Source organism: Saimiri boliviensis, chromosome 14, assembly GCF_048565385.1.
Source record: "Saimiri boliviensis isolate mSaiBol1 chromosome 14, mSaiBol1.pri, whole genome shotgun sequence".
NCBI classification, from domain to species: Eukaryota; Metazoa; Chordata; class Mammalia; order Primates; family Cebidae; genus Saimiri; species Saimiri boliviensis.
This window is the reverse complement of record NC_133462.1, coordinates 42,218,963-42,358,190: the sequence shown is the minus strand read 5'-3', so window position 1 is coordinate 42,358,190 and position 139,228 is coordinate 42,218,963. Positions and strand designations below refer to the sequence as shown.

The 139,228-nt window shown below is 51.9% G+C and overlaps 4 protein-coding genes across 22 annotated transcripts; 3 read left to right on the top strand and 1 right to left on the bottom strand.

Annotated features, from left to right (window-relative positions):
• The first annotated feature begins 23,258 nt into the window (after window positions 1-23,258).
• On the top strand, window positions 23,259-71,398 carry CREB3L3 (cAMP responsive element binding protein 3 like 3). Of its 2 annotated transcripts, none has more exons than XM_010349468.3 (10): window positions 23,259-23,419; window positions 24,528-24,656; window positions 26,631-26,928; window positions 30,120-30,238; window positions 32,355-32,492; window positions 65,727-65,833; window positions 68,051-68,119; window positions 68,657-68,741; window positions 68,949-69,045; window positions 69,219-71,398. In XM_010349468.3, exons 1-10 carry the CDS (start codon window positions 23,375-23,377, stop codon window positions 69,530-69,532), a joined length of 1,401 nt encoding a protein of 466 aa, XP_010347770.1. In that variant the 5' UTR covers window positions 23,259-23,374; the 3' UTR covers window positions 69,533-71,398. The 2 variants fall into 2 exon arrangements, with proteins under 2 accessions (XP_010347770.1, XP_003938859.1); XM_003938810.4 differs by having other exon boundaries at window positions 26,628-26,928.
• A 53-nt stretch (window positions 71,399-71,451) lies between these two features.
• Window positions 71,452-79,927, bottom strand: SIRT6 (sirtuin 6). 4 transcript variants are annotated; one of them, XM_074384788.1, is made up of 8 exons: window positions 79,778-79,927; window positions 78,126-78,247; window positions 76,941-77,129; window positions 74,716-74,775; window positions 73,163-73,258; window positions 73,002-73,082; window positions 72,351-72,474; window positions 71,452-72,270 (listed from the first exon to the last, which is right to left on the bottom strand). In XM_074384788.1, exons 1-8 carry the CDS (start codon window positions 79,877-79,879, stop codon window positions 71,941-71,943), a joined length of 1,104 nt encoding a protein of 367 aa, XP_074240889.1. In that variant the 5' UTR covers window positions 79,880-79,927; the 3' UTR covers window positions 71,452-71,940. The 4 variants fall into 4 exon arrangements, with proteins under 4 accessions (XP_074240889.1, XP_074240890.1, XP_074240891.1 ...); XM_074384789.1 differs by having other exon boundaries at window positions 79,814-79,927; XM_074384790.1 differs by having other exon boundaries at window positions 72,130-72,270; window positions 72,351-72,434.
• An 82-nt stretch (window positions 79,928-80,009) lies between these two features.
• Window positions 80,010-122,900, top strand: ANKRD24 (ankyrin repeat domain 24). Of its 15 annotated transcripts, XM_010349474.2 has the most exons (23): window positions 81,234-81,280; window positions 81,650-81,759; window positions 84,238-84,309; window positions 97,653-97,739; window positions 97,846-97,976; window positions 98,054-98,142; window positions 99,970-100,034; window positions 100,532-100,589; window positions 104,821-104,891; window positions 105,080-105,186; window positions 105,366-105,553; window positions 107,082-107,110; window positions 107,987-108,067; window positions 108,194-108,301; window positions 110,311-110,349; window positions 110,436-110,534; window positions 113,042-113,114; window positions 113,351-113,469; window positions 113,617-115,206; window positions 118,791-118,958; window positions 121,179-121,304; window positions 122,207-122,272; window positions 122,510-122,900. In XM_010349474.2, the coding sequence occupies exons 3-23, from the start codon at window positions 84,274-84,276 to the stop codon at window positions 122,585-122,587; spliced, it is 3,408 nt and encodes a 1,135-aa protein (XP_010347776.1). In that variant the 5' UTR covers window positions 81,234-81,280; window positions 81,650-81,759; window positions 84,238-84,273; the 3' UTR covers window positions 122,588-122,900. The 15 variants fall into 15 exon arrangements, with proteins under 15 accessions (XP_010347779.1, XP_074240885.1, XP_074240884.1 ...); XM_010349477.3 differs by lacking the exons at window positions 81,234-81,280; window positions 81,650-81,759 and adding an exon at window positions 80,010-80,850; XM_010349476.2 differs by lacking the exon at window positions 81,650-81,759 and having other exon boundaries at window positions 80,887-81,340.
• A 2,730-nt stretch (window positions 122,901-125,630) lies between these two features.
• Window positions 125,631-138,321, top strand: EBI3 (Epstein-Barr virus induced 3). The gene is made up of 5 exons (XM_003938814.3): window positions 125,631-126,578; window positions 128,770-128,902; window positions 130,700-130,878; window positions 134,040-134,197; window positions 137,116-138,321. The coding sequence occupies exons 1-5, from the start codon at window positions 126,512-126,514 to the stop codon at window positions 137,269-137,271; spliced, it is 693 nt and encodes a 230-aa protein (XP_003938863.1). The 5' UTR covers window positions 125,631-126,511; the 3' UTR covers window positions 137,272-138,321.
• The last annotated feature ends 907 nt before the right edge of the window (window positions 138,322-139,228 follow it).

Here is a 139,228-nt window from a genome sequence, read left to right as displayed (position 1 = left end):
ACGAGCCTGATTTGGGGGCGTTATGGCAGGGTGGCAGGGCGCAACCTGCAGGGTTTGGGGCAAACACACCTGGCTCAGAGCCTGACCCCTTGAATCACAGGATGTTCTCACCCTATGCCAGTGAGTCCCTGATGGAACCTCTCTTGCTCTTAGCCTGTGGCTGAGCTCCCGGGTAGAACTCCAGAAACCAGTCTGAGCTTTCTTCCAGAGCTGCAACTGATTAACTTAACATCCTGGGGTGCAGGGTTCAAGGAGAAAAACAGGATAATCTGAGAGAAGCTTAGCAGTGCTGTGCGGAAGGCAGCTCCTTCTGGTGGGCAAGGGCCAGTCATTCAAGTTTTGGGAATTTTGAGAACTGCTGGTAAATATTAATAGCGATTATTAAAAATTAGATCAGGAGTGGTGGCTCATGACTGTCATCCCAGCACTTTGGGAGGCCAAGGTGGGTGGATCATGAGGTCAGGAGTTCCAGATCAGCCTGGCCAACATGGTGAAATGCCATCCTTACTGAAAATCCAATATTTAGCTGGGTGTGGTGGCAGGTGCCTGTAATCCCAACTACTTGGGAGGCTGAGGCAGGAGAATCACTTGAACCTGGGAGGTGAAGGTTGCGGTGAGCCAAGATTGTGCCACAGCACTCCAGCCTGGAACAGAACAAGACTCTGTATTTACAAAAAAAAAAAAAAAAAAATGGCAAGGAGTTGTGGCTCACTCCTGTAATCCTAGAACTTGGGAGGCCAAGGTAGGAGGATCACCTGAGGTCAGGAGTTTAAGACAAGCCTGGTCAACATGGTGAAACCCCATCTCTACTAAAAGTAGAAAAATTAGCTGGGAGTGGTGTCAGGCGCCTGTAGTCCCAGCTACTTGGGAGGCTGAGGTGGGAGAATTGCTTGAACCCAGGAGGCAGAGGTTGCAGTGAGCAGAGATCACGACATTGCACTCTGGCCTAGGCAACAAGAGTGAAACTCTGTCTTAAAAAAATAAAAAGGTCCAGGTGCGGTGACTCACACTTGTAATCCCAGCACTTTGGGAGGCTGAGGTGGGTGGATTACCTGAGGTCAGGAGTTCAAGACCAGCCTGACCAATATGGTGAAACCCCATCTTTAAAAAAATACAAAAATTAGCTGAGCATGGTGGCGCATGCCTGTAATCCCAGCTACTTGGGAGGCTGAGGCAGGAGAATCGCTTGATTCTGGGAGGCGGAGGTTGTGGTGAGGTTCTTCCTTGAAGTGTCTAATTAGATGGGCTTATGCCCTTAAAAAAAAAAAAAGGAATCAGGACATATTTTCCAGTATTCAGAAATGATTATCTAACTCATCACAGAAGTCATCCACCTTTTTGATGACAAGTGAAGTTTTTTTGTTGTCGTTGTTTTGATAGTCTTGCTCTGTCACCCAGGTTGGAGTGCAGTGGTTCAATCTCGGCTCACTGCAACCTCTGCCTCCCAGGTTCAAGCAATTTCCCTGCCTCAGCCTCCCAAGTAGTTGGAATTACAGGCACCTGCCACCACATCTGGCTAATTTTTGGAGTTTTTTTTTTTTTTTTTTTTTTAAGTAGAGGCGAGGTTTCACCATGTTGGCCAGGCTGATCTCAAACTCCTGACCTCAGGTGATCTGCCTGCCTCGGCTCCCAAAGTGCTGAGATTACAGGCATGAGCCACTGCGCCCAGCTGGTTTCTACAGTTTCTTTATGACTTTGTGCCATGTCCTGGCCGATGGATGCTCATGATGACATTTCTTTTATAGTGCTGCAATCAAGGATTTGTGCAGGTGAATGAGAACTGTGAGGGAACATGAAAAGCAAAATAGATTTCATTGCAGGAGAGGAGAATACATAAAATTTATTTTTTTTCGCTTTCTGGTGATTTATTAATAATAATAATAATAATAATTATTATTTTTTTTTTTTGAGGCGGGGTTTCGCTCTTGTTACCCAGGCTGGAGTGCAATGGCGCGATCTCGGCTCACCGCAACCTCCGCCTCCTGGGTTCAGGCAATTCTCCTGCCTCAGCCTCCTGAGCAGCCGGGATTACAGGCACGCACCACCATGCCCAGCTCATTTTTTGTATTTTTAGTAGAGATGGGGTTTCACCATGCTGACCAGGATGGTCTCGATCTCTCGACCTCGTGATCCACCCACCTCGGCCTCCCAAAGTGCTGGGATTACAGGCTTGAGCCACCGCGCCCGGCAATAATTATTATTAATTACTATTTTGAAATGGAGTCTTGCTCTGTTGCCCAGGCTGGAGTGCAGTAGCATGATCTCAGCTCACTGCAGCCTCTACGTCCTGGGTTCAAGCGATTCTCCTGCCTCATCTCCCATGTAGCTGGGATCACAAGTGCCTGCCACCACACCAGGCTAATTTTTGTAGTTTTAGTAGAAACGGGTTTTTGCTATGTTGGCCAGGCTAGTCTCAAACTCCTAACCTCAGGTGATCCACCCACCTCTGCCTCCCAAATTGCTAGGATTACAGGCGTGAGCCACCATGCCCAGCCTCACCAAGTTCTGACTGAAGTGAAATGCTGGGAAGAAGCATACAATTAAACTGAGGTTTTGACATGTTGAAATCGCTCTGATCAAAGTTCCAAAGTCAAGGCTGTAGAAAGTGCAATGACTTTTTTTTTTTTTTTTTACAGGTGCAATTAAAAATGTCCCAGGCTTAGCAAGATCAAATGGGTGTGTGCAGAGCTCTCTCTGACATGAATTTATGGAACTGTTTATTTGTAAATGTCATCTCTGCACTTTATATGAGGTATTTGAGGTCCTGTTTGGAGAATTTGGTAAATAGGGAGTCTCTCAGAAACATGGAGTTTTGAGAAACTCATTTCAATCTTCTGGTCTTCTGGGCCTTACTTTCCTTTTTTTTTTTTTTTTTTTTTTTGGAGATGGAGTCTCCCTCTGTTGCCAGGCTGGAGTGCAGTGGTGCAATCTTGGCTCACTGCAACCTCCACCTCCTGGGATCAAGCGATTCTCCTGCCTTGGCCTCTCAAAGTGCTAGGATTACAGGCATGAGCCACCATGCCCGGCTGTTTTGTTTCTTTGAGACAAAGTCTTACTCTGTTGCCCAGTCTGGAATGCAATGGTGTGATCTCAGCTCACTGCAACCTCCACCTCCTGAGCTCAAGTGATTCTCCTACCTCAGCCTCCTGAGTAGCTGGGACTACAGGTGTGCACCACCATGCCCGGCTAATTTTTGTATTTTTAGTAAAGACAGGGTTTTGCCATGTTGCCCAGGCTGGTCTCGAACTCATGTGCTCAAGCGATCTGCTCACCTCAGCCTCCTAAAGTGCTGGGATGGGAGGCATGAGCCACTGTGCCTAGCCAAGGTTACAGGTTTAAGAAGGCTGTTGGGGTGGGTCTCACTGAGGTTACATTTGGGCAGAGGTGGGAGGGTGCCCCACAGATATCGGGGAAAGGTTTTGAGGCAGAGGGCACAGCCCATACAAAGGCCCTGAGGCAGAAATACGCTTGGTGTTGGAGGAGCAGTAAGGAGGCCTGTGTAGCTATAGCAGAACGAGCAAGGGGGAGAGAAGGAGGAGGGGAAGATGGGGAGTGGGTAGGGGTAGGGGACCAAGCAGGCCATGCAGGGCTTTGTGGACCACAAGGAGGACTTGGGAGGTGGGAGCCATAGAGGGTTGCGGGCGGAGGAGGGACCGGCCCTGACTCCTGCTCACGGGCGCCCTCTGGTGGCTGCTGCCTGGAAGACCAAGTTTGCTGGGTAAGAGTTGGGAACCCAAGGGTGGAGGGGACTGGGCTGGTCCAGGCCGGCTAAGGTGAGGCTGCATCAGGTAGAGGCAGGATGCATTTTGAATGTGGAGCAGACAAGACTTTCCTGGTGCAGAGTTTCGCACATAGGAGAGAAAAAGTGAGGGACAATGGGACATTTGGACCTCACCCCTCTGGAAGGATGGTACTTCGGCTTCGTGAAATGGGAAGGGCTGACTGGATGTGGTGGCTCATGCCTGTAATCCCAGCACTTTGGGAGATGGAGGCGGGCGGGTCACTTGAGTTCAGAAGTCGAGACCAGCCTGGGCAACATGGCGAGACACCGTCTCTACTAAAAATGCAAAAATGAGTCGGGCATGGTGGAGCACACCTGTGATCCCACTTACTCGGGAGGCTGAGGCAGGAGAATCGCTCAAACCCGGGAGCTGGACACTGCGGTGAGCCAAGATCGCACCACTGCACTCCAGACTTCATGACAGAGGGAGGCTTTGTCTCAAGGAAAAAAAAAAAAAAAAATGGTAGCAAGATGTGCAGGTTTCAGAGAAAATGAGGAGCTCAGGTTCTGCTGTGTTGCGTCTGACGTGCTTGTAACACCCCCATGTGGAGAGGCCACCAGGGTAGCTAGACATACATCTTCAAACCTTTAGCGATTAACTCTGAGAACAAGTTCAGCCACCTAGAAATGAGAACCATTAGAACTCTGACCTCTACAGTACCCACTGAGCTATTTCATTTAGAATTTTATTTTATTATATTTTTTTATTTTTAAAATTTTATTTATTTATTTATTTGAGACAGAGTCTTGCACTGTTGCCCAGGCAGGAGTGCAGTGGTGCAATCTCGGCTCAGTGAAACCTCTGCCTTTAGTGTTCAAGCAATTCTCCCGCCTCAGCCTCCTCAGTAGCTGGGATTACAGGTGCACACCTCACAAAGTGCTGAGATTACAGGCGTGAGCCACCACAACCGGCCCTATTTTATGTTATTTTTGTAGAGACAGGGTCTCACTCTGTTGCCCATGTTGGAGTGCAGAGGCACAATCCTGGCTCTCTGCAACCTCTGCCCCCCAGGTTCATGCGATTCTCCTGTTTTAGCCTTCTGAGTAGCTGCAATTACAGGCATGCACCCCCACGTTCTGCTATTTTTTTTTGTATTTTTAGTAGATAAATTTTGCCATGGTGGCCAGCCTGGTCTCGAGCTCCTGACCTCAAGCGATCCACCCACCTTGGGCTCCCAAAGTACTGGGATTATGGGCATGAGTCACCGTGCCCAGCTCAATTTTTAAAAATTAAAATTAAAAAAGAAATACTTGGATTTGGCATGCTGTACAAATGAAAGACATTTAGATACATAATGCAAATTAAGAAGTTATAACCAGGTCTGGTGGTGCATGCCTGTAGTCCCAACTGCTTGGAAAGCTGAGGTGGGAGGATCACTTAAGCCCAGGAGTTTGAGGCTACAGCAGTTTCACCCCTGCGCTCCAGTTTGGCGAACAGAGCAAGACCCCATCTCTTTAAAAACTTTTTAAAAATAAAATTGACCATCACTCAGGCCTGGTGGGTCATACCTGTAATCCCAGCATTTTGTGAGCCTGAGGCAGGTGGATCATGAGGTGAGGAGTTTGAGACCAGCCTGACTAACATGGTGAAACCCCATCTCTACTAAAAATACAAAATTAGCGGGGTGTGATGGTGCACGCCTGTAACACAGTGAAACCCCATCTTTACTAAAATAAATACAAAAAATTATCGCCCCTGTAATCCCAGCTACTTGGGAGACTGAAGTAGGAGAATTGCTTGAACGTGGGAGGCGGAGGTTGCAGTGAGCCGAGATCGTGCCATTTTACTCCGGCCTGGGTGACAGAGTGAGATTCCGTCTCCAAAAAAACAAACAAAAATTAGCCAGGTGTGGAGGTGCTCTCCTGTAATCATAGCTACTCAGGAGGCTGAGGCAGGAGAATTGCTTGAACCTGGGAGGCGGAGGTTGCAGTGAGGCGAGATCACGCCACTGCACTCCAGCCCGGAAGACAAAGCAAGACTCTGTCTCAAATAAAAAATACAATAAATAAATAAATAATAAATAATTTAAAAAGTTGCCTAATCTAGGACCTCCCACCAGCAACAGGAGCTGCCTGCAATTTAACAACATTGTTTATTTTTCTCCGCATCTGTTTCAGGTACCAGATACCTTGTTTCTTTTTAATTTACTATTACAATGTTTCCTTTTACAAAAGTTGTTCAAGAGCCAACGTTTAGTACCATCTTCAGCATTATTGCATACTTCACTTTTTTCTTTTCTTTCTTGTTTTTTTTTTTGAGGCGGAGTCTCACTCTGTCACCAGGCTGGAGTGCGGTCCATCTTGGCTGGCTGCAACCTCCGCCAGCGGGGTTCAAGCTGTTCTCTGCCTCAGCCTCCCGAGTAGCTGGGATTACAGGCGCATTAATTTTTTGTATTTCTCTTAGTAAAGACGGGATTTCACTGTGTTAGCCGGGATGGTCTCGATCTCCTGACCTCGTGATCTGCCCACCTTGGCCTCCCAAAGTGCTGGGATTACAGGTGTGAGTCACCGCCCCTGGCCTACCTGGGATTAAACATTAACCTCCATGTTTGAGCTGGCAGGGGCTTTATATAACCTTCATATCTATCCCCACATTTCATAGACCAGGAAACAGTCTGGGAGAGGAGAAGCAACTCTCTGACATCACGAGTTTGCTGCCGAGCTAGGGGGAGGAGTCAAGTCTCTTTCTCTTGAGACCGGGTCTTGCTGTCACCTAGGCTCGACTGCAGTGATACCATTATATCTCACTGCAGCCTCAACCTTCTGGGCTCAAGTGATCCTCCTGCCTTGGCCTCCTGAGTAGCTGGGACTACAGGCGTGCACCAGCACACCCAGCCAATTTTTGTATTATTAGTAGAGACGGGGTTTCACCATGTTGGTCAGGCTGCTCTCAATCTCTTGACCTCGTGATCTGCCCACCTGAGTCTCTCCAAGTGCTGGGATTACAGGCGAGAGCCACCTCGCCCAGCCAATTTTTGTATTTTTTGTAGAGATGGGGTCTTGCTGTGTTGCCCAGGCTGGTCTCGAATTCCTGGGCTCAGGTGATTCGCCCTCCTCAGCCCCTCAAAGTCCTGGGATTGCTGGCATCAGCCACCTTGCCTGTGCTCCACCTCAAATTTTTTAATTAGCTAGGCCGGGTGGCATGTACCTGTGGTCCCAGCTACTCAGGAGACTGAGGAGGGAGGATCGCTTGAGCCTGGGAGATTGAGGCTGCAATGAGGCCTGGCTGATAGAGGGAGACTCTGGCTGAAAAATAATCACACAAATAAATGGTCTCGAATGGTGGCTCACACCTGTAATCCCAGCACTTTGGGATGCCGAGGTGGGCAGATCACCTGAGGTCAAGAGTTCAAGACCAGCCTGGCCAACATAAAATTCAAAAACTTTTGTACTTTTTGTTGTCTCTAATAAAAACACAGAAATTAGCAGGATGTGGTGGCAGGTGCCTGTAGTCCCAGCTACTCCAGAGGCTGAGGCAGGTGAATTGCTTGAGCCCAGGAGGCAGAGGTTGTAGTGAGCAGAGACCCTGCCACTGCACTGCAGCCTGGGTGACAGAGCGAGACTCCGTATCAAACAAACAAACAAACAAACAAAAATTAGGTGGGCGTGGTGGTGGATGCCGGAAGTCTCAGCTACTGGGGAGGCTGAGGCAGGAGGATTGCTTGAACTCAGGAGGCAGAGGTTGCAGTGAGCCGAGATCGTGTCACTGCACTCCAGCCTGGGTGACAGAGTAAGCCCCTGTCTCAAACAAACAAACAGAAAATAGTGAGGTTGGGTGTGGAGAAATGTGGACCCAGAAGCAGATATGCACAGGAAGGTAGACAATGAGAGGTGAGACTCGGGGAGCAGGAAGCATCTATAGGCCAAGTGAAAAGGCCTCACAAGGAAAGAACCCTTGTCTGGGCACGGTGGCTCATGCCTGTAATCCCAGCACTTTGGGAGGCCGAGGCCAGTGGATCACCTGAGGGCACAAGTTCAAGACTAGCCTGACGAACATGGTGAAACCCTGTCTCTACCAAAAAAAAAAAAAAAAAAAAATTAGTCCAGCATGGTGGCAGGTGCCTGTAATCCCAGCTACTCAGGAGGCTGAGGCAGGAGAATCGCTTGAACCTGGAAGCAGAAGGTTTAAGGGAGCAAGGTGGCGCCAGCACACTGCAGCCTCGCAACAAGAGCGAAATTCCGTCTCAAAAACGGAAGAAATGGATCCTGCCCACAGCTTGATCTTGCAAACTAGATAGAAATGCATGGCCAGGGAGAATTCAGTTCCTGGGACCTGGAGATGCTGTCCTCCTCAACCCCCGTAGGTCAACCCCTGTCAGGTGGAGCAGAGGAGACACCCCTGCCCCCCAAGTTCCCTCCTCCACCAACAGGAAGGATGCGCGCTGATGGCCTCCACAGCCAGTGGGGGCTCCTGTGCCTCCTTTTCCAGGTGAGAGGATCCATCCGCTGTGACCTTTGCACCCACCAGCCATAAAGCAATTAACAGAAGGAGGTGGTGAGACTGTGGGTGGGGGCAGGACTGAGGGGCGTGGGGCAGGAGATGAGAGGGGCGGGCTCGGGCTCTGAGCACTGCCCTAGAAACAGCCTGTTTCCCTGAAACTGGGGATGGCCCTTCCTTCCTTCCTTCCTTCCTTCCTTTCCCTTCTTTCTTTTTTTCTTTCTTTTTTTTTTGAGACGGAGTTTCGCTCTTGTTACCCAGGCTGGAGTGCAATGGCGCGATCTCGGCTCACCGCAACCTCCGCCTCCTGGGTTCAGGCAATTCTCCTGCCTCAGCCTCCTGAGTAGCTGGGATCACAGGCACGCGCCACCATGCCCAGCTAATTTTTTTGTATTTTTAGTAGAGACGGGGTTTCACCATGTTGACCAGGATGGTCTCCATCTCTTGACCTCGTGATCCACCCGCCTCGGCCTCCCAAAGTGCTGGGATTACAGGCTTGAGCCACTGTGCCCGGCCTCTTTTTATTTTAAGATGGGGTTTCACTGTGATGGCCAGGCTGGTCTTGAACTCCTGACCTCAGGTGATCCACCCACCTCGGCCTCCCAAAGTGCTGGGATGACAGGCGTGAGCCACCGCGCCCGGCCTCTTTTTTCTTTCTTTCTTCCTTCCTTTCCTTCTTTTCTTTTTCCTTCCTTCCTTCCTTTCTTCCTTTTTCTTTCTTGTTTTGAGACAGAGTCTCGCTCTGTTGCCCAGGCTGGAGTGCAATGGCAGTCACAAGCAGTAACAGTCAGCAATGAATGAATGGATGAATGAACGACACAGTGTCCTCTGTTCTCCTGTCTTCACCCGCCCCTCCAAGAGCAGATGCTGGAATTCCCAGCATCCACCAGGACATCAAAGGAGACCGGGATGCCTGGAGGGTCAGGTCCTGATCAGTGGCATTGCTCATGAGGCGGATCAGAGTCCCCTGTGCCCTCCTGGCTGGCCCCTGGCACACCCACATCACAAGGGTTTTACTCCCTGCCTGGCTGTAGCACAAGGGAGGGAAGGGGAGGACGGGATGGAGGAGGAGGAGGGGGAGGAGAGGGAAGAAGTGGGGGAGGGCAAGAGGGAGGAGAAGGAAGGGAGAGAGCGGAGAAGGGGGGAGGGGAGGAGTGGGAGGAGGAGGAGGGGAAGGAAGAGGGAGAGGAGGAGGGAAAGAAGGGGAGGAGGGGAGGATGATGAAGGGGAGTGGAAAGAGAAGGAAGGAAGCAGGGAGGAGGGGGAGGAAGAGGAGGAGGGACGGAGGAGGGAGGGTGGGGAGGAGGGGGAGGATGTGGTGGGGGTTGAGGGGGAAGAGAGAAGGTGGGGAAGGAGGTAGGGGAGGGTGGCAGAGAGGAGGAGGGAGAAAGGAGGCAGAGGAGGAGGGAGAGAACAGGAGGGAGGGGAGTAGGGGAGGGGACAACGGGAGGATGAGGGGGAGGAGGGGGAGAGGGAGGAGAAGAGAGAAGGGAACAGGGAGGAGGGGCAGGAGGAGAGGGAAGAGGTTCAGGGAAACGGCCAAGGAGGAGGAGCAAGGCAAGAGGAACAGAGTGGAGAAGGAGGAAGGGAGGAGGGAGGGGAGGAGGGGGAGCTGCTGGCCCCTGGACCTCCTCACTTTCTCCACCAGAAACTGGCCCACGAGGGAGGTGCTCCAGGACCTCAGGGCAAGCCGATCTGGACAGGGGACCTGGGTGTTGTCAGCTCTTGTGCCTGACTCATGCAGTGGCCAAGGAGTCCCATCCCCTTATCAGCTCCTCTGTCCTCCTGTGCAGAATGGGGACTCTGTGTACCACCAGAGCTGTGCAGAGGCCAAAGGGCTAGGGCAGCCAGGAAGGGACAGCCGGGCGTGCGGTGGGTGTCATGGGACTGCAGTGCGACAGATTTCTTAGACACACACACCCATCAAAATAGTGACAGACCTAAAGGCAGGCAGACTCTGAGGCGAGTGTGTGAAAAGATCCTCCTCCTCCTCCTCCTCCTCCTCCTCCTCCTCCTTCTCCTTCCTCTTCTTCTTCTTCTTCTTTTTTTTTTTTTTTGAGACAGAGTCTTGCTCGTTGCCAGGCTGGAGCACAGTGGCACAGTCTTGGCTCACTGCAACCTCCACCTCCTGGGTTCAAGCGATGCTTCTGCCTCAGCCTCCCGAGTAAGTGGGACTACAGGTGCGTGCCAAACGCCTGGCTATATTTCGTTTTGTTTTGTTTTGAGATGGAGTCTCTGTTGCCCAGGCTGGAGTGCAATGGCGCGATCTCGGCTCACCGCAACCTCCGCCTCCTGGGTTCAAGCAATTCTCCTGCCTCAGCCTCCTGAGTAACTGGGATTACAGGCACATGCCACCACGCCCAGCTAATTTTTGTATTTTTAGTAGAGACGGGGTTTCAACATCTTGTCCAGGCTGGTCTTGAACTCATGACCTCGTGATCCACCCGCCTCGGCCTCCCATGCTGAGATTACAGGCATGAGCACCGTGCCCGGCCCTTCTTCTTTTTCTTCTTCTTCTTCCTATTATTATTTGAGACCAAGTCTCCCTTTGTTGCCCAGGCTGGAGTGTAGTGGCACAATCTGGGCTCACTGCAACCTCCGCCTCCCGGGTTCAAGCAATTCTCCTGCCTCAGCCTCCCGAATAGCTGGGATTACAGGCACCCTTCACCATGCCCAGCTAATACCCAGCTAATTTTTGTATTTTTAGTAGATACGGGTTTTCACCATGTTTGCCAGGCAATTCTCAAACTCCTGGCCTCATGATCCGCCTGCCTCAGCCTCCCAAAGTGCTGAGATTATAAACCAGTGCCACTGTGCCCGGCTTTTTTTTTTTTTTTTTTTTTTTTTTGAGACAGAGTCTCCCTCTTGTCACCCAGGGGTTAGAGTGCAATGGCGCCATCTCAGCTCACTGCAACCTCTGCCTCATGGGTTCAGGTGATTCTCCTGCCTCAGCCTCCCAAATAGCTGGGACTACAGGCATGCACCACCATGCCCTGCTAATTTTGTAGTTTTAGTAGAGATGGAATTTCGCCATGTTGGTCAGGTTGGTCTTGAACTCCTGACCTCAGGTGATCCTCCCACCTTGACCTCCCAAAGTGCTGGGATTACAGGCGTGAACACGGCACCCAGCCTGAAGTCCCTTTTTAGCACTTTCTGTGGGAACGCTCCTAACAGTGCTGTGTGGTTGGTCCTTTATCCTGGCTTTCCACATGAGGAAACTAAGTCAGGAAGAAGCAGTCATTTGCCCACAGTCACAGAAGGGCAGGTGGCAGAGCCCAGATTCTGTCCAATAGAAACATGCAGACTTTTTTTTTTTTTTTTTTTTTTTTTTGAGATGGAGTTTTGCTTTATCACCTAGGCTGGAGTGCAGTGATGCAATCTCGGCTCACCACAACCTCTGACTCCCTAGTTCAAGTAGTTCTGCCTCAGCCTGCTGAGTAACTGGGATTACAGGCATGCGCCACCACGCCCGGCTAATTTTTGTATTTTTAGTAGAGACAGGGCTGCACCATGCTAGACAGGCTGGTCTTGAACTCCTGACCTCAGGTGATTCACCTGTCTCAGCCTCCCTAAGTGCTGGTATTACAAGTGTGGGCCACTGCACCCAGCTTATTTTTGTATTTTTAGTAGAGAGAAGTTTTTATCATGTTGCCCAGGCTGGTCTCAAACTTCTCACCTCAGGTGGACTGCCTCATCCTCCCAAAGTGCTGGATACAAGCGGGAGCCACTGTGCCTGGCCCACATAGACTTTTATTTATTCATTTATTTATTATTTGTCTCCACCTGCCGAGGTATCCTCTTAAATTTTCCAGCAGCTTGAAACCCCATCTCTACTAAAAATACAAAAATTAGCCAGATGTGGTGGTGGGCACCTGTAATCCCAGCTATTAAGGAGGCTGAGGCAGGAGAACTGCTTGAACCTGGGAGGGAGAGGTTGCAGTGAGCTGAGATCACATCATTGCACTCCAGCTTGTGTGACAGAGTGAGACTTCATCTCAAAAAAACAAAAATCTATCTCAATATATACATACATGCATACTTGGGGTCAGGCGAGGTGGGTCAGGCCTTTAATCTTAGCATTTTGGGAGGCAGAGGCAGGAGGATTGCTTGAGGCCAGGAGTTCAAGACCAACCTGGGCAAGATGGCAAGATCGCATCTCTAAAAAATATACAAAATATAGCTGGGTATCATGGTGCACGCCTGTGGTCCCAGCTATTTGGGAGGCTGAGATGGGAGGATCGCTTGAGCTTTGGAGTTTGAGGCTGCAGTGAGCCAAAATCACACCACTACACTCCAGCCTGATAGAGTGAGACCCTGTCTCAAAAACAATTTATGTATATAAAGCAAACATTATAAATTACATATATGTGGTATATATTATTTATATATTTATTTTATATATGTTTTTATTAACTTTATATAGTATTCATATATATAGTATGTATTTTTTTTTTTTAAGACAGGGTTTCACCATGTTGGTCAGGCTGTTCTTGAACTCCCGACCTCAGGTGATCCGCTTGCCTTGGCCTCCAAAGTGCTTGGATTACAGGCGTGAGCCACCACACCCAGCTATAGTATGTATCTTATAAATATATGCTATATGTTATATACTATAGTATATATAATAAATAATATATAACAACCTATATTTTATTAACTGTATAGTACATATAGTATTTATATATTATAGTATATATATTAAAATAGGTACTATATATAATATAGTATATATACTAGTAATATATAATAATATATGAATATATAAAAATATGCAATTATTTATGTCTAAATATATAACATTTTACACATATATTTTTGTGTTTTATACATATATGTATTATTAATTGAAAAGATAAGATTCATAAATTCAAACTACAGTTGATCCTTCAACAACGTGGTGATTAGAAGCATGGACCCCAGTCAAAGATGAAAACCTACAGATAATTTTTCAAAAAATAATTTTAGGCCGGGTGCAATGGCTTATACCTGTAATCCCAGCACTCTGGGAGTCCGAGGCAGGAGAATCACCTCAGGTCAGGAGTTCGAGACCGGCCTAGCCAACATAGTGAAACCCCATCTCTATTACAAATTAAAAAAAAAAAAAGGCCGGGCGTGGTGGCTCAAGCCTGTAATCCCAGCACTTTGGGAGGCCGAGGTGGGTGGATCACGAGGTCAAGAGATCGAGACCATCCTGGTCAACATGGTGAAACCCCATCTCTGCTAAAGAAGAAAAAAAAAAATTAGCTGGGCGTGGTGGAACGTGCCTGTAATCCCAGCTACTCAGGAGGCTGAGGCAGGAGAATTGCCTGAACCCAGGAGGCAGAGGTTGAGGTGAACCGAGATCGCGCCATTGCACTCCAGCCTGGGTAACAAGAGCGAAACTCCGTCTCAAAAAAAAAAAAAAAAAAATTAGCCAGGTATGGTGGCACATGCCTGTAATCCCAGCTACTCAGGAGGCTGAGGCAGGAGAATTGCTTGAATCCTGAGTGCAGAGGTTGTGGCGAGCCGAGATTGCCATTGTACTCCAGCCTGGGTGACAAGAGCTAAACTCCTTCTCCAAAAAAAAAAAAAAAAAAAAAAAATAGTGGCTGGGGCAGTGGGGATACCTGTAGTCCCAGCACTTTGGGAGGCTGAGGCAGGAGGATGACTTGAGCCCAGGAGGTGGAGGCTGCATCAGCCATGATTGTACCACTGCACTCCAGACTGAGCAACAGAGCAAGACCCTGTCTCAAAAAAAAAAATCCAAGAAAAAAATTTTTTTGAGACAGAATTTTGCTCTTGTTGCCCAAGCTACAGTGCAGTGGCTCAATCTTGGCTCACTGCAACCTCCGCCTCCCGGGTTCAAGTGATTCTCTTGCTTAAGCCTCCTGAATAGCTGGGATTACAGTCATGTGCCACCATACCTGGCTAATTTTTGTATTTTTAGTAGAGACAGGGTTTCTCCATGTTGGTCAGGCTGGTCTGGAACTCCCGACCTGAGATGATCTGCCCGCCTCAGCCTCCCAAAGTGCTGGGATTGCAGGCATGAGCCACCACGCCTGGCCCATTTATTTATTATTATGATTTTTAATGAGCTGAGTGTGGTGGTGCATGCCTATTGTCCCAGGCACTCGGAAGGCTGGGCAGAAGGATCCTTTGCACCCAAGAGTTTGAGGTTACAGTGAGCAGTTCATGTCACTATACTCCTGGGTGACAAAGTGAGACCCTGCCTCAAATAAATAATATTTAATGCAAACATTTTAAAATACTGTTTTTTGAGATGAAGTCTCACTCTGTCATCGAGGCTGGAGTGCAGTGGTGCAATCTTGGCTCACAGCAACCTCCACCTCCTGGGTTCAAGTGTTTCTCCTGCCTCAGCCTCCTGAGTAGCTGGGATTACAGGTGTGTGCCACCATGCCTGGCTAAATTTTGTATTTTTCACACAGACAGGGTTTCCCCATGTTGGCCGGGCTGGTCTCAAATTCCTGCTAGTTCAGCCTGTTGGGACTGGCCTGGGCCAGCCTGGGAAACATAGCAAGACTTCCTCTCTATAAAAAAAAAATAAATAGGAACTTTGGGAAGTTGAGGCAGGCGGATCACAAGGTCAGGAGTTCAAGACCAGCCTAGCCAACATGGGGAAACCCTATCTCTGCTAAAGACACACACACACACACACACACACACACACACACACACACACACACAATTAGCCAGGCATGGTGGCACACACCTGCAATCCCAGCTACTTGGGAGGCTGAGGCAGGAGAATCACTTGAACCCGAGAGGTGGAGGTTGTGATGAGCTGAGATCGTGCCATTGCATCCCAGCCTGGGTAACAGGGCAAGACTCCATCTCAAAAAATATATAATGAAAATAAGAAATGTGTTTATTTATTTATCTGGTGATCCGCCTGCCTCAGCCTCCCAAATTGCTGGGATTGCAGGTATGAGCCACTCTGTCCAGCCTAAAAGTAATTCTTTATTTTATTTAATTTTAGTTTCTGATACAGAGTCTTGCTCTATCTCCCAGGCTGGAGTGCAGTGGTGTGATCTCGGCTCACTGAAACCTCCGCCTCCCAGGTTCAAGCGATTCTCCTGCCTCAGCCTCTCGAGTAGCTGGGGCTACAGGCAAGTGCCATCATACCCAGCAATTTTTCTGAATTTTTAGTAGAGATGGGGTTTCACCATGTTAGCCAGGATGGTCTTGATCTCTTGACCTCATAATCCACCCACCTCAGCCTCCCAAAATTGCTGGGATTACAGGCGTGAGCCACCACTCTGCCCAGCGAAAAAATAATTCTTAAAATGTAAAACATCCTCTGATGAACAAAGCATTAGAAATGTAAATAATGATAGGCTATTGCTTGTTTGATGACATTGTGTGTGTGTGTTTTTTTTTTTTTTTTTGAGATGGAGTTTCGCTCTTGTTACCCAGACTGGAGTGCAATGGCACGATCTCGGCTCACCGCAACCTCTGCCTCCTGGGTTCAAGCAGTTCTCCTGCCTCAGCCTCCTGAGTAGCTGGGATTACAGGCATGTGCCACCATGCCCAGCTAATTTTTTTTGTATCTTTAGTAGAGACGGGGTTTCACCATGTTGACCAGGATGGTCTCGATCTCTTGACCTCGTGATCCACCCGCCTCAGCCTCCCAAAGTGCTGGGATTACAGGCTTGAGCCACCGCGCCCGGCGACATTGTGTTTTTTGTGCTGTGGGAAACGACTGTCCTTCCCGAGCCAGCACGTGGTTTTATCTTCTGCTGGGTGGGTTTATGAGAATTGACAACAGTGAGCAAACACATTGAGCAATCAGGGCTTTATACACGGACGTGTTCGATTGTTGAGCTTTTATTGACTTTACCACTTGGTTCAAAATATGGGAGGGGCTGGGTACGGTGGCTCATACCTGTAATCCCAGCACTTTGGGAGGCTGAGGCAGGTGGGTCACCTGAGGTCAGGAGTTCAAGATCAGGCTGGCCAACACGGCAAAACCCCAAATACAAAAATTTGCTCGGCGTGGCGGCGGGCGCCTGTAATCCCAGCTACTTGGGAGGCTGAGGCAGGAGAATCACTTGAACCCATGAGGCAGAGGTTGCGGTGAGCCGAGATGGCACCATTGCACTCCAGCCTGGGCAACAAGAGCGAAACTCCATCTCAAGAAAAAAGAGGGCTGGGCATGGTGGCTCATGCTTATAATCCCAGCACTTTGGGAGGCTGAGGTGGGAGGATCATTTGAGCCCAGGAGTTCACGACCAGCCTGCGCAACATGAGGAAACCTCATCTCCACAAAAAAATTACAAAAATTATCTAAACATGGTGGCCTGCTCCTGTAGCCTCAGCTACTTGGGACATTGAGGTGGGAGGATCGCTTTAACCTGGAAGGCAAAGGTAGCAGTGAGCAGAGATGGCACCATTGCACTCTAGCCTGGGCGACAGAGTGAGACTTTGTCTCAAAACAAATAGCTGGGTACAGTGGCTCACGCCTGTAATCCCAGCACTTTGGGAGGCCGAGGTAGGCGGATCACCTGAGGTTGGGAGTTTGAAACCAGCCTGATCAACATGGTGAAATCTCATCTCTGCTAAAAATACAAAGTTAGCTGAGCATGGTGGTGAGCACCTGTAATCCTAGCTAATCAGGAGGCTGAGGCAGGAGAATCGCTTGAACCCGGGAGGCGGAGTTTGTGGTGAGCCAAGATTGTGCCATTGCACTCTAGCCTGGCAGCAGGAGCAAAACTCCATCTCAAAGCAAACAAACAAACAAAAAACACAATGATGTGTTAGGAATAAAGTGACAGTCTACAGAGGGAACGTGTACCTAAACACGTGCTGGACTCTACTGTGGACATTTTAGATTCCAAGTTACGGTCGCTTTGACATATATAATCACGTTCAGTGGATAAAAGGATGGGCGGTCCATGGCGCTGAAAAGTCCTTCTGTATCCCAAGTCCTTCTTTTTTTTCTTTTGAGATCGAGTTTTGCTCTGTGGCCCAGGCTGGAGTGCAGTGGCATGACCTTGGCTCACTGCAACCTCTGCCTCCTCGGTTCAAATGATTCTCCAGCCTCAGCCTCCCAAGTACCTGGGACGACAGGCACCCGCCACCACACCCAGCTAATTTTTGTATTTTTAGTAGTGACAGGGTTTCTCCATGTTGTCCAGGCTGGTTTCGAATCTCTGACCTCTGGGACGCCTCGGCCTCCCAGAGTGCTGGGATTATGGGCGTGAGCCACCACAATCCTCCCTGTTCACAGGTACCTGTAATCTCTTCATGGAGGTGTACAAAAGGCTTCTAAAGCTCACAATAATAATAGTAATTATTATATTTTAATTATTATTGTAATACTTTTTTTTGAGACAGAGTCTTGCTCTGTTGCCCAGGCTGGAGTGCAGTGGCGCGAACTTGGCTCACTGCAACCTCCACCTCCCAGGTTCAAGCGATTCTCCTGCCTCAGCCTGCTGAGTAGCTGGGACTATAGGTGCCCGCCAGCATTTTGTATTTTAGTAGAGACGGGTTTCACCATGTTAACCAGAATGGTCTTGATCTCCTGACCTCGAGATCCACCCGCCTCGGCCTCCCAATGTGCTGGGATTACAGGCGTGAGCCACTGCACCCCACCAATAATTATTATTTTTGAGACAGAGTCTCACTCTGTGGCCCAGGCTGGAGTGCAGTGGTGCAGTCACAGCTCATGGTAGCCTCGAACTCCCAGGCTCAAGCAGTTCTCTTGCCTCAGCCTCCCAAGTAGCTGGGACTACAAGTGTGCACCCCCATGCTTAGCTAATTTTTTTCTTTTCTTTTCTTTTCTTTTTTTTCTTTTTTTTGAGACAGGGTCTCGCTCTGTCACCCAGGCTGGGGTGCAGTGGGGTGACCTCAGCTCACTGCAACCTCCACCTCCTGGGTTTCAGTGATCCTCCTGCCTCAGTCTCCCAAGTAGCTGGGATTACACGTGCCCGCTACCACATCTGGCCAATGTTTGCATTTTTAGAGGATTTCACCATGTTGGCCAGGCTGCCTGGCTAATTTTTATTTTATTTTATTTTATTTTATTTTATTTATTTATTTATTTATTTTTTTATTTTTCGAGACGGAGTTTCACTCTTGTTACCCAGGCTGGAGTGCAATGGCGCGATCTCGGCTCACCACAACCTCCGCCTCCTGGGTTCAAGCAATTCTCCTGCCTCAGCCTCCTGAGTAGCTGGGATTACAGGCACGTGCCACCATGCCCAGCTAATTTTTTGTATTTTTAGTAGAGATGGGGTTTCACCATTTTGACCAGGATGGTCTCGATCTCTCGACCTCGTGATCCACCCGCCTCGGCCTCCCAAAGTGCTGGGATTACAGGCTTGAGCCACCGCGCCCGGCCCTGTTTTAATTTTTTTTTTTGAGATGGAGTCTTGCTCTGTAGCCCAGGCTGGAGTGCAGTGGCGTGATCTTGGCTCACTGCAACCTCCGCCTCCCAGGTCCCCATTCAAGCAATTCTCCTGCCTCAGCCTCCCAAGTAGCTGGGATTACAGGCACAAGCCACCATGCCCAGCTAATTTTTGTATTTTTTAGTAGAGACGGGGTTTCACCATATTGGCCAGTCTGGTCTTGAACTCCTGACCTGGTGATCCTCCCGCCTCAGCCTCCCAAAGTACTGAAATTACAGGCCTGAGCAACTGCGCCCAGCCGCCCGGCTAAGTTTTTAACTTTTCTGTCCTTACTCGATTTCCCAGGCTGATCTGGAACTCCAGGGCTCGAGCAATCTTCCTGCCTCAGCCTCCCAAAGGGCTGGGATTACAGGTGTGAGCCACCGTGCCCAGCTACAGCAGGTTTGATAAGAGAAGGGGACGTGATCTCTCTCGAGGGCACCAGGGCTCCCAAGAGTCATAAATGGGGTGAGGAGAGGCAGAGAGGAGTCCAGAAGTCAAACTTCACTTGCTGGATCCACCCGCTGGGTCTGCCCTGGAAAAAAGACTCCATGGCAAATGCTGAATAAATATTATGACTGGGATCACTAGAGCCAAGTAAAGGCAAACAGCACCCCTAAAATCCAACACAGAGCAGTTTAAAAGGAAATCAGAATCATTCAGAAGTCAAGGTCAATATATAAGATATTCTAGCAGTCCCCAGACAGGGACACAGGGACACAGGTATTGTTATCAGGGTCTCTCCCTGGGTCCCATGGACCTTGGGGTCCTGGATTGTTCTCTGGGGTAGGACCGTCCTGAGCATTACAGGTTGCCAGGCAGTGCCCCTGGCCTCCACCCACCTCACACCAGGGCCATCCCCCTTTGTGGTGTTCCAGATGTTCCCAGATGTCACCCAGAATTCTGGGGGGTTGTACAAAAGCCCCGTAGGTGAGCTCCCCTGTTAAGGGATGCCATGGACCCCCCCCCCCCAGGAGACTGCATCCCATGATCCTCTGCCCTGCTGAGGTCCCAGGAGGCTGCACATATTGAAATCTACACCCTAAGTGGGGAAGGGAGGGAGGAGGTGAGTCCCAAGAGCTGGGGTCTGCCTGGTTTATACCGTCTGCCCTGCCGGGAGTTTATTCTGGTGTCTGGTGTAAACAGAGCAGACTCTACTTTTGTTTTTTTGAGATGGAGTCTTAACGCTGTTGCCAGGCTGGAGTGCAGTGGCGCCATCTCGGCTCACTGCAACCTCTGCCTCTCGGGTTCAAGCAATTCTCCTGCCTCAGCCTCCCGAGTAGCTCGGACTACAAGCTCATGCTGCCACGCCCAGCTAATTTTTTGTATTTTAGTAGAGACAGGGTTTCATCATGCTGGCCAAGATGATCTTGATCTCCTGACCTCGTGATCTGCCCGCCTCAGCCTCCTAAAGTGCTGGGATTACAGGCGTGAGCCACCGCGCCTGGTCGATTTTTTTTTTTAAGTAATTAATGCAGTGTTTCTGGACCCTGTGGTCACTGCTGTCCACAGGGTGGGACTGCTGTCTGGGGTGGGGCCGTCCTGGGCACTGCATGGTGCTAACAGCACCTCTGGCCTCCACCCACTCCGTGCCAGGAATACCTCATACTCGTGACACCCACAGAGGTCCCAGACATCGCCCGGTGAGTGTCCCGAGCTTCCAGCAGGGTGGTCGCGGCTGTGGTGAGCTATGATCACACCACCGCACTCCAGCCTGCCCTGGGGGAGGCTAATTGCAGTAACAGAGTCAGTGTTGGATAAAAGAAAAATATAAATCAGGAAGTGAATTTTTTTTAGAGCAAGGAGGGCACCTGAATTACCCCTGTCAGCCAGCCCATGGCATAGTGTCCAGCGAACAGAAAGCTTGATTCACTCCCCTTTTGCGAAACTTCCAACAGCGACCTGCTGTTTAGCAGAAACCAGACTCCTTGCCACAACGCATAGGGCTACACAGACCTGGCCCGTCACCTCCCTGCCTTCCCCTCCTCCCTCTCTCACTCTCCCTCTCTCTGCTCCAGCCACAGGGGCCTGGTCTCTGTTCCTCCAACGCACTAGGGATGGACCTACCCCAGGGCCTTTTCACCGGCTGTTCCTCTGCCTGGGACTCCTTCCCCCAGACCTCCCCAGGGCCAGCTCCATCTCATCGTTCAGGACTGCACTTAACATGTCATCATTTATATATATATATTTATCTCAGCTGTGCAGAGTTTTTTGTTTTTTCCTATTTTTTCTTTCTTTTCTTTCTTTCTTTTTTTTTTTTTGAGGCAGAGTCCCACTGTCAACCACGTTGAAGTGCAGTGGCCTGATCTTGGCTCACTGCAACCTCTGCTTCCCGGGTTCAAGTAATTGTTCTGCCTCAGGTGGCTGGGATTACAGGCTCATGTCACCAAGCCCGGCTAATTTTTTTTTTTTTTTTTTTGAGACAGAGTTTTGCTCTGTTGCTCAGGTTGGTGTCCAGTGGCACTGTCTTGGCTCACTGCAACCTCCACCTCCTGGGATCAAGCAATTCTCCTGCCTCAGCTGCCCACGCAGCTGAGACTACAGGCACGTGCCACCATGCCTGGCTAATTTTTTTGTATTTTTGGTAGAGACGGGGTTTCACCATGTTGGCCAAGATCATCGTCTTGATCTCCTGAGCTTGTGATCCACTTGCCTCAGTCTCCCAAAGTGCTGGGATGACAGGCGTGAGCTACCGCACCTGGCCTTTTTCTTTTTTTTTTTAAATGGCGTTTTGCTCTGTCACCCAGGCTGGAGTGCAGTGGCATTATCTTGGCTCACTGCATCCTCTGCCTCCCGGGTTCAAGCGGTTCTTCTGCCTCAGTCTCCTGAGTAGCAGGGACTACAGACATCCACCACCACGCCAGGCTAATTTTTGTATTTTCAGTAGAGATGGGGTTTCACCATGTTGGCCGGGCTGGTCTTGAACTCCTGACCTCAGGTGATACCCCACCTAGACCTCCCAAAGTGCTGGCAATACAGATGTGAGCCACCACACCCAGCCTAACATGGCATCCTCTAAAGGGGGACTTTGTCTGGGCACAGTGGCTCACACCTATAAACCCAGCACTTTGGGGGCCTGAGGCAGGTGCATCATTTGAGCCCAGGAGTTTGAGACCAGTCTGGGCAACATAGGGAGACCCTATTGTACAAAAAAACAAAATTAGCCAGGTGTGGTGGTGCGTGCCTGTAGTCCCAGCTACTTGGGAGGCTGAGGTAGGAGGATCACTTGAACCCAGGAGTTGGAGGCTGCAGTGAGCCATGATTGTGCCACTGTACTCCAGCCTGAGCAACAGAGCAAGATCCTGTCCCCACCACGGAAAGAAAAAAAAAAAAAAAAAAAAAAAAATGCAGGACTCCTCTCTGTTGGTGGCGGGAGGAGGAGAGGTCAGAGACAGCCTCTCAGCCATCCAGGCTGATTCACAAATATCGAACAGTCACGAAAATGTCAACACAGTGACCTAGAGTCAGAGGGGAAGAGGGAGGGTACGAGAGGGGAGTTCCAGGTAGAAGGACCAGCAGGTGCAAAGGCCCTAAGCAGGGATCATTTTGGCTCCATAAATATTTGCCAACTCAATGAAAGATAGAAGATTCTAGAAATAATTGATTGCCCAGAATTGGCCATGGGGATCCGGAGGCAGCATCCAAGCTGGTCACGGAGCGGGCTGGAGGACAGAGGTTGGCAGGAGGAATGAGGTATGGGACGTGCCGGTAGGGAGACCGGCTTCAGTGAAGTCCTGGGCTGGTCTTGGTTAGTTTCTGTGCAGGGAGTAGACGGGACCCATGTAAGGGCCCTGGGCTACCCTAGAACCCATCTGGGAATTCTGAAGAGGAAGGGTCCCGTAACTGGCTGGGTGCGGTGTCTCACTTTGTAATCCCATCACTTTGGGAAGCCGAGGTGGGTGGATCACAAGGTCAGAAGTTCGAGACCACCCTGGCCAACCTGGTGAAACCCCATCTATACTAAACATAAAAAAAAATTAGCTAGATGTGATAGCGGGCACCTGTAATCCCAGCTACTAGGGAAGTTGAGGCAGGAGAATCCCTTGAACCCAGGAGCAAGAAGTTGCAGTGAGCTGAGATCCTGCCATTGCACTCCAGCCTGGGTCACAAGAGTGAAACACTGTAAAGAAAAGGTCCCATAACTGGCCGGGGGCGGTGGCTCACGTATGTAACCCCAGCACTTTGGAAAACCGAGGCGGGTGGATCACAAGCTCAGGAGTTCGAGACCAGCCTGGCCAACATGGTGAAAACCCATCTCTACTAAAAATACAAAGATTAGCTGGGCGTGGTGGTGGGTGCCTGTAATCCCAGCTACTGGGGAGGCTGAGGCAGGAGAATCCCTTGAATCCGGGAGGCGGAGGTTGCAGTGAGCCAAGATCTCGCCATTGCACTCCAGCTTGGGGAACAAGAGCAAAACTCTGTTAAAAAAAAAATGTTCCCCGTAAGTAGGGGAGAGGTCATGGTAGAGCTGAGGTACCCCAGACTTCGACCTTTGCCCACTCAGGGTTGGAAAACCACCAAATACCCAGATAACGGTCTTCCCTCCCCTGCCCCTGCCGGCCCCGGTGTCATTGGCCCTCAGCCCTGTCTCTCTGCTCTATCCACCAATCAGCACCCGGGGGAGGGCTGGGAGCTGCCTGGGACTGTTTGAGCATCTTTTGGGAGTGGTGACCGAGCCGCAGAAGGCTGCAGCCTTGCCCGGCCCCAGACAGCGCTGGCAGCAGGTGGATCTCCAGCTCGGAGCAGAGACTCCCCCGCAGGCATCTGCAGATGGAACTGGATGGACCCATGAATGAGAATTTAGCTGCAGGAAAGGTGAGTCCCGCCGGGTCCCCAGGGGAGCGGGAGTCTAGGCTGGGAAAAAGCCTCCTGAAGCTGCCAGACCTGGAAAGAAACCCGTCTCCACCCCCATTGAACGGATGGGAAGACAGATCCAGAGGACGGGTGCAGCCAGCAAAACTCTGCGCCTCTGCCCTGGGGCTGCCCTTGTCTTTCTTCCGGGGGCCCCCATTCCTCCCAGGAGTGGGCACCTGGGCAGGCGTGAAGGCCTCAGTGGCAAGTGGCATCCCTGGCCAGGACCTCTCTCCAGCACTTTAAATTTTCTTTTTATTATGATTAATTTGTGAGATGGAGTTTTCCTCTGCCACCCAGGCTGGAGTGCAGTGGCGCAATCTCGGCTCACCGCAATTTCCACCTCCCGGGTTCAAGCGATCCTCCCACCTCAGCCTCCCAAGTAGCTGGGATTACAGGCACGCACCACCATGCCCGGCTAATTTTTGTGTTTTTCGTAGAGACAGGGCTTCACCATGTTGGCCAGGCTGGTATCAAACTCCTGGCCTCAGGTGATCTGCCTGCCTTGGCCTCCCAAAGTGCTGGGATTGCAGATGTGAACCACTGCACCTGGGATATCTTTTCGTTTTTGGAAACAACTTGCTCTGTGGCCCAGGCTGGAGTGCAGTGGTGCAGTCAGAGCTCACTGCGGCCTCAACCTCCTGGGCTCAAGGGATCCTCCTACCTCAGCCTCCCCAGTAGCTTCGATGACAATTGTGTGACACTACAGCAGGCTAATTTTTAAAAATTATTTTCAGTAGAGATTGGATCTCTCTATGTTGTGAGGGCTGGTCTTGAACTCCTGGGCGCAAGTGATCCTCTTGCCCCAGCCTCCCAAAGTGTTGAGATTACAGGCGTGAGCCACCACACCCAGCCTCTCCAGCACTTTAAGGGAAATTGGCTCTCAGTGGAATTCTATCAGCCTCAAAGTCCAGATTTGCAAGGGGAGGCCCAGCGAGGGGCAGTGGATGACCCAACTTGGAGGCCGAGCGGCGACTGAAGTTGAGCTGGAAGGAGCTAGGGTTGTGTGCACAGGGGAGGTGGGGAGGAGACGGGCTGTGTGTGACCCTCGCACCTGTTCCTTGCACCCCAGATGGCTTCTTCTGCCTGCCCCATGGACCCCATCGATAGCTTTGAGCTCCTGGATCTCCTGTTTGACCGGCAGGATGGCGTCCTGAGACATGTGGAGCTGGGCGAGGGCTGGGGCTGCGTCAAAGACCAGGTAGGGAGCCCAGTGCAGATACCCCGGGCCACGGAGCTCCAGGCGGGCCACCTGAGGCCCCACGCAAGTCCTAGAACCGCCAGAGCCCAGCCAGAGCTCTGCTTGGCTCTACAAAGCACTGATGGCTCACGGTGCTTGATTTTAGCAAAACACATTATTTTTCTTGTGGGTGAGGAAATGGAGGTCTAGAGCAGTGTGGAAACTTATCCAAAGTCACACAGCAATTTGGAGTTAGGTTCAAACTCAAACTCGGGGCTTGCACCTCCCTGGCGGGGTTCAGTTCTCTCCTGCTCTCCCTCCCCTCCTTCCTCTCCTTCCTTTGTCTTTCTCCTTCCTTCCTTCCTCCCTCTCTCCCTCCCTCCTCTCTCTCTCTCTCTCTCTCTCTCTCTCTCTCTGTCTCTCAATCTCTCTTTCCTTCTCTATCTTTTTCTCCTTTTATTTTGAGATGGAGTTTCACTCTTGTTGCCCAGGCTGGAGTCCAGTGGCACTACCTCAGCTCAGCACAACCTCTGCCTCCCAGGTTCAAGCAATTCCGGTGCCTCAGCCTCCAGAGTAGCTGGAATTATGGGCATGTGTCACCGCGCCTGGCTAATTTTGTATTTTCAGTAGAGACAGGGTTTCTCCATGTTGGCCAGGATGGTCTCAAACTCCTGACCTCAGGTGATCTGCCTGCCCGGGCCTCCCAAAGTGCTGGAATTACAGATGTGAGCCGCTGCGCCCGGCCTCTCTTCTTTCTTCCCTTTCTCTTCCTTCCTTCCTTCCTTCCTTCCTTTCTTTCTCTTTCCTTCTCTTTCTTTCTTTCTTTCTTTTCTTTCTGTCTTTCTCTTTTTCTTTCTTTCTTTTTCTTTCTTTCTTCCTCCTTCCCCTTCCGTTCACATCCCATCTCATCACTTCCTTTCCCTTCTTCCCTTCCCTTCTTCCCTGCCTTTTTCTTTTTCTCTCGCTTGTCTTCCTTCATTCTTTTCTTTATTTCTGAGACGTTCTTACTGTGTTATCCAGGCTGGAGGGCAGCAGTGTGATCATGGCTCACTACAATCTTGACCTCCTGGGCTCAAGCAATCCTCCTCCTTGGCCTCTGAAAGTGCTGGGATTAAAGGCGTGAGCCACTGGGTCTGCCCTGGAGGCGTCTTCTCTTTCTTTCCTTCCTTCACTCTCTTTCCCTCCCTCCCTCCTTCTTCCCTCCCTTCCCCTTTCCTTCCCTTTCCTCCTCTGTCACCCAGAACGGAGAACAGCAGCGTGATCCCGGCTCACTGCCACATCCACCCCTCCGCCTGGGTTCGAGCGATTCTCCTGCCTCAGCCTCCCAAGTAGCGGGGATTGCAGGCACTCGCCACCACACCCAGCTAATTTTTGGATTTTTAGTAGAGATGGGGTTTCAGTATGTTGGCCAGGCTTGTCTCGAACTCCTGACCTCAAGTGATCCACCCGCCTTGGCTTCCCAAAGTGTTGGAATTACGGGCATGAGCCACCGCACCAGGTGCTGGCTGGGTTTTGTATGCTATGTTACTGTGTTTGAGCCTCAACAGCATGGGAGGAAGAAGCATTACTCCATCTTAAAGAGAGAACACCTGGCCGGGTGCGGCGGCTCATGCCTGTAATCCCAGCACTTTGGGAGGCTGAGGCAGGCAGATCACAAGGTCGGGAGATCGAGACCATCCTGGCCAACATATTGAAACTCCGTCTTTACTAAAAACACAAAGATTAGCTGGGCACAGTGGCAGGTGCCTGTAATCCCAGCTACTTGGGAGGCTGAGGCAGGAGAATCGCTTGAACCCAGGAGGCGGAGGTTGCGGTGAGCCAAGATCACGCCACTGCACTCCAGCCTGGCGACAGAGGGAGACTGTCTCCAAAAAAGAAAAGAAAAGACATGACACCTAAGGCCCAAAGAGAGTGTCTGGTTTGCCTGGGGCCACACAGCAATCTAGAAAGAATGTACGCCCCCTAATTCCTACCCCTCCCTGTCCACCCCAGCAGGTCCTGCCAAACCCCGACCCTGATGACTTCCTCAGCTCCATCCTGGGCTCTGGAGACTCACTGCCCAGCTCCCCACTCTGGTCCCCTGAAGGCAGCGATAGTGGCATCTCTGAAGACCTCCCATCTGACCCCCCAGACACCCCTCCACGCATCGGACCAGCCGCCTCCCCAGCCGGCGGCCATCCTGCCCAGCCTGGCAAGGGGCCCTGCCTCTCATATCATCCTGGCACCTCCTGCCCCACCACACCCCCGGGGCCAGTGGTCCAAGTGCCTGAAGCCTCTGTGACCATAGACCTGGGTGAGTTCTGCTGTATCTCTGCCTACCACCCTCACCTCGTTCCAGAGCCTTCCTCTAAGTGAGAAAATGGAGGCTCAGAGAGGGTTGACATCTTGCCCGAAGTCACACAGCAATTTGGAGTTGGGCCCAAACTCAAACTCAGGACACGTGTCTCACTTGGTTTTCATGCTCTCAGGGTGAGGCTATTGGGAGCCCATTTTCCAGATCGTGAAACTGAGTCCCATCAGGTCGAGCCATGAGCTAAAACCACAGAGCTGAGATGTAACCTTGGCAGGCAGCTCAGGCACCAGGCATGGTGCTCACAAGCACAGCCTGAAGGCAGAGTCTCACCTTCTGTGTGTCTATACCCTGTGCCTGGTTCCTCGTGGATGTTTTTTTCTTTTTTCTTTCTGTTCTGTCTGTTTGTTTGTTTTGAGATGGGGGTCTCGCTCTGTTGCCCAGGCTGGAGTGCAGTGGTGGAACCTCGACTCACTGCAATCTCCACCTCCCGGGTTCGAACGATCCTCCTTCCTCAGCCTCCCAAGTAGCTGGGACTGCAGGTGTGTGGACCCACCCAGCTAATATTTTATATTTTTTAGTAGAGACGGGGTTTCACCACATTGGCCAGGCTGGTCTCCAACTTCTGACCTCAGGTGATCCACCCACCTCAGCCTCCCAAAGTGCTGGGATTACAGGCGTGAGCCACTGCACCCGGCTTTTTCTCTTTTTCTTTTTTGATACGAAGTCTCCCTCTGTCACCCAGGCTGGAGTGCAGTGGTGCGATCTCGGCTCACTGCAACCTCCACCTCAGGGTCAAGGATTCTCCTGCCTCAGTGTAGCTGCGATTACAGGCACCCGCCACCACACCTGTCGATTTTTTTTGTATTTTTAGTAGAGATGGGGTTTCACCATGTTGGCCAGGCTGGTCTCAAATTCATGACCTCAGGCGATCTGCCCACCGAAGCTTCTCAGAGTGCTGGGGTTAGAGGTGTGAGCCATGGCACTTGGCGTGTAGATGCTAAATAAAAGTACATGAGGTTACTGGGTCCCAGGATCCAGGTGCTCCTCCTAGATATGGGGACAGCAGATCTGTAAAGATTTACTCCGTACATGAAGCAGTCCTAGCAGGCCAGGCAGTGCTCTGGCTGGAGATACCTGAGCTCTGGGTGTCCTTTGTCCCTTAAGCCTTGCTGTGAGCTCCTCTTGATCCCATTGGAGAGTTGAAAAAACTGAGGCTCTGACTGGGCATGGAGACTCACACTTGTAATCCCAGCACTTTGGGAGACTGAGGCGGGCAGATCACCTGAGGTTAAGAGTTCGAGACCAGCCTGGCCAACATGGTGAAACCCTGTCTTTATTAAAACTACAAGAATTAGCCGGACTCACTGGAGGGGGCCTGTAGGCCCAGCTACTTGGGAGGGTGAGGCAGGAGAATCGCTTGAACATAGGAAGCAGAGGTTGCAGTGAGCCGAGATCATGCCACTGCACTCCAGCCTGGGTGACAGAGCCAGACTCTGTCTCAAAAAAAAAAAAAAAAAAAAGAAAAAGTAAAAGAAAGAAAGAAAAGAAAAAAATATAGCACTGAAATCTCCTTTGACATGATCAATAAAAATAAAACAAAAGAGACCAGGCGTGGTGGCTCACGCCTGTAATCCAAGCACTTTGGAGGCCAAGGCGGGCAGATCACCTGAGGTCGGGAGTTCAAGAACAGCCTGACCAGCATGGTGAAACCCTGTCTTAAAAAAAGAAAAAGAAACAGAAAAAAACAACAAACAATCCTGAGGCTCAGAGACGTGAAGTCACTTCCTCAAGATCGCTCAGCCCTGCCCAGCTCGGATTGGTACCAAGGGTTAGTTGACCTGAAGTTTGTGTGCGTGGACAGCTTGCCTACTGCATGCCGGGTACCAGGAGGGGCAGCCAGAGGTGAATCAGACCCTGTCCCTGCCCCTCTGGTGAGATAAGGTCTGGCTGGCTGTAGTCTAGCCTGCAGTTCTGTGTGATAACAGCCACTCCCTTTTGAATCAGCTGGTGTCCCCTGACCATGTCCTGTGTCTGCCTTCCTCAGCTTTGTAGGACAGACAGAACCAAGCCCTGCTGAATTTGCGTTCTTTTTTTTTTTTGAGGCAGTCTTGCTCTGTCGCCAGGCTGGAATGTAGTGGCACAGTCTTGGCTCACTGCAACCTCCGCATCTGGGGCTCAAGAGATTCTCCTGCCTCAGCCTCCCGAGTAGGTACTACAGGTGCGTGCCACCACACCCAGCTAATTTTTGTCATTTTAGTGGAGATATGGTTTCACCATGTTGGCCCGGATGGTCTCAATCTTCTGACCTCATGATCTGCCCACCTCGGCCTCCCAAAATGCTGGGATTACAGTGTCAGCCACCAAGCATTGCTTTTAAAAAAAATTTTTGAGATGAAGTCTTGCTCTGTCACCCAGGCTGGACCCTCACTGTATCCTCTAGCTCCCGGGTTCAGGTGATTCTTTTGCCTCAACTTCCCGAGTAGCTGGGATTAGATGCCCGCCACCACGCCTGGCTAATTTTTGTATTTTTAATAGAGACGGGGTTTCCCCATGTTGGCCAGACTGGTCTTGAACTCCTGACCTCAGATGATCCACCTGCCTTGGCCTCCCAAAGTGCTGAGATTACAGGCATGAGCCACCTTGCCTGGCTGGGTTCCCATCTTATAGCAGAGGGGAGACTGAGTCACTAGTGAGGGCTGCCCCCTTCAGCCTAGGCCTTGGGAACTCCAAGCTTTGGCAAAAATTCTACGAACATTGGGATTCATCACGGGAGACTCAGGCCAGATGCAGTGGCTCACGGCTGTAATCCCCGACCTTTGGGAGACTTAGGCAGGTGGATCATGAGGTCAAGAGATGGAGACCATCCCGGCCAACATGGTGAAACTCCGTCTTTACTAAATAAAATACAAAAATTATCTGGGCATGGTGGCGCGCCCCTCTAATCCCAGCTACTTGGGAGGCTGAGGCAGGAGAATCGCTTGAACCTGGGAGGCAGAGGTTGCAGTGAGCCGAGATCACTCCACTGCACTCCAGCCTGGCACCTGGTGACAAAGTGAGAATCTCTCTCTTAAAAAAAAAAAAAAAAAAAAAAATCATGGGAGACTTGGTGGAGAATGGGGTTGGAGGCTGGGAGCTCAGGATTCCCCCCATCTGACACTCTCCCTGTCTCCATCCCCACCTGCCCTGGTCAGAAATGTGGAGCCCTGGAGGAAGGATCTATGCTGAGAAGCAGGCTGAACCGGTGGGCCTGTCACCACGATGCAATCTCACGGTGAAAGATCTGCTGCTTTCGGGCAGCAGCGGGGACCTGGTGAGCATCCCCACACCCTCCCACGGTGTGTTGCAGCTGGGAGGGCTGCTCGGGTTTGGGGGAGCCAAAACATCCCCCATTTCAGAGACTGGAAAAACAAGTCACAGAAAGGTGTGGAATTTCCCCACAGTTAGAGACCGTTCCAGTCCTGGGTTCACTGTCGCCTGGGCTCGGTGTCTCCCTCTGTAATATGCGGTAGTAACAACGGCCACTTTTTTAAAAAAAATGGCTGGGTTCGGAGGCTCATGCCTGTCATCCCAGCAGTTTCGGAGGCCACAGCGGGCAGATCGCTTGAGCTCAGGAGTTTGAGACCAGCCTGGGCGACACGGTGAAACCCTATCTATGCAAAAAATATAAAAATTAGCTTGGTGTGGTGACATATGCCTGTGGTTCTGGCTACTTGGAAGGCTGAGGTGGGAGGATCACTTGAACCCAGGAGGTTGAGGCTGCAGTGAGCTGAGATTGCACCACTGCACTCCAGCCTGGACAACAGAGCAAGAAGCCTGCCTCAACCACAAAAACGGGAACAGCGCTAAAACTGGCGAGGTACCTGCTACACACCAGGCATGCTTCTAAATGCTTTGTTTATCACCTTAAACGGAATTTTCCTTTTTTTTTTTTTTTTTTTTGAGACAGGATCTTACTCTGTGGACCAGGCTGGAGGGCAGTGTTACAATCCTAGTTCAGTGCAGCCTTGAACTCCTGGCCTCAAGTGATACTCCTGCCTCAGACTCCCAAGTAGCCGGGACTATAGGTGTGCACCACCAGACCCAGCTAATTTTTCTTGAGACAGACTTTCTCTCTTGCCACCCAGGCTGGAGTGCAGTGGGACCATCTCAGCTCACTGCAACCTCTGCCTCCCGGGTTCAAGCGATTTTCGTGCCTCAGCCCCTGAATACCTGGGACTACAGGTGTCCACCACCATGCCTGACTAATTTTTGTATTTTCAGTAGAGACGGGGTTTCGCCATGTTGGTCAGGCTGGCCTCAAACTCCTGACATCAAGTGATCCACCTGCCTTGGCCTCCCAAAGTGCTGGGATTACAGGCGTGAGCCACCGCGCCCAGCCTTATTTTATTTTATTTAAAGTCAAGGTTTCTGTCTGTCACCACCACTGCCTCAGACTCCTGGGCTCAAGTGATCCTCCTGCCTCAACCTCCCATTTTTTTTGTATAGCTGACATACAGAACAAATATACAAAAAACCGATACATTTAAAAATGCCAGTTAACAGAAGTTCAAGACCAGCCTGGGCAAAATAACAAGACCTTGTCTGTTATTAGCTGTTGTATGTGGTGCACACCTGTAGTCCCAGCTACTGGGAAGGCAGAGGCAGGAGTGTGATCACTTGAGCCCAGGAGGTTGAGGCTGCAGTGAGCTGTAATCACATGACTGGACTCCAGCCTGGGTGACACAGTGAGACCCTGCATCTAAAAAGAAAAAAGGCGGGCGTGGTGGCTCATGCCTGTAATCCTAGCACTTTGGGAGTGGGCAGATTGCTTGAGCCCAGGAGTTTCAGACCAGCCTGAGCAACATAGTGAAACTCCATTTCTACAAAAAAGATACAAAAATTAGCCAAGCATGGTGGCGTGCCCTGTAGCCCCAGCTACTTGGGAGGCTATATATATATATATATATATATATATATATATATGTATATATATATATATATACATATATATATATGTATATATGTCTGTGTGTGTGTGTGTGTGTGTGTGTGTGTGTGTGTGTATGGAGAGAGAGAGAGAGCGAGAGAGAGAGAGAGACAGAGTCCTGCTCTGTCTCCCAGGCTGGAAGGCAATGGTATGATCTGGGCTCACTGCAACCTCCACTTCCCAGCTTCAAACAATTCTCCTGCTGCAGCCACCCGAATAGCTGGGATTATGGGTGCCCACCACCACGCCTGGCTAATTTTTGTATTTTTAGTAGAGATGAGGTTTCATTATGTTTCCCAGGCCGGTCACAAACTCCTGAGTTCAAGTGATCCACGTGCCTCAGCCTCCCAAAGTGCTGTGATAACACGCCCGGCCTGGGATGATTGTGTTCTTGACCTAATGATTCTTTCATTTCCCAAAGGCCCTGAACCTGCCGTCATTCCTGTGTTTTTTTCCCTAGCAACAGCATCAACTGGGAGCCCCCCACCTGCTGCGACCTGTGGCCGGGCACTGTCAGGAGCTGGTGCTGACCGAGGATGAGAAGAAGCTGCTGGTGAAAGAAGGCATCACCCTGCCCATCCAGCTGCCGCTCACGAAGGTGAGTCTCAGGGGACTTCCAGCCCCAGGTCCGTCCCCCCTTCATGCCCTTACCTGCCTGTGTGTCCCACCTTCATTTATTTATTTGTTTAGAGACAGAGTCTTTTTGTTTTCTTTTTTTTTTTTTTTTTTTTGAGACGGAGTTTCGCTCTTGTTACCCAGGCTGGAGTGCAATGGCGCTATCTCGGCTCACCGCAACCTCCGCCTCCTGGGTTCAGGCAATTCTCCTGCCTCAGCCTCCTGAGTAGCTGGGATTACAGGCACGCACCACCATGCCCAGCTAATTTTTTGTATTTTTAGTAGAGACGGGGTTTCACCATGTTGACCAGAATGGTCTCGATCTCTTGACCTCGTGATCCACCCGCCTCGGCCTCCCAAAGTGCTGGGATTACAGGCTTGATTGTTTTCTTTTTTTTAGACAAAGTCTCACTCTGTTGCCCAGGCTGGAATGCAGTGGCGCAATCTTGGCTCACTGCCATCTCTGCCTCCTGGCTTCAAGCGATTCTCCTGCCTCAGCCTCCTGAGTAGCTGGGGTTACAGGTGCCCACTACCACGCCCAGCTGATTTCTGTTTTATTTTTAGTAGAGATGGGGTTTCATCATCTTGGCCAGGCTGGTCTTTAACTCCTGACCTCATGATCCACCTGCCTCGGTCTCCCAAAGTGCTGGGATTCCCTCGTGATCCACCTGCCTTAGCCTCCCAAACTGCTAGGATTACAGTCTTAGTCTGTCACCCAGGCTGGGGTGCAGTGGCCTGACCTCAACTCACTGCAACCTCTGCCACCTGGGTTCAAGCTGTTGGAAATAGATGTTGGAAACAGATGCTTGGTGCCACAAAGAAAAATTAGCACTGAGACAAAGGGTCTTTCAGCAATGCAATTTTTACTTCCTGGACTGCAGGAAGGATACACTCACTAGCCATCTTGCCATGAGAATACCCTTCTTCTGCCTCAGCTTCCCGCGAACCTGGGACTACAGTCACCCGCCACCACGCCCAGCAAATTTTTGTATTTATAATAGAGACAGGGATTTCACCATATTGGTCAGGCCGGTCTCGAACTCCTGACCTCAGGTGATCCACCTGTCCGCCTCCAAAATTCCTAGGATTACAGCTGTGAGCCTCTGCGCTGAACCTGACATTCCCATTTGAAGGTATTTATTGGATGGGCAGGTGGCTCACACCTGTAATCCCAGGACTTTGGGAGGCTGAGGCAGGCAGATCACCTGAGGTCAGGAGTTTGAGACCAGCCCGGACAAGATAGTAAAACCCCGTCTCTACGAAAAGAAACAAGCAGAAAAGACATTAGTCTTCAAACACCTGCTGTCTTCAGGGAAAGGTGCTGTTCCCAGAGATGACCACAAGGCGGCGGCAGTGGTACCCGTTCCCACATTCCGGGGGGTGGTTGCTTATTTCACACTGTTAGTAACTGGGAAAAGACCCTCAGAACCCGGGCGCCTCCAGGAGACTCTGCAAGTGTTCGGGGGAAAAGGTAGCTTCAAGTCATTAGAAATCTGCCTCTGCGTCCTTGGCTCAGGGATGTCTCATGTGGAAAGCGGATGGGGTGAAGATTTAGGCTCAAGGTTAGGTAAAGTTGTGGGATCAGGACAGTAGGGACAGTCCCACTTTACCCAAAGTGAAGAGTTTATTTTAATATTTATTTATTTATTTTTATTTCTGAGGGAGAGTCTCACTCTGTCGCCAGGCTGGAGGGCAGTGGCATGATCTTGGTTCACTGCAACCTCCACCTTCCCGGTTCAAGTGATCCTCCTGCCTCAGCTTCCCAAGTTAGTCGGATTACAGGCACCTACCACCATGCCTGGCTAATTTTTGTATTTTTAGTAGAGCTGGGGTCTCACCACCTTGACCAGGCTGGTCTGGAACTCCTGACGTCAGGTGATCCGCCCGCCTTGGTCTCCCGAAATGCTGGGATTACAGTTGTGAGCCATTGCGCTCAGCCTGACATTCCCATTTGAAGACACTTATTGGTTGGGCACAGTGGCTCACACCTGCAATCCCAGCGTTTTGGGAGGCTGAGGCAGGCAGACCGCCCGAGGTCGGGAGTTGGAGACCAGCCTGGCCAATATGGTAAAACTCGGTCTCTACAAAAACAAACGCACACACAAGACAGTCTTGAAACACCTGCTGTCTTCAGGGAAAGATACTGTTTCCAGAGATGACCACAAGGCGGCGGCAGTGGTACCCGTTCCCACAGTCCGGGGGCTGGTTGCTTATTTTACACTATTGGGAGCTGGGAAAAGACCCTCAGAACCCGGGCGCCTCCCAGAGACTCTGCAAGCCTTTGGGAAAGGGTAGCTTCAAGTCATTAGGAATCTGCCTCTGCGTCCTTAGCTCAGGGATGTCTCATATGGAAAGCGAGTGGGGTGAAGTTGTTGGCTGAAGGTTAGGTAAAGTCGTGGTGTTAGGACAGTAGTGACAGTCCCACTGTCCCCAAACTGAAGAGTTTATTTAAATATTTATATATTTATTTTTGAGGCAAAGTCTCACTCTGTCACCAGGCTGGAGGGCAGTGGCGTCATCTTGGTTCACTGCAACCTCCGCCTCCCAGGTTCAAGTGATCCTCCGGCCTCAGCTTTCTGAGTAGCTGGGATTACAGGCACCTACCACCATACCTGGCTAATTTTTGTATTTTTAGTAGAGCTGGGGTCTCACCACGTTGAACAGGCTGGTCTCGAACTCCTGATCTCCCCGGCTCGGTCTCCCAAAGTGCAGGAATTACAGACATAAGCCACCTTGCGTGGCCTATTTTTTATTTTTTAAGACAGAGTCTCTAGGCCGGGCGCGGTGGCTCAAGCCTGTAATCCCAGCACTTTGGGAGGCCGAGGCGGGTGGATCACGAGGTCAAGAGATCGAGACCATCCTGGTCAACATGGTGAAACCCCGTCTCTACTAAAAATACTAAAAATTAGCTGGGCATGGTGGAGCGTGCCTGTAATCCCAGCTACTCAGGAGGCTGAGGCAGGAGAATTGCCTGAACGCAGGAGGCGGAGGTTGCAGTGAGCCGAGATCGCGCCATTGCACTCCAGCCTGGGTAACAAGAGCGAAACTCCGTCTCAAAAAAAAAAAAAAAAAAAAAAAGACAGAGTCTCCCTGTGTCACCCAGGCTGGAATGCACTCGCTCAATCCTGGCTCACTGCAGCCTCCACCTCAGGTTCAAGCGATTCTTCTGCCTCAGCCTCCCAAGTAACTGAGATTCCGGGCTTACACCACCACACCTAGCTGATTTTTTGTAGTTTTGGTAGGGACAGGGTTTCATCTTGTTGTCCAGGCCGGTCTTGAACTCCTGACCTCAGGTAATCCGCCTCCCTCGGCCTCCGAAAGTGCTGGGATTACAGCTGTGAGCCACTGCGCCCAGCCTGACATTCCCATTTGAAGACATACATTGATTGGGCGAGGTGGCTCACAGCTTTAATCCCAGCACTTTTGGAGGCTGAGGCAGGCAGATCACCTGAGGTCGGGAGTCCGAGACCAGCCTGGCCAATATGGTAAAACCCAGTCTGTACAAAAACAAACACAAAAAATAACATTAGTCTTGAAACACCTGCTGTCTTCTGGGAAAGGTGCTGTTCCCAGATATGACCACAAGGCGGCGGCAGTGGTACCCGTTCCCACAGTCCCGGGGGCTGGTTGCTTATTTTACACTATCGGGAGCTGGGGAAAGACCCTCAGAACCCAGGTGCCTCCCAGAAACTCTGCAAGCGTTTGGGGAAAGAGTAGCTTCAAGTCATGAGGAATCTGCCTTTGTATCCTTGGGTCGGGGATGTCTCATATGGAAAGCAGACTGGGTGAAGTTGTTTGCTGAAGGCTAAGTAAAGTTGCGTGATAAGGACGGTAGGGACAGTCCCCAAAGTGAGGCGTTTATTTTAATGTTTATTTATTTATTTATGAGACACAGTCTCACTCTGTCGCCAGGCTGTACTGCAGTGGCTCAATCTTGGCTCACTACAGCCTCCCAGGTTCAATCAATTCTCCTGCCTCAGCCTCCCACGTAACTGAGATTACTGGCTCAAAGCACCACAGCTGACTGATTTTTTGTGGTTTTGGTAGAGACAGGGTTTCGCCGTGGGTCTCGTACTCTTAACCTCAGGTGATCCGCCTCCCTCCGCCTCCCTAAGTGCTGGGATTACAGGTGTGAGCCACTACACCCAGCCTGACATTTTCATTTGAATCATTTATTGGGTGGGCGAAGTGGCTCACACCTGTAATCCCAGCACTTTGGGAGGCTGGGGCAGGCTGATCGCCTGAGGTCAGGAGTTTGAGACCAGCCCGTCTCTACAAAATGCAACAAAAAAGACATTGGTCTTGAAACACCTGCTGTCTTCAGGGAAAGGCGCTGTTTGCAGAGATGACCACAAGGCGGCGGCAGTGGTACCCGTTCCCACAGTCCCGTGGGCGGTTGCTTATTTTACACTATTTGGAACTGGGTTAAGACCCTCAGAACCCAGGCGCCTCCCAGATACTCTGCTAGCATTTGGGGAAAGAGTAGCTTTCAGTGATTAGGAATCTGCCTCTGTGTCCTTGGCTCAGGGATGTCTCATATGGAAAGCGGATGGGGTGATGTTGTTGGCTGAAGGTTAGATAATGTTGTGGCGTCAGGACAGTAGGGATAGTTCCACTGTCCCCAAAGTGAACAGTTTATTTTAATATTTATTTATTTATGAGAGTCTCACTCCGTCGCCAGGCTGGAATGCTGTGGCTTGATCTTTGTTTACTGCAACCTCTGCCTTCCCGGTTCAAGTGATCCTCCTGCCTCAGCTTCCCAAGTATCTGGGATTACAGGCACCTACCACCACCATAGCTAATTTTTGTATTTTTAGTAGAGCTGGGGTTTCACCAGGTTGGCTAGGCTGGTCTAGAACCCCTGACGTCAGGTGTTCTGCCCGCCTCGGCCTCTCAAAGTGCTGGGATTGTATGTGTGAGCCATTGCACCCAGGCTGACACTCCCATTTGAAGTTATTTATTGGTTGGGCGAATTGGCTCACATCTGTAATCCCAGCACATTGGGAGGCTGAGGCAGGCACATCATCTGAGGTTGGGAGTTTGAGACCAGCCTCGCCAATATGGTAAAACCCTGTCTCTACAAAAAAAAAAAAAAAAAAAAAAAAAAACAAGCGAAAAAGACATTAGTTTGTCTTCTGGGAAAGGTGCTGTTCCCAGAGATGACCACAAGACGGCGGCAGTGGTACCCGTTACCACAGTCCGGGGGCTGGTTGCTTATTTTACACTATTTGGAGTTGGGAAAAGACCCTCAGAACCTGGGCGCCTCCCAGAGACTCTGCAAGTGTTTGGGGAAAGGGTAGCTCAACTCTTTAGGAGTCTGTCTTAGGATTCTTGGCTCAGGGATGTCTCATATGGAAAGTGGATGGGGTCAAGTTGTTCGCTGAAGGTTAGGTAAAGTTGTGTTGTTAGTACAGTAGGGACAGTCCCGCTGTCCCCAACGTAAAGAGTTTACTTTAATATTTATGTATTTATTTTTGAGACAGAGTCTCATTCAGTCGCCAGGCTGGAGGGCAGTGGCGTCATCTTGGTTCACTGCAACCTCCGCCTTCCAGTTTCAAGGGATCCTCCTGCCTCAGCTTCCCGACTAGCTGGGATTACAGGCACCTACCACCATACCTGGCTAATTTTTGTATTTTTAGTAGAGCTGGGGTTTCACCAAGTTGGCCAGGCTGGTCTGGAACTCCTGACGTCAGGTGATCCACCCACCTCGGCCTCCCAAAGTGCAGGAATTAGAGGCATGAGCCAACTCACGTGGCCTATTTTTAAAATTATTATTTCCAACAGTCTCCCTGTGTCACACAGGCTGGAGTGCAGTGGCTCATCTTGGCTTACTGCAGCCTCCACTTCCCAGGTTCAAGCGATTCTCCTGCCTCAGCCTCCCAAGTAACAGATTAGGCTCGCACACCACCACACCTGGCTGGTTTTTTTTTATTGTTGTTGTTGTTGGTTTTTTTTTTTTTTTTTTTTGTAGTTTTGGTAGAGAGAGGGTTTGACTGTGTTTGCCAGGCCGGTCTTGAAATCCTGACCTCAGGTAATCCGCCTCCCTAGGTTCCCCAAAGACCTGGGATTACAGGTGTGAGCCACTGTGCCCAGCCTGACATTCGCATTTGAAGATATTTATTGGTTGGGCGAGGTGGCTCGAACCTGTAATCCCAGCATTTTGGGAGGCTGAGGCAGGCAGACAGCCTGAGGTCGGGAGTCTGAGACCAGCCTGGTCAATATGGTAAAACTCCGTCTCTACAAAAAGAAACAAGCAGAAAAGACATTAGTTCCTCTTGAAACACCTGCTGACTTCAGGGAAAGGTGCTGTTCCCAGGGATGACCACAAGGCGGCGGCAGTGGTACCCGTTCCCACAGTCCGGGGGGTGGTTGCTTATTTTACACTGTTGGGAGATGGGGAAAGACCCTCAGAACCCGGGCGCCTCCCAGAGACTCTGCAAGCGTTTGGGGAAAGGGTAGCTCAACTCTTTAGGAGTCTGTCTTAGGGTCCTTGGCTCAGGGATGTCTCATATGGAAAGCATATAGGGTGAAGTTGTTGCCTAAAAGTTAGGTAAAGTTGTGTTGTTAGGACAGTAGGGACAGTCCTGCTGTCCCCAAACTGAAGAGTTTATTTGAATATTTATTTATTTATTTTTGAGGCAAAATCTCACTCTGTCACCAGGCTGGAGGGCAGTGGCGTCATCTTGGTTCACTGCAACCTCCGCCTTCCAGGTTCAAGTGATCCTCCAGCCTCAGCTTTCTGAATAGCTGGGATTACAGGCACCTACCACCATGCCTGGCTAATTTTTGTATTTTTAGTAGAGCTGGGGTTTCACCACGTTGACCAGGCTGGTCTGGAACTCCTGATCTCCCCGGCTCGGTCTCCCAAAGTGCAGGAATTACAGACATAAGCCACCTTGCGTGGCCTATTTTTTATTTTTTAAGACAGAGTCTCCCTGTGTCACCCAGGCTGGAATGCACTCGCTCAATCCTGGCTCACTGCAGCCTCCACCTCAGGTTCAAGCGATTCTTCTGCCTCAGCCTCCCAGGTAACTGAGATTCCGGGCTTACACCACCACACCTAGCTGATTTTTTGTAGTTTTGGTAGGGACAGGGTTTCATCTTGTTGTCCAGGCCGGTCTTGAACTCCTGACCTCAGGTAATCCACCTCCCTCGGCCTCCGAAAGTGCTGGGATTACAGGTGTGAGCCACTGCGCCCAGTCTGACATTCCCATTTGAAGACATACATTGATTGGGCGAGGTGGCTCACAGCTTTAATCCCAGCACTTTTGGAGGCTGAGGCAGGCAGATCACCTGAGGTCGGGAGTCCGAGACCAGCCTGGCCAATATGGTAAAACCCAGTCTGTACAAAAACAAACACAAAAAATAACATTAGTCTTGAAACACCTGCTGTCTTCTGGGAAAGGTGCTGTTCCCAGATATGACCACAAGGCGGCGACAGTGGTACCTGTTCCCACAGACCGGGGTTGGTTGCTTATTTTACACTATTGGTAACTGGGGAAAGACCCTAAGAACCCACGCGCCTCCCAGAGACTCTGCAAGCATTTGGGGAAAGAGTAGCTTCAAGTCATTAGGAATCTGCCTTTGTGTCCTTGGGTCGGGGATGTCTCATATGGAAAGCAGATGGGGTGAAGTTGTTTGCTGAAGGCTAGGTAATGTTTCGTGATCAGGACGGTAGGGACAGTCCCACTGTCCCCAAAGTGAAGAGTTTATTTTAATGTTTATTTATTTATTTATGAGACACAGTCTCACTCTGTCGCCAGGCTGTACTGCAGTGGCTCAATCTTGGCTCACTACAGCCTCCCAGGTTCAATCAATTCTCCTGCCTCAGCCTCCCACGTAACTGAGATTACTGGCTCAACCCACCACAGCTGACTGATTTTTTGTGGTTTTGGTAGAGACAGGGTTTCGCCGTGGGTCTCGTACTCTTAACCTCAGGTGATCCGCCTCCCTTCGCCTCCCAAAGTGCTGGGATTACAGGTGTGAGCCACTACACCCAGCCTGACATTTTCATTTGAATCATTTATTGGGTGGGCGAAGTGGCTCACACCTGTAATCCCAGCACTTTGGGAGGCTGGGGCAGGCTGATCGCCTGACGTCGGGAGTTTGAGACCAGCCCGTCTCTACAAAATGCAACAAAAAAGACATTGGTCTTGAAACACCTGCTGTCTTCAGGGAAAGGCGCTGTTCCCAGAGATGACCACAAGGCGGCGGCAGTGGTACCTGTTCCCACAGACCCGTGGGCGGTTGCTTATTTTACGCTATTTGGAACTGGGCTAAGACCCTCAGAACCCAGGCGCCTCCCAGATACTCTGCAGCGTTTGGGGAAAGGGTAGCTTCAAGTTTCTAGGAATCTGCCTCTGTGTCCTTGGCTCAGGGATGTCTCATGTGGAAAGTGGATAGGGTGACGCTGTTGGCTCAAGGTTAGGTAAAGTTGTGGGGTCAGGACTGTAGGAACAGTCCCACTGTCCCCAAAGTGAATAGTTTATTTGAATATTTATTTATTTATGAAACAGAGTCTGACTCTGTCGCCAGGCTGGAGGGCAGTGGTGTTCACTGCAACCTCGGCCTTCCAGGTTCAAGGGATCCTCCTGCCTGAGCTTTCCGAGTAGCTGGGATTACAGGCACCTGCCATCATACCTGGCTAATTTTTGTATTTTTAGTAGAGCTTGGGTTTCAACACGTTGGCCAGGCTGGTCTAGAACTCCTGACCGCAGGTGATCAGCCCGCCTCAGCCTCCCAAAGTACAGGAATTACAGGCATGAGCCACCTATCATGGCCTATTTTTTTAAATTATTTTTTGAAATAGAGGCTCCCTGTGTCACCCAGAGTACAGTGGCTCAATGTTGGCTCACTGCAGCCTCCACCTCCCAGGTTCAAGCGATTCTGCTGCCTCAGCCTCCCAAGTAACTGAGATTATGGGCACACACTACCACACGTGGATGATTTTTTGTAGTTTTTGTAGAAACAAGGTTTCACCGTGTTGGCCAGGCGGATCTTGAACTCCTGACCTCAGGTGGTCAGCCTCCCTCGGCCTCCCAAAGCGCTGGGATTACAGGTGTGAGCCACTGTGCCCAGCCTGACATTCGCATTTGAAGACATTTATTTGTTGGGCGAGGTGGCTTACACCTAGAATCCCAGCACGTTTCGAGGCTGAGGCAGGCAGATCACCTGAGATCGGGAGTTTGAGGCCAGCCTTGCCAATAAGGTAAAACCCCGTCTCTACAAAAACAAACGCACACAAAAGACATTAGATAGTTTTGAAACACCTGCTGTCTTCAGGGAAAGGTGCTGTTCCCAGAGATGACCACAAGGCGGCGGCAGTGGTACCCGTTCCCACATTCCGGGGGGTGGTTGCTTATTTCACACTGTTAGTAACTGGGAAAAGACCCTCAGAACCCGGGCGCCTCCAGGAGACTCTGCAAGTGTTCGGGGGAAAAGGTAGCTTCAAGTCATTAGAAATCTGCCTCTGCGTCCTTGGCTCAGGGATGTCTCATGTGGAAAGCGGATGGGGTGAAGATTTAGGCTCAAGGTTAGGTAAAGTTGTGGGATCAGGACAGTAGGGACAGTCCCACTTTACCCAAAGTGAAGAGTTTATTTTAATATTTATTTATTTATTTTTATTTCTGAGGGAGAGTCTCACTCTGTCGCCAGGCTGGAGGGCAGTGGCATGATCTTGGTTCACTGCAACTACCGCTTTCCCGGTTCAGGTGATCCTCCTGCCTCAGCTTCCCAAGTTAGTCGGATTACAGGCACCTACCACCATGCCTGGCTAATTTTTGTATTTTTAGTAGAGCTGGGGTCTCACCACCTTGACCAGGCTGGTCTGGAACTCCTGACGTCAGGTGATCCGCCCGCCTTGGTCTCCCGAAATGCTGGGATTACAGTTGTGAGCCATTGCGCTCAGCCTGACATTCCCATTTGAAGACACTTATTGGTTGGGCACAGTGGCTCACACCTGCAATCCCAGCGTTTTGGGAGGCTGAGGCAGGCAGACCGCCCGAGGTCGGGAGTTGGAGACCAGCCTGGCCAATATGGTAAAACTCGGTCTCTACAAAAACAAACGCACACACAAGACAGTCTTGAAACACCTGCTGTCTTCAGGGAAAGATACTGTTTCCAGAGATGACCACAAGGCGGCGGCAGTGGTACCCGTTCCCACAGTCCGGGGGCTGGTTGCTTATTTTACACTATTGGGAGCTGGGAAAAGACCCTCAGAACCCGGGCGCCTCCCAGAGACTCTGCAAGCCTTTGGGAAAGGGTAGCTTCAAGTCATTAGGAATCTGCCTCTGCGTCCTTGGCTCAGGGATGTCTCATATGGAAAGCGAGTGGGGTGAAGTTGTTGGCTGAAGGTTAGGTAAAGCCGTGGTGTTAGGACAGTAGTGACAGTCCCACTGTCCCCAAACTGAAGAGTTTATTTAAATATTTATATATTTATTTATTTATTTATTTATTTTTTGGGGACGGAGTTTCGCTCTTGTTACCCAGGCTGGAGTGCAATGGCGCGATCTCGGCTCATCGCAACCTCCGCCTCCTGGGCTCAGGCAATTCTCCTACCTCAGCCTCCTGAGTAGCTGGGATTACAGGCACGCGCCACCACGCCCAGCTAGTTTTTTGTATTTTTAGTAGAGACGGGGTTTCACCATGTTGACCAGGATGGTCTCGATCTCTCGACCTCGTGATCCACCCGCCTCGGCCTCCCAAAGTGCTGGGATTACAGGCTTGAGCCACCGCGCCCGGCCTATATATTTATTTTTGAGGCAAAGTCTCACTCTGTCACCAGGCTGGAGGGCAGTGGCGTCATCTTGGTTCACTGCAACCTCCGCCTCCCAGGTTCAAGTGATCCTCCGGCCTCAGCTTTCTGAGTAGCTGGGATTACAGGCACCTACCACCATACCTGGCTAATTTTTGTATTTTTAGTAGAGCTGGGGTCTCACCACGTTGAACAGGCTGGTCTCGAACTCCTGATCTCCCCGGCTCGGTCTCCCAAAGTGCAGGAATTACAGACATAAGCCACCTTGCGTGGCCTATTTTTTATTTTTTAAGACAGAGTCTCTAGGCCGGGCGCGGTGGCTCAAGCCTGTAATCCCAGCACTTTGGGAGGCCGAGGCGGGTGGATCACGAGGTCAAGAGATCGAGACCATCCTGGTCAACATGGTGAAACCCCGTCTCTACTAAAAATACTAAAAATTAGCTGGGCATGGTGGAGCGTGCCTGTAATCCCAGCTACTCAGGAGGCTGAGGCAGGAGAATTGCCTGAACCCAGGAGGCGGAGGTTGCGGTGAGCCGAGATCGCGCCATTGCACTCCAGCCTGGGTAACAAGAGCGAAACTCCGTCTCAAAAAAAAAAAAAAAAAAAAAAAGACAGAGTCTCCCTGTGTCACCCAGGCTGGAATGCACTCGCTCAATCCTGGCTCACTGCAGCCTCCACCTCAGGTTCAAGCGATTCTTCTGCCTCAGCCTCCCAAGTAACTGAGATTCCGGGCTTACACCACCACACCTAGCTGATTTTTTGTAGTTTTGGTAGGGACAGGGTTTCATCTTGTTGTCCAGGCCGGTCTTGAACTCCTGACCTCAGGTAATCCACCTCCCTCGGCCTCCGAAAGTGCTGGGATTACAGGTGTGAGCCACTGCGCCCAGTCTGACATTCCCATTTGAAGACATACATTGATTGGGCGAGGTGGCTCACAGCTTTAATCCCAGCACTTTTGGAGGCTGAGGCAGGCAGATCACCTGAGGTCGGGAGTCCGAGACCAGCCTGGCCAATATGGTAAAACCCAGTCTGTACAAAAACAAACACAAAAAATAACATTAGTCTTGAAACACCTGCTGTCTTCTGGGAAAGGTGCTGTTCCCAGATATGACCACAAGGCGGCGACAGTGGTACCTGTTCCCACAGACCGGGGTTGGTTGCTTATTTTACACTATTGGTAACTGGGGAAAGACCCTAAGAACCCACGCGCCTCCCAGAGACTCTGCAAGCATTTGGGGAAAGAGTAGCTTCAAGTCATTAGGAATCTGCCTTTGTGTCCTTGGGTCGGGGATGTCTCATATGGAAAGCAGATGGGGTGAAGTTGTTTGCTGAAGGCTAGGTAATGTTTCGTGATCAGGACGGTAGGGACAGTCCCACTGTCCCCAAAGTGAAGAGTTTATTTTAATGTTTATTTATTTATTTATGAGACACAGTCTCACTCTGTCGCCAGGCTGTACTGCAGTGGCTCAATCTTGGCTCACTACAGCCTCCCAGGTTCAATCAATTCTCCTGCCTCAGCCTCCCACGTAACTGAGATTACTGGCTCAACCCACCACAGCTGACTGATTTTTTGTGGTTTTGGTAGAGACAGGGTTTCGCCGTGGGTCTCGTACTCTTAACCTCAGGTGATCCGCCTCCCTTCGCCTCCCAAAGTGCTGGGATTACAGGTGTGAGCCACTACACCCAGCCTGACATTTTCATTTGAATCATTTATTGGGTGGGCGAAGTGGCTCACACCTGTAATCCCAGCACTTTGGGAGGCTGGGGCAGGCTGATCGCCTGACGTCGGGAGTTTGAGACCAGCCCGTCTCTACAAAATGCAACAAAAAAGACATTGGTCTTGAAACACCTGCTGTCTTCAGGGAAAGGCGCTGTTCCCAGAGATGACCACAAGGCGGCGGCAGTGGTACCTGTTCCCACAGACCCGTGGGCGGTTGCTTATTTTACGCTATTTGGAACTGGGCTAAGACCCTCAGAACCCAGGCGCCTCCCAGATACTCTGCAGCGTTTGGGGAAAGGGTAGCTTCAAGTTTCTAGGAATCTGCCTCTGTGTCCTTGGCTCAGGGATGTCTCATGTGGAAAGTGGATAGGGTGACGCTGTTGGCTCAAGGTTAGGTAAAGTTGTGGGGTCAGGACTGTAGGAACAGTCCCACTGTCCCCAAAGTGAATAGTTTATTTGAATATTTATTTATTTATGAAACAGAGTCTGACTCTGTCGCCAGGCTGGAGGGCAGTGGTGTTCACTGCAACCTCGGCCTTCCAGGTTCAAGGGATCCTCCTGCCTGAGCTTTCCGAGTAGCTGGGATTACAGGCACCTGCCATCATACCTGGCTAATTTTTGTATTTTTAGTAGAGCTTGGGTTTCAACACGTTGGCCAGGCTGGTCTAGAACTCCTGACCGCAGGTGATCAGCCCGCCTCAGCCTCCCAAAGTACAGGAATTACAGGCATGAGCCACCTATCATGGCCTATTTTTTTAAATTATTTTTTGAAATAGAGGCTCCCTGTGTCACCCAGAGTACAGTGGCTCAATGTTGGCTCACTGCAGCCTCCACCTCCCAGGTTCAAGCGATTCTGCTGCCTCAGCCTCCCAAGTAACTGAGATTATGGGCACACACTACCACACGTGGATGATTTTTTGTAGTTTTTGTAGAAACAAGGTTTCACCGTGTTGGCCAGGCGGATCTTGAACTCCTGACCTCAGGTGGTCAGCCTCCCTCGGCCTCCCAAAGCGCTGGGATTACAGGTGTGAGCCACTGTGCCCAGCCTGACATTCGCATTTGAAGACATTTATTTGTTGGGCGAGGTGGCTTACACCTAGAATCCCAGCACGTTTCGAGGCTGAGGCAGGCAGATCACCTGAGATCGGGAGTTTGAGGCCAGCCTTGCCAATAAGGTAAAACCCCGTCTCTACAAAAACAAACGCACACAAAAGACATTAGATAGTTTTGAAACACCTGCTGTCTTCAGGGAAAGGTGCTGTTCCCAGAGATGACCACAAGGCGGCGGCAGTGGTACCCGTTCCCACATTCCGGGGGGTGGTTGCTTATTTCACACTGTTAGTAACTGGGAAAAGACCCTCAGAACCCGGGCGCCTCCAGGAGACTCTGCAAGTGTTCGGGGGAAAAGGTAGCTTCAAGTCATTAGAAATCTGCCTCTGCGTCCTTGGCTCAGGGATGTCTCATGTGGAAAGCGGATGGGGTGAAGATTTAGGCTCAAGGTTAGGTAAAGTTGTGGGATCAGGACAGTAGGGACAGTCCCACTTTACCCAAAGTGAAGAGTTTATTTTAATATTTATTTATTTATTTTTATTTCTGAGGGAGAGTCTCACTCTGTCGCCAGGCTGGAGGGCAGTGGCATGATCTTGGTTCACTGCAACTACCGCTTTCCCGGTTCAGGTGATCCTCCTGCCTCAGCTTCCCAAGTTAGTCGGATTACAGGCACCTACCACCATGCCTGGCTAATTTTTGTATTTTTAGTAGAGCTGGGGTCTCACCACCTTGACCAGGCTGGTCTGGAACTCCTGACGTCAGGTGATCCGCCCGCCTTGGTCTCCCGAAATGCTGGGATTACAGTTGTGAGCCATTGCGCTCAGCCTGACATTCCCATTTGAAGACACTTATTGGTTGGGCACAGTGGCTCACACCTGCAATCCCAGCGTTTTGGGAGGCTGAGGCAGGCAGACCGCCCGAGGTCGGGAGTTGGAGACCAGCCTGGCCAATATGGTAAAACTCGGTCTCTACAAAAACAAACGCACACACAAGACAGTCTTGAAACACCTGCTGTCTTCAGGGAAAGATACTGTTTCCAGAGATGACCACAAGGCGGCGGCAGTGGTACCCGTTCCCACAGTCCGGGGGCTGGTTGCTTATTTTACACTATTGGGAGCTGGGAAAAGACCCTCAGAACCCGGGCGCCTCCCAGAGACTCTGCAAGCCTTTGGGAAAGGGTAGCTTCAAGTCATTAGGAATCTGCCTCTGCGTCCTTGGCTCAGGGATGTCTCATATGGAAAGCGAGTGGGGTGAAGTTGTTGGCTGAAGGTTAGGTAAAGCCGTGGTGTTAGGACAGTAGTGACAGTCCCACTGTCCCCAAACTGAAGAGTTTATTTAAATATTTATATATTTATTTATTTATTTATTTTTTTTTTTTGGGACGGAGTTTCGCTCTTGTTACCCAGGCTGGAGTGCAATGGCGCGATCTCGGCTCATCGCAACCTCCGCCTCCTGGGCTCAGGCAATTCTCCTACCTCAGCCTCCTGAGTAGCTGGGATTACAGGCACGCGCCACCACGCCCAGCTAGTTTTTTGTATTTTTAGTAGAGACGGGGTTTCACCATGTTGACCAGGATGGTCTCGATCTCTCGACCTCGTGATCCACCCGCCTCGGCCTCCCAAAGTGCTGGGATTACAGGCTTGAGCCACCGCGCCCGGCCTATATATTTATTTTTGAGGCAAAGTCTCACTCTGTCACCAGGCTGGAGGGCAGTGGCGTCATCTTGGTTCACTGCAACCTCCGCCTCCCAGGTTCAAGTGATCCTCCGGCCTCAGCTTTCTGAGTAGCTGGGATTACAGGCACCTACCACCATACCTGGCTAATTTTTGTATTTTTAGTAGAGCTGGGGTCTCACCACGTTGAACAGGCTGGTCTCGAACTCCTGATCTCCCCGGCTCGGTCTCCCAAAGTGCAGGAATTACAGACATAAGCCACCTTGCGTGGCCTATTTTTTATTTTTTAAGACAGAGTCTCTAGGCCGGGCGCGGTGGCTCAAGCCTGTAATCCCAGCACTTTGGGAGGCCGAGGCGGGTGGATCACGAGGTCAAGAGATCGAGACCATCCTGGTCAACATGGTGAAACCCCGTCTCTACTAAAAATACTAAAAATTAGCTGGGCATGGTGGAGCGTGCCTGTAATCCCAGCTACTCAGGAGGCTGAGGCAGGAGAATTGCCTGAACCCAGGAGGCGGAGGTTGCGGTGAGCCGAGATCGCGCCATTGCACTCCAGCCTGGGTAACAAGAGCGAAACTCCGTCTCAAAAAAAAAAAAAAAAAAAAAAAAGACAGAGTCTCCCTGTGTCACCCAGGCTGGAATGCACTCGCTCAATCCTGGCTCACTGCAGCCTCCACCTCAGGTTCAAGCGATTCTTCTGCCTCAGCCTCCCAAGTAACTGAGATTCCGGGCTTACACCACCACACCTAGCTGATTTTTTGTAGTTTTGGTAGGGACAGGGTTTCATCTTGTTGTCCAGGCCGGTCTTGAACTCCTGACCTCAGGTAATCCACCTCCCTCGGCCTCCGAAAGTGCTGGGATTACAGGTGTGAGCCACTGCGCCCAGTCTGACATTCCCATTTGAAGACATACATTGATTGGGCGAGGTGGCTCACAGCTTTAATCCCAGCACTTTTGGAGGCTGAGGCAGGCAGATCACCTGAGGTCGGGAGTCCGAGACCAGCCTGGCCAATATGGTAAAACCCAGTCTGTACAAAAACAAACACAAAAAATAACATTAGTCTTGAAACACCTGCTGTCTTCTGGGAAAGGTGCTGTTCCCAGATATGACCACAAGGCGGCGACAGTGGTACCTGTTCCCACAGACCGGGGTTGGTTGCTTATTTTACACTATTGGTAACTGGGGAAAGACCCTAAGAACCCACGCGCCTCCCAGAGACTCTGCAAGCATTTGGGGAAAGAGTAGCTTCAAGTCATTAGGAATCTGCCTTTGTGTCCTTGGGTCGGGGATGTCTCATATGGAAAGCAGATGGGGTGAAGTTGTTTGCTGAAGGCTAGGTAATGTTTCGTGATCAGGACGGTAGGGACAGTCCCACTGTCCCCAAAGTGAAGAGTTTATTTTAATGTTTATTTATTTATTTATGAGACACAGTCTCACTCTGTCGCCAGGCTGTACTGCAGTGGCTCAATCTTGGCTCACTACAGCCTCCCAGGTTCAATCAATTCTCCTGCCTCAGCCTCCCACGTAACTGAGATTACTGGCTCAACCCACCACAGCTGACTGATTTTTTGTGGTTTTGGTAGAGACAGGGTTTCGCCGTGGGTCTCGTACTCTTAACCTCAGGTGATCCGCCTCCCTTCGCCTCCCAAAGTGCTGGGATTACAGGTGTGAGCCACTACACCCAGCCTGACATTTTCATTTGAATCATTTATTGGGTGGGCGAAGTGGCTCACACCTGTAATCCCAGCACTTTGGGAGGCTGGGGCAGGCTGATCGCCTGACGTCGGGAGTTTGAGACCAGCCCGTCTCTACAAAATGCAACAAAAAAGACATTGGTCTTGAAACACCTGCTGTCTTCAGGGAAAGGCGCTGTTCCCAGAGATGACCACAAGGCGGCGGCAGTGGTACCTGTTCCCACAGACCCGTGGGCGGTTGCTTATTTTACGCTATTTGGAACTGGGCTAAGACCCTCAGAACCCAGGCGCCTCCCAGATACTCTGCAGCGTTTGGGGAAAGGGTAGCTTCAAGTTTCTAGGAATCTGCCTCTGTGTCCTTGGCTCAGGGATGTCTCATGTGGAAAGTGGATAGGGTGACGCTGTTGGCTCAAGGTTAGGTAAAGTTGTGGGGTCAGGACTGTAGGAACAGTCCCACTGTCCCCAAAGTGAATAGTTTATTTGAATATTTATTTATTTATGAAACAGAGTCTGACTCTGTCGCCAGGCTGGAGGGCAGTGGTGTTCACTGCAACCTCGGCCTTCCAGGTTCAAGGGATCCTCCTGCCTGAGCTTTCCGAGTAGCTGGGATTACAGGCACCTGCCATCATACCTGGCTAATTTTTGTATTTTTAGTAGAGCTTGGGTTTCAACACGTTGGCCAGGCTGGTCTAGAACTCCTGACCGCAGGTGATCAGCCCGCCTCAGCCTCCCAAAGTACAGGAATTACAGGCATGAGCCACCTATCATGGCCTATTTTTTTAAATTATTTTTTGAAATAGAGGCTCCCTGTGTCACCCAGAGTACAGTGGCTCAATGTTGGCTCACTGCAGCCTCCACCTCCCAGGTTCAAGCGATTCTGCTGCCTCAGCCTCCCAAGTAACTGAGATTATGGGCACACACTACCACACGTGGATGATTTTTTGTAGTTTTTGTAGAAACAAGGTTTCACCGTGTTGGCCAGGCGGATCTTGAACTCCTGACCTCAGGTGGTCAGCCTCCCTCGGCCTCCCAAAGCGCTGGGATTACAGGTGTGAGCCACTGTGCCCAGCCTGACATTCGCATTTGAAGACATTTATTTGTTGGGCGAGGTGGCTTACACCTAGAATCCCAGCACGTTTCGAGGCTGAGGCAGGCAGATCACCTGAGATCGGGAGTTTGAGGCCAGCCTTGCCAATAAGGTAAAACCCCGTCTCTACAAAAACAAACGCACACAAAAGACATTAGATAGTTTTGAAACACCTGCTGTCTTCAGGGAAAGGTGCTGTTCCCAGAGATGACCACAAGGCGGCGGCAGTGGTACCCGTTCCCACATTCCGGGGGGTGGTTGCTTATTTCACACTGTTAGTAACTGGGAAAAGACCCTCAGAACCCGGGCGCCTCCAGGAGACTCTGCAAGTGTTCGGGGGAAAAGGTAGCTTCAAGTCATTAGAAATCTGCCTCTGCGTCCTTGGCTCAGGGATGTCTCATGTGGAAAGCGGATGGGGTGAAGATTTAGGCTCAAGGTTAGGTAAAGTTGTGGGATCAGGACAGTAGGGACAGTCCCACTTTACCCAAAGTGAAGAGTTTATTTTAATATTTATTTATTTATTTTTATTTCTGAGGGAGAGTCTCACTCTGTCGCCAGGCTGGAGGGCAGTGGCATGATCTTGGTTCACTGCAACTACCGCTTTCCCGGTTCAGGTGATCCTCCTGCCTCAGCTTCCCAAGTTAGTCGGATTACAGGCACCTACCACCATGCCTGGCTAATTTTTGTATTTTTAGTAGAGCTGGGGTCTCACCACCTTGACCAGGCTGGTCTGGAACTCCTGACGTCAGGTGATCCGCCCGCCTTGGTCTCCCGAAATGCTGGGATTACAGTTGTGAGCCATTGCGCTCAGCCTGACATTCCCATTTGAAGACACTTATTGGTTGGGCACAGTGGCTCACACCTGCAATCCCAGCGTTTTGGGAGGCTGAGGCAGGCAGACCGCCCGAGGTCGGGAGTTGGAGACCAGCCTGGCCAATATGGTAAAACTCGGTCTCTACAAAAACAAACGCACACACAAGACAGTCTTGAAACACCTGCTGTCTTCAGGGAAAGATACTGTTTCCAGAGATGACCACAAGGCGGCGGCAGTGGTACCCGTTCCCACAGTCCGGGGGCTGGTTGCTTATTTTACACTATTGGGAGCTGGGAAAAGACCCTCAGAACCCGGGCGCCTCCCAGAGACTCTGCAAGCCTTTGGGAAAGGGTAGCTTCAAGTCATTAGGAATCTGCCTCTGCGTCCTTGGCTCAGGGATGTCTCATATGGAAAGCGAGTGGGGTGAAGTTGTTGGCTGAAGGTTAGGTAAAGCCGTGGTGTTAGGACAGTAGTGACAGTCCCACTGTCCCCAAACTGAAGAGTTTATTTAAATATTTATATATTTATTTATTTATTTATTTTTTTTTTTTGGGACGGAGTTTCGCTCTTGTTACCCAGGCTGGAGTGCAATGGCGCGATCTCGGCTCATCGCAACCTCCGCCTCCTGGGCTCAGGCAATTCTCCTACCTCAGCCTCCTGAGTAGCTGGGATTACAGGCACGCGCCACCACGCCCAGCTAGTTTTTTGTATTTTTAGTAGAGACGGGGTTTCACCATGTTGACCAGGATGGTCTCGATCTCTCGACCTCGTGATCCACCCGCCTCGGCCTCCCAAAGTGCTGGGATTACAGGCTTGAGCCACCGCGCCCGGCCTATATATTTATTTTTGAGGCAAAGTCTCACTCTGTCACCAGGCTGGAGGGCAGTGGCGTCATCTTGGTTCACTGCAACCTCCGCCTCCCAGGTTCAAGTGATCCTCCGGCCTCAGCTTTCTGAGTAGCTGGGATTACAGGCACCTACCACCATACCTGGCTAATTTTTGTATTTTTAGTAGAGCTGGGGTCTCACCACGTTGAACAGGCTGGTCTCGAACTCCTGATCTCCCCGGCTCGGTCTCCCAAAGTGCAGGAATTACAGACATAAGCCACCTTGCGTGGCCTATTTTTTATTTTTTAAGACAGAGTCTCTAGGCCGGGCGCGGTGGCTCAAGCCTGTAATCCCAGCACTTTGGGAGGCCGAGGCGGGTGGATCACGAGGTCAAGAGATCGAGACCATCCTGGTCAACATGGTGAAACCCCGTCTCTACTAAAAATACTAAAAATTAGCTGGGCATGGTGGAGCGTGCCTGTAATCCCAGCTACTCAGGAGGCTGAGGCAGGAGAATTGCCTGAACCCAGGAGGCGGAGGTTGCGGTGAGCCGAGATCGCGCCATTGCACTCCAGCCTGGGTAACAAGAGCGAAACTCCGTCTCAAAAAAAAAAAAAAAAAAAAAAAAGACAGAGTCTCCCTGTGTCACCCAGGCTGGAATGCACTCGCTCAATCCTGGCTCACTGCAGCCTCCACCTCAGGTTCAAGCGATTCTTCTGCCTCAGCCTCCCAAGTAACTGAGATTCCGGGCTTACACCACCACACCTAGCTGATTTTTTGTAGTTTTGGTAGGGACAGGGTTTCATCTTGTTGTCCAGGCCGGTCTTGAACTCCTGACCTCAGGTAATCCACCTCCCTCGGCCTCCGAAAGTGCTGGGATTACAGGTGTGAGCCACTGCGCCCAGTCTGACATTCCCATTTGAAGACATACATTGATTGGGCGAGGTGGCTCACAGCTTTAATCCCAGCACTTTTGGAGGCTGAGGCAGGCAGATCACCTGAGGTCGGGAGTCCGAGACCAGCCTGGCCAATATGGTAAAACCCAGTCTGTACAAAAACAAACACAAAAAATAACATTAGTCTTGAAACACCTGCTGTCTTCTGGGAAAGGTGCTGTTCCCAGATATGACCACAAGGCGGCGACAGTGGTACCTGTTCCCACAGACCGGGGTTGGTTGCTTATTTTACACTATTGGTAACTGGGGAAAGACCCTAAGAACCCACGCGCCTCCCAGAGACTCTGCAAGCATTTGGGGAAAGAGTAGCTTCAAGTCATTAGGAATCTGCCTTTGTGTCCTTGGGTCGGGGATGTCTCATATGGAAAGCAGATGGGGTGAAGTTGTTTGCTGAAGGCTAGGTAATGTTTCGTGATCAGGACGGTAGGGACAGTCCCACTGTCCCCAAAGTGAAGAGTTTATTTTAATGTTTATTTATTTATTTATGAGACACAGTCTCACTCTGTCGCCAGGCTGTACTGCAGTGGCTCAATCTTGGCTCACTACAGCCTCCCAGGTTCAATCAATTCTCCTGCCTCAGCCTCCCACGTAACTGAGATTACTGGCTCAACCCACCACAGCTGACTGATTTTTTGTGGTTTTGGTAGAGACAGGGTTTCGCCGTGGGTCTCGTACTCTTAACCTCAGGTGATCCGCCTCCCTTCGCCTCCCAAAGTGCTGGGATTACAGGTGTGAGCCACTACACCCAGCCTGACATTTTCATTTGAATCATTTATTGGGTGGGCGAAGTGGCTCACACCTGTAATCCCAGCACTTTGGGAGGCTGGGGCAGGCTGATCGCCTGACGTCGGGAGTTTGAGACCAGCCCGTCTCTACAAAATGCAACAAAAAAGACATTGGTCTTGAAACACCTGCTGTCTTCAGGGAAAGGCGCTGTTCCCAGAGATGACCACAAGGCGGCGGCAGTGGTACCTGTTCCCACAGACCCGTGGGCGGTTGCTTATTTTACGCTATTTGGAACTGGGCTAAGACCCTCAGAACCCAGGCGCCTCCCAGATACTCTGCAGCGTTTGGGGAAAGGGTAGCTTCAAGTTTCTAGGAATCTGCCTCTGTGTCCTTGGCTCAGGGATGTCTCATGTGGAAAGTGGATAGGGTGACGCTGTTGGCTCAAGGTTAGGTAAAGTTGTGGGGTCAGGACTGTAGGAACAGTCCCACTGTCCCCAAAGTGAATAGTTTATTTGAATATTTATTTATTTATGAAACAGAGTCTGACTCTGTCGCCAGGCTGGAGGACAGTGGTGTTCACTGCAACCTCGGCCTTCCAGGTTCAAGGGATCCTCCTGCCTGAGCTTTCCGAGTAGCTGGGATTACAGGCACCTGCCATCATACCTGGCTAATTTTTGTATTTTTAGTAGAGCTTGGGTTTCAACACGTTGGCCAGGCTGGTCTAGAACTCCTGACCGCAGGTGATCAGCCCGCCTCAGCCTCCCAAAGTACAGGAATTACAGGCATGAGCCACCTATCATGGCCTATTTTTTTAAATTATTTTTTGAAATAGAGGCTCCCTGTGTCACCCAGAGTACAGTGGCTCAATGTTGGCTCACTGCAGCCTCCACCTCCCAGGTTCAAGCGATTCTGCTGCCTCAGCCTCCCAAGTAACTGAGATTATGGGCACACACTACCACACGTGGATGATTTTTTGTAGTTTTTGTAGAAACAAGGTTTCACCGTGTTGGCCAGGCGGATCTTGAACTCCTGACCTCAGGTGGTCAGCCTCCCTCGGCCTCCCAAAGCGCTGGGATTACAGGTGTGAGCCACTGTGCCCAGCCTGACATTCGCATTTGAAGACATTTATTTGTTGGGCGAGGTGGCTTACACCTAGAATCCCAGCACGTTTCGAGGCTGAGGCAGGCAGATCACCTGAGATCGGGAGTTTGAGGCCAGCCTTGCCAATAAGGTAAAACCCCGTCTCTACAAAAACAAACGCACACAAAAGACATTAGATAGTTTTGAAACACCTGCTGTCTTCAGGGAAAGGTGCTGTTCCCAGAGATGACCACAAGGCGGCGGCAGTGGTACCCGTTCCCACATTCCGGGGGGTGGTTGCTTATTTCACACTGTTAGTAACTGGGAAAAGACCCTCAGAACCCGGGCGCCTCCAGGAGACTCTGCAAGTGTTCGGGGGAAAAGGTAGCTTCAAGTCATTAGAAATCTGCCTCTGCGTCCTTGGCTCAGGGATGTCTCATGTGGAAAGCGGATGGGGTGAAGATTTAGGCTCAAGGTTAGGTAAAGTTGTGGGATCAGGACAGTAGGGACAGTCCCACTTTACCCAAAGTGAAGAGTTTATTTTAATATTTATTTATTTATTTTTATTTCTGAGGGAGAGTCTCACTCTGTCGCCAGGCTGGAGGGCAGTGGCATGATCTTGGTTCACTGCAACTACCGCTTTCCCGGTTCAGGTGATCCTCCTGCCTCAGCTTCCCAAGTTAGTCGGATTACAGGCACCTACCACCATGCCTGGCTAATTTTTGTATTTTTAGTAGAGCTGGGGTCTCACCACCTTGACCAGGCTGGTCTGGAACTCCTGACGTCAGGTGATCCGCCCGCCTTGGTCTCCCGAAATGCTGGGATTACAGTTGTGAGCCATTGCGCTCAGCCTGACATTCCCATTTGAAGACACTTATTGGTTGGGCACAGTGGCTCACACCTGCAATCCCAGCGTTTTGGGAGGCTGAGGCAGGCAGACCGCCCGAGGTCGGGAGTTGGAGACCAGCCTGGCCAATATGGTAAAACTCGGTCTCTACAAAAACAAACGCACACACAAGACAGTCTTGAAACACCTGCTGTCTTCAGGGAAAGATACTGTTTCCAGAGATGACCACAAGGCGGCGGCAGTGGTACCCGTTCCCACAGTCCGGGGGCTGGTTGCTTATTTTACACTATTGGGAGCTGGGAAAAGACCCTCAGAACCCGGGCGCCTCCCAGAGACTCTGCAAGCCTTTGGGAAAGGGTAGCTTCAAGTCATTAGGAATCTGCCTCTGCGTCCTTGGCTCAGGGATGTCTCATATGGAAAGCGAGTGGGGTGAAGTTGTTGGCTGAAGGTTAGGTAAAGCCGTGGTGTTAGGACAGTAGTGACAGTCCCACTGTCCCCAAACTGAAGAGTTTATTTAAATATTTATATATTTATTTATTTATTTATTTATTTTTTTGAGACGGAGTTTCGCTCTTGTTACCCAGGCTGGAGTGCAATGGCGCGATCTCGGCTCATCGCAACCTCCGCCTCCTGGGCTCAGGCAATTCTCCTACCTCAGCCTCCTGAGTAGCTGGGATTACAGGCACGCGCCACCACGCCCAGCTAGTTTTTTGTATTTTTAGTAGAGACGGGGTTTCACCATGTTGACCAGGATGGTCTCGATCTCTCGACCTCGTGATCCACCCGCCTCGGCCTCCCAAAGTGCTGGGATTACAGGCTTGAGCCACCGCGCCCGGCCTATATATTTATTTTTGAGGCAAAGTCTCACTCTGTCACCAGGCTGGAGGGCAGTGGCGTCATCTTGGTTCACTGCAACCTCCGCCTCCCAGGTTCAAGTGATCCTCCGGCCTCAGCTTTCTGAGTAGCTGGGATTACAGGCACCTACCACCATACCTGGCTAATTTTTGTATTTTTAGTAGAGCTGGGGTCTCACCACGTTGAACAGGCTGGTCTCGAACTCCTGATCTCCCCGGCTCGGTCTCCCAAAGTGCAGGAATTACAGACATAAGCCACCTTGCGTGGCCTATTTTTTATTTTTTAAGACAGAGTCTCTAGGCCGGGCGCGGTGGCTCAAGCCTGTAATCCCAGCACTTTGGGAGGCCGAGGCGGGTGGATCACGAGGTCAAGAGATCGAGACCATCCTGGTCAACATGGTGAAACCCCGTCTCTACTAAAAATACTAAAAATTAGCTGGGCATGGTGGAGCGTGCCTGTAATCCCAGCTACTCAGGAGGCTGAGGCAGGAGAATTGCCTGAACCCAGGAGGCGGAGGTTGCGGTGAGCCGAGATCGCGCCATTGCACTCCAGCCTGGGTAACAAGAGCGAAACTCCGTCTCAAAAAAAAAAAAAAAAAAAAAAAAGACAGAGTCTCCCTGTGTCACCCAGGCTGGAATGCACTCGCTCAATCCTGGCTCACTGCAGCCTCCACCTCAGGTTCAAGCGATTCTTCTGCCTCAGCCTCCCAAGTAACTGAGATTCCGGGCTTACACCACCACACCTAGCTGATTTTTTGTAGTTTTGGTAGGGACAGGGTTTCATCTTGTTGTCCAGGCCGGTCTTGAACTCCTGACCTCAGGTAATCCACCTCCCTCGGCCTCCGAAAGTGCTGGGATTACAGGTGTGAGCCACTGCGCCCAGTCTGACATTCCCATTTGAAGACATACATTGATTGGGCGAGGTGGCTCACAGCTTTAATCCCAGCACTTTTGGAGGCTGAGGCAGGCAGATCACCTGAGGTCGGGAGTCCGAGACCAGCCTGGCCAATATGGTAAAACCCAGTCTGTACAAAAACAAACACAAAAAATAACATTAGTCTTGAAACACCTGCTGTCTTCTGGGAAAGGTGCTGTTCCCAGATATGACCACAAGGCGGCGACAGTGGTACCTGTTCCCACAGACCGGGGTTGGTTGCTTATTTTACACTATTGGTAACTGGGGAAAGACCCTAAGAACCCACGCGCCTCCCAGAGACTCTGCAAGCATTTGGGGAAAGAGTAGCTTCAAGTCATTAGGAATCTGCCTTTGTGTCCTTGGGTCGGGGATGTCTCATATGGAAAGCAGATGGGGTGAAGTTGTTTGCTGAAGGCTAGGTAATGTTTCGTGATCAGGACGGTAGGGACAGTCCCACTGTCCCCAAAGTGAAGAGTTTATTTTAATGTTTATTTATTTATTTATGAGACACAGTCTCACTCTGTCGCCAGGCTGTACTGCAGTGGCTCAATCTTGGCTCACTACAGCCTCCCAGGTTCAATCAATTCTCCTGCCTCAGCCTCCCACGTAACTGAGATTACTGGCTCAACCCACCACAGCTGACTGATTTTTTGTGGTTTTGGTAGAGACAGGGTTTCGCCGTGGGTCTCGTACTCTTAACCTCAGGTGATCCGCCTCCCTTCGCCTCCCAAAGTGCTGGGATTACAGGTGTGAGCCACTACACCCAGCCTGACATTTTCATTTGAATCATTTATTGGGTGGGCGAAGTGGCTCACACCTGTAATCCCAGCACTTTGGGAGGCTGGGGCAGGCTGATCGCCTGACGTCGGGAGTTTGAGACCAGCCCGTCTCTACAAAATGCAACAAAAAAGACATTGGTCTTGAAACACCTGCTGTCTTCAGGGAAAGGCGCTGTTCCCAGAGATGACCACAAGGCGGCGGCAGTGGTACCTGTTCCCACAGACCCGTGGGCGGTTGCTTATTTTACGCTATTTGGAACTGGGCTAAGACCCTCAGAACCCAGGCGCCTCCCAGATACTCTGCAGCGTTTGGGGAAAGGGTAGCTTCAAGTTTCTAGGAATCTGCCTCTGTGTCCTTGGCTCAGGGATGTCTCATGTGGAAAGTGGATAGGGTGACGCTGTTGGCTCAAGGTTAGGTAAAGTTGTGGGGTCAGGACTGTAGGAACAGTCCCACTGTCCCCAAAGTGAATAGTTTATTTGAATATTTATTTATTTATGAAACAGAGTCTGACTCTGTCGCCAGGCTGGAGGACAGTGGTGTTCACTGCAACCTCGGCCTTCCAGGTTCAAGGGATCCTCCTGCCTGAGCTTTCCGAGTAGCTGGGATTACAGGCACCTGCCATCATACCTGGCTAATTTTTGTATTTTTAGTAGAGCTTGGGTTTCAACACGTTGGCCAGGCTGGTCTAGAACTCCTGACCGCAGGTGATCAGCCCGCCTCAGCCTCCCAAAGTACAGGAATTACAGGCATGAGCCACCTATCATGGCCTATTTTTTTAAATTATTTTTTGAAATAGAGGCTCCCTGTGTCACCCAGAGTACAGTGGCTCAATGTTGGCTCACTGCAGCCTCCACCTCCCAGGTTCAAGCGATTCTGCTGCCTCAGCCTCCCAAGTAACTGAGATTATGGGCACACACTACCACACGTGGATGATTTTTTGTAGTTTTTGTAGAAACAAGGTTTCACCGTGTTGGCCAGGCGGATCTTGAACTCCTGACCTCAGGTGGTCAGCCTCCCTCGGCCTCCCAAAGCGCTGGGATTACAGGTGTGAGCCACTGTGCCCAGCCTGACATTCGCATTTGAAGACATTTATTTGTTGGGCGAGGTGGCTTACACCTAGAATCCCAGCACGTTTCGAGGCTGAGGCAGGCAGATCACCTGAGATCGGGAGTTTGAGGCCAGCCTTGCCAATAAGGTAAAACCCCGTCTCTACAAAAACAAACGCACACAAAAGACATTAGATAGTTTTGAAACACCTGCTGTCTTCAGGGAAAGGTGCTGTTCCCAGAGATGACCACAAGGCGGCGGCAGTGGTACCCGTTCCCACATTCCGGGGGGTGGTTGCTTATTTCACACTGTTAGTAACTGGGAAAAGACCCTCAGAACCCGGGCGCCTCCAGGAGACTCTGCAAGTGTTCGGGGGAAAAGGTAGCTTCAAGTCATTAGAAATCTGCCTCTGCGTCCTTGGCTCAGGGATGTCTCATGTGGAAAGCGGATGGGGTGAAGATTTAGGCTCAAGGTTAGGTAAAGTTGTGGGATCAGGACAGTAGGGACAGTCCCACTTTACCCAAAGTGAAGAGTTTATTTTAATATTTATTTATTTATTTTTATTTCTGAGGGAGAGTCTCACTCTGTCGCCAGGCTGGAGGGCAGTGGCATGATCTTGGTTCACTGCAACTACCGCTTTCCCGGTTCAGGTGATCCTCCTGCCTCAGCTTCCCAAGTTAGTCGGATTACAGGCACCTACCACCATGCCTGGCTAATTTTTGTATTTTTAGTAGAGCTGGGGTCTCACCACCTTGACCAGGCTGGTCTGGAACTCCTGACGTCAGGTGATCCGCCCGCCTTGGTCTCCCGAAATGCTGGGATTACAGTTGTGAGCCATTGCGCTCAGCCTGACATTCCCATTTGAAGACACTTATTGGTTGGGCACAGTGGCTCACACCTGCAATCCCAGCGTTTTGGGAGGCTGAGGCAGGCAGACCGCCCGAGGTCGGGAGTTGGAGACCAGCCTGGCCAATATGGTAAAACTCGGTCTCTACAAAAACAAACGCACACACAAGACAGTCTTGAAACACCTGCTGTCTTCAGGGAAAGATACTGTTTCCAGAGATGACCACAAGGCGGCGGCAGTGGTACCCGTTCCCACAGTCCGGGGGCTGGTTGCTTATTTTACACTATTGGGAGCTGGGAAAAGACCCTCAGAACCCGGGCGCCTCCCAGAGACTCTGCAAGCCTTTGGGAAAGGGTAGCTTCAAGTCATTAGGAATCTGCCTCTGCGTCCTTGGCTCAGGGATGTCTCATATGGAAAGCGAGTGGGGTGAAGTTGTTGGCTGAAGGTTAGGTAAAGCCGTGGTGTTAGGACAGTAGTGACAGTCCCACTGTCCCAAAACGGAAGAGTTTACTTAAATATTTATATATTTATTTATTTTTTATTTATTTATTTATTTATTTTTTGAGACGGAGTTTCGCTCTTGTTACCCAGGCTGGAGTGCAATGGTGTGATCTCGGCTCACCGCAACCTCCGCCTCCTGGGTTCAGGCAATTCTTCTGCCTCAGCCTCCTGAGTAGCTGGGATTACAGGCACGCACCACGACGCCCAGCTAATTTTTTGTATTTTTAGTAGAGACGGGGTTTCACCATGTTGACCAGGATGGTCTCGATCTCTCGACCTCGTGATCCACCCGCCTCGGCCTCCCAAAGTGCTGGGATTACAGGCTTGAGCCACCGCGCCCGGCCTATATATTTATTTTTGAGACAAAGTCTCACTCTGTCACCAGGCTGGAGGGCAGTGGCGTCATCTTGGTTCACTGCAACCTCTGCCTCCCAGGTTCAAGTGATCCTCCGGCCTCAGCTTTCTGAGTAGCTGGGATTACAGGCACCTACCACCAAACCTGGCTAATTTTTGTATTTTTAGTAGAGCTGGGGTCTCACCACGTTGAACAGGCTGGTCTGGAACTCCTGATCTCCCCGGCTCGGTCTCCCAAAGTGCAGGAATTACAAACATAAGCCACCTTGCGTGGCCTATTTTTTATTTTTTAAGACAGAGTCTCCCTGTGTCACCCAGGCTGGAATGCACTCGCTCAATCCTGGCTCACTGCAGCCTCCACCTCAGGTTCAAGCTATTCTTCTGCCTCAGCCTCCCAGGTAACTGAGATTCCGGGCTTACACCACCACACCTAGCTGATTTTTTGTAGTTTTGGTAGGGACAGGGTTTCATCTTGTTGTCCAGGCCGGTCTTGAACTCCTGACCTCAGGTAATCCGCCTCCCTCGGCCTCCCAAAGTGCTGGGATTACAGCTGTGAGCCACTGCGCCCAGCCTGACATTCCCATTTAAAGACATACATTGATTGGGCGAGGTGGCTCACAGCTTTAATCCCAGCACTTTTGGAGGCTGAGGCAGGCAGATCACCTGAGGTCGGGAGTCCGAGACCAGCCTGGCCAATATGGTAAAACCCAGTCTGTACAAAAACAAACACAAAAAATAACATTAGTCTTGAAACACCTGCTGTCTTCTGGGAAAGGTGCTGTTCCCAGAGATGACCACAAGGCGGCGGCAGTGGTACCCGTTCCCACAGTCCCGGGGCTAGTTGCTTATTTTACACTATCGGGAGCTGGGGAAAGACCCTAAGAACCCAGGCGCCTCCCAGAGACTCTGCAAGCGTTTGGGGAAAGAGTAGCTTCAAGTCATTAGGAATCTGCCTTTGTGTCCTTGGGTCGGGGATGTCTCATATGGAAAGCAGACGGGGTGAAGTTGTTTGCTGAAGGCTGGGTAATGTTGCGTGATCAGGACGGTAGGGACAGTCCCACTGTCCCCAAAGTGAGAAGTTTATTTTAATGTTTATTTATTTATTTATGAGACACAGTCTCACTCTGTCGCCAGGCTGTACTGCAGTGGCTCAATCTTGGCTCACTACAGCCTCCCAGGTTCAATCAATTCTCCTGCCTCAGCCTCCCACGTAACTGAGATTACTGGCTCAACCCACCACAGCTGACTGATTTTTTGTGGTTTTGGTAGAGACAGGGTTTCGCCGTGGGTCTCGTACTCTTAACCTCAGGTGATCCGCCTCCCTCCGCCTCCCTAAGTGCTGGGATTACAGCTGTGAGCCACTACACCCAGCCTGACATTTTCATTTGAATCATTTATTGGGTGGGCGAGGTGGCTCACACCTGTAATCCCAGCACTTTGGGAGGCTGAGGCAGGCCGATCGCCTGACGTCGGGAGTTTGAGACCAGTCCGTCTCTACAAAATGAAACAAAAAAGACATTGGTCTTGAAACACCTGCTGTCTTCAGGGAAAGGCGCTGTTCCCAGAGATGACCACAAGGCGGCGGCAGTGGTACCTGTTCCCACAGACCCGTGGGCGGTTGCTTATTTTACGCTATTTGGAACTGGGCTAAGACCCTCAGAACCCAGGCGCCTCCCAGATACTCTGCAGCGTTTGGGGAAAGGGTAGCTTCAAGTTACTAGGAACATGCCTCTGTGTCCTTGGCTCAGGGATGTCTCATGTGGAAAGTGGATAGGGTGACGCTGTTGGCTCAAGGTTAGGTAAAGTTGTGGGGTCAGGACTGTAGGAACAGTCCCACTGTCCCCAAAGTGAATAGTTTATTTGAATATTTATTTATTTATGAAACAGAGTCTGACTCTGTCGCCAGGCTGGAGGGCAGTGGTGTTCACTGCAACCTCGGCCTTCCAGGTTCAAGGGATCCTCCTGCCTGAGCTTCCCGAGTAGCTGGGATTACAGGCACCTGCCACCATGCCTGGCTAATTTTTGTATTTTAGTAGAGCTGGGATTTCAGCACTTTGGCCAGGCTGGTCTAGAACTCCTGACCGCAGGTGATCAGCCCGCCTCAGCCTCCCAAAGTGCAGGAATTACAGGCATGAGCCACCTATCATGGCCTATTTTTTTTAAATTGTTTTTTGAAATAGAGGCTCCCTGTGTCACCCAGAGTACAGTGGCTCACTGTTGGCTCACTGCAGCCTCCACCTCCCAGGTTCAAGCGATTCTGCTGCCTCAGCCTCCCAAGTAACTGAGATTATGGGCACACACTACCACACGTGGATGATTTTTTGTAGTTTTTGTAGAAACAAGGTTTCACCGTGTTGGCCAGGCGGGTCTCGAACTCCTGACCTCAGGTGGTCAGCCTCCCTCGGCCTCCCAAAGCTCTGGGATTACAGGTGTGAGCCACTGCGCCCATCCTGACATTTCCATTTGAAGACATTTATAGTGTGAGCGTGGTGGCACACACCTGTAATCCCAGCACTTTGGGAGGCTGATATGGGTGGATCACCTGAGGTCAGGAGTGTGAGAGCAGTCTGGCCAACATGGTGAAACCTGGGCTCTACTAAAAATACAAATATTAGCTGCGTGTGGTCACGCTTGTAATCCCAGCCACTCGGGAGGCTGAGGCAGATGAATCCCTTGATCCTGGGCGGTGGAGGTGGCAGTGAGCTGAGATTTTCCCACTGCACTCTGGCCTGGGCGACAAGAGCAAAACTCAGTTTCAAAAAACAAACAGCTGGACGCCGTGGCTCACGTCTGTAATCCCAGCACTTTGGGAGGCTGAGGCAGGCAGGTCACCTGAGGTTGGGAGTTGGAGACCAGCCTGGCCAATATGGGAAAACCTCATCTCTACAAAAACAAACACTTTCCACTTCAGGGAAAGGTGCTGTTCCCAGAGATGACCACAAGGCGGCGGCAGTGGTACAGGTTCCCACGGTCCGGGGAGGTGGTTGCTCATTTTACACTATTGGGATCTGGGAAAAGACCCTCAGAACCAAGTCGCCTCCCAGAGACTCTGCAAGCGTTTGGGGAAAGGATAGCTTCAAGTCATTAGGAATATGTCTTAGGGTCCTTGGGTCAGGGATGTCTCATATGGAAAGTGGGTGTGATGAAGTTGTTGGCTCAAGGTTGGGTAAAGTTGTGTGGTCAGGACAGAAGGGACAGTTTCGCTGTCCCCAAAGTGAACAGTTTATTTTAACATTTATTTATTTATGAGACCGAGTCTCCCTGTGTCACCCAGGCTGGAGGGCAGTGGTGTGATCTCCGTTTGCTGCAGCCTCCAACTCCCAGGTTCAAGCAATTCTCGTGCCTCAGCCTCACAAGTAACAGATTATGAACGCACACTACTACACCTGGCTGACTTTTTGTAGTTTTGGTAGAGACAGGATTTCACCGTGTTGTCTAGGCCCGTCTTGAAGTGCTGACCTCAGGTGATCAGCCTCCCTCGGCCTCTGAAAGTGCTGGAATTACAGGTGTGAACCACTGCGCCCAGCCTGACATTCCCATTTGAAGACATTTATTGGTTGGGCAGGTGGCTCACACCTGTAATCACAGCACTTTTGGAGGCTGAGGCAGGCATATCACGTGAGGTTGGGAGTTCTAGACCAGTCTGGCCAATGTGGCAAAACCCCATCTCTACAAAAACAAACAAACAAACAAGATACTAGTTTGTCTTGAAACACCAGCTTTCAGGGAAAGGTGCTGTTCCCAGAGATGACCACAAGGCGGCGGCAGTGGTACCCGTTCCCACAGTCCGGGGGCTGGTTGCTTATTTTACACTATTGGGAGCTGGGGAAAGACCCTCAGAACCCGGGCGCCTCCCAGAGACTCTGCAAGCGTTTGGGGAAAGAGTAGCTTTCAGTGATTAGGAATCTGCCTCTGTGTCCTTGGCTCAGGGATGTCTCATATGGAAAGCGAGTCGGGTGAAGTTGTTGGCTGAAGGTTAGGTAAAGTTGTGTTGTTTGTAGGGACAGTCCCGCTGTCCCCAACGTGAAGAGTTTATTTTGGTATTTATGTATTTTGTTTTGAGACAGTCTCATTCCGTCTCCAGGCTGGAGGGCGGTGGCGTCATTTTGGTTCACTGAAAGCTCCGCCTTCCAGTTTCAAGGGATCCTCCTGCCTCGGCTTCCCGAGTCGCAGGGATTACAGGCACCTACCACCATACCTGTCTAATTTTTGTATTTTTAGTAGAGCTGGGGTTTCAGTACGTTGGCCAGGCTGTTCTGGAACTTCTGACCTCAGGCGATCCGCCCGCCTCGGCCTCCCAAAGTGCAGGAATTGCAGGCATTAGCCACCTCGAGTGGCCTCATTTTTATTTTTTGAGACGGAGTCTCCCTGTGTCACCCCAGCTGGAGCGCAGTGGCTTAATGTTGGCTCACTGCTGCCTCCACTTCCCAGGTTCAAGCAATTCTCCTGCCTCAGCCTCCCAAGTAACTGAGATGACGAGCGAACACCAGCACACCTGGCTGATTTTTTTTGTAGTTTTGGCATGGACAGGGTTTCACCGGGTTGCCCAGACCCGTCTTTCACTCCTGACCTCAGGTGACCCTCCTCCCTCGTCCTCGAAAAGTGCTGTGATTACAGGGGAAAGCCATGGAGCCCGGATTCCAAGTCTGGACTTTTGGCCTTACCGCCCCCTCCCCATTTTGCTTGGCAGTATGAGGAGCGAGCGCTGAAAAAAATCCGCCGGAAAATCCGGAACAAGCAGTCCGCCCAAGAAAGCAGGAAGAAGAAGAAGGAATATATCGACGGCTTGGAGACTCGGTGAGTAGTGCCGGGCCCGGACTCCACACTAGGGGCAGAAACTGAGGCCCAGAGAGAGGGAGACATGGCTCAGGCCGCATGTCTTAGAGTCTGACAAAATTGGAGGTGGTTTTTCTCTCTAGGAGACATCATGCTTCGTACTGATGGCGGGGATGGAAAGACACAGGAGATGGTGTAGGACAAGGGTTTGGGAACCCAGTGCCCCCTGGAAAGTGTGCGGAGAAAGGACAAAGTGTGACCCATCCAATTCTGACCCTCTGCACTGACCCTCTGTCTGAAGACAGACACTTCCTTCGTGTGTGTGTGTATGAGTGGGCGCGCATGGGAGGGTCTCTGTCACCCAGGCTGGAGTGTTGTGGCACAATGTCGGCTCACTGCAACCTCTGCCTCACGGGTTCAAGTGATTCTCCCGCTTCTGCCTCTCCAGTAGATGGTACTACAGGCGCCTGCCACCACACTTAGCTAATTTTTTTTTTTGTATTTTTGGTAGAGGCGGGGTTTCACCATGTTGTCCAGGCTGGTCTCAAACTCCTGACCAGGCTGGTCAGGTCAAACTCCTGACCTTAGGTGATCTGCCCACCTCGGCTTCCCAAAGTGCTGGGATTACAGGCGTGAGCCACCATGCCCAGTCTGTCCTCCCTCCCTCCCTTCCCTTTTGAGACAGAGTTAGCTCTGTCACCCAGGCTAGAGTACAGTGGCACAATCTCGACTCACTGCAACCTCTGCCTTCCAGGTTCAAGCAATTCTCTTGCCTCAGCCTCCTGAGTAGCTGAGATTACAGGCACCTGCCAACATACCTGGCTAATTTTTGTTCTTTTAGTAGAGATGGGGTTTCGCTGTGTTGGCCAGGGTGGTTTCGAAAAACTCACCTCAGGTGATCCACCTGCCTCGCTCTCCCAAGGTGCTGGGATTACAGGCATGGACCACCATTCCCAGCTAGCTGTCCTCTTTCTTAATGCGATCTGCTCAGCTCCTGATCATCTTCATCCAGGGTCATTCTCTCCCCACCTCCTGGGTAATTGTATCCTATTTTACTGACAGGAAGACTAAGGTTGGAGAGTGAAGTGGCTGGGCCAAAGGTCATGGGCAGGGGGAGGGTTGTAACTTGGATTTCCCAGGATGCCTGGGTGTCCTGACATTTCATTTTCTGGAAATGTCACTGACTGTATTTGGCATTCCATTCCTGATCCAGGGGATTCAGCTTCTTTTCTTTTTTCTTTTCTTTTGACACAGTGTTTCATTCTTATTGCCCAGGCTGGAATGCAATGGCTAATCTCAGCTCACTGCAACCTCTGCTTGCCGGGTTCAAGCAATTATCTGGCCTCAGCCTTCCCAGTAGATGGAATTACAGACATGCACCACCATGCCCCACTAATTTTTTTTTTTTTTTTTTGAGATGGAGTCTTGCTCTGTGGCCAGCCTTGAGTGCAGCGGTGTGATCTCAGCTCACTGCAAATTCCGCCTCCCAGGTTCAAATGATTCATGTGCCTCAGCCTCCACAGTAGCTGGGGTTACCAGGCACCCACCACCATGCCTGGCTAATTTTTTTTTCTGTATTTTTTTAGTAGAGATGAGGTTTCACCCTGTTGGCCAGGATGGTCGTGCTCTCCTGACCTCGTGACCTGCCCGTCTTGGCCTCCCGAAATGTGGGGACAACAGATGTGACCACCGAGCTGGCCTTTTTATTTTTGAGATGGAGTTTTGCTCTGTCGCCTAGGCTGGAGTGCAGTTGCGCAATCTCTGCTCACTGCAACCTCCGCCTCCTGGGTTTAAGCAACTCTCCTGCCTAGGCTTCCTGAGTAGCTGGGATTGCAGGCCTGTGCCACTACACCCAGCTAATTTTTGTTTGTTTGTATTTGTAGTAGAAACAGAGTTTCACTATATTGGTTAGGCTGATCTTGAACTCCTGACCTTGTGATGTGCCTGCCTTGGGCTCCCAAAGTGCTGGGATTATGGGCATGAACCACCTCGCCCGGCCAGGGGGTTCAACTTTGAATGAGCATTAATGAACATTAAAGCAGAGATGAAACTTAGGAACCAGGCAGATGTGGGTTCAAATCCCGGCCCCGTCTGACATGCAGAGTAACCTTGGATGAACGACATCCCCTCTCTGGCCTTGTGTTCCTTGCTAGTAATGTGAGGCCTCCCCAGGAGAGGTCAATGGGGCCAGCTGGTGACTGGTGTGTTCTGAATGTCACTGTATCTTTGTCCTTTCAGGATGTCAGCTTGCACTGCTCAGAATCAGGAGTTACAGAGGAAGGTCTTGCATCTTGAGAAGCAAAATCTGTGAGTCTGGGTTCCTTCAGGGCAGAGGACAGTGAAGCAATCCCAGAGTCCCTTGCGGGAAGAGCAAAGAGCCTACCTGATGGCGGAGTGAAGTAGGGAATGAGTTCCATCTATGAACCAGGCGCAGTGGTTCACGCCTGTCATCCCAGCACTTTGGGAGGCCAAGGAGGGCGAATCCCCTGAGGTCAGGAGTTTGAAACCAGCCTGGCCTACATGGTGAAACCCTGTCTCTACTAAAAATACAAAAATTAGCTGGGCATGGTGACACGTGCCTATAATCCTAGCTATAGTCACTGGTGAGGCTGAGGCAGGAGAATCTCTTGAACCAGCGAGACAGAGATTGTGCCACTGCACTCCAGCCTGGGCAGCAGAGCAAGACTGTGTCTCAAAAATAAATAAATAAATAAAAATAGAGTAGGAGGCCCTTGAAGGATGGATGGAATTTGGACTTTAGTGGGGCTGGGGGATCCCAGAAGTGGACGAGAAGCAGGACTGAGGCCCTGTAGGGCTTAGCACTGGCCTGCCTGTCCCTCTAAGGTCCCTCTTGGAGCAGCTGAAGAAACTCCAGGCCATCGTGGTGCAGTCCACCAGCAAGTCAGCCCAGACAGGGACCTGTGTTGCGGTGAGTCCTGGCACCCCCAGGAAAGCTGGGGACCTAGGCTTTGGCAGACATGCCCATGGGGAGGTGACAGTGTGTCCAAGCTCCCCTCATGTCCCAGCTCAAGGATGAACCAGTCTTGTCTTTGGGGCCTCAGTCTCCCTGCGTGTGGGATGAAGGTGCTTGCAGGGGACAGTAGGGAGGGGGTGACCCTGCTGCTGTCTCCCCCAGGTCCTGCTACTGTCCTTCGCCCTCATCATCCTCCCCTCCATCAGCCCTTTTGCCTCCAACAAAGCCAAGAGCCCTGGGGACTTTGCGCCTGTGCGAGGTAGGGGATCCCTGCCTTTGAAACCTTTGTCTGGGCTCCCCAAGTCCCCATCTGGGGCCTCTGGGTAGGGGGAGAAGACCCCTGTTCCCCATTCCCTGAGGCTGAGGCCAGGGAAGGGAGCGCAGGACTGCACCTTTGCCTTGCCTCCTATGACACACTCCTTCCCCAATCAGTCTTCTCCAGAACTTTGCACAATGATGCTGCCTCCCGCGTGGCCCCTGATGCTCTGCTGGGCTCTGAGGCCCCTGGACCCCGACCTGAGGCTGACAAACCCAAAGAAGGGTCTCCAGGCAGCCCCAGGGCAGCCTGGGGCTTCCGGGACACCGCGGACCTGACCAATTCGATGGAGGAGCTGGACAATGCCAGCCTGGTCCTGAGGAACAAGACGGAGGGGCTGGGCGAGGTCGCCCTGCTAGACTGGGTGGCACCCGGGCCAAGCACTGGCTCCGGACGTGCAGGGCTGGAGGCGGCGGGGGATGAGCTGTGAGCTCCATCAGGACTGTGCTCCCAGGCCCCTCTGACCAGAGGCGCCTTGGGGGTGCTGTACTGGACGGCGACCCACCTGGGGATGGGAAGTGAGGCAGAGATCCTGTCAGACATGCCAGGATGGGGAGACACAGCTCATAGCCACACACCCAGAGCCTGACTGAGGCCCACGCAGGAACTGACACTCAGACACGGACAAAGAGAGGGCCATGGGGCCCAGGAAATACACACAGAGCCAGACGCCGAAGCAATGAGCAGACACACAGCCTGAAAAAGACCTGGACAGACAGACAGACACTGCCTGAAACAGACACAGACAGACAGACACAGCCTGAAACAAACCCACACAGGCAGAGAGACAGACAGCCTGAAGCAGATGTGGAAGAACAGACAGACATAGCCTGAAACAGACCAGCACAGACAGACAGACAGATAGCCTGAAACTGATGTGGACAGACAGACAGACACAGCCTGTAACAAACCAGCACAGACAGACAGACAGACAGCCTGAAACGGGTGTGGACAGACAGGACACAGCCTGAAACAGACCCAGACAGACAGACAGACGCAGCCTGAAATAGATCCGGACAGACAGACAGATGCCCAGCAACTCCCCCCCAGGGATCCCCCCGGGCCTCCCTCGCACACTGGGAGGAGGAAGCCGCCGAGACTGCAGGGACCCTGGCTCCGGAGCCCCGGGTACGCCCTGGTCTTCGGAGCAGCCAAGGCTCACCATCACCCACCTTTTCTAAGACTGCCCAATTCAAAATAAAATATTTTGACAGAACCTTGTTTTGGGGTAGAGGCGGAGTCTGGGGGCTCCGCCACTCCCTAGAATGAGGGGTTGGGCCAGCCTGGGATAGGGGAGTGAGATGTGGGCTCCACGCCCCTGCCAGATCCCTGCGCTGGAGCAGCAGCGGGAGAGGCGCCGGGCGTGGCTTCAGCACCTTGGAGAGCGGCAGTGGGCCAAGCGCCGGGAGCCCGGGACGCGCTTTCAGGGTGTGTGCGCCTGGCTTGCGGGGAAGGCAGCTGCCTTCCTGGGGATCTGGGCGGCCCACCCTGCTCGTTTTGCCGGTCAGGATACGGAGGTTTCAGGGAGGGACTACCCAAGGTCACAGCTGGGGAGGGTGGAACCTGGCTGCGCCTGCGCCCTTCTGTGGCATTGCCCCCACTGTGGGCTGTGCGTGACAAAGGACAGAAAGGGGCTCAGAGCCTGGGGCAAATGTGAAACAAGAAAACGCCGCTCGTAAGTGCATAACTACAGACTGGGTGCTCAGAAAATGCCAGCTGCCATGTCGACTTCATCAGAAAACTGGCCTGATCCCTCCAGAGGCGGGGTTGGGGGAGAGGGAAGCCCTTGTTCCCCACCCTGGGCTTGAGGGGCAGGGATTGCAACGGAGCACAGGCAGAGGGTCCAGGGAGGAGGGGACCACGAACTCCTGACCCAGGAGGGCGAGGACCTACCACAAATTTGGAATTTATTTATTTATTTTTTTAAAAAACTGGGTTTCACCATGTTGGTCAGGCTGGTCTTGAACTCGCTCGACCTCAGGTGATCCACCTGCCTTGGCCTCCAAAGTGCTTGGATTACAGGCATGAGCCACCACGCCCGGCCAAATTTGGAATTTAAACACTTACTGGATGCCTGTAAGTCCAGCACTTTGGGATGTGGAGGCGGCTTGACTGCTTGAGCCCAGGAGTTCAAGACCAGCATGGGCCACATAGTGAGACCCTGTCTCTACAAAAATGCAAACAATTAGCTAGCTGTGGTGGCAAACACCTATAAACCCAGCTACTTGGGAGGCTGAGGCAGGAGAATCCCAGGAGGTGAAGGCTGTAGTGAACTGAGATCACACCACTGCATTCCAGCCTTGGTGACAGAGCAAGGCTCCAGCTCAAAAAAATAATGATTCTGAGACGCAAGAAGGAAGTTCTGTTTTTATTGCATTGAAGACTTTTCCAGAAGCCTGGTGGACCCATGTCTCCCTCTCTCCAGCTCCAAAGGCAGTACCAGCCTCTGCTGTGTCCCCCACTTTGAAGTGGGTCTCCCCTTCTGCAGGGCCCATGGAGGAGGAGTGGGTGGGGTGTGGGGGGCCCAGAGAGAGGTCACTCCTGTTTAGACTAGAGACCAGGGAGGGCCCAGCCACACCTCCCAACAACACCCTGAGTCAGAGGCTGGGGTATAGCAGGAGCTCAGCTGTCAGCCCTGGGGTGTGGTTTCTTCCCAGACCCCCACCAGAGGCCCGTGGAGCCCAGGGAGAGACCTTGGAGGGCAGGTGCGACCCCTGGAGCGCAGCTCTCAGAGCCCTGAGGTTTCCCGGGGGAAAGAGACAAGTGACAAAGTGAGACCACGAGAGAAAAAGAATCGACAGTTTCTACAAAAAGCCCCGCCCTCCCCGAGCACCCTGGTCAGCTGGGGACCACCTCAGCCTTCACCCTTTTTGGGGGTCTGTGGGGTGCAGGGCTGGCGGGCCGCTCCCGTTTGGGGCTGTCGGGCTCTGAGCCGTTGTGCTGGGCACAGGGCTCCTGCTTGTGGCTGGCGGGGACAGAGCCGTTGATCCGGGTGGGGGATTCCTCCTTGGACTCCAGCTTGGGGGCAGGCGGGCGGGGCAGGGGCGGCAGCGCCCTCTCCAGCACACGGGGACCGTCCCAGGGGGGGATCTCCAGCCCGAGGTGCTTCATGAGCCGGGTCATGACTTCGTCAACGTACCCATGGATTCGGAGGTCTGCGTGACGGTCCTGCCGGGAGTTGGGATGGGTCAGGCGTCGGTGGCAGAGGGTGCATGGGAGCCCTGGGCAGGGTGGGCTCAGACACCTACATGCTTGGTGGGCTGCAGATTGACGATGACCAGGCGGCCTCCCCGGCGCTTGGTGGCCAGTGGTAGATTCCCGCTGGGTCGGATCTGCAGCGACGTGCCCAGGGTGATGGACAGGTCGGCGTTCCTGGGGCCAGGGAGTGTGGGCTGAGTCTGATCCCCTCTCCAGCCCCGCTCAGGCCAACATCCCGAGCCGGCCATGGGATCCAGCTCACACCTAGGTCCTCTGTGCTCACCCGGGTGGTCAAGACTGGCCCCACTCCAGAGCCAGGCTTCAGGATCCCACCCCCTCTCCTCTGCTGCCCGCTAGCAGGGTCATTGATCGTTCTGGAGAGAATGGCAGTGTGGTAACAGCTTGGAACCCTAGGGTGGGACCCTGGCTCAGTCACCTCCAGGCTGGGCAGCATTGGCTAGAGGAGTCGCGTGGCTGAAGCTTCTGTTTCCTTGTGCAGCATCCACCCAGAACCATAGTGAGAAGTGTGCGTGTGTGTGTGTGTGTGTGTGTGTGCGTGCAGTCGCTGGCATGGCCCACCTCCTCCAGGAAGCACCCTCTTACTGCCTCTGAGCTGGAGCTCCTGCCCCCATACTGCAGCTGGCTGTATTTCTGCCATCTCCCCAGCCCGCCCCACTGTGGGCTCCCTGGGGGGGTCAGACCTGCTGGCCTCATCGGCGAGCGCCAGGTCCCGGTCCGGCAGGGAGTCCTCCCAGTCTAGGATGGTGTCCCTCAGCTCCCCCCTGCAATGAGGAAGCTGGGAAGAGTCCAAAGGGGCCTCGTAGCCTCCCCTGGAGCCCAGGGCATGGGCAGGGTCGCTCACCTGCAGGCCCGCAGCCCCCTCGCCTTAGCCACGGTGCAGAGCCGACCCGTGGCCTTCAGGCCCATGCTGCCCACGACCGTGTCCCGGACGTACTGCCTGTGTCAGGGAGCAAGGGGAAGGCCGGGGCCGCGTCAGCCCCCAGGGGTGTCTCTTGTGCTGTTTCTAGGGGGACATTCTCCCAGGGAGGCGTTGGGGTGGACAGGTGGCCAGAAGTCAGCAGCGAGCGATGCAGAAGGAGGAGCCTTCCGTGAACATCAGGCCGGGATGCTGCTCAGTGCCCAGAGCACAGAAAACAAAGGTAGGAAAAGGTCCAGGACAAAGGGGCTGGGGATGGGACCCCGCAGGGCATCCCGGACCAGGAGAAACAGAACAATTAGAGCTTGGGGGCAACAGGCTGGGTCTGGATTCAAACCAGGGACTGGAGAAGGCCGTGTCCCCTTTACTTTTCCTGACTTTAACTGTTTTTTTTTCTGTTGTTGTTTTTTTTTTTTTTGAGACGGAGTTTCGCTCTTGTTACCCAGGCTGGAGTGCAATGGCGCGATCTCGGCTCACCGCAACCTCCGCCTCCTGGGTTCAAGCAATTCTCCTGCCTCAGCCTCCTGAGTAGCTGGGATTACAGGCACGTGCCACCATGCCCAGCTAATTTTTTGTATTTTTAGTAGAGATGGGGGTTTCACCACGTTGACCAGGATGGTCTCGATCTCTCGACCTCGTGATCCACCCGCCTCGGCCTCCCAAAGTGCTGGGATTACAGGCTTAAGCCACCGCGCCCGGCGACTTTAACTGTTATACAGGACCAGCCTCCGGGGCTTTCGCCTATAATCCCAGCACTTTGGGAGGACGAGGCAGGAGGATCATTTGAGGCCAGGAGTTGGAGACCACCCTGGGCAACACAGTGAGACCCTATGTGTATAAAAATAAAAAACAGAGGAGAAAAATGGAGATAAGCAGGCCCCTGTAGCTGTAAGCCCAGGACCACCAAGGGGGTCTGGCCGCCGCCGGCAGCCAGGAAGAGGCAGGAAAAATCCTCCCAACAGGTTGCAGAGGGGCACGACCGTGCAGACACTTGGATTTTGGACTTCTGGTTCCCAGAACTGTGAGATCACAAATTTCTATTGTTCTAAGCTGCTCATCTGCAGGGTGCTATGGCAGTGCCAGAACACTGGATGTAACTCCCCAGGAGGAAGGCATGTCCCTCAAATCCCTCCAGGAGGGAGGGATGACCCTCAGACCCTCCAGGAGGGAGGGATGACTCTCAGACTCCCCAAGAGGACAGAGTGATTCTCTGACATCCCCCCAGGAGGAAGGGATAATCCTCACATCCCCGCAGGAGGAAGGGATGACCCCCAGACCCCCCAGGAGAATGGGACGACCCTCAGACCCCCCAGGAGGGTCACACCCAGTTCCCCCATACCCTCTGGGTCTCTGGGACATCAAATTCGACCCCCAACCCCCTCTGACCCGCCCTGGGGAGGGATGGTGGCTGCATGGCCCACCTGGTGCACCCAGCTGGGGGCAGCCAAGACCCCGCCCCGACCCCACGTGGCACTCACGTCTTACACTTGGCACATTCTTCCACGAACATGTTCCCATGAAGCTCTGCCAGTTTGTCCCTGTGAGAGGAGAAGGAAGAGGCTCGATGGTGAGGAGGGTTCCCTGGATGCCCAGGCTTTGGGGCTGGTGCTAAGCCCCTCCTCCAGGAAGCCTTCCCTGACTCCTCTCCCACAACATCAACTTCTTTCTGGCTCTTCTAGCTCCTGGCTCTACCATTCACCTGCTGTGCATCTCTGGGCAAGTGGCCCAACCTCTCTGAACCCAAGAAATCATGAACCCCTGTGGCTGAACCCACCTTAGATGACGGGAAGCCCATTCTACTCACAAAATCCCCGTCCCCCACCAAGAGCATATGGGAATCTCTTGTTGTCACCAGGTCAGAGACCCAGGAATAGGAATTCCCAGTTTATAATGGAAAACACAGAGGCAGAGTGCTAAGGCCCAGGCTCCAGAGGGAGTGAAACCTGAGATCCAATCCCAGCTTCATTTATGTATTTCTTTTTTTTTTTTTTTTTTTCCTAAGACAGAGTCTCGCTCTGCCCCTCAGGCTGGAGTGCAGTGGCACGATCTCAGTTCACTGCAACCTCTGCCTCCTGGGTACAAGTGATTCTCCTGCCTCAGCCTCCTGAGTAGCTGGAATTACAGGTACCTGCTATCACACCTGGCTAATGTTTTGTACTTTTAGTAGAGATGGGGTTTCACCATGTTGGTCAGGCTGATCTCCAACTCCTGACCTCAGGTGATCCATTCGCCTCGGCCTCCCAGAGTGCTGGGATTACAGGTGTGAGCCACCTCGCCCGGCAGCTTTATTTATTTAATTAATTTATTTATCTATTTTTGAGACAGAGTCTTGCTCTGTCAGGAGGCTGGAGTGCAATGGCACCATCTCGCTCACCGCAACCTCTAACTCCCTGGTTCAAGTGATTCTCCTGCCTCAGCCTCCCGAGGAGCTGGGAATACAGGCACCCTCCACCACACCCAGGTAATTTTTTTTTTTTTGTATTTTTAGTAGAGACAGGGTTTTACCATGTTGGCCAAGCTGGTCTTGAATTGCTGACCTCAGGTGATCTACCCGCCTCGGCCTCCCAGAATGCTGGGGTTACAGGTGTGAGCCACCACACCCTGCCCCCCTTTGCTTTTATAAGCAGAGAAAAATTTCTTCCTCGCTCCTCATCCCTGGGTGCCCATCTGCTCCTCTCAACACCCACCTGGCTGTCACTGGTTGCCCCAGGGTGAGGCCCAACAAAGAGAGGCAGGGGAGGGCCACACTTTTAATATGAAACCAGCCTGCCCCACAGTAGTGTTCATGCTCAGTATCACACAAATAAAGGTAGATATTAATAAAGGTGGATACAGGCCGGGCGCAGTGGCTCAAGCCTGTAATCCCAGCACTTTGGGAGGCTGAGGCGGGTGGATCACGAGGTCGAGAGATCGAGACCATCCTGGTCAACATGGTGAAACCCTGTCTCTACTAAAAATACAAAAAATGAGCTGGGCATGGTGGCACGTGCCTGTAATCCCAGCTACTCAGGAGGCTGAGGCAGGAGAATTGCCTGAGCCCAGGAGGCGGAGGTTGTGGTGAGCCGAGATCGTGCCATTGCACTCCAGCCTGGGTAACAAGAGCGAAACTCCATCTCAAAAAAAAAAAAAAAAAAAAAGGTGGATACTAAAAACACAACAGCCGGGTGCGGTGGCTCACGCCTGTCATCCCAGCACTGTGGGAGGCCGAGGCGGGTGAATTACCTGAGGTCAGGAATTCGAGACCAGCCTGGCCAACGTGGTGAAACCCCGTCTCTACTAAAAATATAAAAATTAGCTGGGCATGGGGGTGGGCATCTGTAATCCCAGCTACTCAGGAGGCTGAGGCAATCACTTGAACGTGGGAGGCGGAGGTTGCAGTGAGCTGAGATCATACCATTGCACTCCAGCCTGGGTGACAGAGCAAGACTTTGTCTTAAAACAAAAACAAAAATAAAACTGCAACTTCTAGACCCTGAGAGCTTTCCTCCCCGAGCCCCACCCCAAAGGAAATTCTGCCTCTGACTCCGGTGGGGACAGCTCTGAGCCATGGGACTCAGAAGCCTCCACACAGTAGGACAAGAAAGACCCAGAGAGCTCAGGGCTGGAATCTTAGAGAACGAGGAAAAGGGGACTCTCCCCCTAAAAATGCAAACACGGTTTGTGGAGCCCCAAGCATTCCTGGGGGGCGGGGCCAGGGTGTTACCTGGGGAAGCCGGAGCGCACATGGAGCCCGTCCACGTTCTGGCTGACCAGGAAGCGGAGGAGGCCCACACGTTCCAGCTGCACCAATGCCATGTGGGTCTGCGTGGGCCGCGCGCTCTCAAAGGTGGTGTCGAACTTGGGGGCCAGGCCCCGCTCCTCCATGGTCCAGACTCCGTGGGGACCCCTGAAGGTGGCAGGCGGGGAGAGATGGAGGGGGAGAGGGGAACAGAAAAAGAGAGGGAGAAAATTGGAGAAAGAGAAAATCAAGAGACAGAGTCAGAAAGAAATAGAGGGTACATTTGGAAGAACAGGGAGAGGGAGACAGAATAAGACAGAGATACAACGAGTTAAAGAAATCCAAGTTAGAGACAGAATTGGAGACAGACAGAGGGAGAGACAGAGAGAGAGCGATGAATTCACACGAAGGCAAAAATGACTTATTCAGCTCAACCAACTTTGTTGCTGCTGTCCTGAGCCTGGATGGTCACATGGACCCAAGCCCTGCCCTCCAGAAGTCCTTGATCTTGGGGGAGACAGGTGGACACAGACCCTCTGGCCCCACAGGGTCAAGCCTGGACCAGAGGAGGCACCTGGACCTGGGGAAGCCCAGTGGAGGTGGTGGGGATCCTGGGGCACATGGAAGGGTTCCCTGGAGGAGTCTGAGCACCTCTTGAAGGGTGAGAGGGAGTATCAGACAGAAGGGGTAAACAGACGCCAGGGTGCTGGGAAGAACCTATGAGTTTAGGAGAAAACGCAAGTGTTTTGGGGGCTGTAGCAGGTGCAGGAGGGGCTGACGCTGGAGAGGTGATTCAGGGCTGGGCAGGAAGAAAGGGCTTCAGCTTCCAGCACCAGGAATTCAGAATTCTTACTGCCTGGCAAAGGGGAGCCACAGCAGGTTACGGAAGAAGAGAAAGAGGAGAAATTCACACCTTGGAATTCTGGTTTTTGTTTTTTGTTTTTGCAGCCAGGTGTGATCAGGCCAAGGGGGTGAGTGGAATGCTGGTTGGGACTTCAAGGGACACATCCTAAAGGGAGGGGGTATCACCCATCCCCGCTGCCCAGGACACATCCAGAAGGAAGGAAGATGGATTGGCCCTAATGCCTAGTTGTGTGTGGCTCACAGGGAAGGCCGTGGCAGGCTGGTGGCCCTTGCCTCGATGTCCCCTGCACACTCACAGACCTGAAGTCGGGGATGCCAGAGGCGGTGCTGATGCCGGCCCCCGTGTGAAACACCACATTGGAGGACTGCCAGACCAGCCTCGCCAGCTCCCACACCTTCCGCTCCAGCTCCTCTGGGGGGTCGAAGATCTGTAGGGGAAGGAGCAGATGGAGGGGTCAAAACAGGTCCCGCAAGTGGCAAGGCCATACACGAGCCACAGACTGAGCTGTCCCATTCTTGCCTGGGGCAGGAAAATAGATTGGAAAAGGCAGCTTGTCCTCATGTGCCTCCTCTGCCTACAGCCCTCCATGGCTCCCGCCTGCCTTGTTAAAGCCCTAGCCCTGCCCAAGGCCCACCAGCCCCTGCACTACCTGCCCTGCCCCCTCCACACCCTCTTCTCCTCCCTTACCCCGCCTCACTCACTCTGATCCAGCCCCCCAGGGAGGCCTCCTCCCTCTTCCTCCATCACGCCAGGCACGGTCCTGCTTCAAGACCTCCGCACAGGCTGTCCCCACACCCTTGAGTGCTCTTCCCCCAGATACCCACATGGATGCCTCCTTCACCTCCTGTAACTTGTGGTTCAGAGGTCACTTCAGTGACAGTGACGCCCCCCTTGGCCACCTGGTTTCCATGCAACCCCTAGTCAGTCTCCCTTATTAGAAAGAGGGGTTAACCTGTCTTGCTCCTGACTGTGGCCCCCTTACCTAGAAAGTGCCTGACCCATAGCACGTGCTCCAACAGTGTTGGTGGAATAAAGTGACTAACAGGCCGGGCGCGGTGGCTCTCGCCTGTAATCCCAGCACTTTGGGAGGCCGAGGAGGGCGGATCACGAGGTCAAGAGATCCAGACCATCCTGGCCATGGTGAAACCCCGTCTCTTCTAAAAATACAAAAATTAGCCGGGCGTGATGGCACGTGCCTGTAATCCCAGCTACTGGGGAGGCTGAGGCAGGAGAACTGCTTGAACCTGGGAGGTGGAGGTTACAGTGAGCCCAGATCGCGCCACCGCGCTCCAGCCTGGGTGACAGAGCAAGATCCCGTCCCAAAATAAGTAAATAAATAAATAAAGGGACAGCAGCAGTGAAGAGTGGGGCTTCTGGACAGGCACACACCATCAGCGCTCACTAAATGCAAGACTCGGAATGCATGGGTCAGCCTTTATGGGATGGAGCCACCTTCACCTCGTGTGCAGAGAGGATGGAGATGGAGACCCAGAAGTGAAGTGACTCCCAGAGGGCGCGGAGGGGACAGCGGATCCCTCCACTTCCCCTCCGAGTGGCTGGAGGGATCTTCCTGGCACGTTCTGTCCAGACCCCTCGCCTGGGCAAAACCCTTCTCCATCCCCCTCAGGAGAAAGTGCCAGCTCCCCAGCCTGGTATTTGAGCCCCGTCCTGGCCCGGCTCTGGACACCTCCCCGGCCTAATCGTTCTCCAGGTGCGTTTATTCCACCACCCTGCCTTTGCGTCTGCCGTCCCCTCCTCCGGGAACTACACGCCCCCGCTCTCTCCGATCAGCCCCGGCCGGTGGCCACCGAGTTGGGCGTGTTCGCGTCCCCGGGTGCGCAGGGGTGTCACTTCCCGCCCCTTCCTCACTGGGAAGTCCCTCCCATTGTCTAGCCTCAGTGTCTCCTGATATTCCCACAATGCCCTGCTGCCGTCCGGACCCTCCCGGCCTACGGACCTGGGAGCGACCCTCGGGATCACCGGATACGCTCACCTCGGGGAGGCCGCACTTGCCCTTGTCTGCATACGGCGACAGCCCCGCAGCGTAATTCACCGACATCCTCGCCGCCCCCACGGGAACAATAAAGTTTCGCTTGTTGAGGCCGCTTCCGCCGGAAGCGGGGCGGGGCGGGGAGGAAGGAGGAGCCGCGTTCCTGTTCCGCGAACCCAGCCTCCCTCGGCAAGGCGCATGCGCCGCGTGCAGACGCCGCGGGCGCCATGTTAACTGCTGTCAGAAGGAAGACCCCCTTCTTGGATGCAGGCATTCTCGGGGTTTGGGAAGGGGCTGCCCGATGACCCGAGCGGGAAATTGAGGCGGCCGCCTACTCTCACCCGAGCGGGAAATTGGAGCGGCCGCCTACATGAGAGTCCTCCAGTCACCTCTAAAATGAGGGACACAGGCTATCGATGCCCCCCATAACCCCGTTTTACGTGTTAGTAAATTCCATAAGGACAGTGCCAGGCAGCAGGGACCCCCTAGTCCAAGGGTCTTGAATGCCACCCTGAATTATCTGAAAAAAAAATTTTTTTTTTTGGTAAGACAGCCTCGCTTTGTAGCCCAGGCTGGAATGCAGTGGCGCAATCTCAGCTCACTGCAACCTCCTCCCGGGTTCAAGCGTTTCTCCTGCCTCTGCCTTCCGAATAGCTGGGATTACACACGCCCACCACCGCGCCCAGCTAATTTTTTTTTTTTTTTTCTGATTTTTGTGTTTTTTAGCAGAGATGGGGCTTCACCATGTTGGCCAGGCTGGTCTCGAACCCCTCACCTCAGGTGATCCACCCGCCTCGGCCTCCCAGAGTGGGGATTACAGGCGTCAGCCACCGCGCTGGGCCAAGTTATCTGAATATCATACAAGTGGAGGTTCTGAATTTTGCAGGACAGGTCCTGCTCATGGTCACTGGGGCTGGTGGCCTGGAGGACTTATTTAAGAATCATGTGTTGAGCACCTACTGTGCACTGGGCACACTGGGGAACAAAGATGGTACCGTCCCTGCCCTGGTGGCTGGGGGTGGACACAAAGATATGACCAGGTAATGGTGACATGGTGTGGTTGCAGTGCAATGGGGGATGCAGAGGGCACAGGGCAGCGAGGGGGCTCACGGGAGGGCTTCCTGGAGGAGGGGATGTTGCAGCAAAGATCTAAAGAGTGCATGAGTCAGGTAGAGCCAGTTGGGAGTGACTTGAAATATAGAAAGAATGTTACCGGTGGGGGAAACAGCGAGTGCAAAGGCTGAGAAGACAGGAAGAGCGTGGCTCCTTCCAGAAACTGAAATCAGTCCAGTGATGATAGGGAAGATCGTGGGTGTCTTCCCGCCAGAGCCAGTTGGCCAACAGGCAATCCGCTGCCAGCCTGTCTCCTCCCTCGGCTCATCCCCAGCCCCCTGGGGCGGCCGCCCGCTCAGAGCTGATCAGGTGTCAGAGTGGAGCGGCTGGAGCTTCTCGGGGCCCAGCTGGGAGTGGGTAAGCGGAGCCGGCAGTGGGCACTGTGGCCGGGAGCTCGGGGCACTGGAGCTGCAGGAGGTAGGGGAGGAAGGAGGTGGGAGAGGCCCAGGTTGGAGGTTCCCTTAGGGCCCCAGGCCCCTGAGCCCTTGTGTGTGGGAGAAAGAAGCCATGCTGGGTCCCAGCCGGGATTCTGAGCTGCCCAGGCACCCCGACACACACATGCACTCGTTCACGCACGCACTTCCCACTTGCCGGCCTGTGCCCTGCCTAGCATCCTCCAAGGCGGGTGCTCAGCATCCCACCTGGACATCAGGCCCTTCTTATTTACCATCACCTCTTCCAGCAAACAGCTCCCTAAATTTAGCATGTGTTTCTCCCTCCCCCAAGCCCACGGATTGTCTTCTCCCAAGCAGCCTGTGAACTCCTGTCTTGGGTATCTTATTACCCCCTGCTTTGGGTGTGATTGAATCCTCCAGTCAGGGATAGAAGAAAAAAGGGTAGGTGGTGAGTGGATGGGTGGGTGAATAGATGGATTGATGGATGGGTGGATGGATGAGTGGGTGGAGGGATGGATGAGTAGATGCATGGGTGAAGGGACAGGTGGATAGGTGGATAAATGGATGGATTGGTGGTTGGGTGGTTGGGCAAATCGATGGAGGGTTGGATAAGTGGATGGATGGATGGATGGATCCATGGATGGATGGGTGGATGGATGGACAGGCGGGTGCGTGGGTGGATGAATGGATTGGTGGCTGGGTGGATGGATGGAGGGATAGATAAGTGGGTGGATGGGTGGATAAGTAGATGTGTAGGTGGGTGGATGGGTGATTGGGTGGGCGAATGGATGGATGGGTGGAGGGATTGATGGTTGGGTGGATGGAGGGAGGGAGGGATGGATGCCTGGATAGATGGATGGATAGATGGATGGATTTGTGGTTGGGTGGATTGATAGGTGGATGGATGGGTGGATAGATAAAGGGATGGATCCATGGATGGATGGGTGGATGGATGGACAGGTGGGTGGATGAATGGATTGGTGGTCGGGTAGATGGATGGAGGGATAGATAAGTGGATGGTTGGGTGGATAAGTAGATGGGTAGGTGGGTGGGTGGGTGATTGGGTGGGTGAATGGATGAATGGGTGGAGGGATTGATGGGTGGATGGATGGAGGGATGGATTGGTGGTTGGGTAGATAGATAGGTGGATGGATGGGTGGATGAGTGAATGGGTAGGTGGGTGGGTGGGTGATTGGTTAGGCAGATGGGTGGAGGGATTGATGGTTGAGTGCATGGAGGGAGGGAGGGATGGATGGATGGATGCATGGATAGATGGGTGGATGGATGGATGGATGGATGGATGGATGGATGGATGGATGGATGGATGGGTGGATGGATGGATGGATGGATTGGTGGTTGGGCAGATGGATAGGTGGATGGATGAGTGGATGGATGAATGGTGGCAGATGGTGGGTGTTTGTGCGGGTGGTGGGTGGATGGATGCATGGGTGAAGCCTAATTAAAGGGTGATAAAGAACCATGAGCCAGGCGCGGTGGCTCAAGCCTGTAATCCCAGCACTTTGGGAGGCCGAGGCGGGTGGATCACGAGGTCGAGAGATCGAGACCATCCTGGTCAACACGGTGAAACCCCATCTCCACTAAAAATACAAAAAATTAGCTGGGCATGGTGGCGCGTGCCTGTAATCCCAGCTACTCAGGAGGCTGAGGCAGGAGAATTGTCTGAACCCAAGAGGCGGAGGTTGCGGTGAGCCGAGATCGCGCCATTGCACTCCAGCCTGGGTAACAAGAGCGAAACTCCGTCTCAAAAAAAAAGAACCATGAAACTTGAATCGGGTGGGTGAGTTAGTGGGTGGTGGCCAGTGGGTGGGTGTACAGTGCTTGGGTGGGAGGTTGAATGCCCAGGTGAGTACATAGGTGGTAAATGGGTGGAAGGGTGGCTTGGAGAATTCACAAGTAGGTAGGTGGACAGGTAGAGGCCATCCCAACCCCTACTCCCTGGTAAGAGTCAAATATAGATTCTCATTCACAGAGATCCCTTTCAGACATAGGACCCCAGAGTCACACTCCTTAAAAAACATACCCCCTCGAGATATTCCTGCCTGACCTCTGTGCCTGCACATGCTGAACATAGAACAGGCCCAGGTTGACAGATGTGCATGTGTGAACATGCCCCATGCTCACATCACGCGCATGCATGCAGCCATCGTCCCAGACCATCACCCACTATGGGTGAATTGCTGTCAGTCACACAGAGGCCACACCGGTGTGAAGGGGCTTAGCTGTGTGGAGGTTTTCTCTGACTGTCTAGCAAACATGCCTCTGTGCTGAGAGCCATCAGCCCTGGGTTCAGTCCCTAGGGATCCACTGACTGTTGAAAAAGACAGAATCAGCCCAGACCCTTCCAGCCCGTGGAGCCAGGGGTGAGGCAGAGGAAGACACCAAACCGGGGTAGGCGGGAACCCAATTTGGTGAGTTAGATCTCTGCTTCTGAACCAGAGGCAAAGCTGATCAGGGCAAGGGATTTTGGAACTGGGCTTTGGAGGATGAGTAGGAGTTCAGAGAAGTACAAAGAACCCATTCTAAGCAGAAATACCTACACAGAGAAAAGTTAGGAGACCAGAAAAGGCTCGATCTGTTTGGGCAACAGGAAATACTAATGACATGCATTTATTGAGCCCCTCATGTTTGGCCAGGCTCTGTGGAGGGGCCATACTGAAAACTGACCAAGAAAGGACCATTTCTCTCATTTTATAGATGAGGGAAGTAAAACAGAGAGGTCTGGTAACCTCCCAAAGGACACACAGTAGGTAGGAGATAGAGCAGGTCTGTGGCTTGCTCTAGGGGCCAGGACTGGTCAGGGAGGAAAAAGAAGTCCTTTTGAGGATGGGGAGGCTACGGACCCTCCTGCCCACCAGGATTGGTGTCCCTTACCCTACCCCCACCCTTGCCCTTCCTCAGGTGGCCTGTGGAGAGGAGAAACGCAGAATACCAACCATGAAGACTCTCAGGGCACGATTTAAGAAGTCAGAGGTGAGTGTGAGGCCCTGGATGCCCGATACAGGCCCCTATCTTCAGATCCATCACTCATTCATTTCAGTACCCACCTCTTCCCTTTCCTCTCTGCTGCCCCCTGGTGCCCCGACCTCCTCACTGCACCCCATACAAGCTTTCCAGCTGGCATACCTTTGCCCAGGCAGTCCTCTCCCCATGGAATACCTTCTCCCTGCATTGCCGCCTGTCAGACCCTCCTCATTCCTCACAATTGGGCCCCAGTACCACCTCTTTGTCCAATCTCCGCTCTCCCCGGCCGCAGTGACCCCTTGGTTTTCCAAGGACCCACTTTCCGGGGTACCCTGATCTCTTGCTTTGGAGTGTATGTACTCAGCACACATTTATATAGCATGCGCTGTTCCAGCACAGCGGAATCAGCCGGGGAATAAGGCAGACAAAATCCTTGCGTGTTGAGCCGACTGCTGAGTGGGGCAGATGAACATGAAACAAGATAAATAAGTGAAAATATTATTTTGTGCCGAGAAGACAGACAAAGCAGGAAAGAGAATTGAAGCATCCAGGGCAGGGGCGGTAGTTGCAGTTTTAAAGGGGTTGGCCAGGGAAGGCTTCCCCGCGAAGGTGATATTAGAGCAAAGATTAGAAAGGGACAGGGAAAGCCGGGGATGGTGGCTTATGCCTGTAATCCCAGCACTTCGGAAGGCCGAGGCAGATCACTTGAGGTCAGGAGTTCGAGACCAGCCTGGCCAAGATGGTGAAACTTCATCTCTACTAAAAATGCAAAAATTAGCTGGGCATTGGTAGTGGGCACCTGTAATCCCAGCTATTCGGGAGGCCAAGGCAGGAGAACTGCTTGAACCCAGGTTGCAGTGAGCTGAGTTGTGTCATTGCACTGCAGCCTGGGCAACAGAGCAAGCCTCCGTCTCAGAAAAAGAAAAAGAAAGAGAAGGGGAGGGGAAGGAGTTTGCAGGAGTTGCATTCCAGGTGGCTGGAATAGCCAGTGCAAAGGCTCTCAGGTAGATCTAGCTGTCTTTTCTTGCATCTCTGTCTTCAGCTATGAACTCCTGGAAAGACATGCTTCTTCCACAGTCATCCTCACTCCCTCTCAGCCCCCAAGTCCCTGTGGTGGCCAGTTCAGGGCCCAGATGGAGACGATGAAAGTGAGGATTCAAGCGGGGTGCAGTGACTCACGCCTCTAATCCCAGCACTTTACAAGGCCGAGGTGGGCCGATCACCTGAGGTTGGAAGTTTGAGACCAGTCTGGCCAACAGGCTCTACTAAGAATATAAAATTAGCTGGGTGTGGTGTTGCTTGCCTGTAATTCCAGCTAGTTGGGAGGCTGAGGCAGGAGAATCACTTGAACCCAGGAGGCAGAGGTTGCAGTGAGCCCAGATCCTGCCACTGCACTCCAGCCTGGACAGCAGGAGTGAAACTCTGTCTCAAAAAATAAAAAAAGTGAGGGCTCACTTCCAGGGACAGACAGTCAGCCTTCCCGAGCACCTCTCTGTGCCTGGCCTGGGTGGACAAGCTGGACTTACAGCCTTCTGTTTTCCCATCGTGAGATCCACCTCCCCATCCGGTGTGGCCTGGAGAAATCAGGCAGTCTGCTTAAAGGTGGTGGCACCAGAGCAGAGCCTGGAGGAGTAGGGAGGATTAGAGAAGTGAAGGCAGGCCCGTGAGGAGTGGGGCATGGACCCGTGTGGGCAAAGATCGGAGGCTGGACCAGGTCTGCTTGATTGACAGGCAGAGCAGACAGATTCTCTTGGCAGGAGCAGAGAGTGCAAGTGAGTGGGAGCCCAGGATGGGGCATCTTTGAAAGACAAAAAGAGGGGCCCATGGAACAAGCCTTTATGTATGTATGAATGTATGTATTTAGAGATGGAGTTTCTTTCTTTCTTTTCTTTTTTTTTTTTTTAAGATGGGGCTTCATCATATTGGTCAGGCTGGTCTCAAACTCCTGATCTCAGGTGATCTGCCCACCTCAGCCTCCCAAAGTGCTGGGATTACAGGCGTGAGCCACCATGCCTGGCTGAGATGGAGTTGCACTCTTGTTGCCCACGCTGGAGTGCAGTTGCGCAATATCAGCTTATTGCAACCTCCACCTCCTGAGTTCAAGCAATTCTCCTGCCTCAGCCTCTTGAGTAGCTGGGATCATAGGCATGCACCACCACACCCAGCTAATTATATATATATATATATATATTTATTTATTTATTTATTTTTGAGACAGAGTTTTCGCTTTTGTTACCCAGGCTGGAGTGCAATGGCGCGATCTCAGCTCACCGCAACCTCCGCCTCCTGGGTTCAGGCAATTCTCCTGCCTCAGCCTCCTGAGTAGCTGGGATTACGGGCACGCGCCACCATGCCCAGCTAATTTTTGTATTTTTAGTAGAGACAGGGTTTCACCATGTTGACCAGGATGGTCTTGATCTCTTGACCTCGTGATCTACCCGCCTCGGCCTCCCAAAGTAATTTTATATTTTTAGTAGAGGCGGGGTTTCACTGTGTTGTCCAGACTGATCTTGAACCCCTGACCTCAGGTCATCCACCTGCCTCAGCCTCCCATAGTATGCTGGGATTATAGGCATGAGCCACCGCACCTGGCGTTTTTTGAGACTTGTTCTGTTGCCAAGCTAGAGTGCAGTGGTGTGATCTCAGGTGACTGTAACCTCCAACTCCTGGGCTCAAACGATCCTCCTGTCTCAGCCTCCCAAGGTGCAGAAACTACAGGTGTGCACCACCACACTGGGCTAATTTTTATTTTTTGTTGAGATGAAGTCTAGCTGTTTTGCCCAGGCTAGTCTTAAACTCCTGGCCTCAGGTGATCCTCCCACCTCGGCCTCCCAAAGTGCTGGGATTACAGGTGTGAGCCACTGCCCCCAGCTGAGCCTGGATAGAATCAGGTAGCTCTGAGTTCAAATCCTTCCTCTGTCTCTGTTGTCCTGGGTGACTCTGGGCATGTCATGACCCCTCTGTGGCTTCCTTCAGTTGTCTGGGTTTATTTTATTTTATTTATTTATTCTTTGACATGATCTTTGCTCATTGCAACCTCCGCCTCCCGGCTTCAAGCAATTCTTCTGCCTCAGCCTCCTGAATAGCTGGGACTACAGGTACACACCACCATGCCCAGCAAAATTTTTGTATTTTTGGTAGAGACAGGTTTTCACCATGTTGGCCAGGCTGGTCTCAAACTCCTGCCTCAAGTGATCCTCCTTCCTCAGCCTTCCAGAGGGCTGGGATTATAGGCGTGAGTCACCATTCCTAGCTCTAAGTCTTTTTTTTTTAAGAGATGAGGTCTCACTATGTTGCCCAGGCTGGTCTCAAACTCCTGGGCTCCTCCCGTCTCAGCCTCCCAAGTAGCTGGGACTATAGGCATGTAATGCCATGCCTGGCTTATTGATTTTATTTTCATTTTGCTGATTTTTGAGCACTTATAAAGAACTTAAGATGTACTTTGCAGGTGTCAGCTCATTTAATCCTCACCACCATGCTATGAGGCAGGAGCTTTTATTATCTTCATTTTATAGATGAGTGAGGGAAGCCCAGAGAGGTTAAGATACCTGCTCAAGGTCACACAGCTAGGAAGTGAGACACCAGCCTTCCCCAGGGCTGTGTTACTGTGAACATGACTGGCCTGGAGGTGGGAGGGGAGTGCATTGATTGAGAAGAGAATAGGTGGAGAAGGATAGCGGGAAAGAAAGAGATGAAAAATGGCTCACTAACTGCCTACAAAACGTGGCATTAGGTGAGCTTCATTCACTGTGGAGTGATCCTAAAATTTTTCATCCCACTTGGAATCAGTTTCTTGATTATAGCTGACCCTTGAGCAATTACTGCTGACCCCTTGTACAGTCAAAAATCCATGTATAGGCTGGGTGTGGTGGCTTACTTCTATAATCTCAGCACTTTGGGAAGCTGAGGGGGACAGATCACCTGAGGTCAGGAGTTCGAGACCAGCCTGGCCAGCATGGTGAAACCCCATTTCTACTAAAAATACAATTAGCCGGGCCTGGTGGCATATGCTTATAGTCCCAGCTGCTTGGAAGGCTTAGGTAGGAGAATTGCTTGAACCCAAGAGGCAGAGATTGCAGTGAGCCAAGATTGCACCACTGCACTCCAGCCTGGGTGATGGAGTGAGACTCTATCTCACAAAAAAAAAAAAAAAGAAAAAGGAAAGAAAAAAGGAAAGAAAAAAATTCATATCTATGGCTGGGCATGGTGGCTCTGACCTGTAATCCCAGCTCTTTGGGAAGGTTGGAGGCAGGAGGATCACTTGAGCCCAGAAGTTCAAGACCTACCTGGGAAATTCAGTGAGACCCAGTCTGTAAAGTGAAACATAAAAAAATTAACCAGCTGTGTTGGTGTTCCTTGCAGTCCCCACTACTCAGGAGGCTGAGGCGGGAGGATCGCTTGAACCCAGGAGTTCAAGGCTGCAGTGAGCTGTGACCATATCACTGTTTTCCAGCCTGGGCAACAGAGCAAGGCCCTGTCTCTTTAAGAAAAAAAAAAAAAAAAAAAAAAAAAAAAGGCCAGTGTGGTGGCTGTAATCCCAGCACTTTGGGAGGCTGAGGCTGGTGGATCACCTGAGGACAGGAGTTCAAGACCAGCCTGGCCAACTCGGTGAAACCCTGTCTCTACTAAAAATACAAAAAATTAGCTGGGCATGGTGGTGAGCAACTGTAGTCCCAGTTACTTGGGAGGCTGAGGCAGGAGAATTGCCTGAACCCAGGAGGTAGAAGTTGCAATGAGCCGAGATGGCGCCACTGCACAATTGCCCAGCCTGGGCGACAGAACGAGACTCTGTCTCAAAAACCAGACCAAAAAAAAAAAAAAATGCATGTAAGTGGACCCGGGCATTCGCAACTGTATTGTTCAGGGGTCCACTCTGCATTGTTCCTTTTTATCCCCTCAAGCATTCCTCCGAAGTAGTAGCCATGGGTAAACCAAGCCATACAATTGTTTAATTTCCAAAGCATAGTTACATTTAATATTTAAATCTTTCAAGAAGTGTGGGTGGCTAAAAAAGAGATGCCTCATTTGGGACGTGGGTGTGTTTTGATATGTTTTAAATGGAAGGGGTGGGGACAAAGTCAAAACTGGATGGGGATAGGGTAGGTGTTAAAACCTCAGACGGGCGGGAGGGCCTCTGAGGGTGTCTGGAGCTGAAGGGGCCTGGGGCCAGGCCACAGCCTGATACGGAGCTATGGCAGCAGACGGGAGGCCTGGCTGTTGATGGGAAGCTGCCTGGCCCCCGTCCTCCCCTCCCAGGCCATCTCGCCATCCCGCCCTCCACCTGCCCTTCTCCAGTTTCGCAGCAGGCAGCGGGAGTCAAGTTCAGCTTTTATATAGCAGCCCCAAGGGAAGAAAGCAAACACCCGTGACTGCAGGGCCCTGGCCTCCTCCTCTCCTGACTTTGTGTTCTGTGTCTTCTAGCCACTGCGAGCCCTCTCCTCCTGTCCTTAGCCCTGCCTGGTGGCCTCTCTCCGTGCCTTTCCTTGTCTCTAACACTGGCTCTTTCTCGTTTATTTATTTACTTTTATTTTATTTATTTATTTTGAGACGGACTCTCTGTTGCCCAGGCTGGAGTACAGAGGTGTGATCTCAGCTCACCACAACCTCCACCTCCCAAGTTCAATAGATTCTCCTGCCTCAGTCTCCTGAGTAGCTGTGATTACAGCCACCCACCACCATACCGGGCTAATTTTTGTATTTTTAGTAGAGACAGGGTTTCACCACGTTGGCCAGGTTGGTCTCGAACTCTTGACCTTAGGTGATCTGCCCACCTTGGCCTCCCACAGTGCTGGGATTACAGTTGTGAGCCACTGCACCCGGCCTATTCATTTATTTTTTTGAGACAGAATCTTGCTCCGTTGCCAAGGCTGGAGTGCAGTTATATGATCTTGGCTCACTGGAGCCTCCTCCTCCAATATTCAAGGGATTCTCCTGCCTCAGCCTCCCAAGTAGCTGGGAGTTCAGAGGCCAGCCAACATACATGGATACTTTTTAAAATGTTTTTAGTTTAGACAGGGTTTCACTATGTTGGCCAGGCTGGTCTCGAACTCCTGACCTTGTGATCCACCCACGTCGACCTCCCCAAGTGCTGGGATTACAGGAGTGAGTCACTCTGCCTGGCCGAAGATTGAGGTTTCTAGAGATTCAGACTCCATACATCAGTGCTTCCTGGAAAGTCCTCTTTCTCTTTTTCTTTTATATTTATATGTATATATATTTACTTAAGTATGCTTTTTTTTTTTTTTTTTTTTTGAGACGGAGTTTCGCTTTTGTACCCAGGCTGGAGTGCAATGGTGCAATCTTGGCTCACCGCAGCCTCCGCCTCCTGGGTTCAGGTAATTCTCCTGCCTCAGCCTCCTGAGTAGCTGGGATTACAGGCATGTGCCACCATGCCCAGCTAATTTTTTGTATTTTTAGTAGAGACGGGGTTTCACCATGTTGACCAGGATGGTCTTGATCTCTTGACCTCGTGATCCACCCGCCTCAGCCTCCCAAAGTGCTGGGATTACAGGCGTGAGCCACTGCGCCCAGCCCAAGTATGCTTTTTTTTAATTTTTGTTTTTGTTTTAGAGATGAAGTCTCACCACATTGCCCAGGCTGGTCTTGAACACCCTGTCCTCCTGCCTCAGCCTCCCAAAGTGCTGGGATTACAGGTGTGAGCCACCATGCCTGGCCAGGCCTCGTGTTTTCATCTTGCAGTGATCCCTGCAAAATCTATAGCCAGTCCTGTGTGAAATACAGCAGAGTCCAAGACAGACAAAAATCGCTGTCCCTAAGGAGGCAGCTTTCTAAGGGAGAGATCAAGAGGAAACAAGCTGGATGTGGTGGCTCATGCCTGTAATCCAGCACTTTAGGTGGTCGAGGTGGGAGGATCACTTGAGCCCAGGAGTTTGAGACCAGCCTGGGCAACATAGCAAGACCCTGTCTTTTGAAAAAAAAATTCAAAAATTAGTTGTATGGTGGTGTGTGCCTGTGGTCCCAGTTACTCAGGAGGCTGAGGTGGGAGGATCACTTGAGCCCAGGAGGTCTAGGCTGCAGTGAACTGTGATGGCACCACTGCACTCCAACCTAGGCGACTGAGCAAGACCCTGCCCCCAAATAAATAAATAAATAAATAAAAGTAAAAATAAAAAATAAGAGTAAACAGAATATTTTTAAAAGATAACGTAGTATCTTAGGTGGTGATAAGAGCAATGAAGGAGGCCCAGCGTGAGCCAGCCTGGCCAACGTGGCAGAACCCCGTCTCTGTTACAAAATACAAAGATTAGTTGGGTGTGGTGGCGGGCACCTGTAATCACAGTTACTTGGGAGCCTGAGGCAGGAGAATCGCTTGAATCCAGGAGGCAGGGGTTGCATTGAGCCAAGATTCCTCCTTAGCATTACAGCCTGGGTGACAGAGTAAGACACTGTTTCAGGAAAAAACAAAACAAAACAAAAAAACCCTGACAGAAAAATACAGCCTAAGAAAGGACTGTGAGAGAAGGGCTCTTGGAAGGGGCATCTTCAAGCATGGACAGCAGTAAATAAAGCAGCCATGTGCACAGCGGGCAGGTGCTCCAGGCAGAAGGAGCTGCAGGGGCCAAGGCTCAGAGGTGGTACCCTCGGAGGGAGGTGGTACCCTTCAGCTGTCTGAAGAACAAGGAGGCCGCTGTGGCAGCAAGAGTTGCGGCAAGGAGAATGTAAAGGGAGGTGATGGCGGGTGAGGTGGCTCGTGCCTGTAATCCCAGCACTTTGGGAGGCTGAGGTGGGCAGATTGCCTGAGGTCAGGAGTTCAAACCAGCCTGGCCAACATGGTGAAAACCCACATGGTGGTGAGTTCCTCTAATCCCAGCTACTGAGGAACCTGAGGCAGGAGAATCGCTTGAACCCAGGAGGCGGAGGTTGCAGTGAGTCAGTTGAGGTTGCACCACTGCACCCCAGCCTCGGCTCTGCCATTGCAGCCTGAGAGTAGCCTTTGACTATATATTTTTTCTTTTTTTTTTCATACCGTGCATGTGGCATCCAAACATCTATAAATGAATGGGCAGGACTTGGCCCCAATAAAAAACTTTATTTATAGACACTGAGATGTGATTTTTTTTATTTTTTGAGATGGAGTGTGGCTCTGTTGGCCAGGTTGGAGTGCAGTGGTGCAATCTCGGCTCACTGCAACCTCCAGGTTCAAGCAATTCTCTTGCCTCAGCTTCCCGAGTAGCTGCGGTTACAGGCGTGCACCACCACGGCCAGCTAATTTTTGTATTTCTAGTAGAGACAGTTTCACTGTGTTGCCAGGCGAGTCTCAAACTCCTGACCTCAGGCGATCAGCCACCGTGGCCTCCCAAAGTGCTGGGATTGTAGGCGTGAGCCACTGCACCTAGCCAGAAATGTGAATTTCGTATCATTTTTCACGTGTCAGGAAGGATGACTCTTACTTTGCTTTTTCTGCCCCAGCAACTCACACGTGTAAATACCATTCTCTACGGAAACAGGCAGTGGGCAGGATCTGGGCTGCCATGAGCAGTTTGCATTTTAAGCTGAGTGAGGTCTCTGGAGGGTTTTGTGCAGCAGAGAGGAGATCCAATGCAGGGTTTAGGAAGCTACCTCTGGCGGCTGACGGAGAAGGGACAAGGCGACAAGGTCAGAGGATGGAGACCAGGAAGGATGTGTCCCGGAGGAGGAACCTGCAGTGATGGGGTTGGACTAAGATGGTGGCCGTGGAAGGGGTGAGAAGGCGCAGACCACAACACAGTGTGCCAGCAGTAGGCTTGGCTGGTGGACAAATGTGGGGCCAGAGAGAGGTGTCGGGGTGATACCGGGGCTTGGGTGAAGCCTGGAGGGTTGGTAGTATCCGCGGTATACCTCAGGGGGCTCCGAGGGGTATTTGCTCTGATCTTTTTTTCTTTTTCTTTTTGAGGTGGAGTCTCGCTCTGTCGCCCAGGCTGGAGTGCGATCTCGGCTCACGGCAACCTCCACCTCCTGGGTTCAAGTGATTCTCCTGCCTCAGCCTCCCGAGGAGCTGAAACTACAGGCGCGCACCACTGTGCCAAGCTACTTTTTGTATTTTTAGTAGAGACAGGGTTTCACCATATTGTCCAGGCTGGTCTCAAACTCCTGACCTTGTGATCCACCCCCCTCGGCCTCCCACATTGCTGGAATTACAGGCGTGAGCTACCATGCCCGGCTTTTTTTTTTCTTTTTTTGATACAGATTCTCACTCTGCCACCCAGGCTGGAGTGCAATGGTGGCACAACTTTGGCTCACTGCAACCTCTGCCTCCTGGGTTCAAGTGATTCTCCTGCCTCAGCGTCCTGAGTAGCTGGGATTATAGGTGTGTACCACCACGCCTGGCTAATTTTTTGTATTTTAGTAGAGACATGGTTTCTCCATGTTGCCCAGGCTGATCGTGAACTCTTGACCTCAGGCGATCTACTTGCCTCAGCCTCCCAAAGTGCTGGGATTACAGGCGTGAGCCACCGCACTCAGCCATTTGCTCTGATCTTGTGTGGCATCCAGGAGGACGGGTGGAGGAGACAGTTACAATTGGAATTCGAAGCCCTGAGCTGGGAGATCCATTTCAGTGTCTTCTCTGGAAGGAAGCTCAGAGGGTTCCCCACCCTCAAGGGTGAAAGGAGAGAGGAGTTCCAAGGACACCATCCTTCCCAAATGCCTGTCACTTTCCATTTTCCTGCCTTCGTTCCCACTCTTCCCTCCTCTTGTCCAAAGGTGTCTAAGGGGGCTCAGTGCAGTGGCTATCGGTTAGCTCCAGGTTACGCCCGTAATCCCAGCACTTTGCAGGCTGAGGCAGGCAGATCACGAGGTCAGAGTTCAAGACCAGCCTGACCAACATGACCTCATCTCTACTAAAAATACAAAAATTCTTCATGTGTAGTGGTGGATACCTGTAATCCCAGCTACTCGGGAGGCTGAGGCAGGAGAATCGCTTGAGCCCAGGAGGCGGAGGTTGCAGTGAGTGGAGATCGTGCCACTCCAAGCGGGGCGACAGACCGAGAGTCTGTCTCAAAAAAATTAAAAAGCGGTCTAAGAAGCATCATAGACCACACCGACATGTGAATGCTCAATGCTCACCCAGCCCTAAGCCAGTGGTCAGTGTGTCAGTGGAGGGGCACTTGCCAATGTTGGGACAGCTGTGGTTGTCACAACTTGGAGGTGCCCCTGGCGTGGAGTGGGTGGAGGCCAGGGGCGCTGCTCAGCACCCTGCAGTACCCAGGATGGCCCCACCCCAGAAAAAGATCTGGCCTCAGATGTCCACAGTGCCTCCGTGGTGCCTGTCCCATTATCTTATCTCATTTAACAGTTGAGAAATTGAGAGGGAGAATTTCAGAGAGGGAAAGCCATTAGTTCAAGGTCACACAGCAAGGTTGACATAACCAAACTGAATTCAAGCCTCTGTCACCAGTCTGCTGGGTCGTTGCTCTTAAATTCTGGCTCTGGAAGACCTCTTTTTTTGTTTGTTTTTCTTTTGTTTGTTTTGTTTTTGCAATGGTGTCTCCCTCTGTCACCCAGGCTGGAGTGCAGTGGCACAGTCTTGGCTTCCTGAAACTTCTGCCTCCTGGGTTCAAGCGATCTCTTGCCTCGGCCTCCCAAGTAGCTGAGTTTACAGGTGCCCACCACCACACTGGACTAATTTTTGCATTTTTAGGGCTAATTTTGCATTGTAGAGATGGGGTTCTGCCATGTTTGGCCAGGCTGGTCTCAAACTCCTGTTCTCAGGTGACCCGCCCTCCTCAGCCTCCCAAAGTGCATTACAGGCTTGAGCCACTGTGCCTGGCCTCCAGAGCTCCTTCTAAAATGCCAACCACCTGCAAGGGTCTTGGCTGTGCTCCTGGAGTCTCCAGGCCTGTGAATGGTGCGTGGCATCCAGTAGGCACTCAATAAATGTTGACTGCATGAAGGAGCATCTCCCCCAAGTGTTCATCTGATGCATGTTCGTGGAGCACCTGCCATGGGCCAGGCACTGAGGATGCTGCAGTGACCAAGAGGAACCCAAGGCCCCTCCTTAGGAGGAGCTGTGGGTCCCGAGAGTGGCGGAAATGGACCAGAAATGGCTAGAGAATGTCAGAGCTGCGCCGGGGCCAGCTGGCTCTTTCAGTGATGAGCCAGTCACGGTTTTATTGTGCGCTTACTGTATGCCAGGCACTGGTTGGCTGAGTGCTGCGCAGGTAGTACTTCAGCTTCCTCCTGGTAACATCCGCTGTTATGAAACCCATTTTGCATAGGAGGAAGGTGAAGCCCGAAACAGGTAAGTGTTGGCCCAGTCCTATAGGTAGGAAAGGCAGGGATGGGGCGGGGCTGGATTCAAATTCAGGTGTGTAGGACTGCGGAGCCCCATTGGCTAGGAATGAATAAATAAGTGATTGAATGATGAATGGGTGAGCCAATGAATGAATGAAGAAGATGGCATGCCCAAGAATGAGCCAAACGAATGTAGGAATGAATGAATGGTAAGCCAACGAAGGAATGAGTTAGTGGTGAACAAATGAATGAATGAACAAATTAGTGAGTGAATGAATGCATGAAAGAAGGAAATAATGGTGCGGGAATGAATACATGGGTGATTCAATGAATGAACGAATGAACAAATGGGTGAGCCAATGAGTAAATGAATGGGTGAGCGAATAAACAAACGGGTGAACGAATGAATGAATGGGTGAACGAATGAATGGGGCGACCAATGAAAGGGTGAGTGGCTAGAGCTCTGCCGGCCACGTGGCGGTGCGAGGCTGCGGACGTCGTGGGCCGGGAGGCACCTGCGCGCCCTTGGCGGACTGGGAGGAGGCTGAGATGGACGCCCGCGGGTCCCCTGGAGATGCAGCTGGCTGCCTGCGTGGGTGAGGGAGCCGGGCCCCCGGCGCCGCGTCCTCATCCTCCTCCGGGCGACAAGGTCAGGTGGGGTCGAGGCGGCGCCCCCTCCCTCAGGGCCCAGCCCCCTCCCTGGGTCTCCCCACTCCATCCCGTGGGGGAGGGGGCTAGCGAGGGGGACGAGGGGGAAGGGGTGGCACCAGGGAGGGCGGGACCGGGCTGAGGGGGCGGGGAGCTCCGGCAACGCCCAGTCCCGCCCTTCGGCCTCTCCCCGCGGTCCCTCCAGCCCCTCCGACCGCCACCTCCTCCTGGAACCCCGTGCACCCTCCGCGCCCCGTGCCCCAGACGCCATGAAGCAGCTGTGTCTGTGCGCAGCCTCCTCCTTCGCGGTAGGGTCCGGGAAGGGGGCGCGGGAGCGGGCGGGGCGCGGGTCCCTCCTCTCCCTTCCGCTCTCCTTCCCTCCCCTCCCAGTCCCTGGCTGGCCTGGACCCCCCATTCCAGACCCGGGAGAGATGGGCAGGGGAGGATGGAAGAAACATTTGGACACGTTTTGGAAGACAGTTTGAAACAGATGGGGACATTTAGGAGAATTTAGAGGGCATTGGGGGTACAGTTTTGAGAAATCATTTGGAGACAGACGGGGTCATTGAGGGGACAACTTGGAGGCTATTTTAGGAGAGCCGTTTTTGGGAAGAGGTAATGAGATTTGCAGAACAGTTTGGGAGAACATTTGAGGGATGTTTTTGGAGGATATTTTTGGGACCTGACGGGATCATGGGGAAGGATGCTTTTTGAGAACACTTCAGGAATTTGGGGGAGACATTTTGTAATGCATTTCAGGCTCTAGTTTTTGGCGGAGAAGCCTCGGGATGTTTAGGGGACAGTGGTGGCATTTCAGGGCAGTTGTGAATAAACAGGGCAGAGGGTGGTTCTGAGAGACATGTAGAGGGATCTTTTGGGGTTTCCGATGGGACTTAGGAGGGTAGTTTGGAAAAGACTCATGGATCTGTTTGCTGGGGGTGGTGTTGCAGGGGTGGCTTTCACTAAATAACGAATTGGGGAACAACTTTTCTTTTTCTTTTTTTGTCTCCTCAGTTACAAGCAAAGGGGAACAACTTTTTTTGTTGAACAAAGGGGGTCTTGCTGTGTTGCCCAGGCTGGTCTCAAAATTCCTGGTCTCAAATGGTCCTCTCACCTCAGCTTCCCAAGCAGCTACAGGCATGAACCACCATGCCCTGATGATTTTTTATTTTTTTATTTTTTGTAGAGACAGGGTCCCACTGTGTTGCCCAAGCTGGTCTCAAATTCCTGGGCTCAAGCGATCCTCCCACCTTGGCCTCCCCAAGTGCTGGAATTACAGGCGTGAGCCTCCGCACCCAGCCCAGGGAACAAAGTTTTGAAATCGATGCTTGGGGTGGGTAGTGGGAGGGCTGCTCAGGGGATGATGCTGGTGGTGGACTTTTGTTGGACAACTGGGGTGATGGGCCTGGGGGTCGTAGGATTGGGGGACACTATCTGAGGACCCCCCCGCCCAGGACCACCTCCCCCTGCAGCTTCGGCTCAGCCCCACTGACCTCGGCTCCTGCCCGCCCTGTGGCCCCTGCCCCATCCCGAAGCCGGCAGCCAGAGGCAGGTGCCAGGCAAGTGCCCAGGGGCGGGCGGTGAGAGCCTGGGGCCCATGCCAGGGGGCGTAGGGAGGGGGCAGCAGCCAACCCTGCCCCATGCACCCCTGTGTATACCCTGCAGAGTCAAGACTGGGGCAAGAGTGACGAGAGGCTGCTACAAGCCGTGGAGAACAACGATGCACCTCGGGTGGCCACCCTCATCGCCCGCAAGGGACTGGTGCCCACAAAGCTAGACCCGGAGGGCAAGTCTGCGTGAGTGCCCTCGACCTGGGAGTGGGATGGCTGAGGGGTGGCGACCCTGCAGCTGAACCCTCATCTCTCACCTCCAGGTTCCACCTGGCTGCCATGCGGGGTGCGGCCAGCTGTCTGGAGGTGATGATAGCTCATGGCACCAATGTCATGAGCACGGACGGGGCAGGTACTGCCAGCCTGGCCCTGGGGAGGGAGGAGAAACTCAGCCCAGGTGCCCAGTGAGAGGGTCCCACAAGGTCCTGCTTCCAGACCTCAATGTTCCCTGCTGAAAAGTGGGGGCTCCCTCCAATGCCCCTCCCTTGCCTCCAGGGAGAAACCCAGGGGCATGTTAGAGCAGGGTACCCAAAGACAGAGACTGTGGTTGGCACTGAGCAAAGCAAATGGACAGCTTGTGGATGGAGAGTGACTAGGATTCAGGTATTGGTTCAGTTGGATGGGGAAGTAGCCTGGGCTTGGGGGATAGCTGCAGAGTTTTGGGGGTTTTGTTGTTTTGTTTTTCTTTTTTTGGGGGGGACAGGATCTCCCTCTGTCACCCAGGCTTGAGTATAGTGGGTGTGATCTCGGCTCACTGCAACCTCCACTTCCTAGGTTCAAGCGATCCTCCCACCTCAGCCTCCCAAGTAGCTGGGACTACAGGCACACACCACGACGCCCAGTTAATTTTTGTATTCTTATGAGAGAGGGGGTCTTCCTGTGTTGTGCAGGCTAGTCTTGAAGTCCTGGGATCAAGTGATACTTCCACTCAGCCTCCCAAAGTGCTGAGATTATAGGTGTAAGCCGCCATGCCCAGCCTGGGGAAGTTTCTAGAAAGTGACTGAGGCAGAGGAAGAACCTGGGGCTTGGGAGATAACTGGGACTGTTGGACAAACTAAGTCTTGAGGTGCATCTGGGATGTGGAAGTATCTGAGCTCAAGGAAGTGACTGAAGGAAGCTACTTAGAGTTTGGAGGAGAAACGAGATTCCTGGGAGTAGCTGAGCTTGCAGCGTATCTGGGGCATGAGAATAACAAGCAGTGTTTGGGGAATATCTGAGATACAGGGGAGAGCTGGGATCTAGGAGCAGCTGGAGCTCCGGGAGCAGCTGGAGCTCTGGGAGTAGCTTGAGCTCTTGGAATATCTGGGGTACAAGGAGAACCTGGGTGCATGGCTTAACTGGGGACCTGGGGGAATAATTGAGATAAAAATGTGCAGCCAAAGGAGTAGTTGGGGCTCAGGAGGCAACTAGGCATGGGGACACAGTCACACCTGAAGCTTTAGGGCCACAGGCCTAGTGGGCAGGGTAGATGTTTGAGTAGCTGGGGAATCGCAGATCACCAGAGTTGACAGAGAAGAGCAAGGGTACGTGGATTGGCAAGAACATACACAGCAGCTGTGGGTTGTCCAGGGCAGAGCTGCAGCTTTGGCGGAGCTGACCCTGTAGAGTGTCTGGGGACATGGGGAGTAGCTGAAGCAATAGGGCTTGAGGAATAGGTGGGTGTGGAGTGTCGCTGAGGTGGAATTGTCTGGAATACAGACTAACCATGGGTTGAAGAGTCTCTGGGCACAGGGAGTAGCGTTATTTTGAGACGTACCTGAGGGCTGGGCTTCGTGGCTCATGCCTGTAATCCCAGCACTTTGGGAGGCTGAGGTGGGAGGATCACTTGAGTCAGGGAGTTCAAGATCAGCTTGGGCAACATAGCAAGACCCCATCTCTACAGAAAATACAAATACATTAGCCAGACATGGTGGCTCTTGCCTGTAATCCCAGCCGCTTGGGTGGCTGAGACAGAATCGTTTGAGTCTAGGTGTTCAAGCCTGCAGTGAGCTATGATCACACTGCCTGGGTGACAGAGCAAGGTCCTGTCTGCAGGGGAAAAAAAGAGAGAGAAGTACTGGGGTTTGGGACTTTGCTAGACTCAGAATCTCATCACAAATAGTTGGCATGGCATAGGGAGGGAGCAACTGGGAGCTACTTGTATAGCTGGAGCTCCAGTAAATCTTCTCTCCTTCCTCAGGTTACAATGCACTCCACCTGGCCGCCAAATACGGGCACCCACAGTGCTTGAAGCAACTACTGCAGGTCATTTACTTTCTCGTCTCAGCTATTCCCTGAACCCCAGATACGCCCTTGATCCCTACTAATCCTGAGTTCCAGCAATTCCTTGAACCCCCAGATGCTCTATGACTCCTAGATATTCCTTGGCCCCTTTTCCTCCAGAATCCCAGCTACTCCCTGGATAACCAGATACTCTCAGAGCATCCAGATGCTTCTCCCACTTAAGATACACTCCCGACACCAGATACTTCCTGAGCTCTGTTTCTCCCTAAGTCCTAGGTCCTTTCTTAGCCCCAGCCACTCTCAGAGTTCCCAGCTATGCCCCAAACTCTCAGATGCTTCTCAGCTCCCAGCTATTTTCTTTTCCCACCAATTTTCATGAAAATGGAGTCACCTGGGGGCCTGGGAAGGGTGAGGTAGAGAGGCTGAAGGATAGCAGAGCCCAGGGTGGGGAAGGCAGTCCTAGAGAATCAGACAGCAAGAAGGATGGCTCCGCCTCAAAGGACTCCCCCCATCCCCAGGCCTCCTGTGTGGTGGACGTCGTGGATAGCAGCGGCTGGACGGCCCTACACCATGCAGGTAGGTGCAGCCCGGCCCTGCCCTGACCCCATAGCCCAGAGGGTGCTAGACTTGGGGGTTATTCTACCCCGGGCCCTGGGGACCCGCTGTGAAGCTTCCTGTCCCCTGTTTTTCCTTTTTCTTTTCTTTGCTTTTCTGTCTTTTTTATTTATTTATTTATTTTTTTATTTTTTCTTTTTTTGACGCAGAGTCTCACTCTGTTGTTGCACAGGCTGGAATGCAGTGGCACAGTCTTGGCTCACTGCAACCTCTGCCTCCTAGGTTCAAGCAATTTTCCTTCCTCATCCTCTCTAGTAGCTGGGACTACAGGCACCTGCCACCACGACCAGCTAATTTTGTATTTCTAATAGAGATGGGGTTTCTTTTTTTTTTTTTTTTTGAGACGGAGTTTCGCTCTTGTTACCCAGGCTGGAGTGCAATGGCGCGATCTCGGCTCACCGCAACCTCCGCCTCCTGGGTTCAGGCAATTCTCCTGCCTCAGCCTCCTGAGTAGCTGGGATTACAGGCACGTGCCACCATGCCCAGCTAATTTTTTGTATTTTTAGTAGAGACGGGGTTTCACCATGTTGACCAGGATGGTCTCGATCTCTCAACCTCGTGATCCACCCGCCTCGGCCTCCTAAAGTGCTGGGATTACAGGCTTGAGCCACCGCGCCCGGCCGAGATGGGGTTTCTTCATGTTGGTCAGGCTGGTTTCAAACTGCTGACCTCAGGTGATTCACCCGCCTTGGCCTCCCAAAGTACTGGGATTACAGGCATGAAGCCTTGCCCAGCTTTTTCTTCTTCTTTTTTTTTTTTTTTTACACCACATCCAGCCTTTTTTTTTTTTTTTTTTTTTTGAGAGAGGGTCTTGCTGTGTTGCCTAGGCTGGAGTGTGTTAGTGCAATCTCGGATCAGAGCAACCTCGACCTCCTGAATTCAAGCAGTTCTCCTGCCTCAGCCTCATGAGTAGCTGGGATTACAGGCGCACGCCACCATGTCCAGCTAATTTTTTTGTATTTTTAGTAGAGATGGAGTTTCACTGTGTTCGTCAGACTGGTCTCAAACTCGTGACCTCAGGCAATTCACCTGCCTCCTAAAGTACTGAGGTTACAAGTGTGAGCCACAGCCCCTGGCCCTTCTCCTCCTTTTTTATTACCTACAATGTGCCAGGCACTAGAACCCATCTTAAATCCCAGTTACCCTTTGAACCACAGACTATTAGCCCATTGCACAGATGAGGCTTAACAAGGTGTCACTTGTCCACAGCAGATAGTGAATCCAGGTTGTCTGACCTCAAGGAGCAGCCGATTGTACTCCTGGTCTTTGTGACAATGGGGACAGGCCCCTAGGGTTTAATTTTCTTTGAAGAGCTCCTAGGAGATATCAGGAAAATCATAGCTCCAGGCCTCTGGCACCTTCATCACCAAATCCAAACTCCTTCCCCAAGGAAGGGAAAGGGACCCACCCACTTGAGCCAAAACCCAGCCCCCAATCTGTCCGCTGTGCCCGTGAAATTCAGGTATCGCTTTCACTGATGACTCAAGAAACATCTGTTCTTTTGGAAACTCAGAATAAAATTGGGCTTCTTTTGGGGTTTTAGTCGCTGGGTAAGAATTCCCTGCAGTTGGAGTACGCTGCCACCTAGTGGCGGCAATGCCTCTAGTCAGTATATAGGAGCTCATTGGTTGTCGCTCAGCAGTATTGAGCACTTTGGGAGGTCAAGGCGGGTGAATTACTTGAGGTCAGGCGTTCGAGACCAGCCTGGCCAACATGGTGAAAGCCCATCTCTACTACTAATAAAAAGTTAGCCGGGCATGGTGGCACGTGCCTGTAATCCCAGCTACTCAGGAGGCTGAGGCAGGAGAATCGCTTGAACCTGAAAAATGGAGATTGCAGTGAGCCGAGATTGTGCCACCGCACTGCAGCATGGGTGACAGAGAGAGACTCCATTTCAAAAACCAAAACCAAAACCAGTTATTGAGTACCTGCTGTGTGTCAGGCACTGTTCTACGTGTTGTAGGTAAGGTTTGCAGCAATCAGAACCTCATCATCCCTCAGGCACACAGCAAGTATTCAGAGTTTGTCGACTGAAAAATGGATTCTTGTGCTTAATCTGACTGTACGTCAACCTGCTGGAATTAATCCCCAGGGATTCCAGAGACTGTGCCCTTGTCTCAGCCACACAGCCTCCTGGGGAGCCTCCCTGTCCACTCTGGTCCTGTGCAAATGGCAGTAGAAGGGAATCTCTTGGCAAGGTGCGGTGGCTCACGCCCATAATCTCAGCACTTTGGGGCCAGGCACAGTGGCTCACGCCTGTAAATCCCAGCACTTTGGGAGGCTGAGGCGGGTGGATCACAAGGTCAAAAGATCAAGACCATCCTGGCCAACATGGTGAAACCCTGTCTCTACTAAAAATACAAAAATTAGCCAGGCCTGGTGGCATGTGCCTGGAGTCCCAACTACTCGGGAGGCTGAGGCAGGAGAATTGCTTGAACCCAGGAGGCGGAGGTTGCAGTGAGCTGAGATTGTGCCACTGCACTCCAACCTGGTGCCTGGTGACAGAGCAAGACTCTCAAAAAAATAAATAAATAAATAAAATAAAATCAGCACTTTGGGAGGCCGAGGCGGGTGGATCACCTGAGGTCAGGAGTTCAGGACCAGCCTGGCCATCATGGTGAAACCCTGTCTTTAAAAAAAAAGAAAAAAGAAAAAAGAAAAATAAATTAATAAATAAAAGAAGGGTATCTCTTAAAATGTAAATAGACCGGCCAGGCGTGGTTGTGCACGCCTGTAATCCCAGCACTATGGGAGGCAGAGGTGGGAGGATTACTTGAGCTCAGACGTTTGAGACCAGCCTGGGAAACATGGAGAAACCCTGTCTCTACTAAAAATATAAAAATTAGGCCAAGCACGGTGGCTCATGCCTGTAAATCCCAGCACTTTGGAAGGCCAAGGCAGGTGGATCACCTGAGATCAGGAGTTCAAGACCAGTCTGGCCAACATGGTGAAACCCTAAAAACGCAAAAATTAGCTGGGTGTGGTGGCAGGCACCTGTAATCCCAGCTCCTCAGGAGGCTGAGGCAGGAGAATGGCTTGAACCTGGGAGATAGAGGTTGCAGTGAGCCGAGATCGCACCATTGCACTCCAGCCTGGGGAACAAGAGTGAAAGTTCGTCTCAAAATGATAATAATAATAATAATAATATATCTATATAAGTATAAATTTAAAATTATCTGGACATGATGGCTCATGCCTCTAATCCCAGCATTTTCGAGCCTGAGGCGGGCAGATCATTTGAGATTGGGAGTTCAAGACCAGTCTGGGCAACACAGCGAGACCTCTTCTCTACAAAAAGTAAAGAGGGAACCACAGTGCTCCAGCCTGGGAGTTAGCACACCTAGATCCTGCATGTGACTCTGACTCTCACCACACTGGGTGACCACAGGCCTGTTGGGGCCTCAGTTTCTGCATCTGTAAAATGCGAAATATGCATTTGTTATGAATCTCACAGGCCCGGTGGGAATTTGTCATTAAATAAAGGAGCAAGGGCTGGGCGCAGTGGCTCACGCCTGTAATCTCAGCACTTTGGGAGGCCAAATCGGGCAGATCACAAGGTCAAGAGATTGAGACCATCCTGGCCGACATGGTAAAACCCTGTCTTTACTATAAAAACAAAAATTAGCTGGGTGTGGTGGCAGGAGCCTGTAGTTCCAGCTACTTGGGAGGCTGAGGCAGGAAAATCACTTGAACCTGGGAGGTGGGGGTTGCACTGAGCTGAGATTATGCCACTGCACTCCAGCCTGGTGACAAAGTGAGACTCCATCTAAAAAATAAATGAATAAAGAAAGAAAAAAAGATGCAGGGTCACATCCGGGCAGAAAGTCCCCAGAAAATGTCAACATCTTCCCTACCCCTACTCTTCCCTGATTTTGCTTTTCTTCCTTTCTTTTGTTGGTTTTTAAGACAAGGTCTCCCTCTGTCACCCAGGCTGGCGTGCAGTGGTGCCATCATGGCTAACTACAACCTCAAACTCCTGAGCTCAAGCGGTCCTCGCACTTCAGCCTCCTGAGCCTTCAGCTGGGGCCACCCAGATAATTTTTGCATTTTTTTGCTAGAGACAGGGTCTCACTATGTTGGCCCAGGTTAGTCTCAAACTTCTGGGCTCAAGCGATCCTCCTGCCTCAGCCTTCCAAAGTGCTGGGACTACCGGCTTGAGCAACTGCACCCAACGACCTTTTCTCTTTTGCAGCGGCTGGTGGCTGTCTCTCCTGCTCAGAGATGCTCTGCTCCTTTAAGGCCCATCTAAACCCCCAAGATCGGGTGAGCTTCTGGGATCTCTTTGGGAAAGATACTATGCTGGAGGTATGCTGCCACCAAGTGGCGGTATCTCAGGCACCCTTTGAAAGTTTGAGAAAGTTTGGGGTGAAACTCGAGGGTGGTTATATAGGCCTCTGCACCTCCGGGGGGTTAGTTTCTCATGCCATCGCATCCCTCCTCCTCCCTGCCAGTCAGGCGCAACACCCCTCATGATAGCAGCTCAGATGTGTCACACAGACCTGTGCCGTCTCCTTCTGCAGCAAGGGGCTGCCGTGAACAACCAGGACCTGCAAGGCAGGTGAGCATCTCCCCTCCCAGCTCGTCCACCTTATGCTGTGTGACCTTGGGCTAGACTCTTAACCTCTCTGAGTAAGGCGATCTAGCCAGCCTCCTCTTCCCAGCTTGGCCTGGGTCCTGAGATGGGCCTGGGGGTTTGGGGGATGTTCTCATCTCCTCAGTAGCTCCCTCCTCTGGTAGGACGGCCCTGATGCTGGCCTGTGAAGGGGCCAGCCCGGAAACAGTGGAGGTCCTGCTGCAGGGCGGAGCTCAGCTGGGCATCACCGATGCGCTGGGGCAGGACGCGGCTCACTATGGTGCCCTGGCGGGGGACAAACTCATCCTGCACCTGCTGCAAGAGGCGGCCCAGCGCCCCTCCCCACCCAGAGGTATGCAAGCCCCGCCTCCCCGCTGCATCAGCTTGGCAGCTTCTCATCACCCCGCCCTTCTCTATTGCGGATAGTGTCAAGGTACCCCCAATTGGCTGCATTCTAGGAGGTCCCAGCACTTACCGGATTCTACTCAGAACAGTTTCAAGGAGCCCCAGGGCATTTAGTGTAGTCTGAGAGGGGGTCTGCTTCTGCTTTCCTGGGTCATCTATACAGAAAAAACTTTGCCTCTCTTAAGAAAGGCACCCCCTGCCGGTCAAGGTGGCTCATGCCTATAATCCCAGTACTCTGGGAGGCCAAGGTGGGCAAATCACTTTAGGCCAGGAGTTCAAGACCGGTTTGACCAAAATAGTGAAACCCTGTCTCCACTAAAAATACAAAAGTTAGCAGAGCATGGTTCAAGCAATTTTCCTGCCTCAGCCTCCCAACCTGCTGGGACACCAGGCGCCTGCCACCACACCTGGCTGATTTTGGCTTTTTTTTTTTTTTTTTTTGAGACGGAGTTTCGCTCTTGTTACCCAGACTGGAGTGCAATGGCGCGATCTCGGCTCACTGCAACCTCCACCTCCTAGGTTCAGGCAATTCTCCTGCCTCAGCCTCCCGAGTAACTGGGATTACAGGCATGCGCCACCATGCCCAGCTGATTTTTTGTATTTTTAGTAGAGACAGGGCTTCACCATGTTGACCAGGATGGTCTCGATCTCTTGACCTCGTGATCCACCTGCCTCGGCCTCCCAAAGTGCTGGGATTACAGGTGTGAGCCACTGCGCCTGGCCGATTTTGGCATTTTTAGTGGAGTTTGGGTTTCACCATGTTGGCCAGGCTGTTCTTGAACTCCTGACCTCAGGTGATCCACCCACCTCGGCTTCCCCGAATGCTGGGATTACAGGTGTGAGCCACTGTACCTGGCCTGTCCTCTTTCTTTTTTTTAGATGGAGTCTTGCTTTGTCACCAGGCTGCAGTGCAGTGGCAATCTCAGCTCACTGCAACCTCCGCCTCCCAGGTTAAAGCAATTCTCCTGCCTCAGCCTCCCAAGTAGCTGGAACTACAGGCTCCTGCCACCACACCCAGCTAATTTTTGTTTTTATAGTAAAGACAGGGTTTTACCATGTTGGCCAGGATGGTCTCAATCTCTTGACCTTGTGATCTGCCCGATTTGGCCTCCCAAAGTGCTGAGATTACAGATGTGAGCCACTGTGCCCAGCCTGGTTTGTACTTTTAGTAGAGACGGGGTTTCACCATGCTGGTCAGGCTGATCTGGAACTCCTGACCTCAAGTGATCTGCCCACTTCAGCCTCCCAAAGTGCTGGGATTACAGGCGTAAGCCACGGTGCCCAGCTGTCCTCTCTTTTTAACAGTTCCAAGTCCCCCCTCAGCACTCTACCCAAGTGCCAGGTTTCTACCTTAAATGTCCCAATTCTTGGGGAAATCAGGAGCCTCCTACAAGTCCCTGGGGCCCACCAATGCCCTTCCTGGGGCTGGAAACAGAATGCCTGACCCTGCTTCCCTTTCTCCCCCGCCTTCCCAGAGGATGACTCAGGCGAGGCATCATCTCAGGTATGGACCCCTAAGCAGTGAAGGAGGCCCTCTTCCCTGCATCCACACTAACTTCTCCCCTGCCCCAAGCTCTGTGAGAAGAGAAGTTAGACCTGGGAAAACCAGTTTGGAAAGAATGCTGCCTTCAGGGTATGCTGCCACCAAGTGGCGGCAACATACCCAGCCTAACTCCTAGAACTGGGTGAGAATACTAGGGGGAGGGGACCAAATTGTGGGGCTGGGGTGGGAGGGCAGAGGGGACTGAGGTTGTTGAGGGTTGGTGTCTTCAGGGAAGGAAACAGATCTGGCCTCTTCCCTTCTTTCCGTTTTTGTTTGTTTTTATCTCTGTTGCCCAGGCTGGAGTGCAGTGGCAAGATCTCGGCTCACTGCAGTCTCCACCCTCTGAGTTCAAGTGATTCTCCTGCCTCACCCTCCCTAGTAGCTGGGATTACAGGCACCCACCACACCTGGCTAATTTTTGTATTTTTAGTAGAGATAGGGTTTCACCATGTTGGCCAGGCTGATCTCGAACTCCTGGCCTCAAGTGACCCACCCGCCCCAGCCTCCCAAAGTGCTGAGATTACAGGTGTGAGTCACCCACCTTGCCCCCTCCTAGTTTTAAAGCATCTCTGCTCCACAGAGGAGTGAAAACATGAGGGCACTGTGGTCTAGCTGGGGAAAGAACTGAGGCAGAGAGTGAAGAGTAAGATCGGGAACTTACAGTAAGGTGGTCTTGTCTGCGTTTATGCTGGGATAAGGAAGAGGGAGGAGGCAGGTACTGGGTCAGTGTTCACAGAAGTCAGGACACAGCTGGGCTGGCTGGGTTGGTTTATTGCAGGGGAGGCTGGCATGGCCCTCCGATCCACCCCCTTCACCCTCTCTCCCCTCCCTTCCCAGAATTCTATGTCCAGCCACGGAAAGCAGGGGGCCCCCAAGAAACGGAAGGCGCCTCCACCTCCCGCCAGCATCCCTGTGCCGGTGAGAGATGCTCTGGGCATGGGAGTAGGAGCGGGAAGCCCCCGGGCGTGGGGAGGAGCTCTGACTCAGACCTGGGATGGGGCAGCCCTAGGCCCTGTCTAAGACAGTGGGCGGGGAGGGGAGCAGGATGACCAAGATGCCTACGAGGAGATCGTGAGGCTTCGACAGGAGAGGGGCCGCCTCCTGCAGAAGATCCGGGGCCTGGAACAGCACAAGGAACGGAGGCAGCAGGAGGTTAGGAGGCCGAGGAGATTCGGGCATGGGGCCAAGCCTGGGTGGGGTGAATGCATGCAGGAAGATGCCCTTTACTTTCCGTCCTCCTTCCCTCCTCCCTCTCTCTCCCTCCCCACTCTGCTGCAGCCACCCGGGCCTCCTCGCTGTTCCTTAACTCCAGGTGTGGCCCTGCCCTGGGGCCTTTGCACGGGCTGTATCCTCTGCCTGGAATGCTGTTGCCTCAGATGTCCCCACAGCTCTTTACCCTCACCTACTTCATGTAATAGGCCTCTTGCCAAAGACACCTCCCGTACCCACTTTCTTTAAAACTGTAAACCCCTCCCCAACTCGCTAGTTCGCTTTATTTATTTGATTATACTTCTTTATATTTTGACATGGAGTTTCGCCCTTGTTGCCCAAGCTGGAATGCAATGGCATGATCTCAGCTCACTGCAACCTCCATCTCCCGGGTTCAAACGATTCTCCTGCCTCAGCCTCCCGAGTAGCTGGGATGAAGGGCTCGTACCACTATGCCCGGCTAATTTTTGTATTTTTAGTAGAGACGGGGTTTCACTACGTTGGTCAGGCTGGTCTCGAACTCCAGACCTTGTGATCCACCGACGTTGGCTTCCCAAAATGCTAGGATTAAAGGCGTGAGCCACCACACCTGGGTGTTTTGGGTTTTGTTTTTTGGGGTTTTTTCTTGAGACAGTCTTGCTCTTGTCGCCCAGGATGGAGTGCAATGGCGTGATCTCAGCTGACTGCAACCTCCGCTTCCCAGGTTCAAGGGAGTCTCCTGCCTCAGCCTCTCAAGTAGCTGGGATGACAGGAGCCCGCCACCGTGCCTGGCTAATTTTGTATTTTTAGTAGAGACGGGGTTTCACCACATTGGCCAGGCTGGTCTCAAACTCCTGACCTCAGGGGATCCACCCACCGTGGCCTCCTAAAGTGCTGGGAATACAGGTGTGAGCCCCCGTGACTGGCCTCTGTATTTCCATTTTCAGCACTTACTGCTCTTGGGCATGCATCTATTTTATGTGTGTCCCCGAATTTGACTGAGTCTGCCAGGGCAGGCATGGCTGATGGTGCCTGGGTCACAATGTGGGTGTCATCAATATTTATTGAGTGAATGTCTATTCAGGTGAGTGAATGAATGAATGTACAAATACATGAATGAATGGCCAAAACCAGGATCTTCCCCATAAGAGGCACTCAGTAGAAACTTTCTAGCTGGGTGTGGTGGCTCACACCTGTGATCCCAGCACTTTGAGAGGCCAAGGCGGGCAGATCACTTGAGGTCAGGAGTTCAAAACCAGCCTGGCCAACACGGTGAAACCCCGTCTCTACTAAAAATACAAAAAGAAATTAGCTGGGCGTGGTGGCAGGCACCTGTAATCCCAGCTACTTAGAAGGCTGGGCAGGAGAATTGCTTGAACCTGGGAGGCAGAGGTTGCAGTGAGCCAAGATCATGCCACTGCACTCCAGCCTGGGCAACAGAGCAAGACTCTGTCTCAGCAACAACAAAACAACAAACTTGTTGAATGAGTGAATGACTGAATGGAACAGTGCCTGGCATACAGCAGGTGATTAATAAGTACTTAGTAATGAATGACCAGAATGGTGCATACCAGCACACAGCAGGCACTCAATAAATACTTAGAAATGAATGACTGGTCAGAATGGTGCATGCTGACACACAGTAGGTGCTCAATAAATACTGAGCAAAAGGTCAGAACAATAGCTGGCACAAAATAGGCACTTAATAAATAGGAATGAATGGTGCCCAATACGTATATAGCAAGTGCTATATACTTAGTAAATACTTAGTAATGACTGAGCAGGCTGATTGGTGCCTGGTACACAGCAGGCACTCAATAAATAGTCATGAGTGAGCAGGTAGAATGCAGTACGTGCTCAATAGTTGCACATGGAGTGAGTGAATGTGCATGGAATGGAGGCTACGAAGCAGGAGGTGGGGCAGGGAGATCCCCTGCCCAGATCCAACCCCCTGTCCTTGCTTCTCCTGTCAGTCCCCGGAGGCCAGCTCCCTGCACAGCCTGGAGAGACAGGTAGGCTGGAAGGTGGGGCGGAGCCGGCCCTCCCGCTGCCCACCCTTTCCTTCCAGAGGCAGCTGAGTCTCCACTGCTGCTCCCAGGTGCAAGAACTGCAGCAGCTACTGGCAGAGAGACAGGAGGAGAAGGAGAGCCTGGGACGGGAGGTAGAGAGTTTGCAGAGCCGGCTGTCCCTGCTGGAGGTAGGAGCAGTGTCGGGGCTGGGCTGGGGCCGGGTGGGGAAGCTTCTCTCCTGCAGCAGCAAGACAGCCATATCAGTGCACACACAGCCTTACACACATGCAGACACGCCCACCAGATGTGTACTCACAAAGCCATGGTCACATGCACCCATGCACACTTACAAATGTGCAGACACAGAAAGGTCATGTCTTTCCCTCCTTCCTTTCCTTCCTTTCCTTCCTTTCCTCCCTTTTCTTTCTTTTTTTTCTCTCTCATTCTTTCTCTCTCCCTTCCTTCCTTCCCTTCCCCTCCTTCCCTCCCTCTTTCTCTTTCTCTTCTCTCTCTGTCTCTCTTTCTCTCTTTCTTTCTTTCTCTTTCCTCAGAGTGTCTCTCTGTCACCCAGGCCGGAGTGCAATGATATGATCTCAACTTACGGCAACCTCTGCCTTCCAGGTTCCAGCGATTCTCCTGCCTCTGCCTCCGAGTAGCTGGGACTACAAGTGCACGTCAATACATCTACCTAATTTTTGTATTTTTTCGGGGGCAGGGGATGGAGTTTCATTTTTTTTTTTTTTGTACTTTAGGTTCTGGGGTACATGTGCAGATCACGCAGGATTGTGACATAGGTACACACATGGCAATGTGGTTTGCTGCATTCATCCCCCTGTCACCTACATCTGGCATTTCTCCCCATGTTATCCCAGACTTTCACTCTTGTTGCCCAGGCTAGGGTGCAGTGATGCGATCTCAGCTTACTGCCACCTCTGCTCCACTGGTTCAAGCAATTCTCCTGCCTGCCTCAGCCTCCCCAGTAGCTGGGTTTATAGGCACGCACCACCATGCCCGGCTAATTTTTGTATTTTTTTTTTGAGACGGAGTTTCGCTCTTGTTACCCAGGCTATGTACAATGGCGCTATCTGGGCTCACTGCAACCTCTGCCTCCTGGGTTCAGGCAATTTTCCTGTCTCAGCCTCCTGAGTAGCTGGGATGACAGGCACGCCCCACCATGCCCAGCTAATTTTTTGTATTTTTAGTAGAGACGGGGTTTCACCACGTAGACCAGGATGGTCTCAATCTCTTGACCTCTTGATCCACCCGCCTGAGCCTCCCAAAGTGCTGGGATTACAGGCACGAGCCACCACGCCCGGCCCCAGAAAGGCCATTTCTCCAAGCACACGCGCACACGCAGGGATGGATGACCACTCTCCATGCACATGACGGAGCATGGGTAACAGCGAGCACACCACAGACACAGTTCACAGAGACGCAGGAAACACATGCGAGAATGTGTCATCGCACACACACACGCACTGCACGTGAGCCCTTCCCACGCACAGACAACGCACAGCCACACACACAGACAACACACCCACAAATGCATACGTGTGCAACAAGTTTTTCTTTTCCTTTTCTTTTTCTTTTTTTCTTTTTTGAGATAGGGTCTTGTTCTGTTGTCCAGGCTGGAGTGCAGTGGCACCATCGTGACTCACTCCAGCCTTGACTTTCCCGGACTTAAGTGATCCTCCCACCTCAGCCTTCTGAGTAGCTGGGACCACAGGTGTGTGCCACCACACCTGGCTACTTTTTTTTCTTTTTGGAGAGATGTGGTCTCACTACATTGCCCAGTCTGGTATCAAACTCCTGGCCTCAAGTGATCCTCCCACCTCCATTTCCCAAAGTGCTGGGATTACAGGTATAAGCCACTGTGCACCACCAGTATTTCTGAAAACACATAATTATGTAAACATATATACATATAGACAGTCATATACACAATCACACAAATCTACAGATGCATTGAAAACACAACCATTTCCACAGAAACTGGATAACCAGATTTTTAAAATAAAAAAAGAAAGAAAACACAACCACACACACACCAGACTACAACTCAAGCACAAGGCCAGGCACAGTGGCACACGCCTGTAATCCCAGCACTTTGGGAGCCCGAAGTGGGCAGATCATCTGAGGTCAAGAGTTCAAGACCAGCCTGGCCATCATGGGAAACCCAATCTCTACTAAAAATACAAAAAGTAGCCAGGTGTGGTGGTGGACGCCTGCAACCCTGCTACTTGGGAGGCTGAGGTAGGAGGATCCCTTGAACCCAGGAGTTGGAGACCAGTCTGGGCAATGTGGTGAGACCTCATCTCTGTGTAAAAAATAAAAATAAATAAAAAATTAAAATTTAGCCAGGTGTGATGTTGCACAACTGTAGTCCCAGCTGCTTGGGAGGCTGAGGTGGGAGGATCACTTGAGCCCAGGAGCTGGAGGCTGCCATAAGTTATGATCACACCACTGCATTCCAGCTTTGCTGACAGAGTAATACCCTGGCTCCAAAAAAACAAAAAACGGGGGTGGCAAAGGACATAGAAGGTGCTTACTGAGTCCTTGTGGGCCAAATGCAGCCGTCTGGTGCTCGTGGGGGACATACACATATGTGAACGGCCCAGTCCACACTTGTGTCTTGGTGGGGACACACAGGGGCTGAGAGCAGAACCCCGAGCTGGACTCTGCTCCCTACCCCCAGAATGAGCGGGAGAATACCAGCTATGACGTGGCCACCCTGCAGGATGAGGAGGGTGAGCTGCCTGACTTTCCAGGTGAGCCCCCACCTCCCCACACATTCCTGCCCACCTTATCCCTGGGGCCCTGGGAGACGAGGCCTGGACCTCTAGGTGTGGGGCAGTTTGAAGCTGGGGGGGAGGTTTGTACTTATCCATTCTTAAAATTCCACTTGCTGAGCCTGCCCTGGGGACCCTGATCCAACACTCTAGCCCTACAGCTCCTGTCTCCTGTGGCCTGGTCCCCTGGGGCCTGACTCTGTGTCCCCCTCCAGGGGCCGAGGCGCTGCTGTCCAGGCAGCTCAGCCCATCAGCCCAGGAACGCTTGGCCTCACTGCAGGAGCAGGTGGTTGCACTCACCAGACAGAACCAGGAACTGATGGAGAAGGTCCAGGTGGGGAAAGTGAGGCTGGGGACAGATCTGAGGGCCTGGGGCTGGTTCCCTGAGGTCAGGGTGGGCAGGGAAGGTGACAAGGCCACCCTGTATCCCCATGGTGACATCAACCCCTACTGGACTCTTGCCCCCCACCCCACTCCCCAGATCCTGGAGAACTTTGAAAAGGATGAGACACAGATGGAGGTGGAAGGTCCGGCTGAGGTCATCCCTCTTGCCCTCTACGACTCTCTCCGGGCCGAGTTTGACCAGCTTCGCAGGCAGCACGCTGAGGCCCTGCAGGCACTGAGGCAGCAGGAGACACTGAAGTTTCCCAGAGAAGAGGGGGCAGCCTGGGGGGAAAATGAGGGTGCTGGAGCCACAGCCACCAAAAACGGGCCAACCCACATGGAGCTAAATGGCTCAGTGGTTCCAGAAACCAAAGTTAATGGAGCTGAGACCACAGATGAGGAGGCTGCAGGAGATGAAACAATGGAAGCCAGGACTATGGAAGCTTCATCCACAGGCGCTGAGGACACGGGAGCTGAGGCCACAGAATCGAAACCCACGGGGGCTGAGGTCAGAGACATGGAGACCGTAGAAGAGGAATCAAATATAGAAACTGAGCCCACAGGAGCGGAGGCCACAGGCACAGAGGCCACGGGAGTGGTGACCACAAAAACAAAAGCAGAGGAAGCAGAAATGCCAGCCTACAAAGTGGGTGCTGGGCAAGCAGAGCCCCCAGTCACTGGGACCACAAACATGGAAGCCACCAGCTCTAGGGCCACAGGGATGGAGGCCACGGGAGTCCATACCCCAGGTGCGGAAAACACAGGGGTAGAGGCCACAGCCCCAGGAGTCTCTCCTGGACCCGTCTTACATCCTGGTGCCGCAGAGGCCTCGGAAAAGCTTCAAGTCGAGCTGGAGACCAGGATTCGCCGCCTGGAGGAGGCACTCCGGCAGCGGGAGCGAGAGGCAGCCGCTGAGCTGGAGGTGGCCCTCGGGAAGTGTGAGGCCGCGGAGGCCGAGGCGGGCCGGCTGCGAGAGCGTGTCCGTGAGGCGGAGGGCAGCGGGGCTGGCGGGGGCGGCGGCAGCGGCGTTGACACCGCACAGCTGCGGGCGGCCCTGGAACAGGCCCGGGAGGACCTCCGAGAGCGGGACTCCCGCCTGCGGGAGCTGGAGGCGGCCTCGGCCAGCCTGGATGAGGCTCGGGCCAGCCGGCTGCTGGCGGAGGAGGATGCCCGGGGCCTGCGGGCGGAGCTGGCGCAGCGGGAGGAGGTGCGGCTGGAGCAGAGCCGGGAGCTGGAGGTGCTGCGTGAGCAGCTGGCCACTGCCAGGGCCACGGGGGAGCAGCAGCGCTCGGCGGCCGCGGAGCTGGGCCGGGCCCGGGATGCGGCCGAGGCCCGGGTGGCTGAGCTGGCGTCAGCCTGCGAGGAGGCACGGCAGGGGCTGGCAGACCTGCGGGAGGCCTCCGAGGCCCTCCGCCAGTCCGTGGTGCCAGCCTCTGAGCACCGCCGGCTGCAGGAGGAAGCCCTGGAGCTGCGTGGCCGGGCAGCCAGTCTGGAGCAGGAGGTGGTGGCCACTGGCAAGGAGGCCGCCCGGCTGCGCGCAGAGCTGGAGCGTGAGCGTGTGTGCAGTGTGGCACTCTCGGAGCACGAGCGCATCGTGGGCGCCCTGCAGGCCAACGTGGCCCAGCTGGAGGGGCAGCTGGAGGAGCTGGGACGGCGGCATGAGAAGACCAGTGCCGAGGTCTTCCAGGTGAGGAGGGCCGGCCCCCACCACGCGCCCGCAGTAGCCTATTTTAGCCCCACAGCCCTCGGGTGTTTTGATCCCATCAGTCTTACTTGAACAGACTTTATTTTATCTTATTTTATGGAAAAAAAAAAAAAAAAGACAGTTTTGAGACAGTCTTACTCTTTCACCCAGGCTGGAGTGCAGTGGTGCGATCTGAGCGCACTGCAACCTCCGTCTCCCGGGTTCAAGTGATTCTCCTGCCTCAGGCTCCCGAGTAGCTGGAATTACAGGCGCCTGCCTTCATGCCCAGCTAACTTTTGTATTTTTAATAGAGGTGGGATTTCACTATGTTGGTCTTGAACCCCTGACTTCAGATGATTCACCCTCCTTGGCCTCCCAAAGTGATGGGATTACAGGCATCAGCCACCATCCCTGGCCTTGAACAGACGTTTGACCCTGCAGCCATCCTGATCTCTTGAGATTTTACACTTGTGTTTTCTCTTTCTTTCTTTTTAAGAAAAATTTAAATCTTTGTTTTTTCTCCTGTGTTTTAAAGTACCTTGACCCATCTCTCTCTTTCTTAATTTCTTTTTTTCTCTTTCTTTCTCTTTCTTTCTTCCTTTATCTTTTTCTTCCCTCCCTCTCTCCCTCCGTTACTTCTTTCTTTTTCCCTGCCTTTCCCTTTCCTCCCTTCTCCTCCCATTTCCCCTTTCCCTTCCCCTTCCCTTCCTTTTCTTTCTTTTTGTTTTCACATAGGGTCTGGCTCTGTCACCCAGGCTGGAGTGTAGTGGCACAATCATAACTCACTGCAACCTCCACCTCCTGGGCTCAAGCATTCCTCCCATCTCAGCCTCCTAAATAGCTAGGACCACAGGTGTGCACCACCATGCCCGTCTAACTTTTTATTTTTTTGTAAAGACAGGGCATTGCCATGTTGCCTAGGCTGGTCTCAAACTCCTGAGCTCAAGTGATATGCCCGCCTCAGCCTCCCAAAGTGCTTGGATTACAAGTGTGAACCACTGTGCCCAACCTATGTTTTTTGTTTGTTTGTTTTTTGTTTTTGACACTCTTTGGCCCTTTTGACCCCATCTTTTTTTTTTTTTTTTTAATGACTATTGCTTCTCAGGGTCTGTTTATAAAACCTTTCTCCATCTCAAGGTCATGAAGATGTTCTTGTAGGTTTTATTCTAGCATCATTATTCTCTTAGTTTCACAATTACATCTGCAACTGGTCTGTAGCTTGTGTCTATGGTGTGAGGCCAGGGGTCAATGATCACAATGTTTTTGTAAGCAGTGAACTGGGTGTTTGTTTTCCCTGTTGTTTTTACCTAATGTTATTTTCTCTGGTGGTCATTTTGACCCTGCAGTTTTTTCTAGCTGATTATTTTGACCTTGTAAAAATCCTCTTATGATCATTTTTAGACTTTCGATCATTCTGCAAGGAGGATGTTATGAGTAGGGATATCTTTTCTTTTAGAGGTGGAGTATTGCTTTGTTACCCAGGCCAGAGTTTAGTGGCATGATCATAGCTCCCTGTAGCCTCAAACTCCTAGGCTCAAGTGATCCTCCCACCTCAGCCTCCCAAGTAGCTGAGACTACAGGCATGTGCCACCACATCCAACTAATTTTTTTTATCCTTATGACAGAGTTTTGCTCTTGTTGCCCAGGCTGGGAGTGGAATGGTGCAATCTTGGCTTATCGCAACCTCTGCCTCCAGGGTTCAAGCGATTCTCCTGCCTCAGCCTCCCGAATAGCTGGGATTACAGGTGTGTGCCACCATGCCCAGCTAATTTTTTGTATTTTTAGTAGAGACAGAGTTTCACTATGTTGGCCAGGCTGGTCTCAAACCCCTGACCTCAGGTGATCCACCCGCCTTGGCCTCCCAAAGTGCTGGGATTACAGGCATGAGCCACTGTACCTGGCTTCCAACTAATTTTTTAACTTTTAGTTTGTAGAGGTGGAGTCTTGCTCTGTTGCCCAGGCTGGCTGGTTTCAAAGTCCTGGCTTTAAACAGTCTCCCACCTTGAACTCCCAAAGTGTTGGGATTACAGGTGTGGGCCACTGCACGCCCACTGAGCAGAGATTTTGGATCTCATTTTGTTTATTTGATTTTTATTTATTTATTTTTAGAGATGGGGGGTCTCACTTTCTTACTCAGGCTGGAGTGTGAGTTGCTGAAATTACAGGAGCCAGCCACCACCTCTGATTTAAGATTTTTTTTTTTTTTTTTTTTTTTTTTTTTTTTTTGAGATGGAGTCTCACTGTGTTGCCAGGCTGGAGTGCAGTGATACAATCTCGGCTCACTGCAACTTCTGCCTCCTGGGTTCAAGTGATTCTCCTGCCTCAGCCTCCCGAGTAGCTGGGACTACAGGTGTGCACCACCACTCCCAGCTAATTTTTGTATTTTTAGTAGAGATGGGGTTTCAACATATTGGCCAGGGTGGTCTCGATATCCTGACCTCAAGTGATCTGCCCGCTTCAGCCTCCCAAAGTGCTGGGATTACAGGCATGAGCCACTGTGCCTGGCCTACGTCTGATTTAATTTCACAAGGTCCCTCATCAGTGTTAAAAAATATTCCCTGGGGTAAGAAAACAAAAATAAGGCCAGATGCAGGGACTCAAACCTGTAATTCCAGCCCTCTGGGAAGCCATGGCCATCATGGCGAAACCCCATCTCTACTAAAAATACAAAAAATTAGCTGAGTGTGGTGGCACACACCTCAAATTCCAGCTACTCAAGAGGCTAAGGCAGGAGATTGACTTGAACCTGGGAGGCGGAGGTTGCAGTGAGCCGAGATGATGTCATGGAACTGCAGCCTGGCAACAGAGTGAGACTCCACTTCAAAACAAAGGAAAACCAAAACCAAAACCACAGCATCAGAGTCCACTAGATTAAAAAGAATGAAATCAGGCGAGGTGCAGTGGTTCACAGCTGTAATCCCAGCAATTTGAGAAGCCAAGGTGGGCAGATCACATCAGCCGAGGAGTTCGAAACCAGCATGGGCAACGTGGCCAAACCTCATCTCTACCAAAAATGCAAGAAAATGGGCCAGGCATGGTGGCTCATGCCTGTAATCCCAGCACTTTGGGAGGCTTAGGCAGACAGATCACCTGAGGTTAGGAGTTCAAGACCAGCCTGGCCAACATGGGGAAAACCCATCTCTACTAAAAATACAAAAATTAGACAGACATCATGCACATGCCTGTACTCCCACTTACTAAGGAGGCTGAGGCAGGAGAATCGCTTGAACCCAGGAAGAGGAGGTTGCAATGAGTCAAGACTGTGCCACTGCTTCCAGCCTGGGCAACAGAGCGAGACTCAGTCTGACAAAAAAAAAAAAAAAAAAGAAAAGAAGAAAAGAAAACATTAGCCGGGCATGCATCTGTGGTCCCAGCTACTTGGGAGGCTGAGGTGGGAGGATCATTTGAGTCTGGGAGGTTGAGGCTGCAGTGAGCCATCACATCAGAACAACAGAACAAGACCCTGCCTTAAAAAAAAAAAAAAAAAAAAAATCCAAAATCAAAAGAACAAAGTAGAAGGGTCATAAGCATTCTGGGATCCAGCATCGTTGGGTGTCCTGAGAGTCACACGGGGGCTTGGGCCACAGGTGCAGCGTGAGGCCCTGTTCATGAAGAGCGAGCGACATGCGGCTGAGGCGCAGCTGGCCACAGCAGAGCAGCAGCTACGGGGGCTGCGAGCCGAGGCAGAAAGAGCACGCCAGGCCCAGAGCCGGGCCCAGGAGGCCCTGGACAAGGCCAAGGAGAAGGACAAGAAGGTGGGTGCCCCCTCTCCCACACTTAGTCCGGGAGACGTCCACTCAGCCAAGGTTGGGGGCAATCTGCAAAGGTCCCCGCTGCAAGGGTGTTGCGAAATCAGCCCATTTTCCAGAAGGGAAAGTGAAGCTTAGAAACAAAAGGGGACCTGGTTTCAGCAACTGACAAATCAGACACACACAGGCTGCTGTTCCAGCTACTAATTATAACCAGTGACCTTTATTTGTTTATTTGAGACAGATTCTCATTCTGTCACCGAAGCTGGAGTGCAGTGGCGCGATCTCAGGTCACTGCAACCTCTGGGTTCAAGTCATTCTGCTGCCTCAGACTCCCAAGTGGGTGGGAATACCGGCACGCGCCACCATGCCCAGCTAATTTTTTTTAATTTTTTTAATTTATTTTTATTTTTATTTTTTTTTTTGAGACGGAGTTTCGCTCTTGTTACCCAGGCTGGAGTGCAATGGCGCAATCTCAGCTCACCGCAACCTCCGCCTCCTGGGTTCAGGCAATTCTCCTGCCTCAGCCTCCTGAGTAGCTGGGATTACAGGCATGCACCATCATGCCCAGCTAACTTTTTGTATTTTTAGTAGAGATGGGGTTTCACCATGTTGACCAGGATGGTCTCGATCTCTCGACCTCGTGATCCACCCGCCTCAGCCTCCCAAAGTGCCGGGATTACAGGCGTGAGCCTCTGCGCCTGGCCAATTTTTTATATTTTTAGTAGACATGGGGTTTCACCGTGTTGGACAGGCTGGTCTCAAACTCCTGACCTCAAGTGATCCAACCACCTCCGCCTCCCAAAGGGCTGGGATTACAGGTGTGAGCCACCACATCCATCCCCACAGTTACATTTGTTGAGTGCTTACTGCATGCCAGGCCCTGTGGACTTGATGCATTTAATCACATTAAGATCTCATTATATAGGTGCTTTTATTATCTCCATTCGAGGAAACTTAGGCACAGAGCGGTGAAGTCACTTGCCCAAGGTCACACAGCCATGCAGTCTTTCAGCTGGATTTGTACCCAAGTTCCCACATTTTGTTCCTAAATAATGCTAATGATGATAACAGCAGTCTCCAGTTGTTAGATTGGGGCTTTTTCAGACATTACCATTTTTAATCATCTTCCTGCAACCCTAAAAGCCAGAAAGCTTTTTTTTTAGATGGAATCTCACTCTTGTTGCCCAGGCTGGAGTGCAAGGGCATGATCTCAGCTCCTGCCACCTCTACCTCCCCCATAGTTGGGGTTACAAGCATGGGCCACCATGCCTGGCTAATTTTGTATTTTTAGTAGAGACGGTGGTGGGTGGAGGTTACTCCATGTTGGCCAGGCTGGTCTTGAACTCCTGAATTCGTGATTCCCCCACCTTGGCCTCCCAAAGTGCTAGGATTACAGGTGTGAGCCACTGCACCTAGCTGCTCTTTTTTTTTTTTTTTTTTTTTTGAGATAGTGTCTCTGTCACCCAGGCTGGAGTGCAGTGGCATGATCTCGGCTCACTGCAACCTCGCCTCCCGGGTTCAAGTGATTCTTCTGCCTCAGCCTCCCAAGTAGCTGGGATTACAGGAGTGTACCATCATGCCCTGCTAATTTTTATATTTTTAGTAAAAACGGGGTTTCATCATGTTGGTCAGGGTGGTCTCGAACTCCCAACCTGAGGTGATTCGATCTCCCAAAGTGCTGGAATTACAGGCGTCAGCCATCACACCTAGTCTGTTTTTTGTTTGTTTGTTTTCATTTTTGTTTCTAAGAGATAGGGTTTCATCATGTTGCCCAGGTTGGTCTCAAACTCCCAAGCTCAAGCGATCTGCCTGCCTCAGCCTCAAAATACTAGGAAGACAGGTGTGAGCCACCACACCTGGTTTCAGAAAGTATTTTCGTCCCCATTTTCCAGATGAGCAAACTGAAGCTTTAAGAGATGTGGCGACTCACGCCTGTAATCCCAGCGCTTTGGTAGGCTGAGGTGGGTGCATCACCTGAGGTCGGGAGTTCAAGACCAGCCTGACCAACATGAAGAAACCCCGTCTCTATTTAAAAAAATAAAAAGAAAAAAAAAGAAAACAGGCTGTGGGCCAGGCATGACCCTCGGGCCAGAGTTTGCTAACCCCAGGGATGGGATCTTCCCTCGAAAGTGTTCCTCCCTGGCCTCTTCCTGCAGCTTGAGAGAGGTCCCCAGCCCCCAGCCCTGGGCTGAGGGTGACCGCTGACAACCCCCCCACCCTCAGATCACAGAACTCTCCAAAGAAGTCTTCAGTCTTAAGGAGGCCTTGAAGGAGCAGCCAGCCGCCCTGGCCACCCCCGAGGTGGAGGCTCTTCGTGACCAGGTGAAGGGTTTACAGCAGCAGCTGCAGGTAAGGGCTGGGCTGGGCAGGGGGTAGAGGACCATCAGGGTAGAGGAGTCCAGATAAACATTTACCAACCAGCTTGGCACAGGTGGGAATCCCAAGAGGGGGCTGGGGTAAGCAGGTGGGGCACACGTCACGTGCTCAGTGTGGCCAGGAAATATTTCCTTTATTTTATTTTATTTTATTTTATTTTATTTTATTTTTGAGACGGAGTTTCACTCTTGTTACCCAGGCTGGAGTGCAATGGCGCAATCTCGGCTCACTACAGCCTCCGCCTCCTGGGTTCAGGCGATTCTCCTGCCTCAGCCTCCTGAGTAGCTGGGATTACAGGCACGCGCCACCATGCCCAGCTAGTTTTTTGTATTTTTAGTAGAGACGGGGTTTCACCATGTTGACCAGGATGGCCTCGATCTCTTGACCTCGTGATCCACCCGCCTCGGCCTCCCAAAGTGCTGGGATTACAGGCTTGAGCCACCGCGCCCGGCCTTTCCTTTATTTTTTTTGAGACAGGGTCTCACTCCCTCACCCAGGCTGGAGTGCAGTGGGAAGATCTTGGCTCACTGCAGTCCCCAGCTACTCAGGAACGGTGGGGACGGTAGGGTGCACTCAGGCATGAGCCATCTTGCCTGGGAAATTACTGTATTTTTAGTAAATACGGGGTTTCACCACGTCCAGGCTGGTCTCGAACTCCTGACATCAGGTGATCCACTTGCCTCAGCCTCCCAAAGTGCTGGGATTACAAATATGTGCTACTGTGCCCAGCCATACTTCCATATTTTAGCAGCCGGCTGCTGCCTGGTATATGCCATCAAAATACAGGCTTGGGGTACAAAGGGCGCTTTTTGGTGTGTTTTCCTCAGCAAGGAGGTGGTCCTCCTTTTCTGAGCACCCCTCCCTCACACCCACAGGAAGCTGCCAGGGACCACTCCAGCGTGGTGGCTTTGTACAGAAGCCACCTCCTGTACGCCATTCAGGTGAGTGGCCTAGCTCTCAGGTGCCTGGGTGGCTTTGGGTGTGCCACTGTTGCTCTCTCGGCCTCAGTTTCCCCTTCTGTACAGTGGGAGGCTGGTCCTGGGGAGAGGTTCATGGCATGTTGGAGCCTGCCTCTGTGCATTTCCCTCCTGGCTGGCTTGGTCTGTGGGAGTGGTGGAGGGGCCTGAGGAAGCTGCTGGGGGTGCACTCAGGGTCTCCCTCTATTCCCCGCATCCTAGGGCCAGATGGATGAAGACGTGCAGCAGATTCTCAGCCAGATTCTGCAGATGCAGAGACTCCAGGCTCAGGGCCGCTGAGAAAGGCCGGGCCCAGTGGCCACACTGACCACACCCATGCAGGGACCTCACCCCCCACTGCAGTCCCCTTGCAGACCAGCTTCACTTGGTTTCACCCGGCCCCATCGAGGCCCATGCACTTGGAGGCCAGCCTGGATCCCCGCTCCACCATCCCCAGCTGGCTCCGTCACCCCACCTGGTCTCTGCACGCACGCACTGGTCAGTCTGGACCCAGGGCGTGACTGCCCCTCCTCTTCCACCAGATAATCTGTGAGTCCCTGTGTCCTCCACATCCAGATGCCAGCCCGGGAATAAAGGCATTCTTTGCACAGGACCAAGGTGTGTGGTGTGGTTGCTGGGCTTCTGCTGCTGGGAGTGGAATGGTCGCCCAGAAAATGAAGCACTCATGCCCCCTCCCTCTGCCCCATCCAGCAAATCAGCATTCGAGATAAACTCAATCTTTTTTTTTTTTTTTTTAAATGTGGAGTCTTTTTTTTTTTTTTTTTTTTTTTGAGACGGAGTTTCACTCTTGTTACCCAGGCTGGAGTGCAATGGCGCGATCTTGGCTCACTGCAACCTCCGCCTCCTGGGTTCAAGCAATTCTCCTGCCTCAGCCTCCTGAGTAGCTGGGATTACAAGCACGTGCCACCATGCTCAGCTAATTTTTTGTATTTTTAGTAGAGATGGGGTTTCACCATGATGACCAGGATGGTCTTGATCTCTCGACCTCGTGATCTACCCGCCTCGGCCTCCCAAAGTGCTGGGATTACAGGCTTGAGCCACCGCGCCCGGCCTAATGTGGAGTCTTGCTCTGTCACCCAGGCTGGAGTGCAGTGGTACAATCTTGGCTCACTACAACCTCTGCCACCCGGGTTCCTGTGATTCTCCCACCCCAGCCTCCCAAGTAGCTGGGACTTACAGGTGACCAGCACCATGCCTGGCTAATTTTTTTTTTTTTTTTTTTTGAGATGGAGTTTTGCTCTTGTTGCCCAGGTTAGAGTTCAGTGACTAGATGGCTCACTGCAGCCTCCGCCTCCCTGGCTCACTGCCTCAGCCTCCCAAGTAGCTGGAATTATAGGCGCCTGCCACCATGCCTGGCTAATTTTTTTGCATTTTTAGTAGAGATGTTGGCCAGGCTGGTCTCGAACTCCTGGCCTCAGGTGATCTGCGTGCCTCAGCCTCCCAAAATGCTGGGATGACAGGCGTGAGCCACATCACTCAGCCTTTATTTCTTTTTCTTTTTTCTTATTTTTGAGACAGAGTTTCACTTTTTTCCATAGGCTGGAGTGCAATGGCACAATCTCGGCTCACTGCAACCTCTGCTCCCAGTTTCAGATGATTCTGCTGCCTCAGCCTCACGAGTAGCTGGAATTACAGGCATGTACCACCATGCTTGGCTCATTTTTGTATTTTTAGTAGAGACAGGGTTTTAACCATGTTGGCCAGATGGTCTCTAACTGCTGACTTCAGGTGATCCACCCACCTCGGCCTCCCAAAGGGCTGGGATTACAGGCGTGAGCCACTGTGCCCAGCCTTTGGATAAACTCCATCTTAATGCAACATTTCAAAAAGGCAAAATGGGTGCAAAAAAGAGCATGATGAACTAAATATGGAAATGTTAAAGAAAGGCAGGATTGACTGGATATGGTGGCTCACCCCTGTAACCCCAACATTTTGGGAGGCCAAGGTGGGAGGATCGCTTGAGCCCAAGAGTTGAAGACCAGCCTGGGCAACATGGAGAAACCCCATCTCTACCAAAAATACAGAAATTAGCTGGGCATGGTGGCACGCACCTGTGGTCCCAGCTACTCAAGAGGCTGAGGAGGGAGGATCACTTGAGCCCTGCAGTTAGAGGCTGCAGTAAGTCATGATCGCACCACTGCACTCCAGCCTGGGCGATGGCGCACAAGACCCTGCCTCTAAAAAAGGAAAAAAAAAGAAAGACACTTTCCTAAATCCTAAACCTGGCCATGGTGGGAGGCCCCTGCCTCCAGCCTCTCCCTGCCCCTTGGCAAATCCCCCAAAATCCCCATGGGTTTCTTGGCATTTCTTAGCAAATGAAGGGGAGGTGGGAGTGGGAGTGGGGATCCCCGAGCTTGTCCAGCCTGCCTCTGGGGGTTTCCTTGCTCCCAGGCATCCCGATGGCTGGGACATGTGCGGTGGCAGCTGCCTCCCCAGGCCTGCGCGCCTGTGTCTGTCTGTCTCTTTCCATGTCTCTGTCTCTTTTCCTTCTCTCTCCCTGTCTCTATCTCCTGGTCTCCATCTCTGTCTCCCTTGCTGTTTTTGTCTCTCTGTCTCCCTTTATCTCTGTTTGTGCCTTCCTCCTCTCTCACCTCTGTCTCTGTGTCTCTTTTTTGCTCCATCTCTGTCTATCTTCTCTATCTGTCTTCTCTTATCTCTCTGTGTCTCTGATCTCCCTGTATCTCTCTGTCTTCCTCTCTTGTTTTTGTCTTTCTGTGTGTCTCTCTTTCTCTGTCTCTGTCATCTCCCCATCTGTCTTTTTTTTTTTTTTTTTTTTTTGAGACAGTCTCACCTTATCACCCAGGCTGGAGCGCAATGGCATGATCTTAGCTTACAGCAACCTTTGCCTCCCAGGGTCATGCAATTCTCTTGCCTCAGCCCCAGTCACCTGCCACCACGCCCAGCTAATATTTGAATTTTTTTTTTTTTTTTTTTTTTTTTTTTTTTTTTTTTTTTTTTGAGACGGAGTTTCGCTCTTGTTAACCCAGGCTGGAGTGCAATGGCACGATCTTGGCTCACCGCAACCTCCGCCTCCTGGGTTCAGGCAATTCTCCTGCCTCAGCCTCCTGAGTAGCTGGGATTACAGGCACACGCCACCATGCCCAGCTAATTTTTTGTATTTTTTTTTAGTAGAGACGGGGTTTCACCATGTTGACCAGGCTGGTCTCGATCTCTTGACCTCGTGATCCACCCGCCTCGGCCTCCCAAAGTGCTGGGATTACAGGCTTGAGCCACCGCGCCCGGCCCATATTTGAATTTTTAGTAGCAAAGATGATTCACCGTGTTGGCCAGGAGGGTCTCTAACTCCTGACCTCAGGTGATCCGCTTTGGCCTCCCAAAGTGCTGGGATTATAGGCATGAGCCCCTGCACCCTGCTGTCTCTCTATCTCTGTCTATCCTCCTCTCTCATCTCTGTCTCTCTCATCCTCCCATCTCTGTCTCACTTTCTCTGTCTTCCTCTCTTATCTCGGTTCCTCTGTCTTTATTCCTCTGTCCCTCTCTCTCTGTGTCTCTCTCTGTCTCTGCTTCCATCATCTCCCTGTCTCTCTCTGTGTCCTCCTCCTCTCATTTCTGTCTCTCTGCCTCTCTTATCTCTGTCTCTCTATGTGTCTCTGTCTGTTGTCTCCCTGTCTCTATCATCTCCCTGCCTCTCTGCGTCCTCCTCCTCTCATCTGTGTCTCTGCCTGTCTCATCTGTATCTCCCTCTGTCTCTGTCATCTCCCTGTCTATGTATCTCTATATTCTCTCCTCTCTGCCTCCCTCCTCTCTCTGTGTGTCTCTCTCTCCTGTCTTCGCCTCTGTCTCCCTCCACGCCCCCGAGCCCCTGCCTGCCTGCCTGGGGTTTCCCCTTTCCTGCCCGTCAGGGCAGCGGAAGGAAGGCAGGCAGGACTTGCTGTGCTGGGAAAAGCCAGCAGGTCTCCACTTCTCCCTTTCGCAGCCTCCTTCCCTGCCCCCACCCTCGGGGCCTTCCGCACAGGGGTGGCCTGCATTCCCCAGGGGGCTGGGGCTGGGGCTCCCCCGCATCCTAACTCATCTCCCTAGCAGCCCTACGTGCCCTGCCAGTGAGTCAGATGGAAGGAAGGCGAAGGGGGGCCTTGACTCTGGGCTGGGCTTCCCCGGGGCACGTCCCAAGCCCTCGCCTCCCCTCTCAAGTCTCCCAGGACGTCGCCACCCCAGCTGCTGAGAGCAGAGCTGGCCGCAGTCATGACCCCACCGCTTCTCCTGGCCCTTGTGCTCTGGGCCAGCTGCCCATCCTGCAGTGGAAGGGAAGGTATGTCATCCCTGGAGGGCTGGCGGGGGGGCCCCCACAGAGGGACATGATCTTGGATGGTGTCTGGAGTGGGAACTCACACACCTCCTGTGTGCCCACTGGTGGGATGGGGTTACGCGCCCATTGTACAGATGGGGAAACTGAGGCACAGGGAGGAAGAGTGCCACATTGTGGGTGGAAGAATGTCACCTTGTGGGTGACAGGGACTGGCAGTCACAGCTTAAAGATATCTCTACACCTAGGTAGACGTAGATGGGCATTCGGGTCACACTCATTCATTTTGCTTCTTTTTGTTTTTGTTTTTGTGTTTTGAGACAGTCTCGCTCTTTTGCCCAGGCGGGAGTGCAAGTGGCATGATCTCAGCTCACTGCAACCTCTGCCTCCTGGGTTCAAGCAAGATTCTCCTGCCTCAGCCTCCCAAGTAGCTGGGATTACAGGCACCCACCACGACGCCTGGCTAATTTTTGTATTTTTAGTAGAGATGGGAGATTCACCATGTTGGCCAGGCTGGTCTTGAACTCCTGACCACAGGTGGTCCACCTGCCTCAGCTTTCCAAAGTGCTGGGATTATAGGCATGAGACACTGAGCCCGGCTGACACCCATTCATTTTGGACTAGAGAACATTTCCATGTCCTTGAAGACAAAATGGTTACAGCAGGGCATGGTGGCTCACGCCTGTAATTCCAGCACTTTGGGAGGCCAAGGCATGAGGATTGCTTGAGGCCTGAAATTTGAGACCAGCCTGGGCAATACAGTGAGACTTGCTCCCCCAATCTGTACAAAAAATTTAAAAATTGGGCCTGGCATGGTGGCTCACACCTGTAATCCCTGCACTTTGGGAGGCTGAGGCAGGTGGATCACCTGAGGTCAGGAGTTCGAGACCAGCCTAGCCAATATGGTAAAACCCATCTCTACTAAAAATACAAAAAATTAGCTGGTTATGGTGGCAGGCACCTGTAATCCCAGCTACTTGGGAGGCTGAGACAGGAGAATCACTTGAACCCAGGAGGCGGAGGTTTCAGTGAGCCGAGATAACACCATTATACTCCAGCATAAGAAACAGGAGTGAGCCGGGCGCGGTGGCTCAAGCCTGTAATCCCAGCACTTTGGGAGGCCAAGGCGGGTGGATCACAAGGTCAAGAGATCGAGACCATCCTGGTCAACATAGTGAAACCCCGTCTCTACTAAAAATACAAAAAAAATAGCTGGGCATGGTGGTGCGTGCCTGTAATCCCAGCTACTCAGGAGGCTGAGGCAGGAGAATTGCCTGAACCCAGGAGGCGGAGGTTGCGGTGAGCCGAGATCGCGCCATTGCACTCCAGCCTGGGTAACAAGAGCGAAACTCCGTCTCAAAAAAAAAAAAAAAAAAAAAAAGAAACAGGAGTGAAGCTTTGGCTCAAAAAAAAAAAAAAATTTAAAAATTTAAAAATTATCTAGGTGTGGTGGCACATGCCTATAGTCCCAGCTAACTGGGAGGCTAAGGTGGGAGGATCACTTGAGCCCAGGAATTGGAGGCTGCAGTGAGCTAGGATTGTGCCACTGCACTCCAGCCTGGGTGACAGAGTGGGATACCTGGTCTCCAAAAACAAAAAACAAAAAAATTATAGGCCAGGTTTGGTGGCTCACACCTGTAATCCTCGTACTTTGGGAGGCCAAGGGAGGTAGATCACCTGAGGTCAGGACTTTGAGGCCAGCCTAGCCAACATGGCAAAAACCCATCTCTACTAAAAATACAAAAATCAGTGGAGCATGGCGGTGCACACCTGTAATCCCAAAAAGTTGGGAGAGTAAGAATCATTTGAACCCTGGGGGCGGAGGTTACAGTGAGCTCAGATCATGCCAATGCACTTCAGCCTAGGCGAGTGGGCAAGACTCCCTCTAAAAAAAAAAAAAAATTGCAAAAAGGAGAACACGGTGAAACCTCTCCCTCTTACCCAAGTTCCTCTCTGTAGATTCAGCTTCCATATCTGGAAAATAGGCTAATAGTTCTCACCTTGATGCATTGTAGTGGAGATAAAAGATGACATTGATGCGTTTTGTCCACGTACCTATTTATTTTATTCCACAAGCCTTTATGAGGCACCTGCCATGTGCCTGGTGCTGGCTGGCAACACGTCAGGAGCCCAGCGCACGGGAAGGCTGTGACAATCTGGGGTAAACCAGAAGCTCACTCTTTCTGTCCTTTTCCAGGGCCCCCGGCAGCTCCGACCTTACCCCAGGTGCAATGCCGAGCCCCTCGGTACCCGATCGCTGTGGATTGCTCCTGGACCCTGCCGCCTGCTCCAAACTCCACCAGGCCCGTGTCATTCATTGCCACGTACAGGTCAGAGAGCCTGGAAGGGGACCCTGGGGACACTGGACTTCCTGGAGAGCCCAGAACTCTGGCCCCGAGAGCCCTGGATCAGGAAAATTGGAAACCCAGATATTCTGAAACCCAGGCCTATGGAATTCTAGGGCAGCCCTGTCCAACAGAAATACACTTCCTGGGCTGGGCACAGGGGCGCATGCCTGTAATCCCAGTGCTTTGGGAGGCTGAGGAGGGTAGATTGCTTGAGGTCAGGAATTTGAGATCAGCTTGGGCAACATAATGAGACCCTGTCTCTACAAACAATTTAAAAAATTGACTGAGTGTAGGGCCAGGCGTGGTGGCTCAAGCCTGTAATCCCAGCACTTTGGGAGGCCGAGGCGGGTGGATCACGAGGTCAAGAGATCGAGACCATCCTGGTCAACATGGTGAAACCCCATCTCTACCAAAAATACAAAAAATTAGCAGGGCATGGTGTCGCGTGCCTGTAATCCCAGCTACTCTGGAGGCTGAGGCAGGAGAATTGCTTAAACCCAGGAGGCGGAGGTTGCGGTGAGCCGAGATCGCGCCATTGCACTCCAGCCTGGGTAACGAGTGAAACTCCATCTCGAAAAAAAAAAAAAAAAAATTGACTGGGTGTAGTGGCTCACGTCTATAATCCCTGCTAGATGGGGGCGGGGGGGAGGTTGGATTATAGGCCTAGGTGGGTGGATCACTTGAGGTCAGGAGTTCGAAACCAGCCTGGCCAGCATGGTGAAAACCCCATCTCCACTAAAAATACAAAAAAATTAGCGGGGCATGGTGGTGGGCACCTGTAATCCCAGCTACTCAGGTGGCTGAGGCAGGAGAATTGCTTGAAACCAGGAGGCAGAGGTTGCGGTGGGCCAAGATGGCACCACCGCACTCCAGCTTGGGAAACAGTGAGACTCCATCTCAAAAAAAAAAAAAAAACAGCTTCCTGGGCTGGGCACAGTGGCGCATGCCTATAATCACAGGGCTTTGGGAGACTGAGCAGGGAAGATCGCTTGACGTCAGGAGTTTGAGGCCCAGTTGGGCAACATAATGAGACCCCCATCTCTATAAAAATTTTAAAAATTAGCTGGGAGTGTTGGTACTTGCCTGTAGTCCCAGCTACTCTGGAGGCTGAGGTAGGAGGATCACTTCGGCCCAGGAGTTTGAGACCAGCCTGGGCAGCATAGCAATATCCTGTTTCTACTAAAAATCAAAAAAATTATCCAGATGTGATGGCAAACATCCGTAGTCCCAGCTACTTGGGAGACCAAGGTGAAAGGATCACTTGAGCCTAGAAGCTTGAGACCAGCCTGGGCCAACATACTGGGACCCCGTCTCTAGAAAAAAAAATTTACAAATTAGCCAGGAGTGGGGAGGCTCGCCTTAGTCTCAACTGCTCTGGAGGCTGAGACGCAAAGATCCCTTGAGCCAGGAGTTCAAGGCTATGGTAAGGTAGGATAGTGCCACTGCACTCCAGCCTGAGTGCCAGAGGGAGACCCTGTCATTCATTCATTGAATGTTGGAATGCTGACATCCCAGAAACATTTAGAATCCAGGACCCTAGCATCTAGCTGGGGTTGTAATCCCCGACCTGAGCCATCAGGCACTCTGTGATGTTGGGGTCCATATCCCGCCCCCTGGGGAAGGGGTGGCACAGCCACCACCAGGACCACACCTCGGGATCCCCACCTGCTGCCCTGCCTGTTCCTGCCTCTCCCTGGGGTCTTGGGTCAGGCCCGGCAGCAGGAGATGCTGAGGCCACAGGTGCTCCCTGAGGCACTTAGCCTGCCCTACCCTGTGCAGGCTCGGCATGGCTGCCTGGGGCCACAGCTGGCCCTGCCTGCAGCGGACGCCAGCGGCCACCAGCTGCACCATTGCGGATGTCCAGCTGTTCTCCACGGCGCCCTACGTGCTGAATGTCACCGCTGTCCACCCCTGGGGCTCCTGCAGCAGCTTCCTGCCTTTCATAGTGGAGCACATCAGTGAGTGGGGGCGGGGGCGGGGGTGGGGGCTGCCAGCTCCTTCCTGCTCCACCCCACTGCCCCACTTCCCATCTGTCCTCCAGTCCTGCGGCTACACCTTCACACTTCAGCAAAAATCTGGCTGGGCTCGGTGGCTCACGCCTGTAATCCCAGCACTTTGGGAGGCCGAGGAGGGTGGATCACGAGGTCAAGAGATTGAGACCATCCTGGTCAACATGGTGAAACCCCGTCTCTACTAAAAATACAAAAAATCAGCTGGGCATGGTGGCGCGTGCCTGTAATCCCAGCTACTCAGGAGGCTGAGGCAGGAAAATTGCCTGAACCCAGGAGGCGGAGGTTGCGGTGAGCCGAGATCGCACCATTGCACTCCAGCCTGGGTAACAAGAGCGAAACTCCGTCTCAAAAAAAAAAAAAAAAAAAAATCTGACCCCTCCTTCCTCCTCCTCTGCCACTACATGGATCTTTGCCAGCTGGATTCCCCCGCATCCTGAGCCCTGGCTCCATCCCTGGCCCCCACAATCTGTCCTTCCCACAGCAGCCACCAGAGGGCCCCTGTAAGCACCTCAGTCAGGGCCCGTCCCTCTGCCTGCAGCCCGCCATGGCTCCCATCTGCCTTGAGGTCAAAGCCCTAGTCCTTCCTACTGCCCAACAGGCCCAACAGGCCCTGCATAACCTGCCCTGTCTCCTCCACGCCCTCCCCTCCCCCCATTCTCCCCATTGCTCTCTCTGCTCTAGCCACATGGGCTTCCTCAATGTTCCTCTATGCCAGGCACGGTCCTGCCCCAGGGCCTTTGCAGGGGTGGTGGCTTCTGCCTGGAACACACTCCCCAAAATGTCCCCATGACTTACTCCCTCACCTCCTTCAGGTCTCTGTGCATACATCACCTCCTCAGTGAGGCCTCTCCTGAGCAGATTATTACAAACTGCACCCCCTGGCTAGGCTCAGTGGCTCACGCTTGTAATCCGAGCACTTTGGGAGGCTGAGGAAGGGGATAGATTGCTTGAGCCCAGGAGTTTGAGACCAGCCTGGGGAACATAGTTAGACCCCGCCCCCATCTCCACAAAAATAGTAATTAAAAAAAAAAAGGTACAAAAACTGGCCAGGTGTGGTGGCACATGCCTGTAGTCCTAGCTACTTGGGAGGCTGAGGAGGCAGGAGGATCACTGGAGCCCAGGAAATTGAGACTGCACTGAATTTCAGTCTGGGGGACAGAGTGAGACCCTGTCTTTTTTGTTTGTTTTTTTCTTGGTCCACCTGCAACTGTCTTGATCAAGTTCTAGAGACCCTGTCTTTAAAGAAAAAAGAAAAGAAAAAAAATCGCAAGCCATCACGCACTGCTGCTGGTTAGTAAAAGCAGCTTGTCTGGCAAACCCTCAGAGTTAAACATGGAGTTGCCACATAACCTGGCAATTCCACTGCTAGGTGTCTACTCAAGAGGCATGAGGCCAGGTGCGGTGCCTCACACCTGTAATCCCAGCACCTCAGGAGGCTGAGGCAAGCAGATCACCTGAGGTCAGGAGCTTGAGACCGCCCTGGCCAACATGGTGAAAGCCTGTCTCTACTAAAAATACAAGAGTTAGCTGGGCATGGTGGCAGGTGCCTGTAATCCCAGCTAATCGGGAGGCTGAGGCACGAGAATCACTTGAACCCGGGGGGCAGAGGTTGCAGTGAGCCGAGATTGTGCCACTGCACTCCAGCCTGGGTGAGAGAGTGAGACTCCGTCTCAGAAAACAAAATAAACAAAACATGGCAGCCACTGCCATTCTTGCATTCCCCAGCTTCCTTCCCTATTCTCTGTAACCCATGGATTTGTTTCTTTTTTTTTTTTTTTTTTTTTTTGAGATTGAGTTTCGCTCTTGTTACCCAGGCTGGAGTGCAATGGCGCGATCTCGGCTCACCGCAATCTCTGCCTCCTGGGTTCAGGCAATTCTCCTGCCTCAGCCTCCTGAGTAGCTGGGATTACAGGCATGCGCCACCATGCCCAGCTAATTTTTTGTATTTTTAGTAGAGACAGAGTTTCACCATGTTGACCAGGATGGTCTCGATCTCTCGACCTCGTGATCCACCTGCCTCGGCCTCCCAAAGTGCTGGGATTACAGGCTTGAGCCACCGCGCCCGGCCAGATTTGTTTCTTATTTCCTGCCTTCTCCCTGATAGATTGTAAGTTCCACGAGGACAGGAGTAGGTCAGTTAAGGCCACTGCTCTGTCCCCGCTCTGTGGCAGTGCCAGGCGCACAGACTCTCAATCAATATTTGTTGGTTAAGCTGGGCATGGTGTCTCACGCCTGTAATGCCAGCACTTTGGGAGGCCAAGGCAGGAGGATCACTTGAGGCCAGGAGTTTGAAACCAGACTGGCCAACATGGTGAAATCCTGTCTCTACTAAAAATAGAGAAATTAAGGCTGGTCGGGGTGGTTCACGCCTGTAATCCCGGCACTTTGGGGGGCCGAGGCAGGTGGATCATGAATTCAGGAGATCGAAACCATCCTAGCCAAAATGGTAAAACCCCGTCTCCACTAAAATTCAAAAAAAAAAAAAAAATAGCTAGAGGTGGTTGCGGTGCATGCCTGTAGTCCCAGCTACTCGGGAGTCTGAGGCAGGGGAATTACTTGAACCTGGGAGGTGGAGGTTGCAGTGAGCCGAGATCTCGTCCCCTGCATTCCAGCCTGGTGACACAGGGAGACTCCATCTTAAAAAAATATACAGAAATTAGCCGGGCATGGTGGTGGTTGCCTGTAGTCCCAGCTACTCGGGAGGCTGAGGCAGGAGAATCACTTCAGCCCAGGAGGCAGAGGTTGCAGTGAGCCAAGATCACACCACTGCACTCCAGACTGGGCAACGAGAGCAAAACTCTGTCTCAAAAACATATATATATACACATATATGTTTATGTATAAATATATTTGTATATTATGTTATGTAATTTATATAATTATTAATTCTATGTAATTGTATATATATAACAATGATTATAATATAATGATTATAATTAATATAATGTATGTATTATATTGTATATAGTATTATGTATAATTATACAATTATGTAGTATATATTTATTATATATAATGTATAATACATATTTTTTGGTTGAATGAATGAGTGAATGAATGAATGGACTTGCTGTGTCCCCTGACCCTGCTTCCTGCTTGTCCATCAGTCAAGCCTGACCCTCCAGAAGGCGTGCACCTGAGTCCCCTGGCTGGGCGCCGCCTACAGGTGCAGTGGGAGCCACCCCCATCCTGGCCCTTCCCGGAGATCTTCTCACTCAAGTACTGGATCCGTTACAAGCGTCAGGGAGCTGCCCGCTTCCACCAGGTGAGGAGGATGAGGGGGAGGCCGGGGAGGGTGGTGTCTGGCAGAGGAAATGGCTCCCACCAAGAGCAGCGGGTGTGCTTGGGATTCTGGGTGCATTAAATAATAGCAGCCCAGCAATCTGATTCCTGGGCCTCTACCTAAATGGATGGAAAGCAGGGACTCACACGAGCACTTGCACACCTTTTTTTTGTTGTTGTTGCTGTTGTTTTGAAACACAGTCTCACTCTGTCGCCCAGGCTGGAGTGCAGTGGCACAATCTTGACTGCAACCTGTGCCTCCCAGGTTCAAGCGATTCTCCTGCCTCAGCCTCCAGAGTAGCTGGGACTACAGGCAGGTGCCACCACCATGCCCAGCTAATTTTTATTTTGTTTTGTTTTGTTTTTTTGAGACGGAGTTTCACTCTTGTTACCCAGGCTGGAGTGCAATGGCGCAATCTCGGCTCACTACAGCCTCCGCCTCCTGGGTTCAGGCAATTCTCCTGCCTCAGCTTCCTGAGTAGCTGGGATTACAGGCACACGCCACCATGCCCAGCTGATTTTTTGTATTTTTAGTAGAGACGGGGTTTTACCATGTTGACCAGGATGGTCTCGATTTCTTGACCTCATGATCCACCTGCCTCGGCCTCCCAAAGTACTGGGATTACAGGCATGAGCCACCGTGCCTGAGCCACCGTGCCTGGCCTAATTTTTGTATTTTTTAGTAAGACAGGGTTTCACTATGTTGCCTAGGCTGTTCTCAAACTCGTGGCCTCGTGATCCACCCATCTCAGCCTCCCATAGTGCTGAGATTACAGGCATGAATCCCTGTGCCCAGCTTTTTTTTTTTTTTTTTTTTTTTTTTTTTTTTTTTTAGACAGAGTCTTACTCTGTCGCTCAGTCTGGAGTGCAGTGGGGCAGTCTTGGCTAACTGCAGCCTCTGCCTCCCAAGCTCCAGCAATCCTCCCACCTCAGCCTCCCAAGTAGCTGGGATTACACGCACCTGCTGCCATACCTGGCTAATGCTTTTTCCTTTTTTGGAGATGGAGTCTTGCTCTGTCTCCCAGGCTGGAGTGCAGCAGTGTGATCTCAGCTCACTGCAACCTCTGCCTCCCAGGTTCAAGCCATTCTGCTGCCTCGGCCTCCTGAGTTGCTGGGATTACAGCCCTGCATCACCACATCTGGCTAATTTTGTATTTTTAGTAGAGATGGGGTGTCACCATGTTGGTCAGGCTGGTCTAGAATTCCTGACCTCATGATCCAGCTGCCTCGGCCTCTCAGAGTGTTGGGATTACAGGCATGAGCCACCATGCTGAGTCAATTTTTGTTTGTTTCTTTGTTTTTTGGGATGGAGTCTCACTCTGTCACCAGGCTGGAGTGCAGTGGCGCAATCTCGGCTCACTGCAACCTCCACCTCCCAGGCTCAAGCGATTCTCCTGCTTCAGCCTCCCGAGTAGCTGAGACTACAGGCATGCACCATTACGCCCAGCTAATTCTTGTATTTTTAGTAGAGACTAAGCATAGGGTTTCACCATGTTGGCCAGGATGGTCTTGATCTCTTGACTTCATGATCTGCCCACCTCAGCCTCCCAAAGTGCTGGATTACAGGCGTAAGCCACTGGGCCCAGCCCAATTTTCAAATTTTTAATAGAGACGGGGTTTCACCACGTTGGCCAGGCTGGTCTTGAACTTCTGACCTCACGTGATCTGTCTCAGTCTCCCAAAGTGCTGGAATTACAGGCATGAGCCACCGCACCCAGCCAAACCATGCTTTTTATTTTGTTTAATTTCTTTCAGTCAGGAGACAGAGTCTCTCTCTGTCACCCAGGCTGGAAGGCAATGGTGCCACCACAGCTCACCGCGGCCTCAAGCTTCCAGGCCCAAGCGATCCTCCCACCTCAGCTTCCTGAGTAACTCGGGGTACAGGTGTGTGCCACCACACCTGACTAATTTTTAAATTTTTTGTAGAGATGGGAGTCTCACTAAATTACCCAGGCTGATCTCCAGCTCCTGAACTCAAGCAATGTCCCACCTTGACCTCCCAAAGTGCTGGATTATAGGTATGAGTCACCCTGCCTGGCCGGAATTGTGCATTTAAAAATGGCTAATTTTGGCCAGATGTGGTGGCTCACACCTGTAGTCCGAGCATTTTGGGAGGCCCAGGCAGGCGGATCACCTGAGCTCAGTAGTTTGAGACCAGCCTGGGTAATATCGCAAAATCCCATCTATACTGAAAATTAGCCGGGTGTGGTGGCCTATAGTCCCAGCTACTCAGGAGGCTGAGGCAGCCTCAGGTGAAACCCCATCACTTCCAGACCCTGTCAGAAAATTTTAGAAATTTTCTATTTCTAAAAATAGAAAATTCGCTGGGCCAGGTGGCAGGAGCCTGTCTGTAATCCCTGCCTCTCCAGAGGCTGAGGCAGGAGAATTGCTTGAACCTGGGAGGCGGAGGTTGCAATGAGCTGAGATTGCACCACTGCACTCCATCCCGGTGACACAGCAAGACTCCATCTCAAAAAAAAAAAAAAAAAAAAAAAAAAAAAAAACATGGTTAATATAGTAAGACCAGGGATAAAGGGAGGCATCGGGTCCTATCCCAGAGGTCCTGTTTCGTCCTGAGGAGGAGAAAGGGGAGGATTATAGGGGACCAGGGGTGTCCTGATGAACAAAGTCTCTCAGAGGTGAGACATCTGCGGGGCTAGTGTGGTCCAGGAAGGATTCATGAAACAGGGGGCTCTAGGGGCCAGGCAGGGACACTCCCTGATTGGGAGGAGCCCATCATGCTATTTGGGGTGGGGTGGCACAGTTGGGGCCAGAGTCCTGGATCGCAGCCTGCAGCGGGCAGGGAGGACAGCAGGCTCCGTTGTGTGGTTCTGTGCACAGTGGATCATCTCCATCTTCTCATTCCAGTGACCTGTGACCTCACGCTCTCTCTTCCCCTAGGTGGGGCCCATTGAAGCCACGTCCTTCATCCTCAGAGGTGTGCGGCCCCAAGCCAGGTACTACATCCAAGTGGCAGCTCAGGACCTCACAGACTACGGGGAATTGAGTGACTGGAGCCTCCCTGCCACTACCCCAATGACCCCCAGCAAACAGTGAGGACTTCCTGCTGCCCCCAAACAGGACCCGGGGTCCTCGACACCTTACGCCCCCGGACACCTGTTTTGAGGGTGGGTGGGGTCTGCCCAGCCTGGGTTGGCATCCTCGGCTTGCTCCTTCTGAGCTGCTGGGCAACCTCAGTTGACCGACTTTACCCTCTGAGCCTCCGTTTCTCTAGCTGGGAAACGGGGATATACTCTCTCCTTTACCACTGTGTTGGGCTTACTGAACTGTGACTGTGAGATATGTTTTATTGTTTAAATAGAAAAGAATTTGTGGTTGGGCTGGGCGCAGTGGATCTCACCTGTGATCCCAGTTACTGGGAAGTCAAGGTGGGAGGATGGCTTGAGGTCAGGGGCTCGAGGCCAGCCCAGTCCACATAGTGAGCCCCGTCTCTAAAACATTAATGTGAAATAAATTAGCCATGTGTGATGCTGCCAGCCCATAGTGCCAGCTACTCGAGAGGCTGAGGGGGAGGATCGCTTGAGCTCAGGAGGTTTAGGCTGCAGTGAGCTGTGATCACACCACTGCCTTGATGCCTGGGCAACAGAGCAAGGCCCAAGCGATCCTCCCACCTGTTTTTTTAAAACGACAACAAAAAATTCTTATTTGAAATGAAGATTCCAGCCAGGCACAGTGGTTCACACCTGTAATCCCAGCACTTTGGGAGGCCAAGGCAGGTAGATCACTTGAGGTCAGGAGATTAAGACCAGCCTGGCCAACATGGTAGAACCCCAGCTCTACTGAAAATACAAAAATTAGCCGGGCACAGTGGCAGGTACCTATATAATTCCTGCTACTTGGGTGGCTGAGCGGGCAGATCACGAGGTCAGGCGTTTGAGACCAGCCTGGCCAACATAGTGAAACCCCGTCTCTACTGAAAATACAAAAAATTAGCTGAGCATGGTGGTGAGCATCTGTAATCCCAGCTACTTGGGAGGCTGAGGCAGGAGAATTGCTAGGAGGTTGCAGTGAGCTGAGATTGCTCCACTGCACTCTAGCTGGGGCAACAGTGCGAGATTCTGTCTCAGGAAAAAAAAAAAAAAGAAATGAAGACTCCTCCCTTCGATTAGATGAGATCCAGTGAGGACTCAGCCCTGACCCAAAGGACACAAACACCACAGATCCCCACTCCTATGGCATCAGGGCTGAACCAGGGGACATCACAGGCCCAGGGATACCAAGGTGGGTGGCGGGCGTTCCGCCTGGAGTGAGACAGTAGAATCCATTCAGGTTCGCTTTCCTGCAAACCTGCCCAGACATCAGCCTCATTGACGATATACACCAATAAGGTGAGAGCGGCTCTGGGGAGATTTAACTCAACAGTGGGCAAGGAAGGCAGCAAGGCCCTGAAGGAGAGAGAAACAGCCTTGAGTTTGTCTGTGGATTCCACTCAGGTCTCCGGTCAAAAGTTACCTCCTCCTAGAAGCCTTCCCTGACTACTCCATTTGTGGCAGGTAGAGTAACACTCCCCACTTCCACAAAGACATCCATGTCCCAGTCTCCAGAACTCATGAATATTTTGCCTAACATAGCCAAAGGGACTCCATAGGAGTGATTAGATTAATAATCTCAGAGATCTTTAAAGATTAAAGATCCTTCATCAAACAAATGAAAATGGGCTGGGCACGGTGGCTGACGCCTGTAATCCCAACACTTTGTAAGGCCAAGGAAGGAGGATTGCTTGAGGCCAGGACCTCCAGACCAGCCTGGGCAACATAGTGATACCCCCATCTCTAAAAATATAAAATAGGCTGTGCACGGTGGCTCACACCTGTAACCTCAGCCCTTTGAGAGGCTAAGTCAGGCAGATCACGAGGTCAGGAGTTCAAGACCAGCGTCGTCAATATGGTGAAACCCCGTCTCCACTAAAAAATACAAAAATTAGCTAGGCATGGTTGTGTGTGCCTGTAGTCCCAGCTACTTGGGAGCAGAAGAATCACTTGAACCCAGGAGA

Excerpts from the sequence above, each read along its gene's own strand:
- CREB3L3 (XM_003938810.4), top strand. The coding sequence starts at position 23,375 with ATGGAACTGGATGGACCCATGAATGAGAATTTAGCTGCAGGAAAG. Across the intron at positions 65,834-68,050 it reads ATCGACGGCTTGGAGACTCG|GATGTCAGCTTGCACTGCTC; the intron begins GTGAGTAGTGCC and ends TTGTCCTTTCAG. Across the intron at positions 69,046-69,218 it reads GGACTTTGCGCCTGTGCGAG|TCTTCTCCAGAACTTTGCAC; the intron begins GTAGGGGATCCC and ends TTCCCCAATCAG.
- SIRT6 (XM_074384788.1), bottom strand. The coding sequence starts at position 79,879 with ATGTCGGTGAATTACGCTGCGGGGCTGTCGCCGTATGCAGACAAGGGC. Across the intron at positions 77,130-78,125 it reads ACCGCCTCTGGCATCCCCGA|CTTCAGGGGTCCCCACGGAG; the intron begins CTTCAGGTCTGT and ends CCCGCCTGCCAC. Across the intron at positions 74,776-76,940 it reads GTGCGCTCCGGCTTCCCCAG|GGACAAACTGGCAGAGCTTC; the intron begins GTAACACCCTGG and ends CTCCTCTCACAG.
- ANKRD24 (XM_010349476.2), top strand. The coding sequence starts at position 81,017 with ATGTTACCGGTGGGGGAAACAGCGAGTGCAAAGGCTGAGAAGACAGGA. Across the intron at positions 84,310-97,652 it reads CACGATTTAAGAAGTCAGAG|CTTCGGCTCAGCCCCACTGA; the intron begins GTGAGTGTGAGG and ends CTCCCCCTGCAG. Across the intron at positions 100,035-100,531 it reads GCTTGAAGCAACTACTGCAG|GCCTCCTGTGTGGTGGACGT; the intron begins GTCATTTACTTT and ends CCCCATCCCCAG.
- EBI3 (XM_003938814.3), top strand. The coding sequence starts at position 126,512 with ATGACCCCACCGCTTCTCCTGGCCCTTGTGCTCTGGGCCAGCTGCCCA. Across the intron at positions 126,579-128,769 it reads ATCCTGCAGTGGAAGGGAAG|GGCCCCCGGCAGCTCCGACC; the intron begins GTATGTCATCCC and ends GTCCTTTTCCAG. Across the intron at positions 134,198-137,115 it reads GAGCTGCCCGCTTCCACCAG|GTGGGGCCCATTGAAGCCAC; the intron begins GTGAGGAGGATG and ends CTCTTCCCCTAG.